Source organism: Zalophus californianus, chromosome 6 (assembly GCF_009762305.2).
Source record: "Zalophus californianus isolate mZalCal1 chromosome 6, mZalCal1.pri.v2, whole genome shotgun sequence".
Taxonomy (NCBI): domain Eukaryota; kingdom Metazoa; phylum Chordata; class Mammalia; order Carnivora; family Otariidae; genus Zalophus; species Zalophus californianus.
The window spans coordinates 134,168,505-134,312,683 of record NC_045600.1 but is presented as its reverse complement, the minus strand read 5'-3'; positions in this window follow the sequence as shown (position 1 = coordinate 134,312,683).

The window sequence follows — 144,179 nt, the reverse complement described above, 5'->3', positions numbered from 1 at the left end:
ATGATATTGAGGTATGTACCCTCTATCCCTATACTCTGAAGAGTTTTGATCAAGAAAGGATGTTGTACTTTGTCAAATGCTTTTTCTGCATCTATTGAGAGGATCATATGATTCTTGTTCTTTCTTTTGTTAATGTATTGTATCACGTTGATTGATTTGCGGATGTTGAACCAGCCTTGCAGCCCAGGAATAAATCCCACTTGGTCGTGGTGAATAATCCTTTTAATGTACTGTTGGATCCTATTGGCTAGTATTTTGGTGAGAATTTTTGCATCCATGTTCATCAAGGATATTGGTCTGTAATTCTCTTTTTTGATGGGGTCTTTGTCTGGTTTTGGGATCAAGGTAATGCTGGCCTCATAAAATGAGTTTGGAAGTTTCCCTTCCATTTCTATTTTTTGGAACAATTTCAGAAGAATAGGTATTAATTCTTCTTTAAATGTCTGATAGAATTCCCCTGGGAAGCCATCTGGCCCTGGGCTTTTGTTTCTTGGGAGATTTTTGATGACTGTTTCAATTTCCTTAGTGGTTATAGGTCTGTTCAGGTTTTCTATTTCTTCCTGGTTCAATTTTGGTAGTTGATACATCTCTAGGAATGCACCCATTTCTTCCAGGTTATCTAATTTGCTGGCATAGAGTTGCTCATAATATGTTCTTATAATTGTTTGTATTTCTTTGGTGTTGCTTGTGATCTCTCCTCTTTCATTCATGATTTTGTTGATTTGGGTCATTTCTCTTTTCTTTTTGATCAGTCTGGCCAGGGGTTTATCAATCTTGTTAATTCTTTCAAAGAACCAGCTCCTAGTTTCGTTGATCTGTTCTACTGTTCTTTTGCTTTCTAGTTCATTGATTTCTGCTCTGATCTTTATGATTTCTCTTCTCCTGCTGGGTTTAGGCTTTCTTTGCTGTTCTTTCTCCAGCTCCTTTAGGTGTAGGGTTAGGTTGTGTATTTGAGACCTTTCTTGTTTCTTGAGAAAGGCTTGTATTGCTATATACTTTCCTCTCAGGACTGCTTTTGCTGTATCCCAAAGATTTTGAACAGTTGTGTTTTCATTTTCATTGGTTTCCATGAATTTTTTTAATTCTTCTTTAATTTCTTGGTTGACCCATTCATTCTTTAGTAGGATGCTCTTTAGCCTCCATGTATTTGAGTTCTTTCCGACTTTCCTCTTGTGGTTGAGTTCTAGTTTCAAAGCATTGTGGTCTGAAAATATGCAGGGAATGATCCCAATCTTTTGGTACCGATTGAGACCTGATTTGTGACCTAGGATGTGATCAATTCTGGAGAATGTTCCATGGGCACTAGAGAAGAATGTGTATTCCTTTGCTTTGGGATGGAATGTTCTGAATATGTCTGTGAAGTCCATTTGGTCCAGTGTGTCATTTAAAGTCTTTATTTCCTTGTTGATCTTTTGCTTAGATGATCTGTCCATTTCAGTCAGGGGGGTGTTAAAGTCCCCCACTATTATTGTATTGTTGTCAATGTGTTTCTTTGCTTTTGTTATTAATTGCCTTATATAATTGGCCGCTCCCATGTTCGGGGCATAGATATTTACAATTGTTAGATCTTCTTGTTGGATAGACCCTTTAAGTAGGATATAGTGTCCTTCCTCATCTCTTATTACAGTCTTTGTTTTAAAATCTAGTTTGTCTGATATAAGGATTGCCACCCCAGCTTTCTTTTGGTGTCCATTAGCATGGTAAATGGTCTTCCACCCCCTCACTTTCAATCTGGGGGTGTCTTTGGGTGTAAAATGAGTCTCTTGTAGACAGCATATTGATGGGTCTTGTTTTTTAATCCAATCTGATAGCCTGTGTCTTTTGATTGGGGCATTTAGCCCATTTACATTCAGGGTAACTATTGAAAGGTATGAATTTAGTGCCATTGTATTACCTGTAAGGTGACTGTTAACTGTCTGTTGTCTGTGTTTGTTTCTGCTCTTTGCTGCTTTTAGGTTCTCTCTTTGCTTAGAGGACCCCTCTCAATATTTCTTGGAGGGCTGGTTTCGTGTTTGCAAATTCCTTTAGTTTTTGTTTGTTCTGGAAGCTTTTTATCTCTCCTTCTATTTTCAATGATAGCCTAGCTGGATATAGTATTCTTGGCTGCATATTTTTCTCGTTTAGTGCTCTGAAGATATCTTGCCAGTCCTTTCTGGCCTGCCAGGTCTCTGTGGATAGGTCTGTTGCCAATCTAATGTTTCTACCATTGTAGGTTACATATCTCTTCTCCCGAGCTGCTTTCAGGATTTTCTCTTTGTCTCTGAGACTCGTAAGTTTTACTATTAGATGTCGGGGTGTTGACCTATTTTTATTGATTTTGAGAGGGGTTCTCTGTGCCTCCTGGATTTTAATGCCTGTTTCCTTCCTCACATTAGGGAAGTTCTCTGCTATAATTTGCTCCAATATACCTTCTGCCCCTCTCTCTCTCTCTTCTTCTTCTGGGATCCCAATTATTCTAATGTTGTTTCGTCTTATCGTATCACTTATCTCTCGAATTCTGCCCTCGTGATCCTGTAGTTGTTTCTCTCTCTTTTTCTCAGCCTCTTTATTTTCCATCATTTGGTCTTCTATATCACTGATTCTCTCTTCTGCCTCATTTATCCTAGCATTTAGTGCCCCCATTTTTGATTGCACCTCATCAATAGCCTTTTTGATTTCGACTTGGTTAGATTTTAGTTCTTTTATTTCTCCAGAAAGGGTTTCTCTAATAACTTCCACGCTTTTTTCAAGCCCAGCTAGTATCTTTAAAGTCATGATTCTGAACTCTAGGTCCGACATCGTACTAATGTCCGTATTGAGTAGGTCCCTGGCTGACGGTACTACCTCTTGTTCTTTTTGCTGAGGTGATTTCTTTCGTCTTGTCATTTTGTCCAGAGGAGAATAGATGAATGAGAGAACAAAAGGCTAACAGGTTTACAACGTCCCCAGCAAATATACTGTATGCAAATCAGAAAAGACCTGAAACCAGGGGAAAAGAAAGGGAAAGAAAGAAAAAAGAAAGAGAAAAAGAAAAAAAAAAAGAAAAAAAAGATAAAAACAAAAACAAAACAATTCAAAAAAGGCAGAATATGATCAAATATGATCAGGCTAGTGCATAGATCAGTGCCACACACTAGATTTTGGGCGTATTTTGGTCTGTTAGAAAAAGTGCCTCCTAAAATTTTAAAGGAAGAAAGACATATATGTACAAAATAAGGGTTGATACAATGAAGGGATGGAAGATGACTGTAAAGATGAAAATTATAAAAGATTTTATAAAAGGACTTGGTAAGATAAGTTGTTTGAAAAAAGAAAGAAGATTTAAGGAAAAAAAAAAAGGAAAAAGGGAGAGAATGTGATCAGGCAGGAGACTAGAACAAAGCCATACACTAGTGGTTTAGGGTATATTTTGATCTGTTAGAAGAAACTGTACCTCAAAATTTTAAAGAGAGAACAACTTATATATATATGCCAAAAACAAGGATAACTACTATGAAGGGATAAAATATGACTCTAAAAATGAAAAAAAAATAAAAAATGTTTTTTTTTTTTTAAAAAAAGGGATTTATAAGATGTTGGTTGAAAAAGGGAAAAAGAAAAATAAAAAAAGTCAACAAAAATTAACTTTGATGAAATAATGAATCATGGTAAAAAAAAAAAAAAAAAAAAAAAAAAATAAGGCATGAATCTATGTGCAGTATTCCCCTAGCGCTGGAGTTCTCCTATTCTCCTTGATCGATCAACTTGGTCTTGGCTTGCTGGCTGTTTGTGCTGATCTTCTGGGGGAGGGGCCTGTTGCTGTGGTTTCCAAATGCCTTTGCCGGAGGCGGAATTGCCCCGCCCTTGTCCGTCCGGGCTAAGGAAGCTGCTCCAGTTTGCTCTCAGGAGCTTTTGTTCCCTGCAAGCTCTCGGTACAGCTTTGGAGGACCAGGGCGAAAATGGCGGCCTCCCAGTCTCTGCCCGGAGGAGCCGAGAACTCGGGGCCCCACTCCTCAGTGTGCCCCCAGAGAAAAGCAGTCACTCCCGTGTCCCCGGTCTCTGGCCGCACTCCGTGCTCACCCGGCCTGTGACCGAGCGTTTCTATCTCTGGCACCCGACCCCGCTCGGAGTCTCCAAACCCAGCAGATCCCTGCAGTGTGTTCCCGCACCGCTCCTCCCCGGGAAGGAAGGGGAGTCTCCCCGGATCTGCTGCTTGTTGGGTCCCTGCTGGGGGAGCCGTGCCCCGACTGGGCCGCAGATCACAGTTTGTGGCAACCCCGAGCTGAGAGCCCGCGACTCTGCTCCGTCTCTGCAGCCGGCTTCCCTGCTCTGATACCTGGGAGCTCTGCCGCACTCAGGCACCCCCGGTCTTTCTGTGACCCCGAGGGTCCTGAGACCACACTGTCCCGGGAGGATTCCACCCCCCGCTTAGCCACTGCAGCGACGTCCCTCCGCCGAGCCAACTTTTAAAAGGTCCGATTTTGTGCTCCGCGGCTCTAGCACTTGCCAGAAGCGGCCGACGGAGGCCCCTCCCCCGCCGTCTATCCTCCCGAATATCGCCTCGGATTCACTTCTCCGCACGTCCTACCTTCCAGTAAGTGGTCGCTTCTCTGTTCAGAGAGTTGTTGCTACTCTCCTGTTCGATCTCCTGTTGAGTTCGTAGGTGTTCAGAATGGTTTGATCCCTATTCAGCTGTATTCCTGAGACCAGACAAAATCTAGGTCTCCTACTCCTCCGCCATCTTGCTCCGCCTCCCCCGCTTCCATACTTTATAAGGCTTTTCTCTAGCTCGTGTTTGGGGAGCGCTCCCAACCGCTTCTGGTTTGATGCTGCAGGATTGGAATTGATTTTTGCTAAACAAACTCTTAAAAAATTTTTTTTTAAATATGCCCCAGTTTATCTTTTAACACCCCTAATCTTAACTTTCTATTTGGAAACTAGAAAATGACAGAATTATCACACCTGCTGGAAACTCCGACAGCAGAAGAGCTAGTGTTTCTGTGGTGCAGCAGCTTTTCACTACCCATTTGGTATATTAAGATGATCTATAAAGGTGAAGGAAGCCAGGGAACTCTTAAACCTGAGAAAGGAGACTGACTTGATTTTTCATTCATTTGATAGCTGCAGAGGGCCTGTACATTTGCCCAGTTCTGGGCTTGGCGTGGAGATAAATAAGACTCTATTCCTGTCCCGAGACCTTAACCATTTAGTAGAGAAGAGAAAATCCAAGCGATTCTAATCCAGTGCAGCAATGTCCTCGGGCTTCTCCCCAGATGCCGGAGGGACCTGTATGGAGTGGGGGTGGGTGGGATGAGGAGCAATAAACAGGGAGGGATCCACAGAGGAGCTGGTATTGGAGCACAGCGGGGTAAGCCAGCAGTCATGGGCCACTTGAGAAGGGAGTTTCAAGCAGGAAAGAGCAGAAAAAATGTTTGAAGACCTGGAGAGCATGGCATGTCCAGCGAAGTGGAAGGGGTGGGGGGGGAGTGTGGCCGGCAGGGAGGGTATGGTGGAGGTAGGGGCAAGAGCGAGGGCATGAAGGGTAGACTGGGCTCCGATCACGAAGAGCCTTATGTGAAGCTGGAGTTTATCATACAGTTGCTGAACCACGTGGGGGGTCAGGTTTGCATTTTAGGAAAAGCCTGCAGATAGCAGGTTGGCAGTGGATTGGAGCCTGGTGAGCCTGGGAGCAGGGAGGTAGCAACAAGGCTATAAAAGTCCCAGCGATTCACGTGTGAGCAACGGGACCTCTGGTAGGTCTGTTCCTCTGATGTCAGGAGCATTTACCCCGTCACACTGAGAACATTGACAGGATGTACTCCGCTTACTTAAAGATCGACTGGACCAAATTGTTCAATAAACATGCTAGCGGCTTTCCCGTGTATCTTAACTGCGACTCTCCATCCTCCTGGCTTTGCAGCCCAGAGAAAACAGATGAGTCTTGGGGATCGTGTGTGGCACTGGGGACACAGTCGTGAACGAAATGGACTGCAGCCGCTTTCCTGGAGGAGCGTACATCCTCATGGGGGTGGGGGAAGAACGGAAGTAAGCCACATGAGATGCTGGGTAGCAAGGAAGGTGCTGGCCAAAAATACGCCGGGGAGGAGAGTAGGGGGTGTCGGGGTGAAGGGGGCTTGCGGCCTCAAGAGGCACCAGGACGGCTTCGATGAGATGGTATTTTAACAAACATGATCCTTGAGACCTTCACTTCAAGGGTTAAGTCGTCTGAAGGGAGGTCCCTGTGATCTAATAGTGTTTGCAGAGGTTCTTGGGAGCCTAAGGGTGCCAAGGGGTTGTGTGCGAGGTATCCGGAGCGGGCAGCCAGGTTGACCAGACAAGATCCTACCTCTGCTGACCATGCTGGAAAGAGGTTCTCATAAACACTCTCTGTTCCTCAGCTTGGAGCTGCTCTTGAATATTTCAAACAACTCACCACTCCCTCCTCCCCTTGGGCCAGCCCCCAATTTATTTACTTTAAAAAAATGTTCAGCTCCGCTGTAGCATCTGTTTTCCAGTGAGGCCCCTCTGTCTCTTACTCAATTTCCCAGCTGGTTTGACTTACCAGGAGACAAGCAGGTCACCTGACTGGCCCAAGGCCACACAGTGAGCAAAGGGTTCAGCCAAACATAAACCCAACCTTATTATTTTTTTTAAGTCACACAGTTTCTGGAAGCTCCGACGTTGCGGCAGATGGGATGCTAATCACATTCACTGACGACTTAACACAAGAGCCTCAGTGCAGAACTCTGCATCTGGCTCAAGGAGTGTGTATGAATTGGTTTCCCGAGTGGAGAAGACAAAGCAGGGAAATGAACCCCCCCCCCCATTAAGAGGCCATTTTGCACATGACTTGAAGGCTGCCTCAATCAGATGCCATAGTTCCAAGGCCGCAGCATTTTGGGTTGGCATCTTCTTCAAAGACCACACCTCAGGGGCTCAGCCTTGCCTGATTAGATTATCCTTTCTTTTCCAGCCTGCTTCTCCATGTCCCCCACCCCCCACCTTCCTGCAAGCAATTTCAAGTTCATAACCAAACTACTACAATGTGAGGGAATTTCTGGGTGCAAATTGCATGCAGTTGTGGGTGAGATCTTAGGAACAATTGTAGTGAGGTTGAGGTTGACACAAGTTTAGAATCTTTGAAAAGCACCTTTTGGGTACTCTCATTTGTGACTCTCCTTTATGTTTTCATTAACCTTTGGGTTACATTTTTCAAGCAAATACATTCATCTTTAATTCTCTAAATCTTTGATTTTTGTGTCTTCAAGTGAAGATTCATGCAAACACTTGGTGTTGCTTTTATAGAAGGTCCATTGGCTCCCTGCCTGATTGGCTTCTCCATTCTCCTCCCCACCCATCTGCACCCCTTTGTGACTCAGGGCCCCACAGGACGTGATGCCAAGGTCTTTAGCTCTCTGGGTCTTAGTGTTCCTATCTGTCATTTGGACACACTTACATATACTCCAGGGGACCCATGATGATGAGGTTTAATGAGATGATGTATTAAGATGTGTGTTTTTTCCCCACACCACCAAACAATTCTCTGACACAAGCTGGGTGTCCACTACTCAACTCAATTCAGGGCACTATCTATCTGGAAGTAGGGTCTGATCCCACAGGTTGAGGGCTCAGTCCCTACAAGACTGTCTCCTCTCTTCAGATGCCAATCCCAAGTCCAAGTTTTCTCCTGTGCTTCTTACCACCCAGCTATAGATAGGAGCTTCCCATAACCTTCTCCTTGTGTTTGATTAATTTGCTAGAGAGGCTCACAAAACTCAGAGAAACATCTCACTTACTAGATTAACAGTTTATTGTAAAAGGATCTGACTCCAGAACAACCAAATGCAAGAGGGTAGGATATGCGGAAAGGGTGTGGAGCTTCCCTACTCTTCCTGAGCATGCCACTCTCCCAGGACCTCCACGTGTTCCTCAACCTGAAAGCTCTCAGAAACCTGTCCTTTAGCTTTTTTATGATGACTTCATTACAAAGGCTCAATTGGTTAAACCATCGCCCGTTGATGACTGAACCCAATCTCTGGGTGGGACTGAAACTTTCAGCCCTCTAATCACAGGGTTGGTTCCCCTGGCAACCAGCTCTCATCTTTGGATGACAAAGGAGTTTTTCAAAAGTCACCTCATTAACATAAATTTTCAGGGTTTTGGGAGCTCTGCACTAAGAATAGGGATGGAGACCAAATATATATTTCTTATTATAAGTCACAGTATCACATGCATCCACAGCAGCTTCAGACAAATCTCCTTCACCCCACAGAGTTCATGTCTTGGTTTTAGCATTTTTCCCGTCTTTTTAGGTGCCCCCAACACTTTCATTCCAGACCATTCCTTCCCAAGCTCTCTTCTCTATCCTTCCTCTCTAAACCCCATCACCCACCAACATATTTTCTTTCCTTTTTATAATAAAAAATTTCAAACACATAAAAGTAGAATGGTATGAGAATATTATCTATCAACTAGAATTATTAGCATTTTTGCTATATTTCCCCCTTCATCTTTTTTTTTTTGCTTAAGTATTTTAGAGCATTCCCAAGAAATCGTGAATTTTGTCTGTAAATTTTGTCCATTTTGTGCATACGGATTACCAAAAAAATGAAGATATTTTATTAAATATTTCACAGTAATATTATCACACGTTGCAAAACAAAAACCAAATAATTTGTTAGAGTCCTCTAATACCTACTCCACATTCGATGTCTTTTTATGTTTGGTTTGTTAGAAGCAGAATCTAAAGAAGGTCTGCATGCTGTATTTAGTCCCCTGGGTCACTCATTCTGCCTTCTCTAATTCATTCTGCTGAGACAAGTCCTGATCTCTGGGTTCATAGTTTTTTCTTCTTGACCCTGCTTGGGAAGAGATCCAAAGGCAACATCAAGGATTAAAGACAATCCTCATTTTAGCAGGGTATTTTGATCATTCCCCATTGCATCTTCTTCTTTTTTTTAAAAAGTTTATTTATTTATTTTTAAGAAATCTCCATACCCAACATGGGGCTTGAACTCAAAACCCTGAGATCAAGAGTCACATGCTCTTCTGACTGAGCCAGCCAGTCCCTCCCCACCCCTCATTGCATCTTCTTATGTCTAAAGCCCTTCATTTATAGTTTAACACCTAAGCTTTATTCTTTTGGAAAGGAAATGTCTTGTTAGAGGTGCTCTTTGAAGATTGGTATGAGGAAAACTAAGATGGCGCACAGAGAATGCTTAACATCACCAGGCACACAGACAATACTCAAAAACTCAAAAAGCTTATGGATTCTTTTTTTTTTTTTTTAAAGATTTTATTTATTTATTTGAGAGAGAGAGAATGAGAGATAGAGAGCACGAGAGGGAAGAGGTTCAGAGGGAGAAGCAGACTCCCCGCTGAGCAGGGAGCCCGATGCGGGACTCGATCCCAGGACTCCAGGATCATGACCTGAGCCGAAGGCAGTCGCTTAACCAACTGAGCCACCCAGGCGCCCAAGTTTATGGATTCTTAATTGGAAACTATATTTACGATGATTGCATCTCAGAAAGCAAGTCTTAGGATCAGCCGACCTAGGTTGGACATCTGGGTTTTCTACTTGTGAGCAGGCACGTTATAACAGGAACACCTCTAAATCTTCCTTTCACCAAGTGTGAATTGAGAATAGCATTTCTTGGCACTTTGAGGAAAAGAGATACTGTGGATAAGACAATATAATATTGCTGGAGCCCAAGTAGGACTTCAGTAAACAGTACTATATACACCATATATGTAAAATATAAATATATCGTTTGTTACCACCCGTCTTCTTTTTCTGCCTCTCTTTATCTTCCCTAGCTTTCAATTCCTACCACACAGGAATAGGAATCTATGTACGTTTCATGTGTACATGGCATAGCAGAAAGAATATTTGTTTAGGATTCTAAGTTGGGACTCATCTTTTAGTAGCAAACTTAGCCTTAGGCAATTCTTTCTATTGACTTGAGTCATATCTGTTGGGAGAACCTCAGAAGGTCACTGTAACACTCACATAGGTTCCCTGTGGCTGAGAGGGCTTTGAGAATAGTAAAAGTACCTACAGAGAGACTGAGTTCAAAGTACACTGAATGGAATTTTTTTTTTTTAAATAAGGGAATGCAAATTCCAATGGTATGATTACATTCAGGAAGTTATTCATAAGTATTGTCCTTTTAAAAAATCATGTTAATCTTCCTGGGTTTACTTGCTTTTCTTTGCCATTGACTCACTCCATCAGGATTTCCTATGTTTGGAAGACTAAGAAGCACAAAATGCTAAAGGTAGGCTGAATCGGGGAGGTCATGTGGTAAGTGGGAAATCACCTTGAAGCAATGGTACCCTCCAAGTACATTACCATGCCACCTACTGCAAAGGTCAGGAACATAAAGGCTCAAGTGCCAAATTAAGCAGTTTGCATCATATGGTTTAGCAAACTGGTTTCAAAGACACAGTGAGAAGCGAGGGGAAAGAGACGGGAATGGAGAAGGAACACACCCATGGTGGGTGCAAACGAGGTTAAAGGATCACAGTTTCTCTCTGTTTCTCTGACATGCAAGCCTTACTTTTTGTTTTTGTTTTTTATTTTGTTTTTTTTTTAGAGAGAGATTGAGAGAGAGAAAGAGAGAAAGTGGGGTGTGTTTTAGGTAGAGCACAGGGAGAGCCAAGATGGGTGTACCCAGTAAGTGGCCAACTCGAGGCCTGGTGAATACTTTTTTTTTTTTTTTTAAGATTTTATTTATTTATTTGACAGAGAGAGACACAGAGAGGGAGGGAGGGAACACAGGCAGGGGGAGCGGGAGAGGGAGAAGCAGGCTACCCGCCGAGCGGGGAGCCCGATGCGGGGCTCGATCCCAGGACCCTGAGATCACGACCTGACCCAAAGGCAGATGCTTAACGACTGAGCCACCCAGGCGCCCCAAGGCGTGGTGATGAATTCTGAGTGCTTCAAATACTCCATCCTTCCCACCTACCACCAGTATGCACGAGTATGCTCCACTTACCTTATCTGTGTTTAATGTGTCTTACCAGCTACTTGCATCTCTACTTTATCTCCTCTGTCCTCATTGGTCTGTTTCTCTTGTTTTCTAGAGCCGCGTTGAACATCCTTAAACAATGGAGCAAACATATATGGCATTGTGCGCTGCAGTCTTGCATGATAAGGCCTGGAATGAGAGCCTAGGCGCAGGGTAGGAGAGGCAGCACTGGACTTCTCACTCTTTTAGTGCAGCACACCCTCCATTGTTCTGGAATCTTCTTCTTGATCTCAAATCGAGATGAGGGTGCTTGAGGGAAGAAATGGAGACCAGCCTCTGCCATTAGAAACAGACAGGTAACTCAGCACCACTCTGGGCCTTTCGGAATAAATTTGGAGGACAACGGGATAGCTATGCATGGCAACCTGTGGCAGGCCACTCAGTGCAGTGGAAAAAGCCAGAGAGACCTGGGTTGAAACCCCAGAGCTTCCTTCTGGCAGAGGAACATGACCCTGGAAGAATTGCTTCACCTTCCAAAGCCATCTTTCCCTTGCTTGTGAAATAAGGAGAATTGAGTTGTCCAGAGAACGTACCAGAAAAAGCAGGTGGAGTGTTCATTGTCCAGACTGGCCTTCAGCTAGGACTCAAATAAATGAGATTCTGTTGTTTTTCCACACACTTCTCACGTCTTCATTCTAGGCTTCAAATGGTCCCCAAGCTGATGACCTTCAGGGTACCTACCAGACTCCTGCTGCAGTTTTGACTCAGGGTGGTAACGGGAGATCGTGCTGGGTTTGGGCCCCCCCCCCCCCCCACCGGCAGTGAGGGGGTTTGCCTCTTCTGCGTGGGCACCCTTGGCTGCTTCCAGAGGGGTCCGCGTGGGGGATGCTTCCTTCTAGACCTACAGTGCTTCAAAGAAGGGCAGGATAAATTGCACTCAGGGCTGACATCCATGGCTGCCAAGGGCAGAGCTGCAGACTAAGCAGGCCTCCCTGTTCCTTTAGAAGCCCGCTGGGCCCCTGGAGTAAAGCTTCCTGTAAGTGTGGGTGTTCAAGTGGTTTGTTTTGGTGTTGTTTTTGATATGTGCAACTCCTTCCAGAGGCTAAGAAATGAAAAGCCCTGCCAGAAAATCATCACAGAGGAATAAATAATACCCTAACCGCATCCTGAGGCCCATAGTCCTTCTCCACACTCTCGCCCCCCAGCGCCTCTCCTCCACTCTCCAGCTCCAAACTTGTAGAGGTTTCGGCAAAGAGGCGCGAGGCAGAAAAATGTTCCAAAGCTGTCTTGGCTCAGCGGGGCCCGCCCATGCTGGGATGGGGAGAATTCCAAGCTAAACGGGCTGCCTTATCATTCCCAACTTTCTTGGCACGAACAGCCTGTTTCCAGCCCCGAAACCTATTTTATGTAGATAATGGACAACCAGTCACAGAGTAAACACAGGAGGAGTGCGCAGGTGCTCTGGTCCTTTGTGCTTGCCAACCAGATGTTCTTCTCAGGGACTTGCTTCTTGCCCCCTTGGGCACCCTGAGCTGAACAGAAATGTTGCTCTTTCTTGACCTTTTCAATGAAATAAGCAAGGCTCTCGTGGGAGAGTTCCCAAAATGAGCTGTAGATTTCACTTGCAAACTATTAATCTATTTGTGTCAATTTCTTCTTCTTCTTCTTTTTTTTTTGGTCCCCCAATCTGGATTAGGCCAAGAAACACCAGTCCAAACAAACATGTAAAGCTTGACCTTTAAAAAAGTAACTACTATAGCAGAGCTATAAAAGTTACCCTGGGGAACCTCTTTGGCAGAGCTCATGCCCACGTCCTGGTGCTCTGGCTTGGCATGGGGTGCCGTAAATGCTGCCCACCCCGTGCCCCAAACCAAGACCAAAAGCAGGGAGGTACCAGTGCTATTTCTACTGCCCCTGCTCAAGACGTCCCACATGCTGGGGATGCTGGACGATATGTGTCCGGCATGTTCTCTCTCGTTTTGGCCAAGCGTGGGGCTGTGGATCAGTGGGTTCATTTGGAGAAGGCTGAGTGCTTCTAGAATGCCTGACTGATTGAGGGAGGCAGCGAAGTGAACACACTCGAGTTTAGAAGCAGAGACTTTGACAGAAGCCACTCTGAGGTTCAGTCTCGTGTGTCATTAGCATAAAAGGGTTTCACCTGATTCTTGTTGAACAAGCCTGGGCCTGAGCACCGAACTGGTTTGACCAGAGCAAGGGGAAGATTACATGAGCCCCCCCCCCCCCGCACCCCGCCTTGCTATTGAACCTTAGAATCCCTGGGGCAGAAAGGAGCCCCTCATTCTTCCCTCCCACCTTCCCCAGTGCTGGAGTAGCATCAGGCCATCACTCGTTAGTTGCCGAGTCTGACTGTTAGGAGTGAGTTGGGCAGTTCGGTAGTCAGGGCCAGGGTCCCCAACAAGAAAATACGGAGTTAGGACAGCTCAACTAAAACAGCACTGACATTCTCTTTTGCAGCTTAGACAGGACCACACTAGCATTCTGCTTTGCAGCCTTTGCAGAAATGACTTCTGCAAAACATTCTAAAGTAAGACAATTAACCACAAAGCATTTGTCAATATCACGGGCAAGGGGCAGTTAGAATATAAGCCCCCAGATGTCGGCAAAAAAAGACCATCAGACATGGACATTAACCTGGTAGGTAGACAGATACGTGACCAAAGCCCTGATTGGCACGATTCAGCACACCCTGATTGCTTAAGAAAGTTCTGCAAAAGAGCTCATTAAAACCCCTAAACTTAGAAACTCCTGGGGCAACCCACTCAGGACCCCATCCCTCTCTGGGAGCTTTATACTCTTGCTCAATAAACTTTGCTTTGCTGCCTACCATTCTTCCTCTGGTCTACCTCTGCATTCTCTGAAGCAGCATGACCAAGAACCGTGGGCACTAAGGGAACACAAAAATCCTTGTAACATTAGAGTCATCTAATCTTTCTAGGATAGGCCAGTGCAAGGCAACGTGGGCTTCCTGAGCATCCTACTGCTCAGGATCTTCCAACCTTTCCCCTGCTGATGATAAAAGGAGGCGGCCCTAAAATGTCCTAGCACTTAAAGTTCGATTATGGGAAATGCACACAGCACAGTTGGCTGCATAAGAAATTCAATATCACACATACTGTGTGCTCTTCAGAGCACGGTAGTTATAAGATCTTACTTGTGGTCTTATTTGATCCTAATTTAATAACACCTTATGCTACCATAAGTTGCTGTGGTTTATGCAACACTTCGGATTACTTCCTTCAGGACAAATTTATGAGGCAGGTGGAATTAGGCCCCCTCTGCAGGTGAATGAACTTGGTCTTAGTGAATTTATGTGACCTTCCGAAGGTAATATGCCAGTCGGCAGCAACACCGAACACCAATGTTAACCTCTTCTCTTACATCTAAATCCAGTGCTTTTCCCAGCAGGCTGGGAGCTCAGTGGGCTAAGTGCCACCATTCATGGGCTTTTCACGTGCTGGAGAGGAGAGCCCTGAGCAGGGATGAAATCACTTTGCCTGCCAAAGGTCATTTGTGATGGAGTCCAAGAAGCCACTTTTCCTGACTCCTTGTCCAGTGCTGCTTCCAGGTCCCCAGGAAGCCGTGAGGGGGAATGAGGGAGGATGGGAGAGAGTTTGTGATCATAGGAAAAGAATGTGAATCCCATCCTCCTGTATATGTCATCATGAGGCATAAAATAAAATAGTGGCGAAAAAGTCTCTACTACTCGTCTGTTTCATTTATGAAATCTATTGCCTAACCATCCTTCTATATTATTGCAGTATTTGTATGTGGAATGTGTCTACCCTGTGAAAGCAGTAATTTTGTATTCAAGACATGATGGGTAATTATATACAGGAGTTGCACTTGAATTTCCTATCTACTGACAGAAATGATGGAGTCAAGTCACAGCCTTTCCATGAAACACATTTGTTTTCCTTTCCAATTAGAGTCTTCTGAACAAGATACAAGGGTCGCTCTAGACTGACAGAGAAAACGGTGACTCTGGAATTAGTTCTGTCACACGCAGGAGGGACTTGCATCCCTTGCTGTCAATGTGCATTCAGATGGAAAAGCATATCTATAGGAGATGTAGCGACTCTGGGTGACAAGACCTGCTTGATGGGGATGCCGCGTATTAGGTCTGCTTGGACTTCATCCAGGCGGGTTTGCCCAGTGCAATACCATGAGGCGACTCATTTCCAAGGCCTAGACCCCAGCTTCCCAGGCCAGGTCTAGAGTGCCTGCTCTGGAGTTTCTCTGACACTTCACTTCCTGTACTGTGTGGCTTCCCGACTCTTCTCTCAAAGACTTGGATGTCTATTTTCATCATGATTTATACTCTGAGGCTCTAACACGGTGCCTGGCATCCCGCAGGGACTAATATAAAGCTACTGAACAAACAGTTGCACAAGGGAATGACAAAGGAACCTTAAGTATGACATTATAGTGATGCTCTGTGTGTCCCCAGACATCAGACATTTCCACATCCCCTCAAAATGCAGCCCAACCTGAAGGACTGTAGGGTTTAATTCTCTTGGTAAAATGAGATAGCTCTTTGCTTGTTGACAGACTTGCTCTTTGACCAAACCTAAGTGTCTGATCTTTGCTTGGTAAAGTTTGGGTGCAGGTTTCTAAAAGCACCCTTGTACACTCTTGTCCGCTGGCCCCTTGTATGTCGTGCTCTCTGCCAGGAATGCCCTTTCTTAGTCTGGAAAACTCCTACACACATATTTGGTGACCCTGAGCAATGCCATCTCTTCTTTCTTCTCCAAACTTTAAAAATCCCTCCCTCCCTCCCCACCTTTGACTGTTATCCATTATAGCATTTTGTTTATGTAATCATTATTGTATTGGTCACTATTAACTGGAATTACTAGAAATCTTTGGCTGGATCTCTTTAAGGGCAGGACCTGGATTCTATTAATCTTGGTATCCTCCAAAGGGATAGGAAATGCCTGGTACAGATTACATCAAATACTTTGTTCGGTATGCAATCAACGGACCGAATGAATGAAAGACAGAAGTAGAATGACCATTATGTACTTTTGATTTAGGAACAAAGATGACAGGATTTACCCACGATTTTATTTATTTTTATTTATTTATTTTAATTAATTTATTCCTTTTCTTTTTTTTATTATTATGTTATGTGAATCACCATACATTACATCATTAGTTTTTGATGTAGTGTTCCATGATTCATTGTTTGCGTATAACACCCAGTGCTCCATGCAGTACGTGCCCTCTTTAATACCCATCACCAGGCTAACCCATCCCCCCACCCCCCTCCCCTCTAGAGCCCTCAGGTTTTTTTCTCAGAGTCCATAGTCTCTCATGGTTTGTCTCCCCCTCCGATCCCCCCCCTTCATTCTTCCCTTCCTGCTATCTTCTTCTTCTTCTTCTTTTTTTAACATATAATGTATTATTTGTACCCACAATTTTAGATCAATGGCCATTCCTAGCATGATCTACAGGGTAACAAGTTTCTGGAATATCAGCAACCCAGTTCAGTTGCTGCCAAATACTGGGAGTTCAGTAAGGTTTTGTTGACTGAATGAGATAAATGCATGAACAAATGGTCTGAGATGCGCCTGCAAATCTGCAGGTTGACCTTTGGCTTCATTTGGTCATCCATTTAGGTTACGTTTAGCCGTCTTTTTTATATGTCTTCCCCTGTGCATTTCTTTTCCCTGTCTTTGTCTAATTTCTAAGCACTGGGGACACTAATTCTTAAGATAGTGTGAAAGGTGATCCAGGGAAGTTTAGAAACTTTGTGAAATATGGCGTACCAAGCAAAGGTTCACTGGTTATTTTTAAATCTGACTTTCCTTCCTTGGGTTTCTAGCATCCGAGATCATTAAAAATAGATAGCATTGTAGACCATTTTAAACACCTATCTTACATTATTTCCACCATTAATTTTGCTGGTTCCTCCTGTGGTTCTCTGAGGTTGAAGACAGAAACCTCAAGGTCACTTCCAATATCAGACAGTTTCCCTGCTCAGGCCCCACCTTCCTACCAATAGGTGACTTTATTCTCGCTTTCTGCACCTTCTCGTGAAAAGATCATTTGCAGGATTGTATTGTATACTCAAAACTTGGGATGCTTCATATTTGAAGCTCTGAGATGTGCATACCTGCTCAAGTATCATTTGGATTTAAAACATGAAGAGAATATTCAACTAGATGATCTATCTCTCTGGGGATGAGATCAAGCTCAAGACTTCTGTTGCTATTAGTGTTTCTACATTGACTTGAGGGCAGAACAAGTCTTGCCTCGGGGCCTAATATTCTCTCCCTTTAGTGATCTATCTGGGACAGGACTGAAAATGGGTCCTCCCCTAGCACCGGTGCAGCTCAGACTACATTCCCCATTTCCCACTTCCTCACCCACTTTGATTTGGTTCCTCACGGTATTTATACCCACGTCGGCTTTCCTTTCCCAGTTGTAAGTTTCCGTGAGCCAAGGAAAACTTACAATTCCTTATTCATCTTCTTCTCTCTCCCCCAAAGCCTACCATGATGTGTAATGAATGTCTACTCAGTGGACACAGACTTTCTCAAAAGGATAACAGTCTCCCCCCAAAAGTACCAAAGACAGAAGACTAGGGAGGGGAATGTTGACATTTTTATTCTGCTTGAATTGTGTCGACACCCATGCCTGGAGGCTTTCCCTTTTCCCTTCCTTCAACCTTCCTTTTTCCTGGTCTGAGCCCTCGATGTATGCTTGTTAAAATAATGAAAATGTTGACTGGCTGCGTCATTGATCGAATCTCAGGGAGGGAGGAAACAAGCCTCAGAGGGCCTGGCTCCGCTTTCCAAAGGCACCAGCCCTAGGCTGCTGGTGTTGGGGCCCCAGTGCAAGGCTGGCTGAGTGCTTGACAAGTTGCGAAGGCACATGCTTTCCGTTTTGCTCTGAAACAGTGTCTGAAATCAATACCCATCGCACAGAACGTGGCAGAGGACAGGAGGCTTGCAGGGCTGCTTCTGACATTTCAAGAGCATCGTGCCTGTCCCCAGGGGTGGTCTGGCTTCGTGCAAGCCCAATGTGCTGTTGGGTCAAGGGAAGCCTGAGCTGTTCCCTTTGGGAATCCTGGAGCAGCGGGAGGACATTTCACTCTTGGCTTGTGTTTTGTTCTACCAGAACATATTTTAATTCATTGTGGGATTGATTTGTAGGGCTGATGTCACAAAAAGAGTGATGCATTTTGCTGCCAGGCAAGAGAAATAAAGCAAAATGGGCTGCTCTTGGTAGATCGTTAGGGTGGAGCCATGCAAGAAGTGGGTGTCTGTCCTCCCCAGTGGCCAAGGACACCAGGGGGTGAGGACGCCAGTGATGTCCTGGTGTGCATTCCTTGAGATAGCCTGGCACAGCGTCCATGCTCCTGAGCATCACAGCCCTCCTCCGATGTTGTCACATCAAAGTTTTTTTATTGGAGTTAAAATAGGTGTGTCCTCATTTTAAACAAGATATACATAAGGCCCCTGAATCCTTATGAGGTGGGGAGCTGTTGTTGGCACTTCTCACTGGCCAGTTAGCATTGGGTTTCCCTTGTGGGGTGGGGGAACCCCCTTTCCTCCCTGATCCTTTTCCCTTGCAACTCCCAGCACCCCCAATTATTTATCTGGTGTGTCCTGAGGCTGACAGTTCTAGACCATGGTAACGGGGCATCCTAACTGGTCTTTCTGACCCCAACTTCTTCTGCCTTCTCTGCTTTCAGCCTCTCCTGTGCTTTAAGAGTGTTTGTTCTAACACAGATAGGACCATTTCTTTCCCAGTTTTGCTCTCTAATGCCTTTCATGATCATCTGTAGAGTATTTCCAAAAACATTTGAATCGGATCATTGCATTTTTGCCTCGGCCCCCATGCCAAGCCCTGTCTCTGACCTCTCTTCTCCATAGATTTCTTTTCTAGGATGTAGGACGGCGTGTCCGATCCCAGACATCACTGTACTGTTAGCTCACTTGTAGGGCAAGCTCCTCTCCATCCATCAAGATGCTGCTCAAATGCCATTTCATTTCTGTACCTCTTCATGCTTCCTTGACATGAAGAATTAGTCATTCTACCCCTTTCTGATCCAATAATGCTTCACGTGTACCTTCATAGTAACACTTATCATTTATAGTGCTATTTAGATATTATTCATAATATTCATTATGTAACCCACATTATAGAATATGAAGAAAACATATTTATCTAAAATATATTTATATATTAATAAATATAAAATTAATATGATATGATTACAAATATAAAGTATATTTATAAATGTAATATATTTATATATTTATTTATCAGATCATAGTGTAGTTTTGCTGTTAATATTTATTTTCATAAAATCATCCATAATAAACTGTGAAGGCAGGAACTCCACCTTAATTCGTGTTTGAATTTCTTGTGCCCATCTATGCCTGCTGGTTGTCTAGTAGGTGCTTGGACGAAAGTCTGGATTGACTCTTCAAATTTGAGGCACATGTGTTCCTTGGGTTTGACCATCCAAGAATATGACATAGTGACATACTGATATTTATTGGTTATTGCTACTGCTTTGGGGGTTGATTAGAGATAGCCATCTTAGAATCAGATCCCACTGGATCTTGGAATTAAAAGTTTCTTAATAGGCTTCTAGATCCTAGTACTTCTTTTGGTTTAGAGCAGTGCTTCTTAATTTTTTGTTGCCCAAAATTTGGGGTCCTGATGAATGCATAATTCTGAATATATTAATCAGGTGTCTACAGATTTCCTAAAGTGTATGCAAGAGATAGACTTACTTAGAAATCTCTGATGGAGAAGAATCTTTTAGAAGGAAGACTCCATCTTGATTTTTCTGCTTGCTGGCTTGTCTATGGGGAAGATAGGCTTATTTAGGAGAATTCAAGTTTCGTGAGTTGTATTTTTATTACCTGGGACCGGCCTGAGACTAATCTGTGTGGTGCTGAAAACAGCATGATCCCTAGGCAGTCATATGTTTCATAGGACTGGTCTAATTCATAGCTTCTATGCTAACTTAGAGGCAAAAGAAACCCACCCACCTTATCCAAATGTCCTGAGGCATAATTCCTGACAGATAGGAGCACAGACTTCGGAGTCGCAGTGCCTGGATTCCAGTGCTGGCTCTTTTAAGGGTTGTGACCTTCGGCAAGTTATTTACTCTCTTCTTCAACTTTCTCATCTATAACATGGGAATAATAAAAATTGCCACGGGAGATAAGATCACAATATGACATATTATAGAACACCAGAATATTTAGGTAGAAGGCTTGGTTTGGTGCCTGATGCAGACTGAAAAAAAGGAGCTCTCCAGCATGATTATTTTTATTTGGTGCTCTCTGCATTGAGTTGGCTCTTCTAGACTTGGTTTTGATTTATTTTTCATACATTTGGTAAGTGTTAATATTTGGTGGACGGGGATGTGTGATTTTGAAAGTCTAAAATTGCCATTCTTTAAGATAATGCACATCCTACAAGCCAAATGATTTTGGGACATGAAGTATCAGAAGAAAATACAAGGTCAGCCAGCAACTTAGAGACCAAATCTTGCCAAATTTGAAGGAGTTAGGATTAGAAGTTTATTTCTTACAAAACTATTGTTCCATATCTTCTGTGTTTTCCTAAAGCATAGATGTAACTACATACATGGTAAGTAATCAGTATCCTAATTCTTTTACTTTTTCTTTACCCCTGGAATTGTTGAGTTGGCAACAGGAGGTGAAAACAAATTCTAGTCTTAGTACTCATATGATGTTAGAGAAACCCACTGAAAAATCATATTTGAATTGATCATTGAGACAATTTTGAATATGTTCCATATGAACTACCATCTTCCTGTGAATGTCTCAAATTTCATACATTTCATATGTTTGTGAGGCAGGTCTTATTACTTGGTTTTAGAGATAAGGAAATTAAGGCCTGGAGAAGTTATCAAAGGGTCATTTTTAAAAAGGATACTTTTTCTAGTGAATTAATATTAATTTGGTCTTTTTTTTTCTGGTTTTACTGATTTCAGGTGAAAAGGATGAAAAAAGTTTGAGTCACTGACATGGTGGATGAGTTCTCTTATTCGAACGTCATGGATTTTTACAGCCTGCTTCATCAGGAGAAACATTCCTTCGCATCTTGCTTTTTGTTTAAAACAGAAATCCTCATGTTAAATGCTCCCGATTTGGTTGCAGAGCAAGCAACAACATGCCCTTCAAAAATATCAAGGAAGGAGAAACCTGACTGCCTGGCAGATTGCCTCCACTTCTCATCCAAAACAGACCTTTGACTGAGGCCATGCCAAAGTCTGTTCCATGTTCCTGATGGTCCCCGTTTAGTGGGGTTTAAAGATGATCTCTTTGGAATAAGATGAACGACTCCATTTGTCTAAATATTAACTGGACACTATTCTACATTTTGTTATTAGTAAAGCATTTGCAAAGGTAGCTTTCTATAATGGAATCAGAAGCATTTTTATCTGGGTGTAGTTCTCAAACAGGGGTCAGTTTAGCATCCCAGGGGACAGTTGACAATGTCTGGGGACATTTTTGGTTTTCCCAACTTGGGCTTGCTGCTGGAACCTAGTGGGTAGAAGTCAAGGTGCTGCTAAACATTTCACAGTGTACAGGACAGAAACGCCCCCCCCCCCCCCACCCGCCCGACAGGATATTTTTCTGGCCCCAGAATGTCAGTCGTGCCAAGAAACCCCGGGTGAAATTAATCTGCCTCAAAATCTCTCCTACATTTTTTTTATCTGAACCCATTTAAGAATATTTCTGCCTTTTCGCAGAAGCAGAGTTAATGCGGTGCTGAATTCTGTGGCTTTGTCTCAACTCCCATGTCTGAGGATGATCAATGCCTCAGATTCTTTTCTTGCTGTCAGTTATCGACTTTCCCTCAGCCTCTGGTATCGAAGCTCTTGTTGCCGGGGAATGCTCACGGGAGAGCTTGAACCCTCTCCCACCTCTTTGAAATGTGCCTTTAATTAGATAGAAGGAAATCATCTAATCAAATAAATTTAACACCAGGCCAATGAAGAGATTAAGGAGACAGAGGTAAATGATCTTGCTGATAAGGATTAGAAATATGACTTGAATATGTTTGAGGAAATAATTTATTTATGGGGTGGATAGAGTCCTCTCAAATCATTTAAAAATATGACTGTTACATTCCTAAGACTAAGAATCCCCCATTTACCTGCCAAACATTCTGGGTGTTTTCCCTGGCATTCCATCCTCAGTCTTCAGTACACTAAGTGAAATACGGATGCTTTTGTGGTTATTTTGGGTGAAATTTGAATCTGACTTCCCAGACCTCATCTGTGTGCATGCATTAATTAACAAATTAATTTTTTAAGCCATGTTTTTTATGCCCTATATATTTCAGCACTCTGTTAGCCCTTGAGAATTGCAAATGTGGACAGAATTGTGTTCTTGTACTTGAGAAACTGTTGAAGCCTGGTGGAAGAGAAAGATTTTGAAGCAAATACTTACAATTAATAGGATCAGCACTATTCAAAGAGAAATGTAAAGCACTCTGGGAACACACACAGAACAGATTCGGTTTAGGGAATCCAGAAGAATTTTATGCCCAAGTTAACAAATGAGTTGGGTGTTGAAGAGTAAGGAGGAAATTTTCAGGCAGAGGAGTGACAGACAGAAGCAAGAAGATATGAAAGAGTGTGGATTTGAGATACTGTGGCAGGAATGTGATGTGAATAGGGATGGATGGCAGGAGTTGGAGGTGAATTTTATCCTCAAAAATAGGGTGATCTCTTTGGGGGAAGGAGTTCTGCTTTGTTCGTTTTTGTATCCCCAGTGCCTGTGTATAGCATCTCACCAGCATCAGCATGAATGCTGACAGCAGCAAGTGATTGCAGATTGTATGCTCCGAGTCTTTAAACAGAGAAATAATATGATTAGCATTAGAGGTACCAGGGGAGGGTGGATAAGAACAGAAGTAGGAAAAAATTCTGATCTGGGCAAGTAGTGATGAGGACCACGGGGGAAAGAAAGAAGGGAAGAGGAGGGATTCTAGAGATACTTGCGAGGAAAATCTAACAGAACTTGGGAAACAAAGGAAATTGAAGTGCGATGTAAGGGGTAGCTGGAGGTGCCATCATTTTTAGCATACACAGAGGATACCTAGGGACATCTGACGCGTATAATGTCATATTTGAGATAACACCTTTAGTGCCATGGATAAGCAGTGCTGTGGTTGAGAGATACTGGTGCAGCTATCTCCTGTTAACGAGTCTGTACACAGAACCAGGTTCTGTTACATTTGCTCCTCAGGACCGATTAATTGGATCAATCCAATACTAAAAAAAGACAAGTGAGAGTTTTGCTATCCCTGCTCCCAGAAGGAAGGCTGTCTGTGTTGACTGTGTCAATAGAAAACAGGATGGATTCAGGCATGGGGTGGTGAATCTAAGGCTTTACCTATTGTCCCCAGGAGTCCTGCCCTGCTTCCCACTGAGGAAGGGTCCGAGTTTTACGGGGTAGGTGAATGGCACTCAGTGACCAAGGTAGGGATATTACACAACTGGGTTGCTTGTTCCTAACTAACATTCGGTTTATAGTTACTAGAATTTTCTGTGTGCAGTCTAGGCTGGTCTAGTTAATGTTTAACTACTACTTCATCCTCAGAAAGGACTTAGGCCATTTTTGGAATATAATAATAGCAAGAACAGCAGATTAAATGGGGGATAGTGGGAAAATAAAATGAAGGTAGGAGTAAGTCAACACTCAAAGACTCATCATTGAATACCATAATTGTTGGCATAGAAAGGTCCTGAGGGCCTGTTTCCAGGATTCCTGGGCTTAAGGTGATACTAGATGTGGCTCTGACCTGGAGACTACCTACTCATGATGCCCTCGGGACAGTTCATTCTTTGTCTGCTCATACATCATCTGGAGGTTGGGATTTGCAGAATTCTGCCAGGTCATCATTTCCAAATGGCTTCATGTGGGAGGATGTGTTGAAGTAGAGTAACAACTAAGAAAGCATAGGCACAGGGTGTTCTGGGTCAGTCAACCCAGTTCTGGGTTGTATTGTTGTATCAGAACTCTGGATCAGAAGCAAACTGTCTTGCTATTCCAAAGCATGGCACTGTAGGTATGAACCAGGTTCCTATTTATGGAGAGGAAGTCTATCGCAGTGGTTAGAAACATAAGCTATAAGTAAGGTAAGACATGGCTGTGCTGCTTCACTAGCTGAGTTGCGTTGGGTAAGACACTGAATTTCATCCGCTCAAAGATAGGCTTTCCGTGTTACACCTCAATGCAAATTTCCAGGAGAACGTAATTTAGAGTGAAAACATTTAAAATGGCTAGTTTTCACACAAATCAATGCTAGAAAATGTATATACATTTCCAGACACCCACGGTCCAAGAGTTTGATGCATCAACATTGCTCAGAAATGAATAAATGTCATTTAATAAGCTTGCCATAAGTAATGAAGACACAATAAGAGTCTTCATCAATCACTCTTACTTTAAAAATGTTAATTCTTGGCCTGATGTAAGACTAATGGGTCTCGGGAAACTTAGGTAAAAGAGAGTGAGAAAGGAGTGAATTAGGGATGGGAGTAAAGAGGAAGGCAGAATGGTAGAAGACCCATATCCACCTCTTCCAACTTCTTGGCATCCAGGAAGGTAGATGCAGATGGAAGATGATGAAATGCATTTGATTCAGGCTGAAGATGATTTCCTTTTGAACATTTTTTGAGAAGGAAAATAATGAATGTAGCTTCGACCTCTTTTTTACTGTGAGTGTTAGTGACCCTGGGCTAATACTTTAAAAATATATTATACCAATATATTTTATTCTCCACAACTGATTTTGTCCCAAGGGTAACTCATTTACCCAAAACATTAATTTTTTTTAGGGTGCACTTAGAGGGAGGAGATCAGTGCTCACTTTCGAGTTTTCAGAACAGATTTTCTTGAGTCTTTGTTGAAAGCTAGGGTTTGTTGAAAGAGAAAATGGTTACCTAAATCCCATTCATATCCCCCATGAATGGACAAGACAGTACAAAGAGGAACAAATATAAGATTTAAGGGTATGTCCTAATAAATAGAAATGATAGAAAGTTCTTCTATGTGAAAAGGAGGAGCCAAGCCAAAGGCAGCAAGAATCAGGGGTGAAATGTTTGTGGTGTCACTCAGAGGGACCCAGTGACTCTGTCACCTGGAAGAAGGTGGGGCAGATAAGGAAGTAAGACTGAGGAAGGAAGTCAAGGTAAAGGATTGGGGGAACAGAGGACATTGATGTTCTACCTCTGTGCCCTTCTTCCTGGTCGATTTCTGGGGGACCATCTAGCAGAATGCCCCAGAGCAAGATGATGATGAGGGTGTCGATGAGTACAAACAGGTTTGTGTAAGTAAGGTGGAGAGACTCTGATCCCACGACCTGTGTGTGGTCTCTCAGAGATCCTTATCTGAGGTCCTCTGGGGCAAGGGGCCTGTAAGGTGGCAGAGAACTAGGATTCTGTGTCTTCAATAAATATAAACAGTACGAATTCCCAACAAGTGTTGGTGCCATAACCTAGATCATCTGAAATGACTTCTTTCCAGGCTCCGATGAGGATTAGTTTAAACACCATGCGTATATGTGTAAGGATTACTTTAGATCCTGTGCAGGTCTAGAATAGAGCAAGTAGCCAGTAAATGGTATCTAACCTCATTGTTACTAATGGAGAATGGACATTGGTTTGCAGGTGGTGGTTGATTTGGAAAGTACCAGTGTAGTTACTCTGGGGGTTTCATCCAAAAAATTCTGAAAGATATCTTAGGTTAAGCGCAATTCTGGCTTGGTTGGCCATAGCTGAATAAGAGGTGGGGCATGTGAGGGAGGGTCTGTATGGGATAAAAGTAGTGATGTCTTCATGAATGCACCCATGAGGGTAAACATGGCATCGTATCCAGAGACAGGCCAGGCTAGTGTAAACTCATGGGCCTAATACACCCTGGACTGGCCCCAACTTGTCATATCATGGCATGTCAGGGTTTGGTGGGCCTGCACTTTGGGAAAAGGACTGGGGAAGGGGGATGGACAGATGAAGCTGATTCTCTTGCAAGGAGGGATTTGTGGGTCAAAGAAGCCTGTTAGATGGAGTGAGGATAAAACTGTCTTTGAGGGGAGAGACAGTATTTACTCAGTCTTGTGGCTCCCAAAAGCTCACACAGTGCCGGTATGTATTAGGTACCCATTGGGCTCTCCACTAATGATTATCACAAGAATGGCTATAGATAATGATGAATGGGCCCCAAGTAGCGGAGAAGGGCAGAGGGTAGTTTGGCAATCTTAGCTGTGGTTGTTGTTTCAACCTTATGGAATGGGGCATAACCAGAGGATTTCGCCTCTAAAACGAGAGTCAGGAGACCAAATAGAGGCTCCAGTCCTAGGTCACTATGTGATGTACTATGTACGTGTTGCATGAGTAAGGAACTCGAAGGATGCTGGGGGATTTCCACCAAGATTCAGCAGTGATCCACCAGTCAGAATGGCTAAAATTAACAAGTCAGGAAAGGACAGATGTCGGCGGGGATGCGGAGAAAGGGGAACCCTCCTACCCTGTTGGTGGGAATGCAAGCTGGTGCAACCCCTCTGGAAAACAGTATGGAGGTTCCTCAAAAAGTTGAAAATAGAATTACCATATGACCCAGCAAATGCACTACTGGGTATTTACCTCAAAGATACAAATGTAGGGATCCGAAGGGGCACGTGCACCCCCATGTTTATAGCAGCAATGTCCACAATAGCCAAACTATGGAAAGGGCCTAGAGGTCCATCAACAGATGAAAGGATAAAGAAGATGTGGTGTATATATATATATATATATACACACACACACAATGGAATATTATGCAGCCATCAAAAAGGGAAATCTTGCCATTTACAATGACCTGGATGGAACTAGAGGGTATTATGCTAAGTGAAATAAGTCAATCAGAGAAAGACCAGTATCATATGATCTCACATTTATGTGGAATTTGAGAAACAAGGCAGAGGATCACAGGGGAAGGGAGGGAAAAATGAAACAAGATGAAACCAGAGAGGGAGAGAAACCATAAGACTCTTAATCTCAGGAAACAAACAGGGTTGCTGGAGTGGAGGGGGGTGGGAAGGATGGGGTGGCTGGGTGATGGACACTGGGGAGGGTATGTGCTATGGTGAGCGCTGTGAATTGTGTAAGACTGATGAATCACAGATTTGTACCCCTGACACAAAAAATATATTACATGTTAATTAAAAAAAAATTCAGCAGTGATCTTTAATGTACTTCTTGCTAGAGGGCCCAGTTCTGCAGAATGAAATCCTGACATCTGACCCTCTGAGCTAACAGATGTGATTTTAAAACAAACTTAGAGATTTCAGAGTCTTCCTGAGAATCAAAGAAGGAAGTCTTTAAAGGAAAAGTTTCATTCCTAGCACATGAGCCCTCTTACTATCTGTTCCATGCACCCTGGCACTAGGAGGGGCTAGGTCCTCAATAAGTGTTAGCTGAATTTCAATTATTTAATAGATAATTCTGTAGTACCTGGTGCGTGCCAGGTCACTGTGCCAGGTGCAAACATACTCCCTTCAACCAGGGTTGGGGGGAGGGCTTAGGGTCCTGTCGGGGAGACAGGCAGATAAACGGATGAAGGCTGTGTGACATGATACCTGTCATGACAGGGCAATAAACAGGATTTTGATGAGAGCAGAGGTCTTCTTCTTTATCACAGACCATCAGATGGTGGCTTGCGGCTGAATGCCACCAGCATGGGTCTTTAATTTAATTCTTTCAGTGTTGGCCAACTCAGCATGAAAAAAACATTTTTTTAAAATCTGTAGTTGACATGTTTCATTTTTCTGTGAAAATCTGAATTACCGAATTTTCTTGACAATTCGGAGCCCTGGCACCCCTGGGCCCACATTTCCATATGGCAGTGATTTGGGGGCTGAATGATGGAAGCTCCATTCAGATGGGGCAGGTGCTCCCCAGCTCATTCCCCATCGGCCCCTCAGCATTGTGGGTGCTGTTGGCCACCACTAACAATCAAGTTTCCAGCACTTTTTCCATGTCATAAAGTTACAAGGGAGTTGAGATATTTCCTTTATCCATCTCCATCTAAACTGGAACAATGAAAGATACACTAAGAGGGCACTATGTTGCAAGCAAAAAAAAGAGGGAGCCAATTGCTTTGTAGATATGAGACACACTCCTAGTTGGGCAAACCAATCATGTCTGTGCAAAGGGACATCATCATTGAAGACATCCTTCAGAAATAATCACATCAAGAGCCATGGGCTGAACTAAAAATAAAATTGCTAGAATTTAAATAGGTTTTACATTTGAATGAAAATAAGGATGCTGTAGAATTCAGTAGGAGTGGAACAATTTCCTGGGCCCTGAAGCTTTTAAGAGAGAGCAGTTTATAACAGAGGTATGGTAGAAATTGCATGTCATGAACAAACGTAAACGTGGACAACTAGAAATATTGCCACTAGTGTGTGGACTGTTTGGAAACCAGAACCAACTTCACAGGCATGGCTCCATGCTTAGGGTTGAATGTTCTATGGCTGCTATCTTAAAATTCTGCAGAATTTCATCTTTGAACTTGTGATTTGTAAATGACGTCTGATGGGCTAATGAAGCATCAAGTTAGGAGCCTCAACTCATGGGCAGTCCTGTCTCCAGTGACTCGCTGCCTCCATCCCTAGGAAGGGTTCCTGGTCACCCACTTCCCCACTTCCTGGTGCCCCAGGCCTTGCCTGGCATCCTTTCTATCCTCACCTCATGACTATTGCCACCTGCTACTTCTAGTAGGAACCCAAGTAGGGATGTGGGGAGGGTCAGGGTTTGACATGCATGTCTTAGAGCATCTTGGGGCAGGGCGTGGTGGTGGTTGTCTCCACCCTGGGATGGCAGTGCCAGGGTGCTTTTGGTGAGTGACTTGGCAAGAGTGAGGCTTTCATGTATCCTCAGTCTGGGTACCTAGTAAGTTGTGGCCTAGTGATTGCAATAGCCCTGGTTGTTGCCCATCTCCCATGAGTTGGAATGGTAAGCTCTGGTAAGAGAAGGTGCATGGCTCAGCTTCCTCCTTCATGGTGGGGGCATGGTGGGCTGGCCCAGCAGCTTACAGGAGGAGGATCTTGGCAATCCGTGGATCATGCACATGGAGTCATGAGGAAGGAGAGTCTATTTTGATTGTCCCCTCTTCACCCTGTTGAAGTCATGGTGAGGGGGGGAATCCCACCCTGGAATTACGGGGCTGGATGAACACATGACACTGGACAGATAAGATGGACAGCAGTTTATTAATCCTATATATTCACAGCTCTGGGAAGGAAGAAATCATACACCACCCAGGGCCATCTGGAGGTTGCACATAGGCACAGAATGAACAAGCAGGAGCTCAGAGAGGCAGCCTTTGTAGTAACAAAAGGTAGAGATGACCCTGGTTCCCACAGGAGGATGGGATTGGCTTATTTGAACACTTCAGTGGGCTGGCAGGAAACGGAGACCCACTGCTTAGGAATAAGCAGGCACTGTGCCTGGCCCCATGATAAAGAAAGATGTTTGGCCAGGAGACCTTATCTGCAGGAGCAGAGGGTGGGGGGAACCTGTGGTCAGACCATCTGAAGCCCTCCTGGCTTCGGATGGCAAGGTAGTACGTGGCAGTGAACCTTGATTTGAAGTGTCACACACCACAGGGTCTGTACTCACTGCATAAATATCCCTGTGTTGAGGAAATGCAAGACTAAATAACAAATGGAAAACATCTTGCTGAATAGAAGGAGTTGACGGTGGGGGCAGAGAGAGAGAGAGAGAGAGAGAGAGAGAGAGAGAGGAGACTGAGGAAGAAGTAATTTATAATTTATATATATTTATAATTTATAATTTATTACCTTCCATACCACTTTTTTTCTGCTTTATGAACGAGGGGGCTGGCATTCTTATTTTGCACTGGACTCCACAAATTATGCAGCCAGTCTTGCTGAGAATATAAAGGATAGGTTGTGTGAACTGGTTTCCCTGGGATGCGGGTGTCACTTACTTCTGTTACGTGTTTGACCTGGCAAGTCTTGAGCGTGGGGCCGTAACACATAGGATGCATCTTGAAATGAGCTGTGAGACATGCAGTCATGGTCCCCGATGATGCATTTGCTGCGTGTGAAACCCCAGAAGCCAGGTAATCTGCTCTGTCTCCTGTAGTACAGTGATGCTATTCTCAACAATTATTCTGATTCTCTGTATGGTCGTTAACATGTAAATGTGAGTCATAAAGCACGGAAATGAATCCTTGATTATTGCTTTTGCAGCTATTAATTCCTGTGGTGGACCATCTGATCATAAACCCTCTCTCTCTCTCTCTCTCTCTCTCTCTCTCTCTTTTTTTTTTTTGTGGGAACTGGTAACCTGGTCCAGTGAGTTTTAACCTAGTTGCCCCTGCATAGGTTTAAAGTCATTGTGTTGACTTCACTGATTATTGACTTTTATTGTTTAAGAGCTAAAAAAGCAACAACTAATTAACAGGCTGTGAAATATTTTTCCTCTTGCTAAGAAAATATGTTGGTTGCTGGCTGGGGACTTGTATTCAGGGGAATCCTGGAGTGGCTGAGCAGGCTTTGTTTGGCTGTGTATACCATGGGCTATATTTGCATTGTGAGGCTTCATGGTTTTACTAGTACCAGAAAGCTCTGTTGCTTTCCACTTGCGAGTTGGAAGTGTTCCTCATATTAATTAAACCAGGGGAAGAAGTTAGAGAAATCTGAATAAAATTTTAATGATTCATTGTTATGGGGGAAAAATATTAATCTGATTTATTGAATCTCCCTCCCACCCCTTTTAATAAAAATAATTTTGTTGCTTTCAATTACAAAGAACATTTCTAACCAACTGCTAAAAATTAAAAAAAAGTTGGTACTGCCAAAGAGAAGTCCTACTGGGAGTAGTTAAGGAATAAAAGAGGTTTATTTATAATTAAAATTGTTCCTCGGAGGCAAATTAACATGTGTATTCTTAACTAAATTTCTATATGCATGTACGTGTGTGAGTACATGCAGATTGAAAAACTACCATATTTGCTTACAGTATTGATTTGCACGGGGAACCCTCTTTCTCAATAAGCAAAGGCAAAACCCCAGCTTAGGAGCACATATTCTAAAGTATGGGTATTAGATCATGGAGTGTGCCCAATAAATAAGGCCCCTCCTCCCCACCTGGGTTTTGAACCAACTAAGAAAAAAGCTAAAGGAAAAAGGTCGGTGGAAAACAAAATATTACCCTTATTAGTGGCAAAAGTGGTGACTATGAAATGTGGCTTGAGAATGAGAACAAAATGGACCTCTCAGTTACAAACCTCTGGTGCTGGCCGACCTCTACGGTCCAGGCCCGGGTGGTTCTGGATGGGGCCACCCTTTCCATATTGGGAAGTCGATGCTGAAGTTATCAAGGAAAGGGAAAGTCCTGGAAAGTGGGAATGCCGTCGTTTTAAGATACATAGGGAGGGGGAAGGGGTTCATGAGGAGCTAGTAGATAGAGCACAGGATTTAAAGCCAGATGGGCCAAGGTTAGTATTCTAGCTCTATCATTTACTGCTGAGTGAACTGGCCTTACTCTCTCTGGGCATCTGGTTGCTCCTTTTAAAAAATAATGTCTAGGGGCATCCGGGTGGCTCAGTTGTTTAAGCGTCTGCCTTCAGCTCAGGTCATGATCCAGGGTCCTGGGATCAAGCCCCATGTTGGGCTCCCTGTTCAGCATGGAGCCTTCGCCCTCTCCCTCTGCCAGTCCCCCTGCTTGTGCTTGCTCCCTCCTCCTCCCTCTCTGTGTCAAATAAATAAATAAAAAGTCTCAAAAAAAAAGTAATGTCTACTTTGCATGGTAACTGTGAAGATTGGCCTGGTATATACACATGTCTGCTAAGTGTGAGGATTAAAGAAGACACTCAAGAAGTGGTAGTGATTATTACAGGATTGGAGGGTGTGAAAAAATAAATATATTATTCAGAATCGAAATGACAAGAGTCTACTAGGGAGAAGTGAGTTACGGAATAAGCGGGAAGAAGGAATGAATGCATATCCTTGTGTCTCTGTGTTTGAACAATTTCACAGGTGTTATCACCAAGAAGAGGATCTATTTGTCAGCTATTAAGAATGTCTCTGTGCAGAGCTAAGGGAGGGTGAGGAGGTGGGTAGAATTTCAGATCTTTCCTTAGGGAGGCATCATTATTAAAATGAATTTGGTCAGTGTCAGACGGGCCGGGACCAATAAGACTAGTATGGCTGAATAATGTACATATGCTTCTTTTCCTAGGTTTGTTAGCTCACTGTCCTGTCCACAAGTTATGTACTTTGATTAACCGGAATGGGTAAAAATGGCATGTGCATAGGGATTTGATGTAATGTGTTTTACATCTTCCGTGCAGAGGTAGAAGATGGCTAGACCAAAACCTTTTGCTGAACAGACTCAAGGATATGGTTTAGTGACCTTGTATGTTAGGATTCAATTTCCATTTGCTACTTATAACAGAGATCTCTGTTTAGCATCCATATATATTAGAAGTCTTGTTGGGATAGCTCAGAGTTTTGTGGTATATTCCATTGTTACATCTGGGTGTACTTGAGCAAGAAACTTCCAGTGTAATTGTGGGGTCTGTGGTGTCCTCAGTACATCCATTTATGACAACTGCATAGAATAGATTAAGAATAGCATGAGAAATATTTAAGGGATTTTTAAGTGGAAGGGAAGCACATGTATATTTATAAATAAAACCTCAGAGGGGCTAAGAGTTTTTAAAAATTCTTATACTTTTGAAAAAACAATGCAGAGCATTTAGAGACACTGATTTCTCTAATTTCCTTCTCTCTCCCAAAAAATGGATTTAGCTTTCTCCCATTCATCAGAAATGCCAATATTCTGCCCGGAAAAGGGGACAAATAGTTTATATTATTCCCTGAAGGATCCAGTTATTTCTGATCATTCAGAAATAAAAGTAGAAATAGTGTTTTAAAGAAATTGCTCAGATTAACCTCAGATTAAGGCTTTGGTGTTTTGCCATGATGGCTAGGTGAGAGATGAGTCATATTGAAAACATAGAAACTCAGGGTCTGGAAACCCCAGTGAAGTGTAGTGATCCCTTTTCCCTCCTAATTATGCTGGGAGACTCCTAGACAATCTTGTCCCATCAGGCCAAGACCTTGGGCATTCTTGTGTCAATTCCTCCCTTATCTTCTAGTATAGAAGTGAAACTGTCCCTAAAACAGAATGGTAGAACAAGGCTTGAGTCTTTCCATGGAGTAAAATCTCCTTTATGGCTTGGAAAAGGAATACAAGTATGAGATAGTCTCTTTATATCTGGTACTATGTGAGGAGAATATACATGTATGCTTACCTTGTTTTTAAATTTTTTATTATAGAAAATTTCATCTATATATAAAAGTAAGGAGGATAACCTTCTCCTCCAAACACTAGGTACCTATCACCAAGGCTCCTAGTGATTAACTCTTGGGCAATCTTGTTTCATCTACACTGTACTTGCCTACTCCCCCTTCACCTCATCTGCATTATTTTAAAGCAAATCTCAGACTTCATATTTTTTTAAATTTTATTTTATTATGTTAATCACCATACATTACATCATTAGTTTTTGATGTAGTGTTCCATGATTCATTGTTTGTGTATAACACCCAGTGCTCCATTCAATATGTGCCCTCTTTAATACCCATCACCAGGCTAACCCAAATCAAAACCTCAATGAGATACCACCTCACGCCAGTCAGAACGGCTAAAATGAACAAGTCAGGAAAGGATGTTGGTGAGGGTGCGGAGAAAGGAGAACCCTCCTACGCTGTTGGTGGGAATGCAACCTGGTGCAGCCACTCTGGAAAACAGTATGGAGGTTACTCAAAGAGTGGAAAATAGAGCTACCCTATGACCCAGCAATTGCACTACTGGGTATTTACCCCAAAGATACAAAGGTAGGGATCCGAAGGGGTACCTGCACCCTGATGTTTATAGCAGCAATGACCACAATAGATTTCATATATTTTTATCTCAGTACGTAACTCCAAAAGACTTAGGCTTTAAAATATGCAACCACATGCCATTATCATGCTAACAAAATTCACAGCAACTTCTTAGTGTTATCAATTATCTGTCAGCATTCGTACTTTCCTGCATATATGTGTGCGTGTGTGTGTGTGTATGTATATACATACATACATACATACATACATATAAATGGAATTCACCACTCTGAGATCAAGTCACATGCTCTACCCACTGAGCCAGATAGGTGCGCCTCCCTTGTATATTTGATGTATTATAATGGGCTTTTTAAAAAAAGATTTTATTTATTTATTTGAGAGAGAGAAAATGAGAAATAGAGAGCACGAGAGGGAAGAGGGTCAGAGGGAGAAGCAGACTCCCTGCTGAGCAGGGAGCCCGATGCGGGACTAGATCCCGGGACTCCAGGATCATGACCTGAGCCGAAGGCAGTCGCTTAACCAACTGAGCCACCCAGGTGCCCATAATGGGCTTTTTATAATAAAGATATACATGATTTTCACAGTACCATTGTTAATGTGTTTCTTATCTTTTAATCTATAGAGAACTCCATTACTTATTTTAAATCTTTTTTAGCTTTATTGAGGTATGATTAATTGCAAATTGTATTATACAATAAACTGCACATATATTTTGACAGATGTTTACAGCTATGAAATCATCACCACAATTAAGATAACGAACATATCCGTCATGAGCTAAAGTTTCCTAGGGCTCTTGGCAATCCCCCTCCCTGCATACCCTCTACCCTGGGATAGCCCAGGAAAGCCACTGATCTGCTATCTGTTGAGACAGATGAGCTAGCATTCTCTACAATTTTATATAAATGAAATCAAACAGTATATACTTTTTCTCTTATTGAGATAAAACTCATGTAACATAAAATGAACCATTTTATAGTGGACAATTCAATGGCATTTAGTAAATTTACAGTGTTGTGTAACCAAAACTTTTATCTAGCTCCGAAGCATTTTGATTGCTCCCCCACCCCCAAACTCTGCACTTCCCCTTTCCCCCCATTTTCCAGCCCCTGGCAGCCATTAATCCGCTTTCTGTCTCTAATCCGCTTTCTGTCTCTATGGATTTACCTGTTTGTAGTATTTCATATGAAATGAATCATACACTATGTGGTTTTTTGTGTCTGCTTCTTTCACTTAGCATAATGTTTGCAAGGTATATCCATGTTGCAGCACATAGAAGTATGACATTCCCTTTTGTGTCCGAATAATATTCTATTGTACAGATATGTTTTATTCATTCATCTATTGATGCACATTTGGTTGGTTTCCACCTTTTGGCTCTTCTGATAGTTCTGCTATGAATATTCATGGATAAGGTTTTGTTTGAATACCCCCTTTCAGTATTTGGGAGCATATATTTAGAAATAGAATTGCTGGGTCATATTGTAATTCTGTGCTTAACTATTTTGCATAGTGGCTGCATCATTTTACATTCCCATCATCAATGTAGGAGTCTTACTATTTCTCCACATCCTCTAATAACACCTGCTATTTTCCACTAAAAAAATTATAGCCATTCTAGTGGTGTGAATTGGTATTTCATTGTGGTCTTGATTTGCATTTTCTTGATGAGTAATGATGTAAAACCACAATGACATCATATTGTGGCTTTAACAATACCTTTCCATGTACTGGTGACATTTGTATATCCTCAGAGACATGTCTGTTCAAGTCCTTTGCCCATTTTCTAACTAGGTTGTGTGTCTTTTTGTTGTTGAGTTGTAGTGATCTATCTATATTCTGGATTATAGACCCTTATCAGATACATAGCTTGCAAATATTTTCTGTTATTCTGTAGGTCATCTTTTCACTTCTTTGAAAGTGTTCTTTGAGGGACACCTGGGTGGCTCAGTTGGTTAAGCGTCTGCCTTCGGCTCAGGTCATGATCCCAGAGTCCTGGGATCGAGTCCCACATCAGGCTCCTTGCTCAGCGGGCAGCCTGCTTCTCCCTCTCCCACTCCCCCTGCTTGTGTTCTCTCTCTCTCTGACAAATAAATAAATAAAATCTTAAAAAAAAGTGTTCTTTGATGCACAAAAGTTTTTAATTTGGATCAAACATAATTTAACTATTTTTTCTTTTATTGCTTGGTGCTTTTCATATCTAAGAATCCATTGCCTAGTCCAAGGTCATGACAGTTTACTCCTGTTTTCTTCAAAGAGTGTGATAGTTTTATCTCTTGCACTTGTCTTTGATCCATTTTGAGTTTACTTTTGTATGTGGAGTGAGGTAGGCGTTTGACTTCATTCTTTTGCATATGACTATCCAGTTGTCCCACCACTATTTGTTGAAAAGACTGTCCTTTCCCCTTTGAATGCTCTTGGCGCCCTTGACAAAAATCAATTGATCATAGATGCATGGGTTTATTTCTGGACTCTCAATGCTATTCTATTTGTCTATCTTTATGCCAATACTTTTTTTTTTAATTTAACAGGATTTATTGAAACAAATGAAATTGTTGGAACTTTAGGTTGTTTCCAGGTTTGTTTGTTTTGTTTTGTTTACCTTTTTTAAAAAAAGATTTATTTTATTTTATTTCATTTTTTATTTAAATTCAATTAGCCAGCGTATAGTACATCATTAGTTTTTGATGTAGTGTTCAATGATTCATTAGTTACGCCAATACTGTTTTAATTATTTTGACTTTGTAGCAAAATTTGAAGTCAGGAATTGTGAATCCTCAAACTCTGTTTTTCTTTTTCAAGCTTGTTGTGACTACTTGGGGTCACTTGCAACACCAAATGAATTTTACTGTCTTTTTTTTTTTTTTTCATTTCTGCAAAAAACTTTGCTGGAATTTTGATAGAGATTGCATTGAATCTGTGTACTCTTTTCATCTTGTTTCTTTCACTCAGCATGATTATAGTAAGATTCATCCAAGTTGTATGAAGAACTGTAAAAACAGTTCTTTCTTATTGCTGAGTGGTATGCTAGTATATGGATATATCACAATTTGTTTATCCATTGATCTGTTCATAGCCATTTGGTTTGTTTCTAGTTTTTGGTTATTAAAAATCAAGTGCTGTGCATGAAAAAGTGCTCAACATCGCTCGGCATCAGGGAAATCCAAATCAAAACCTCAATGAGATACCACCTCACACCCGTCAGAATGGCTAAAATTAACAAGTCAGGGAACGACAGATGTTGGCGGGGATGTGGAGAAAGGGGAACCCTCCTACACTGTTGGTGGGAATGCAAGCTGGTGCAACCCCTCTGGAAAACAGTATGGAGGTTCCTCAAACAGTTGAAATTAGAGCTACCATACGATCTAGCCATTGCACTACTGGGTATTTACCACAAAGATACAAATGTAGGGACCCGAAGGGGTACGCGCACCCTGATGTTTATAGCAGCAATGTCCACCATAGCCAAACTGTGGAAAGAGCCAAGATGTCCATCGACAGATGAATGGCTAAAGAAGATGTGGTATATATACACAATGGAATATTATGCAGCCATCAAAAGGAATGAGATCTTGCCATTTGCAACGACGTGGATGGAACTGGCGGGTGTTATGCTGAGTGAAATAAGTCAATCAGAGAAAGACATGTATCATATTACCTCACTGATATGAAGAATTCTTAATCTCAGGAAACAAACTGAGTGTTACTGGAGTGGTTGGGGGTGGGAGGGATGGGGTGGCTGGGTGATAGACATTGGGGAGGGTATGTGCTATGGTGAGCGCTGTGAATTGTGGAAGACTGTTGAATCACAGATCTGTACTTCTGAAACAAATAACGCAACATATTTTAAGAAAAAAGAAAAAGAAGAAGATAACAGGAGAGGAAGAATGAAGGGGAGTAAGTCAGAGGGGGAGACGAACCATGAGAGACGATGGACTCTGAAAAACAAACTGAGGGTTCTAGAGGGGAGGAGGGTAGGGGGATGGGTTAGGCTGGTGATGGGTATTGAGGAGGGCACGTTCTGCATGGAGCACTGGGTGTTATGAACAAACAATGAATCATGGAACACTGCATCAAAAACTAATGATGTAATGTATGGTGATTAACATAACAATAAAAAATAAAAAAAAATCAAGTGCTGTGTTACTGGGTATTTACCCAAAAGATACAAATGTAGGGATTCGAAGGGGTACGTGCACCCCGATGTTTATAGCAGCAATGTCCACAATAGCTAAACTGTGGAAAGAGCCAAGATGTCCATGAAAAGATGAATGGATAAAGAAGATGTGGTATATATACACAATGGAATATTATGCAGCCATCAAAAGGAATGAGATCTTGCCATTTGCAAAGATGTGGTTGGAACTGGAGGGTGTTATACTGAGCGAAATAAGTCAATCAGAGAAAGACATGTATCATATGACCTCACTGATAGGAGGAATTCTTAATCTCAGGAAACAAACTGAGGATTGCTGGAGTGGTGGGGGTTGGGAAGGATGGGGTGGCTGGGTGATGGATGTTGGGGAGGGTATGTGCTATGGTGAGCGCTGTGAATTGTGCAAGAATGTTGAATCACAGATCTGTACTTCTGAAACAAATTATACAATATATGTTAAAAAAAAAAGAAGAGGATAGCAGGAGGGGAAGAATGAAGGGGGGAAAATTGGAGGGGGAGACGAACCATGAGTGACGATGGACTCTGAAAAACAAACTGAGGCTTCTAGAGGGGAGGGGGGTGGGGGGATGGGTTAGGCTGGTGATGGGTATTAAAGAGGGCACGTATTGCATGGAGCACTGGGTGTTATGCACAAACAATGAATCATGGAACACTACATCAAAAACTAATGATGTAATGTATGGTGATTAACATAACAATAAAAAATTAAAAAAAATCAAGTGCTGTGAACATTTATTTATAGGTCTTTGTATAGACTTTGTATAGGTTTAAACTGTTTTTCAAAGTGGTTGTAACATTTTATATTCCCACCAGCAGTGTATAGAATGCAAGGTCCCGTTGCTTCATATCCTTGCAAATGCTTTGTGTGTTCAGTAATTTTAAGTTGACACGTCACATTGTGGTTTTAGTTTGCATTTCTCTAATAATTAGTGATGTTAAGCATCTTTTCACATGCTTATCACCTGTAGATCTTCTTGGGGGAAAGGGCTATTCAAATCTTCCATACATCTTTAATTTTTTCCTTATAGTTACATTTTTTGAGAGTTATTTGTATATTCTGGACATGCCTTTTATCAACTATGTGATTTGCATATATCTTCTCCCACTTTGTGGCTTATGTTTACTTCTTAGCACTGTCTTTTGAAGATTAGGGGTTCTGAACTTTTTTTTTTACCATTTTTTAGAAGATTTCATTTATTTATTTGACAGAGAGAGAGAGTGAGAGAGAGAGAGAGCACAAGCAGGGGGAGCAGCAGGCAGAGGGAGAGGGAGAAGTAAGTTTCCCACTGAGCAAGGAGCCCGATGAGGGGCTCAATCCCACGACCCTGAGATCATGACCTGAGCCAAAAGCAGATGCTTAACCAATTGAGCCACACAGGTGCCCCAAGGTTCTGAATTTTTAGGGGGCCAATTTTTTTCAATCATTCTTTTGATATATCTAAGAAATCTTTGCCTAGCCTAAGATTGCAAATGCTTTGTGCTATCTTTTAGATGGTTTATATTTTTAGGTATTACATTGAGGTCTGTGATTCATTTTGAGTTCATTTTTCTTTAGGAATGATGTGCAGATTGAAAGTCTTTTTCTCTCTTTTTGCATATAAATATCCAATTGTTAACGTGTCATTTCTTGAAAAGACTACTGTTTCTCCAATGAATTGTCTTTGTACCTTTGTTGAAAATCAATTATCCATGTAAGTGTGAAGTTAGCCTGCATTTTCTACTATGTTTCACTGGTCTATTTGTTTATCTTTATGCCAATATTAGGCTTATGATACCTTTTTAGAAAGGATTTAAATCACATTGTGATAATATTTCAACTATGTTTTTCTTTTTCAAAGCTGTTTTGGCTTTTCTGGGTTGTTTGTCTAATAAATTTCCTGTGAATTGGTCCTATACTATATACATTTTAGAGTCAGCTTGTCATTTTCTTTATAAACATCTTCTTGATATATTTCCCCATTTACTCACATCTTTTCTAAATTCTTTCAGCAGTGTTTTGGGGTTTTCAGTATAGAAGTCTTTTATATGTTTTGTTAAACTTGTCTCTAAGTGTTTCATATATTCTCATGCTGTAAAAATGGTAATTTAAAAAATATTTCAATTTCTGATTATCCTGTTGCCAGTATGGAGACATGCAACTGATTTTTTAAAAAGATTTTATTTATTTATTTGGCAGAGAGACACATGAGAGAGGGAACACAAGCAGGGGTAGTGGGAGAGGGAGAAGCAGGCTTTCCCACTGAGCAGGGAGCCCGATGCGGGGCTCGATCCCAGGACCCTGGGATCATGACCTGAGCCAAAAGCAGATGCTTAATGACTGAGCCACCCAGGTGGCCCCATGCAACTGATTTTTATATGTTGACCCTCTATCCTGCAAATTCACTAAGCTCACTTATTAGTTTGAGATGCTTTTTTGTCGATTAACATAAGATTTTATTCGTACAGAATCATGTCATCTAGGAAAGAAGGCAGTTTTATGTTTTCCATTCCAGTTTGGCTGTCATTTATGTATTCACATATGTATGAATTTATTTATGCAGCCTTATTGCATAGGCTATAATCTCTACTATATCATTAAATACAAGTGGTGAGAGTGGGCATACCTGCCTTATTTCAGATGTTAGGCTAAAGCATTCAGTCTTGGGGGACCTGTCCCATCTGTTGTAGAATGACTAGCAGCATCTCTTGCCTCTATTCTTTAGATGCCAATAGTGCCCAACTGAGTTTTAACAACCAAAAAATGTATCCAGAAATGGCCAAATGACCCTTGCTTGGCAAAAGAGGTCCTGGTTGAGAACCACCGCTATGGGGCTCTTCTGGCTATTAATTAATTAATTTATTTATTTTGAAGGGAGTTTATCTAGTTTGTGGTTTTCAAATTTTTTTTCATTTCCATCTGAGTTGTTGAATTTATTGTTCTATAATTATTCATAATAATTATTATTGTTCTATAATTATTCGTTATTGTTATTTATTGTTCTTACCATCCTTTTGCTATCTTTATGCTTTGTATTTATGTCAACCCTCTCATTCATGAGATTGGCAATTTGTGTCTTCTCTCTTATTCCTAAACACTCTGGCTAGAGCTCTGGTTCTCAACTGTGGAACTCTTGCCACAGATCCAACAACCTGGGTCCTAGAAGTGACTCATTGCTATTGAGTTGGTTATTATTTCTAGGTTGGAGCTAGGAAGTATGTTTTTAAAGATAAAATAAATGATACATTCAGCCAATGCAAATTTAGAAATAGACGTTTTTAACTTAATTTCATCAACTTACATCTGTATCTCTTTTCTCCATGTCAAAAATCTGGATTCTCAATGGGACCAAAATAGTTGTAGAGTTATTCTACAATATATGCAAAGGAATCTCAGAATACTGATATCACTATTATCAACAACAATATGCTTGGAGAAAGCAGTTTAAGATAAAAAAATCCTTTTGTGTTTAGAGTATTACAGTAGTATTGAACACTTAAATTGCTATGTTTCAACGTCAATTGGAATAATTCTTTGCATGGTTATGTACTCAACTAAATATGCAATTTGGCACATTTATTTTATTCTGTTTTCAATTCCCAGGAGATACTTTTTGAATTTAATTTGGTTTTATAATAATATAAAATTTTATTATGATTTCAACATCAAATCAACAAATATTCTGAGAAGTGTGACTTTTATCTTTATCCCTTATACCTTCCTTCTCCCGTTGGTAATATTTAACAATTTTTATGTTACTTTTCCAGCAGTGAATGAATATATGCACATATATATATATATTTATGTATATACACACATATATATGAAAAAATATATATTCTCCATTCTTAGATACATGGTAGACACACACTATCCACACTTTTTTCTGCTTTGCATATTTTACTTTCTACTGTATTTATTACATCCTGGAATTAATCCATGTAATATGTGGAGATACACCTCATTCCCTTTGACGGTTTCATATTACTTCATTGGTTTGATTTATCATTATTTTTTAGCCAGTTCCTTATTGATGGACATTTGGGATTGTGATTCTCCTGTTAATTAAGTTTGTGCTCCAATGAATATGCTTGAGCATGCATCATTATATATATATTTGCCAGTGTATATTTGGGATAGATTCCAGAAGCAGTACCTCGGGATCTGAGAGTCAATTTATATACAGTTTCACTTGATGTTAATCAAATTCCTCTCCATAGATATCACAGTATTTTTAAATTCTTTTAACAATATATGACTAGGACCATTTCCCCCCATCTTTCATCCAAAATAAAAATTTGTGGCCAAGCTTTTGGATAGTCACCTATTTTATCTCAGTGAAATTTTAATATGCCTTATTTTGAGTAAGGCATCAGTCAGAGTCCAATTTAAAAATCAGAACCAGTAGGAAATATATATAATAAGCCACGATTTGATGTACCCGACCTTATGCAGTTGTGAGAGCTGGTTAGGCAATTTATATATCACTGTTGCTTTTGTGTGTGGTGCTGGAGCCTGGAGTCAGCAGAGCAGGCAGTTGAGAAAATAAAGAATGTGAAGTAGGGAAGCAAGGATAAACAGGGACCTGGGAGGCTGAGCCAGAATCTAGGAGGTTGGACTGCAAACTGAATTATTTCTTCTAAGCCTCTGACTTCAGTGGTGAAGTGGTGAGTTAGCTGTGGGGGGAAACGGCTTCCCTTTGACACAGAGCTAAAAGGCACTTGGCCCAGGAGGGTGAGAAGCTGAAGGCGGGGATCCAGCGGGAGTGGGAAGGGCTGCAGGCTGGCTGCAAACCTACCACAAGGTGAGTCAGCCAATAGACAATAGATGTGAGCAGCTGCCCCGCCTGGTGCCCTGCACTGGCCCTCTGGGTATAGAAGGAACCTGGCTCCGGCTCATCTTCCCTCCTCCAAGTCCCAGGTACCATGTCTCTTCCAGTCTGCACTAACCAGGAGCTATGTAGCAAAGGGAATTTTGGGACACCTCGTTCAGCCTTATCTAAGTTAGCATAAGACAAATCCAATTTTAGTATATGTGCTGCCGAAGCAAGCACAGCATAAGACAAATCCACCCCAAGCAAGGGTGAGTATCTTTCTTTTGCAGTTCAGGGACCTCTTGCCTTTTTTATTCATGGATTCTCTCTCTTATCTATTTCTAACCCATTTCCTAAAAATAAAGCTATGGCTTTTTCTTTCCCATTTTAGAAGCTCTTAATATATTTGGGATAATAATGCTTTATTTGTCTGTAATAGAAGATGCAATGCCTATGATTTCAAATGCCTCTCACAAGGGACACCAAGAAACCAACTTCTTTGTGCCTCAAATGGGAAGAACAACCCAAACTGAATTCATTCACCATTCATCCCCTTGGTTATTAGAGAAGCACTAAGCTTTCTTCCAGGAAGAAGACAAATGACCAACTTGTTTCTGAAGAGTTGATCATGGATGAACAGCAATTTGTGTATTTCTAAGATGAGGTTGGGATGGTGACAGATTGTGAATGCTGATTGGTCCTTCCAAATAGTTCAAGAATGTAGACTGTGTGCCAGCAGAACGCCAAGAAACTTGCGTGGGCAAAATAGGAGTGTCATTTACTGTTATCGCAACCAGAAAATAGTAAGAATTTGCTCAAAAATTCTTTCTCACTATATCTCTCTCATTCAACAAAGTCTTGTAGAAATCCTCCTGGGTGAATTGTTTTGGCTTCAATTCATTCTTCACAATGCCTGTTTGATTCTCTATGATACAGAAGTACCAAGATTAATTCAACTATTGTCTTATTGATTGCCCTTGACTTCATTTTGATTCCTTTGCCACTATGTATGTGTTAGGGGTATAAACACACTGGTGCCTTGCTTTTTCAAAGGAGAGGACCAGGAGTGGGATTGCTGGGTCAAAAGAGAAACATGTTTTGTTTCTTTTTGTTTTGTTTTTAGTTTAATAGATTTTTCTTGGTTATCTTTCTAAAAGTCTACGTGAGCTATTTCAGCCTGCGAAGGATGAGAGCGTGGACCCTTCTATTTATTCACCAGCAGTTAATGTTAACTTTGTAAAAATAAATTTTGCCAATCTGACGATTATAACTGTTATTTTGCTGTTACTTCAATTAGCATATTCTTGATCTTTAAAGAGTTTATGCATCTTTTTATATAATCACCATTTGGATTCACCCTTCTGTGACTTGCCGTTCATTTCTTTTGCCAAGTTTTCTACTCAGTTATTTTTTTTCGCATGTCAGTTTGTAAAAGCTTTTTACATTATATAGACATTACTTTTTTATCTGTCATTTGCATTGAAATATTTTTTCTATCTCTTTCATGTGTATATTGATATATATTTATGACGTTTTCAACTTTTCATATATTCAAAAAAATGTATTACTTATTGTTTCTAGGTTTCTTCCCTTGATTAACATGTTTTATTGGTCTAAAAATTGTCCAGGCAGCCCTCCTGGGTTTCCTTCTAAGGTTGTTAGTTGTTGTAATCATAGCTGTGGTTCCTGTTTTTGTATTTAATCTTTAATCCATTAGAAATTTATAGTTTGTATATGGTGTGAGATCGGGAGGCCAACATGTTTTTCTTCTAATAAATAACTAGCTACTCCAATACTGTTTATTAAATGAACCTTTCCACTTCTATTCAATCTTTATAACAAGAATATATGATAGAGGCTACTGTTTTTTTCCATATTATTAGGGAGGAAGCTGATAGATTAAGTAGTCTTTCCAAAGCTACCCAACTAATAAGTGATGCAGCTGTGATTGGAGCCAGTGTAGGCCTCCAGATTTGGTACTTGTAATAACTCTACTATAAGTACTTTCCAGGCCACCACACTGCCTCTCACTTAAAGAACAAAGAATGCAAGTTAAGAAAAATCTGTCTGTCTGTGTACAAATCAGTCTGGGAAATTCTGGTTGAAACCAAAACAAGTAGGTTTCTTCACTGGACGAATGTTCAGAGTCTTTAAGGCTGACCTATCATCACATTGGATCCCATGCATCACTCTTTTGTAGATATTAATAGTTCTTATGGAAAAAGGAACACAGATTCAGTATTTGGAAATACAACTTTTGTGGCTTATGTAGATCTTTATGCAGGGCAGAGGGAGAGATGCACCCATCAGCCAGAAGTTGGGTTAGTGCACACCCTAGTTCTTATAAATTGCTTTTACAGTTTTCTTTTACACATGAATACAAGCCTTTCCCCCACAACCTCTCAGTATCAACACTTACACCCCTTTTAGGAGTTCCTTTAGGAGAGGGGGCCTGGGACTCACATGTGAAAAAGCCATCAAAGTCCAATTGAGAGGAAAAGCTTGTGCCACACACTCAGAAAGAGAGAAACGTACATACGTATTTGAAAAGACACAACACAGACACTTGAAAACAAGGTGGCCACGGTATTTGTTCAGAAGAAAACAGAGCAGACTGACATTGAAGATCAGGAATAATTATCGTGCAGATAATTTATCAGGCAGACTTCTGAGAGTGGAAGGAACCAGTTAATAATTATGCCAGGGTAACAGGGAAAGCTAGAATCACCCTATATTAAAGGGGTCATGGTGTTTGTTTGAGTTTAACTTTCAAAATACACAACATGAAGTTCTGTGGATGGTGGAAGTTCTGATCTCTTGGTTACTGTGAATCCAAGCAAGGATCACATGGTCCCTTTTGGAGATTCATATTTTCCACAATTTTAGCTTCATTGTGTAAATTAGTTCATTGAAAATGGAAAATAAAGCTAGGTTCTATTATTGGCTTCATTTTACAGAGCCTTAGAAAGGTCAAATAACATGCCTTAGCAACACAGTTTCTAAGTGGTAGCACTAATTTTACAACCAGATAATCAGACTCTAAGGTCACTGATATTAACCACCATGCAATACTCAAGAGTTGCAGTGACACTCACTCTCTCTTCATAATTATTATGTAATTAAAATTATATATATATATATTTTTTCTACTTGTATTGCAAATAAAATGTATAGGCATGTTTGAATGCATGCACACATATTAACATATAAGTTCATGTACACAAAATCATTGAACTAATACTTTGTGGTTAGGTAAAGGAATTTTTAAGACTAATTTTGTTATATAAAGTTTTTGCCTCATGTACTGACATTACAACCTAATACCTTGAAAGATCATATTTCTTGCACTGAATAATCCCCTAGAGTCTTGGAATTACATTAAGGATTTTGATCTTGATTTTAGGAAGAATGAGTAGCCATTGAAGTGACTTAAGTCGGGAGCAGCATAATCAAATTCATGTTTTAAAGAACGCCTCTATTTGTTTCATTTCTAATAGTGAGAGTAGGGTGGGTGAGAGTGGAGAGTAGGGCGATAAGGCAGATGCTAGTGAAGAGATGTAGATGAGTGATGATGTTCGCTTGGACTTGAGGGATGGAGGCTTAACATAAAAATGTCAGAGTTACAATGGGCAGGCCTTGGTCTCGTGTGGTTGGATGTGAAGGATGGCGGAGTATCACGTGGCAAGAATGACACCTAGGCTGTGTAGATGGGGAAGCAGTTGACAGAGACAAGAAACACTGGAGGAAGATCTGGTTTGTGGAGGGAAATTCTGAATTTTAGACATACTGGTTCAGAAGTGCCTTTGCTCTGTAGGCGTGTCTTGTTGGTCACTGGTCTGAAGCTCAGGAGACAGGAGATAAATTCAGGAGTCCCTGAGATTTAGATGGTAATTGTTGGTCATTGGGCAAAAGTGGGGGCACAATATACAGAAAAAAAATACAAAAATACAAGCTTCAACCTTTGATGCTATTTAGAGGAGTTTACCCAGAGGAGGAGAAAACAAATGAGTGAGAGAGAGAAGTAGAAGAAAAACTAAGAGGTAAGAATGCCAAAGGAAGATAAAATTTCAAAAAGGAGGGGATTATCAACATTTCTGAATGCTACAGAGAGGTCAAGTAAGAGAACTGGGCACCTGGGTGGCGCAGTTGGCTAGGCATCTGACTCTCTGACTCTGGTTTTGGTTCAGGTCGTGCTCTCAGAGTCTTGAGATCGAGCCCCGCGTCGGGCTGCACGCTGGGGTTGGAGCCTGCTTAAGATTCTCTCTCTTCCTCTCCCTCTGCCCCTCTCCCCTGCTCATGCTTTCTTTCTCTCTCTTTCTCTGAAATAAATAAATAAATCTTTTAAAAAAGAGGAGAATTAAATGTCGCTGTTTGGGTTTAGCAGCACGAGGTGATTTATGATCTCAGCAAGCATCATTTTGGTGGGAAAGTTGGTATGGAATCCAGATTCGGGGTGGGATCAAGAATGAGTAAGAGGTTCTACCACATTGAGCGAACAAAGCTAGACAACACTGTAAATCAGTGTAAGTGAGGAAGGGATGCTCGGGAGCAGGAGGCAGAGGGAGGAGTGGGCTGGAGAAGGACAGCACAGCAGTGAGCACAATGGAAACGTGATGGACTCCAGAACAGGAATTGCCAAATAATGTACTGTGGCCTCTCCCAAGGCTGACTTGGCTTTGCTCTTTCTCTTTCGGAAGGAAACACCCCTTCCTCCAGCAATGGTTCTGAACACGAGCTGCCAGTCAAAAGTCTAAACAGGAGTCATGGCTTGTGATCCAGCCTACTTGTTAACCAACCCCCGTTCTGTGCATGTCATCACTGATCTTTCTCCAGACCGAATGTGTCTCCTCATGGTTTATCTGCTTCCCTTATAAAAGAAGACTGTCATGACTTCTCAGGCTCTGTCAATGTTTGGAATCTCTCAAAACTTTTAGTTTTTGTTCTTCAGACTGCTCCGTCCTTCAATTTACTGTATCACAAATCCTAGCGGAACACTCACAGCCTGACCAAGCTTTGTAAACCAGGCGTCTCCTTTCAGCCAGCCTTTAGGGCGTTGTTCGATCCTTCATCTAAGGGTCACGGGGTACAACACAAACTTTTGCTCAGTTCTTTGGGAAGAAAGTATGGGTGTTCAGATATTATAAAGCTCTGTCTGTTTTAAACATGCTTCCATGAATCCCAAGGAGCTTTAGCATTGGGAATAATAATGGTAGAGTGGAGGCCAAGGCAACCATTTATAAATATAAGAACTCCAAAAATTGGGTCTTTCAGGGCACCCTCTCTCCAGTCAGTTTTTTCTTATTAATATGAATATGGTTTCTCAAGACAATTGCTACTTCTCTACTGGTTCCACATACAGACTTAATGCCCTAAAGTCTGGCTCTAAATCCTGAGATTAGGATTGAAAAATAATTCACTCTTCCAAGACAACTTTGAAAATCTCTGGACCAAATTTTTCTCTTATGCATTCATAAATCTTTCCAGTCAGGGTTTCTCAAAAAGTCTAGTTTTAAGCTTTATTTTAAGGATCAAGGCCAAACATGTCCTGGCTTCATATGTGGGCCTCCTATGGATTGGCTGCTAAGGTATGCCAGTCAGGGCTGTGATCATGCACCTGTCTACCTATTGGGTTATTGTTCACGTGTTGATGGTGTTTTGGGCTGAACTTTGGAGACTAACTGCCTCACCTTGTGATAGTGACCTAGGTTTTTTTCTTTTTTTCCCTTTAAATTTTTTATTGTTATGTTAATCACCATACATTACATCATTAGTTTTTGATGTAGTGTTCCATGATTCATTGTTTGTGTATAACACCCAGTGCTCCACGCAGAACGTGCCCTCTTTAATACCCATCACCAGGCTAACCCATCCCCCCACCCCCTCCCCTCTAGAACCCTCAGTTTGTTTTTCAGAGGTCATTGTCTCTCATGGTTCGTCTCCCCCTCTGATTTACCCCCCTTCATTCTTCCCCTCCTGCTATCATCTTCTTCTTCTTCTTTTTTTTCTTAACATATATTGCATTATTTGTTTCAGAAGTACAGATCTGTGATTCAACACTCTTGCACAATTCACAGCGCTCACCACAGCACATACTCTCCCCAGTGTCTATCACCCAGCCACCCCATCCCTCCCACCCCCCACCACTCCAGCAACCCTCAGTTTGTTTCCTGAGATTAAGAATTCCTCATATCAGTGAGATCATATGATACCTGTCTTTCTCTGATTGACTTATTTCACTCAGCATAACACCCTCCAGCTCCATCCACGTCGTTGCAAATGGCAAGATCCCATTCCTTTTGATGGCTGCATAATATTCCACTGTGTGTGTGTGTGTGTGTGTGTGTGTGTGTGTGTGTGTGTGTGTGTATCACACATCTTCTTTATCCATTCATCTTTTGATGGACATCTTGGCTCTTTCCACAGTTTGGTTATTGTGGACATTGCTGCTATAAACATTGGGGTGCACGTACCCCTTCAGATCCCTACATTTGTATCTTTGGGGTAAAAGTGACCTAGGTTTTATGGTTAATTGTCTTGTTTCAGGATGTTTTGCAAAAGTCACCCCTGCAGAGGCTGCTAGACAGGATGCTATTTTGGTCTTGTCTAAGCTGTAAAACAGGATACTAGTGTGGTTTTGTCTTAGCTGTCCCGGCTCCCTGTTTTCTTGTTGGGGACCCTGGCCTTGACTACGTAAGTGTCCAATTAACTCCTAACAACATGAACCTTAAGTTAACTGAGTAGTCCTGGAACATGATACAGTGGGCCACAAAGCAAGGGAAAACAGCATCACACCTCAGGCAATGGGGAGACCTGCATTGTTTCTAGACACAATCTTTCCATGGACTTGGTTTGACACTAAACAGGTCACATCTCTCTTTTATGTCCCATTTGTTCAACAAATATGTAAAATTAGATGGTTGGAACAGATGACCTCAAGTTGTTGTTGTTGTTGTTTTTTTTTCTCCAAAAGTCTTCACTGCTAATTTTGTAGCTCTCAGTGTCCTGGATATTTTCTATCTTCCGCCTTGATTTCCCGGTGGATCATTGAAGTGAGCTAGAGATAGAAACAGACGTTGTCTCAGCAAAATGTGTTTGGCGTGCCTTGCTGTATGCTTTGTCATCCCTCTCACTCAGATGGTTTTATGTAACAATGTGCTGCCTTTTCCTTATACCAAAATAGACCCTATATCATGTCATGGAAGAAAACCCTGCTCCATGCCTGAGCCTCCCTGCAAGCTTGCATCAGGTTCCCAAGATGCTCCAATTGACGTCTCTAACTTCTGCATTTTGGAAATAGGGGAAGGGTTACAAATTTCCTCCCTCTTGGCCCTTGGAAGGCTGCCTTGCTCTGGAAGTTCCAGTCCGAGGCATTTCATGATTCATCTCTGGTCTTTTATCCCACACAGAAAAGGGCTACTTTGCTCTAGACTGTTGTTCCATTCACTCATACCCATTTCCTGCCAAAGTAACTATTTCCCCCAAAGAAAATAAAAGATGTTCTGAGTCGTTCATTAATTTCTGCATGTGGAATGAATGAGGAATTGATGTGAGGAGCCCAGCAGTAATGAGGTGATGACCAAAATGGGATGGGATGACCCAAAAAGCAATGCCTTGCAATGAACAATTAATTATTAAAAACTGGAGCCCAAGTACATTATACTACTAAATCAATCAGCCTGAGCTTACAGTCTTATTAAAATTAGTGAGTTTAAAGCCAATTTATTAGAAATGGATTACTATTTTCCATTTGAAGCCTCTACCATTTGCTAGAGAGAATGGAGATTTGGATAATCATATCTTCTCTGGATTATAAATATACCACCATTAGTAGATTATTTATGGAAAATTTACACATATGCATGGCTGTATCTTTCCTTTTCATTTCTAAAAGCACAGAACAGATTGCCTGTGCTCAGTGCTGAATGTATTAGTCGCTTTACAGAGCTTGTTTTTCCCCAAGATGATCGTTCTTATCTATCAGAAAACAAGCAAGCAAACATATTGGTAAGGAAAATGTGTCTTTCTTAAAGGTTTGAAGATCGGATGCCCTGAAATGAATAAATAATGACTAAATAGTTATTTTGCACTTGGCTAATAAAGAGAATGATATTCTTTGAAGGAAGAAAGAGAAAAATTATTATGTCCGAATTTGAGAACTACATATGTGGCTCAACAAAAGCCTTGTCCCTGAAAAGTATTTGAAGTTAAAATAGTTCTGATTCTTGCTAGTAGTTTATTCTCTCCAGTTTGCAGCTTTCTCTGTCTTTTTTCCTCCTTGTCTAGTTTCTCTTTTGATTTAGTACCTTTGTGAAATCTCCTTCTTCCTTTATAGTCCTTTTCATCCACATAGAATGCCAGAAGTAGTTATCAGAACAGGGACCGTCTGGTAGCAAAAAGCAGTGTTTATATGCAAATAACCACAATAAATATGCCTTCTCTACATGAAAACAATAAAACCACCAGTGTCTATGGTTTCTGGAAATTACTTCTATTTTTTCTTGAACTGGAGCTTTGCTCTTCTACAAGGAGCCAAGGTCAAAAGCTTTCCTATTCTAAAAATCATATGGAAGTGAGTTTGGAAATCTTATACATACACCCACAGAGATGATGTTCAGGCTTTCCTTTTCCGTGTTCACAAATGCAGTTTTTAATAGTGGGTAGCATTTGGGGCACTCTTGATACGTTGAGACCTCCTCCAAAGGCTGGGAGTATGAAGACACTGAACAGTTCTCACTAGAAAATGTGAGATCCATAAAGGCAGGGATTTTTATTTTTGTCTGTTTTGGTCACAGTGATATTTTCTATGCCTAGAGTAGTGCCTGACCCATAGCAGGGGCTCAATAAATATTTCTAAAATGGAAAGGGCAGTTAACAGCACGGGCCTAAAGAAAAAATCCTAAGATATTTATTTTAAAGTATCTTGGCAGTGAGTTCTATTGGTTCCCTTTAATGTAAAATCCTTGCTTTTAGGAGGTGACTTTTTGAACAGGTAATAAAATTTCCACTAAAAATTAGGAAATGTTTCCCCCACGTTGATTTCCTATGTTGAGCTTTAAAGTCCAGGTGTTTTATTTATTTACTTTTAGAGTAGTGTTAAGAAAAGAAGGAGGACTTAATCCTGTAAAAATGTCAATTCACCCTAAACTGGTTATAGGTTCTACACACTACAATGAAGAATGTTGTCAAAATTTACACCCTATTCTAAAATTTATATAAAAATCAAAGAACCTGTAATAGCCCAACAATTTTGAAAAATAAGAACACTGTTGAAGGACTTACACCACCTCATCTCAAGACTTATTATAAAGCTATAGACACCAAGTGTGTAGTATTGGCTTAAGGATAGACAGATCCATGAAACACAATAGAAAGTCCAGAAATAGATCCAAGCTTCCATGGTCAATTGATTTCAAAGAAAGGTGCTATGCCAAAGCAATTTATTGAGAAGAGGAATTCTTTTCAACAAAGGATTCAGGAATAACTGGATCTCTACATGGAAAAGAAAACAAAAGGTTTGACCTCTATTTCAAAACATATAAGAACATAAATTTAGATGGAATCGCAGGCTTAAACATATAAGCTAAAACTATAAAATTTCTAGAATAAAACAAAAAAAAAAAAAGAATGATGTTTGTGACCTTGGGGTGGACAGATATTAGACAGGACACAGAAAGCCACAACTGAAAAAGAAAAGATAGAATTTGGATTTCATCAAGACCAGAAATCTTGTTCTGAGAAACACTATTAAAAGAATGAAAAGGCAATTCACTGAGTAGGAGAAAATATCTGCAGATCAAATATCTCGCAGAGGACTTGAATCTAGAATATATAAATCATTCTTACAATGAAACTACAGCAAGATAAAAAACACAATTAAAAATGGGCAACAGACATGTCACAAAACATGGCCGGTAAGCCCAAGGAAAAGAGCTCAACATCAGTAGTCTCAGGGGATGACCATTTAAAACCCAATGAAGCAGGAGGCTGGGGGCTGGCTGTGGAAGTGGGTGAAATGAGGGAAAAGTATTAAAAAGTACAAACTTCCAGTTATAAAATAAGTCATGAGGATGTAATAGACAGCACAGTGACAGTAGTTAATAATACTGTATTGCACATTTGCAAATTGCTAAGAGAGCACATCTTAAAAGTCCTCCTCACACACAAATTTGTAACTATATATGATGATAGATGTTAACTAGATTTATTGTGGTCATCATTTTGCAATTATAGAAACACAAATCGTATGTTATCCACCCGAAACTAATGTGATGTTATATGCCAATTCTGTGTATACTCATTGGAAAGGTTAAAATGTGTCTGTTAGCCATTTGTATGTCTTCTTTGGAGAAGTGTCTGTTCATATCTTCTGCCCGTATTTTGACTTGATTATTTGTTTTTTGGGTGTTGAGTTTGAGAAGTTCTTTACAGATCTTGGAAATCAGTGCTGAAAAAAAATGTTCATCATCAATAGCCATCAGGGAAATTCAAATCAAAACCACATTGAGATACCACCTTACATCAGCTAGAATGGCAAAAATCGACAAGGCAAGAAGCAACAAATGCTGGAGAGGTTGTAGAAAGGGGAACCCTCTTACACTATTGGTGGGAATGCAAGTTGGTACAGCCACTTTGGAAAACAGTGTGGAGTTTCCTCAAAAAATTAAAAATAGAGCTACCCTATGACCCAGCAATTGCACTACTGGGTATTTACCCCAAAGACACAGATGTAGTGAAAAGAAGGGCCATATGCACCCCAATGCTCATAGCAGCAATGTCCGCAATAGCCAAAATGTGGAAAGAATCGAGATGCCCTTCAACAGATGAATGGATAAAGAAGATGTGGTCCCTATGTACAATGGAATATGAGCTCAGCCATCAGAAAGGATGAATACCCAACTTTTACATCATCATGGATGGGACTGGAGGACATTATGCTAAGTGAAGTAAGTCAAGCAGAGAAAGTCAATTATCATATGGTTTCACTTATTTGTGGATCATAAGGAATAGCAGGGAGGACATTAGGAGAAGGAAGGGAAAAATGAAGGGGGGGAATAGGAAGGGGAGATGAACCATGAGGACTATAGACTCTGAGAAACAAACAGGGTTTTAGAGGGGAGGGGGGTGGGGGGATGGGTTAGCCCAGTGATGGGTATTAAAGAGGGCACGTACTGCATGGAGCACTGGGTGTTTTACGCAAACAATGAATCATGGAACACTACATCAAAAACTAATGATGAATGATATGGTGACTAACATAACATAATAAAATAAAATTAAGTGACAAAAAATGAAAACCACTGGCAATACCAAAGGTTGGCAAGGACATAGCGCCACCAGATCTCTTGTGTATAGAGCCAGTGGGACTTGAAAATAGTACAAAGCACACTTTATAGGATGGTTTGATAATTTTTTTATCAAGTGTCATAAATATCCACATTGTAATCCATGTTTTTTTTCCCCCAAGAGAAATAAAAACAGATGTCCACAAAAAGACTTGTAGAAGAGCATTCAGAGCAGCATTATTTGTAATAGTCACAAACTGGAAACAACTGAAATGTCCACCCTCAAAAGAATGAATAAATAAATTGTGGAATATTCATTTAATGAATACTGCTCAGTAATAAAAAAGGAATAGATTACTGATAAGCCAATCAACACAAATGAATCTCAAAAGCACTATGTGAAGAAAAGACATAAAGCAATACACACAGTTTGGTTCCATTTATGAGATTCTAGAACACAGGAACTACATACACTATGAAGAAAGACACATGAACAGTGTTTATCTATGGGTGATAAAAGTGGGGGAACTTTCTGGAGTGACAGAAATACCCAACATCTTATATGGATTACCCATGTATATGAATTTATCAAAACAAATTAAGTTATAACTTGCGTAGAAAAAACCCTCAATCATTTTGATAAGTACCCACGCTTTATGTCATAATTGGTAGATGTTCTTTTTGTGTAAAAAAAGATAATGAGTATGCAAACCATCATAATCTATTAAGAATAATTTTGTGGGCTCCCTAAAAAGTAAAATTATTGGAAGGTATTGAAAGGACACTTTAAAACAGAGAAAGGCATAAGAAAAAGAACCTAACATCGGGCCAGCCTTAAAAACATGTTGACAGTTTTACAATCCACTCCTAAATGAATATGGAAGTCAAGTCAAACTTTTAAAGATAAGATATTAAAGAAAAAAACCAAATGTCCCAGCAGCTAAGTAACTCCGGGTAAGGAGGCACTTATGTTCCTGGTTTGTACACTGCCTCCTAAGTCTTTGGAATTTTCTTCAGCAGAGCAAGGGAGTACTGGTTAGGATAAAGGAAGACTAAATAAAACCGGTAGGAGAATGTCTTCTCTACCAAAATCATACTAAAGAATTTATTTTTCAGTAAGAACATGAGAAGGAAAGTTCTTTAGCAAACTCCAATGCTTATTAGCTAAAGTAGTTCAAGTAGTCTGGAATTTTCTCCTCTCATAATTAAATGTTTTCTTGTGCACTGAAATCACTCACACATTTTTCTAAGTTTTGTTTATATTCGACCCTGTGATACTGACTCCTTTTTGGGGAAAATGTGAAGTTCTGTATTTAGTTAGAACTTTGAATCTGAGAAGCACCTGGGTGGCTCAGTCAGTTAAGCATCTGCCTTTGGCTCAGGTCATGATCCTGGGGTCCTGGGATTGAGCTCCACATCAGGCTCCCTGCTAAGCTGAGTCTGCTTCTCCCTCTGCCTCGCCCCCTCCTTGTGTATGCAGGTGCGCATGCGCTCTCTCTCTCTCTCTCTCTCTCTCTCTCTCTCTCTCTCCCTCAAATAAATAAATAAAATCTTAAAAAAAAAAGAACTCTGAACCTGAGGTTGGATTCCCCAGAAGTGGACCCCAGGCTTGAGGCTTCATATGCAAGAGCTTATTCAGGAGGTGCTCACAGGGAAATCCCTAAGGCACCGGGGCAGGGAGGTGGGACAAGAATGCCAGCAAGAAAGGAGTTGTGGGCAGAGTCTGTTCCATGAGCGGTAACTTCGGCCTGGCCCTTCAGGGCAAAGGTGGAGAGTAAGCTTCACCTCAGAGGGATCCAGGACTCCAGCGAGGCCTGAAAGCTGGTGGCCTTGTAGACTCCTGCTCCTGCCCATCATTCCCAGGGACTCAGGCTCTCCACCCACAGGAGTGGAGCTGGCTCCTCTGAGAAAGAGCCAAAGGTGTTGCTGTTGGAAGCAAAAATACACTGGAGTCAAGGGGTGCCTCAAAACGGTAAAGAGAGACCTGAAGCACCGACTTCATTTTGGAACACCGGTATCATTACCTGCTAAACACTAGAGCATTCTCAAAGTGTTTTGCCACTCTTTTGTCTACCATGATATATTTGGATTTCTTTTCATCTTGTATCTCTTGTCCTCTATTTACTGTGTTTTTGTCCACTCTGTGCTTCCTTCCTGGTTTCTTTTGAATTGCTTGGATGTTCCTTCTTCTCCCCCCCCCCCCCCCGGCTTTCTACTGGTTTGAAAATCATGCGTTCGTTCTGTTCTGTCAGTGGTTGCCCTTGGATTTTTGCCATGCACATTTGACTGATGGGATACCAAGTTACTGATCTTTCTGTCATTTCCCTAAACACGCAGAAGCCTTAGGCTCCTTCAGTTCTTATCATCTTCTTACAGTTTCTCTGTCCTTTTGTTCTATTTTTTTTTTTAACCCTTCCTTTGGCGGCGGCTGCTGTCAATTTTGTTTTCAGTGCTTATCTTGATTTAGCAACATGGTGGCTCACCACTGCCATTTGCAACTGGCTCCATCTTTCTGGGTTCAGTTTTCACGTTACTGAGGTGATTTCTTTCACGTTACAGAAGCTGATTTCTTTCTTCTTTCAACAAATATTGATTGTATGTCTCCTCTGTGTGAGGAGTATTCTAGGCAACAAGGATTATGGTGGGAAGGAGACAGAGAAGAGAAAGCTCCTGCCCTCATGTGAGAATGGGGGTAAACTCTGCATATCCGTCTGAAATACCTGCATTGTCTCCTCATTCTGGAATGGTAGTTGAGGATATAGCCTCTGGATTGACCACATTTTCCCTCAGCATTCTGGGATTTATGGTGGTAGAATCAGTTCTGCTCCTTCATGGGTCTTCTCTCTTCTCTAGCTAATTTTAAGATTGTCTTTGTTTTTTTTTTTTAAGATTTATTTATTCATTTGAGACTGAGATATATATATATAGAGAGAGAAAGCATGATCGGGGGAGTAGCAGGTAGAGGGAGAGGGAGAAGCAGACCCCCAGCTGAGCAGGGAGCCTGATGTGGGGCTCAATCCCAGGACCCGGAGATCATGACCTGAGCCAAAGGCAGACACTTAACCATCTGAGCCACCCAGGAACTCCAAGATTGTCTTTGTTTTGTGTTTTCTGCATTTCACTATTATATATCTAGGGGTAGAATTATTTTTATTTTCCCCAGAACTTGAAATGTGTTTTTTAATATAAGGATTCATGTCTTTCTCCAATTCTGGAAAACTCTCAAGAATTTTCTCTCCAAACGTTGTCTTTCTCTCATTCTTTCTATTCTTACCTCCTGGAGCTCCTATTAGGCATATGCTTATTTATTTATTTATTTATTTATTTATTTATTTATTTATTTAATTTATTTATTTTTAAGAGAGGCAGGAGGAGCTGAGGGCGAGGGAGAGAGAGAATCTTAAGCAGGCTCCATGCAGAGCGCAGAGCCCCACTCGGGGCTCAACCCCACAACTCTGAGATCAAGACCTGAGCTGAAATCAAGAGTTGGACACTTAACTGACTGAGCCATCCAGGTGCCACAGGCACATGCTTGTTTCAGTTTGTCTAAAGGCTCATAAATCTTAGAGCTCAGGCTTGGCATAGACTTGACCTATACCTTCAATGAAACACCAGTTCCTAAATAAAAACATGTTTCAACTCTACAAGAAGGTAAAGGAGAGGATAGCATCCATTCTAGCTCAGCTGACCTCCATGATTTTGATCTTCTCATTCAGCTTCCCTTTTGCTCATAGACACCACTCCATTCTAGGGCCAGATGGGTTTTGAAAAGAAACTTAATCTTCTATTTCTAGTTTTAGACAAGTTTGCATTTTGGACTTCACACATTCAAGTTTCTTGGTTTCATTCCCCTTTAGCTACTCCCACTCCTGGATGACATAGAATAATAGCACTCCTGTCGTATTCTGGGTCCTGGGACTCTCAGAGCTGTCATGGGCTTGGCCACTGGGTGCTCAGCCACTGGGTGGGTGTCCAGGCAGCCTCTCTGGCTGCCTTGTCATGCAGATGGAACCACCATGCTGGCTACTTTTTTAAAAAAAGATTACACACACACACACAGACACAGACACATACACATTTTTTATTTGAAAAGGAGTTAGGAATACCTGATTTTTCTTAGGTTTTAAGAAATACTTTTTTTTGTTGTTGTGTGTTTAAATGAATGTGTGTGTGTGTGTGTGTGTGTGTGTGTGTGTGTGTGTGTGTGTGTGTTTGTATAAATATAGTATATAAATATGAGTTTCACTTCTGTGGTCCAATCCCAAGAAAAGACTCTTCTTTGAGTGATTAGTGAAAATGAGAAATTGGTAATCAATTCAGTACAAACTACCATACCAAAACCAGAGAAAGAAAGGGGCAATGACATCAGTAATGACAAAGGCATTTATTTTTTTGTAGTTAATCCTCTTAGAAGGTCATCAGATTAAAATAACAAAAAGCAAAACATGCACAGAGATGCTCCATCTCCATGCCCCTGCCCTGAACCATTGGGCACACTGTGCAGATTCGTAAGAGCCCTTAGAAATAGAGACTTGGACAACTAGCTAAATACTAAAGACATGTAATGGTCTCTTCTAGAAGGGGGGAAACCTTCATCATGAGTCATCGACTAGATGTTTATGGCCGGGAAATACTGTAACCCTATAGTTTGGCTCCTGAAGGCCACATTCTTCTTTGGGACAGAAGGCACAGGTCAATTATTGCAGTTGGTGAGCTTTTCTTTTGGGTGTGCATCAGGACCAATTCTGCATGAAGGAAGAATTTCCCTTCTGGCATTGGCTCACTGCAAGTATGGAATTCTATCATGGGGTTGTTGAACACAGTATTCTCCAGGGAGCTCCCAGGGGATCCTGTGAGGCTGTTCATGGGACACTCTGCCTTGGGGACCATTTTCCACAGTGGCACCCAGCTTCTCCTCTCCATGATTCTTTCTGTGAATTTCTCTTCCTTTTCCAAGATTTTGGATTCTAGAATAACAAATCACCCCTTAAGAAACCCAGAGTTGTAATTGTATACTCATCCTTGGGATCGAAGAACACTCTGGCCTGAGTTCTCTTGCTTATATGTATCTCTTTCTACCTGTAGGAATACGTGCCCCTTTCCTCCCTCCTTCCTTTTCCCTACAATTATTGATAAACCTGTTATATGAAAGGCAATCTCCAATGCTTTGTTACTCTCACACTGCGCATTTGGGGCAGATTTATAAATCCTCTGATGTGATTCTCACGACAGCCCTGGGGGAAGGAGGAAGAATGATATATCCAGAAAGAGACAGTCTTGGAGAGAATAGGAATTTGAGAGACATGGGGGGATTCAAGCCTTTTCCCGTGTGTACTACCTATATGGTATAGAAACTTGTTCCATTGCTTTTGATCCTTCATGTCCACATCTGTAAATTAGTGATGATAACGTTTCCTTTTTACCATTGTTTTGAAAATTGGAGATACTTCAGAAAAGTGCCTCACACATTGCCTAATACATAGAAGTCCTCAGTGCATTATTGTTATCATGATCCTTTTTATTATTAGTCTGAATGTAGACATAGGAAACTGAGGCTTGAAGTGGGGAAGGAACTCAACAGAGAACATAAAGGTAAGTGGCAGAGCCAGCACCGGGTCTATGGCCTTTGGACCCCCATCATCATTCCTCATCCCTCCTTACATGGGATGTGCCATGCTGCCCTCTCCTCCAAGGGTGGAAGTGGGTGTGGAGTGCCAGTGTCCCCTTTTTTCAAATTGACTTTAAGGACAAAATGACTTTTTCTCATGTGTTTGAGTTGGAAGGGAATTCATTGCTTGGGTTTGTGTCTCCTTTTCTGGACTTTTGTGACTTAAGAGGAGTGAAACTTTTTTCAATCTTCAGGGAACACACAGGGGTGTATGGCAGTTTTGTCATGGTGAGAGAACCCGTGGAAGGAACTGGAAAAGACAGAAGACCCCTACTGCAGAGTTATCATCCTCAGGGAGGTGAGCCACGGCCCCAAGCTGTCTGAAAGAGCAGGTTGTGAAGGATGCTGGTTTATTTATACTCTCTACTATGTCCTCTTTTTCACTTGCTTGAGATGTATCACAGAGTTTTTCCTGAGAGTTTACCTTTAATAACAACAAAGTAGTATTCAAAGAAACTGACTGTGTGTCTTTTCTTTCCTTAGCAGAAGTCAGATAAATAACAAAGATGATTTATTGCAGGCTTTCCGCTTCAATGATACTACAAGACAGAAGGTAACTCTGAAGCAGAGATAGAAACTTTATATTCTGTGGTTTGAAATTATTCCTTTGAAACACTCCGTTCAGAGGGGTGGGTGGTAGTTTCCAATGCTAATGACCCCTACCATGTACTAGTGCCATTTCTATCTATGGTGTATCCCCTTTAGATACTGTTGTAGGAGGCAAGCAAATGTGTTGTGTATTTGAAAATGCTAGAATTACCCACATCAATGCTTGAAGTAAGTCTGATCTCTGTCATCAAAAAGAAAAATCCTCTGGCATGTTACTTTAGCACAGGAAACCCTGATAAACTGTTTTGGGAACTGTCTCTTCCATACCTCACTGTACTTTGAAAGTTCACCCAGTTACAGTCCCTGAGTTAGGTCACTAGAAGTTTTATTTTCTTCCACCTGTCTCTTCTCACCCACCTTCCACACATCCAACACTCTCTGGCAACTTCCTTTGACTTCAAGAGGGAACAGCCCGGAAACTTCTGTTCTGTAAACAGTATTGAGAGCAGGAACTCCGTGCTGTTTCAAAAGGCAATTTTTTTTTTTTTCTGAATGACTTAGAACTGTCTAGAAAAAAAATGGCATGGGGGTATACTTGGGATTTTGAGTGAATCACTTCTTTTGTTCTTGTACCCTGGAAGAAAGACTTGGTTTAGTGAACAAAGGACTATGGGACATCTATGCTCATAACTATACTGTCACAGTGGCTTGAGTACTAAGATGTACAAATGGGACATTTAGAATAATATTAAAATTTATTCTTGTGCCAAATAATATTAAAAGAGTAATTGAGGACTTTTCCTGGAATTCTTGGTTGCTAACAAACTACATTTATAGAAGGACATGTTTACCTCTCCAATCATTTCTTACAGTTCCGTGAATGACCTGAAGGATAAGGTGAATTGAATAGTACCATAAAAATCAGCTGAGAAAGCACACAAAAAATCATTTATTAGTGTGAATATGGTCCTCATCATGTGGAAAATTCCCTCTGAGCTTCTTGGTAGCTCAGTGAGATAGGCATTGTCTCCACATTATGGATGAGGAAGATGGTTCACAGAGAAGAAAGTAAAAATCCCAGGATTTGTCACTTTGTAAGTGGCAGGGTATTAAAGCAAGTCTGCATCGAATTTCAGAGATTAAGTTTAGGACAGTCACACAAGTGTACTACTCCTCAGACAAATATTTTTTCCTGACAATAAATAGTAAAGTAAAATTCTCACTTGTCCTGGGCATTAAAAAAAGACAAATGTCCCAGCTTAAACAGTCAGACAGGAAGATTTCCCTCTACTCAGTCTTTTGTTTGATTCAGGTCTTTAACTGATTGGGTGTGGCCCACCTGCATTAGGGAGGACAATCTGCTTTACTCAGTCCGCTGATCCAGATATCATTCTCATCCAGAAACACCTCCACAGACACACCCAGAATAATGTTTTACAAATATCTTGGTACCTCATGGCCCAGTCAAATTGACACATACAATCAACCATGAGAAGTGAATGTTATAGACTGAATATTTGTGTCTCCTGCAAGTTCATATGTTGAAGTCCTAATCCCCAATGTGATGGTATTGGGGATCGGTCTTTGGGAAGTAATTAGGTTTAGATAAGATCATGACGGTAGGATCCTCATGATGGAATTATTGCACTTATAAAAGAAGATACCAGGACTCTCTTGCTCTCTCTCTCTGTAGGACATGTAAGTACACAGTGAGAAGGGAGCCCTCCCCAGGAAGAGGGCCCTCACCAGAACTGCACCATGCTGGCACATTCTGATCATGGAATTCCAGCCTCCAAAAGTGCAAGACAATACATCTCTGTTGAAACCACCTAGTTTGTGATGTTTGGCTAGGGCAGCCTGAGCTGATTAGGATGTTATCTGTAACAGGAATACACCAAGCTGCAAAGTATAGACAACCTGACAATGAGTCAAATTAGCAAATGGGTCAATGTTTCTCATGTTGTCAGAGAGCCAGAGCTAGGTGGCAGTCCAGGACTCAAGAATGGCATAGCCTCTCCACCACCCCCCAGAACTTCTCCTTGCATTTACCTCAGGGACATGATCACCCTGACTTGCAAGGGATGATGGGGGATTTGAATATTTTGCTTTATAATTTCTTTTTTTTCAAGATTTTATTTATTTATTTGAGAGAGAAAGACACAGCGAGAGAGGGAACACAAGCAGGGGGAGTGGGAGAGGAAGTAGGCTTCCCGCAGAGCAGGGAGCCTGATGCAGGGCTCGATCCCAGGACCCTGGGATCATGACCTGAGCCAAAGGCAGACACTTAACGACTGAGCCACCCAGGCCCCCCTTGCCTTATAATTTCTAAAAAAGGAGAATTTGGGTATGTCTGAAATGAGGTGAGATGCAATACCTGCCACATTATGAATGAAAAAATTAGAACAAGAAGGGCTAAACAAAATCTAAATTATCTAGGTCAAAATCAAAAAGGGGCATAGATTTAATTTTTATTCCCTTCCTGTTTGATACTTAAATAGGAGAGTGTCAGATCATCATCAGGTAAAAATAACTTGGACAGATAGATCCTTTCTAGCAGATACAAAAGTTAATCAATAAATATTTAATGAACACTTGGTATATTTCTGTACCAAATCTGATGCTTCACATGAAACACTGGGAGCCATTCTCTCTGGCCATTTTTCTTGAATGAACAAAACCCCTTTATTCTAGCTTAATATTTGTCAGAATATAAATCATATTCCGCTAGATTCAAAGGGCAACTATGTCCACTCTAGGCTAGATCTTAAAAAGTGATTCTTTATGCCAGAGCCTCTGGTTTACCTTCTAAATCCAGCCCTTTCCAACACAATTCCTCTCTCTCTCTCTCTCTCTAATTATCCTCAGTGGAAGACAGTCTTAATTTTATCCACATTCTGTCCTTATCGTGGGATGGACTGACCTTTATCTCCATACCCCTATCACTTTGCCCCAGCTTTTCCTAGTTCAGGCTGAAACACAGTCAGAATGGATTGCTCACCAATGGTGAGCCCCAGACCTCTGTTTCCACTTCTCCAACAGTCTCATGGGACTAGTGCTTCTCTGCCAGCTGCTCCCCTAATCTGTCCTCACAAGGACCAGACTCTGGTTTGTCCCCTTGAACTCAAGTGAATCCTGGGAATTTCCCTGCTCCCACCTGCACTCTAATTCCTAGGTTCCCATGGGTTTATTTTTCTCCCTCGTTTGACTTCTAGTCAGCTACCCCCCTGGCTTGTTCCTTCCAAATTTGCCCCACAGGTCCATCAATTTGGGGGAAATTTCATAAGGTAGTGGTGTGGTAGTGATGGTCACAAGGATCCTTTTGGAGGAAGCCTGCAATGCAGTATTTGCTTTTCAGCATAACAATGTTGACAAGTCCTGAAGGTGAAATACAAGGATAGACAATCCCACTTTGTAAAAACCATTTTTTTGTGTGTCTGCCTGTGATTATCGATGGGATACCAAACATTTGCCAATAAGCAATTTTGTACTCTGGCTCCCTAGAGTGTCAGGCCATGATTTCGGATGGCGGTACTTGGGATAACTTAATCAGAGAGAACAGAAGTTCTCCCGGTGGGGAGGCAGGTAGGTTAAGGATCTAGTTTGGTGGTTATACATTAGCACCAAGTCTTAGGGGCAACATTTGAACTAATTCCTTCCTTCTACATACTGTACCTGACCTGAAGCCAGTTCCATCATAACCCTGCAAGTTGGTTCATTAGCTAATTCAGTTTAGAATCACCTATGTAAATAAACTGATTCCAGATGTTTGGACTGTCTACCGAGAAGCCCATGTATTAACGTATGAGGCTGTTACCTAACATCACTGCTTAGTTAACCCTCTCTTCTATCACTTCAATGAGGATAAGATATACTTTCGCCTTCTAGATAAAGGTTCTTAAACTGGGGTCCATGAACTTCGCGGAGCTATGTGTACAACGGGGATGCTGCCCAGTGTCTGCCACACTACCATTGTCCCAATAGATATTTGTCAAAGGGGTGAGTGTGGGAATCAACAAAAGCTCGTTTTGTCAGGGACAACGGGGCAGCATCATTTCAGGAAATACATACGTTCCTGTGCTTTTATAGACCTATCCCTTTTCTGTGATTCAATGCCTGTTCTGTGATCCAATGCCTGTCCCACACACTGGTAATTGAAATCTAAGAGGTAGATCCCATTTACACTGGCAGAGACTACTTTTTGTGCGTTACCAGAAGCTGCGATTTTTTTTATATACATAGAAATATATATATATATATATATATATATACATACATACATACAGATAGATACATAGATAGATGTAAAAGCTCTTGAATGAAGAGAGGTGGAATTATGTCTTAGAGCATCTGCCATGTGCTCGTTCTTTGAATGACACATTTGGTTCAGTTGACCACTTGCTCCATGACTCTTTTGAAAGCAATGAATGAAGGGTGCCTGGGTGCCTCAGTCAGTTAAGTGACTGCCTTTGGCTCAGGTCATGATCCTGGGTCCTGGGATCGAGCCCCACATCAGGCTCCTGGCTCAGTGGGAGCCTGCTTCTCCCTCTGCCTGCAGCTCCCCCTGCTTTTGTGCTCTCTCTCTCTGGCCAAATAAATAAATAAAATCTTAAAAAAAAAAAAAAGAAAGCAATGAATGAGGGAAAGCAGAGAAAACACTGCACATGCAGTCTGACCTGGGCTGTGAGTCCTGACCGCACCAAGGACTGGACATGGTTTTCAGGAGAGCACAGCCTCTAGTCCCCTCAGGCTTATTAAGGATGAATAATAGTAATAATACTTAATAGGATTAGCATGAATATTATATAAGCCATTTCATATCAAAACACATTATAAACTGCAAAATGTTACCTTATTCTAAAGAACTAACACTATGACTTTTATTATTAGCAGTGGAAACCTTGCCACAAACAGAAGGCAATGGCTGAGGAAGGGCTTCTGGCCAGCCATCAGAGAGAGGAAGGGGACCAGCTGGTGTTACGAGCTCCCTTGTGACCGGGAGCCAAGCCGAGACTCCACAGCGGTGGTGGTCCCTTACCCTAACAGCCACATCATCAAGGCCCAGGCGTGTCCTGCATAGCGGGACTGGCCACAGTTTGGCAGAAGGCATGACCTAGCAGAAGTTCATGTTCAAAATTTCCCTATGATGCCCGCTTCACCTTCGGTAGCCCTTTGCTATTTTTACTGCTGTCACGTTACTCCAAGGCCAATTCAGTTTAACAAACATTTACTGAGGACAGAGAGAAAGCCAGAAATATTTATGACCTAAACCCTACCACTATGTTGCTTCTGTTCCTAGGCGGAGATCCATCCATCTCTTTTCTTCTAGGATGGAAAATTATCCCTTTCCAGAGGTCTGATAGATATCATATATAATATCCTTTTATTTAAATGCAATTTTCAATTTTGTCTGTAACTCTTACAAATAGTAAATATTAAGGGTCAACTATGTGTTGGGTACGGTGCTATATTTATTTTAGTGTAAGTATAACATGAAGTCTGTTTCCCCCAAATTGTTATCAGTCTGAAAACCTCTTATGGACTAAATATTTGTGTGTGTGTGTGTGTGTGTGTGTGTGTGTGTGTGTGTGTGTGTGTGTGAATCGTTAACCATTTCTCTTTGTTACAAAGTGACCCTTTTGTTCAGTTTTTCCATCTATCCAGTTAGGGCCAGTATCAAACAATTTTTAGTACTATTTTCCTGTAATATGCTTTGCTCTCTGATAAGATCGTTCCTTCTTCATTATACATTTTCAAAATTATACTCTGTAAGCTTTTCTTCCTGTGACATTTAGAGCAATTTTCAAGTAAAAAACTCATGTTGGGATTTAGATTCAATTTATTTGAAATGTAGTGATTTGGGAAAATTGGTCCTTTTAAAATATGTTGTCTCCCACCTGAGGCAGGGTGCTCTTTTTCACTGACTCGAGTCTTTATTTGTGTCTTTTATTAAAATATTGCGGAGTTACTCATGTAGACCACACATATTTCTCAGATGAATGAGATTTTTTTTCCCATTACAACTTCAGCCGCACAATAAGAATCGGTGTGTGTGTGTGTGTGTGTGTGTGTGTTTATCTTCTTCCAGGTTACCTATCAAATTTTATTAATTAAAGCAGTTTCTTAGCTTAGTCTCTTGGGCTATCTGACAATAAAATCATACCGCCCCACATGTTTTATCACTTCTTTTTCAATAATCTAACCCTTCATACTATCTTATTTTTGCTTTTAGTGAACAGTATTTCTATAATATTAATAATAGTGAAATTGGACACATTTATTTTACCACGGATATAGCTTTTAGATTGAAACAGATAGTCTTTATTATGGTAAAGCAGTTTTTCTCTATTCCTGTATTTTAGTATTTTATCAAAAGAATGTCACCAATTTTTAACATTTTTCTACTTATGCTAGGAACATTAATCCACTTCTGCTAGGTATTATCTATATTTAGATCATATTTTTCTTCTTTAATCTACTTGTGTCAAGTGCTATATTAATAGATGCCCTTATCTATTTATAGCACTTCTCCCTGAAAAGAAAAAAACTTGAAGAGAGAATCTTAGTAAAAGATTTTCTCATGCCAGGTCACCCTTGAAATAAAAGTGTCCCTAGTCCCATGGGAGCTGTCTTTCCAGGGAGGCCAGTCATCTCAGATATAACTGCCCCTTCTTCTTGCTTCTCTTCTCAGGATAACTAACTTCTTCAGGTATTCCTTCCAGTTTTACAAGTGTTAGTTGTTAGTTGATTTGTTGGATTTATTGTCTCGGGGGCAGAGGGCTGAGTTAGCCATTCTTCTCAGCTCACGGCACACCGTTATCATGGTTAATGGTCATTCCTGCTTCCTCCTCACCCTTTCCTGCTCTTTTCTTTAGTTTTAACCTAATGTTCCCTTTCTGTTCCAGGATCCTACCTACATTTGGTTATCATGTCTCCTTAGGATCCTCTTGGCTATGAGAGTTTCTCAACTTGCCTCGTTTTTGATGACCTTGACAGTGTTGAGGAATACTAGTTAGGTATTTTATAGGCTGTCCTTCAGATGGGATTTATCTGATATTTTCCTTGTGATTAGATTTGGGTTATGGGTTTTAGGGAGGAAAGACACAGAGGAAAAATCATTTTCATCCCATGATATCAAAGGTACATACTATCAACATGACTCGTCACTGTTTTTTTTTTTGGCCCATTTTTCTTTAAATTTTTTATTGTTATGTTAATCACCATACATTACATCATTAGTTTTTGATGTAGTGTTCCATGATTCATTGTTTGTGCATAACACCCCAGTGCTCCACGCAGAACGTGCCCTCTTTAATACCTATCACCAGGCTAACCCATCCCCCCACCCCGCTCCCCTCTAGAACCCTCAGTTTGTTTTTCAGAGTCCATCGTCTCTCATGGTTGGTCTCCCCCCTCTGATTTACTCCCCTTCATTCTTCCCCTCCTGCTATCTTCTTCTTCTTTTTTTTTCTTAACATATATTGCATTATTTGTTTCAGAGGTACTGATCTGTGATTCAACAGTCTTGCACAATTCACAGCACTCACCATAGCACATACGCTCCCCAATGTCTATCACCCAGCCACCCCATCCGTCCCACCCCCCCGCCACTCCAGCAATGCTCAGTTTGTTTCCTGAGATTAAGAATTCCTCATATCAGTGAGGTCATATGATACATGTCTTTCTCTGATTGACTTATTTCACTCAGCATAACACCCGCCAGTTCCATCCACGTCGTTGCAAATGGCAAGATCTCATTCCTTTTGATGGCTGCATAATATTCCATTGTGTATATATACCACATCTGCTTTAGCCTTTCATCTGTCGATGGACATCTCGGCTCTTTCCACAGTTTGGCTATTGTGGACATTGCTGCTATAAACATTGGGGTGCACGTACCCCTTCGGGTCCCTACATTTGTATCTTTGGGGTAAATACCCAGTAGTGCAATTGCTGGATCGTATGGTAGCTCTCTTTTCAACTTTTTGAGGAACCTCCATACTGTTTTCCAGAGTGGTTGCACCAGCTTGCATTCCCACCAACAGTGTAGGAGGGTTCCCCTTTCTCCGCATCCCCGCCAACATCTGTCGTTTCCTGACTTGTTAATTTTAGCCATTCTGACAGGTGTGAGGTGGTATCTCATTGAGGTTTTGATTTGGATTTCCCTGATGCCAAGCGATGTTGAGCATTTTTTCATGTGTCTGTTGGCCATTTGGATGTCTTCTTTGGAAAAATGTCTGTTCATGTCTTCTGCCCATTTCTTGATTGGATTATTTGTTCTTTGGGTGTTGAGTTTGATAAGTTCTTTATAGATTTTGGAATGACTTGTCACTGTTGATGTTGACTTTGATGACCTGGCCTAGGTTGTGTTTCTCAGATTTCTCACTGTAAAATTATTCTTTTTCCTCCCTCTCCATGCTGTCTGCTTTGGAAAGATGTCCTGATGCAGAGCCTGCTGTTAAGGAGCGGGAGGTTGTATTCCACACCCTTGACATAGAGCATCTACATAAACTATTTGGAATTCTTTTCAGGAGAGATATCTCTTCTCCTCACCTCTGTTTATTTATTTAATCATTTATTTATATCAGCTCATGAATATGTATTTTAAACGTTGGGTTATAATCCAATACTACTTTAGTTTTTGCTCAAATTAAATTGTTTTAGCTGGCCTCTGAGAATGCTTTAGCTTGGCTTTTGTGTCCTTTTGACATACAACTTCTCTTTCCCCCCTTCTCTGTCTTTTACCACTTGCTTGGCTCTCTCTTGTTTTCTCTCTTTTAACTATGTCCTGCTTTTCTGGTGCTACAAGATGTCCCAGGTTCATCTTGAGCATTTTCTGCCTCAGTCCTGGAATCAGCCATTTCTCCAATGATCCCTAGTTCTTTTATTGAGAGTATTATTTAAAACCATGATGTTGGTGCTAGGTGTCCTTATAGTTACTGGGCTGCTGTTCCTTCAGGCCCTCTCTGTTGACAGAGCAAGGAAATACAAGGGGGTATATACACATGGCTACGTGTGACCATCTGTATCATTATTAAGCTAAATTTGAGTTCACACTCATATTTCCAACTACAATCTGTTAGCACATGGATCGTTGGAGCCTCCTCCCCCATGCTTATCCATAACCTCTCGCTCAGCAGTGAGAAACCTGGCTCTCACCCTCCACCATGCCCTTACTGAATTGTCCTATTCTGCCGTATGAGAATGATCGACACCGACTCCCTTGGAAAACGACTTTATCAACTAGGTACAGGGCCACGTATAGTTTCTTTGGCCTATAGTCTTCTGATTTCATTCATTTCCAAAGTTACTTGGCTTGGCACCTTTATCTTCCACCCTCTTTGCTGAGGTCATTTCATACATTTGTCATACAGTTAGGTTTATTTGCCACAGTCTGCATTCCATCTTGGGATCCCCTGACCTCCTAAATGATTTTTTTTTAATTTACATGCATTAAGGTTCACTGTGCTATAAAGTTCTATGGGTTTTGTCAAATGCATAGTGTCTTCTTTCTGGGAATATTGTTTTACCATAAAAATTATTATATGTTCATCTTCACCTAGAAATTGGCTATTCTGGATTCATACATGATTTTTCCCACAAATAATGTGCTTCTTTACTTAATAAGCATATATATATATATATATATATATATATATATATATATATATATATAGCTCTTACCATGTCCAGGCACTATTTTCAGTGCTTTGCAAGTATTTATTCATTTAATCCTTAAAATAGTTCTAGAGATAGGTGCTATTATTAGCCTTGTATTACAAACAAGGAAACGGAGGCAAAGAAAGGTTAAATAACTTTCTCAAGGTCACACAGGTAATATGTGTTTGTTAGCCAAGGCAAACAGTAAACACAGCTTCTGATTAGTTGTTCATATCTCATTGGCTGGAGCTGAACAGAAGCTCCCTGCATGGCTGACCCCTACTGAAGTTGAGCTCTGGTAGAGGGCTCCAGGTACACAGCCAAGCAGCCGCCAAGATGGAGAAGCTTTCAACTGTTTCCTCCAGCGGGTGTGAAATTGATGACATAGAATAATTGATAGTTGCTTTACTGAATAATTTACCAATCAAATCATTGACAAAAGCGGTAAGATGTGAAATGGGAAAACAAGGCAGAAATAAGTTTGGACCAGGGAAGGATCAGTAAGAACCAGCAAAGTTGAACACTGCTGGCTGGGGCTGGGTGTGTTGAAGGAAGACAGGTCTCTGCTGGCCTTGCTTCTGACTTCAGAAGGCAGAATGTGCTAGACTGCCTGGCTTGCTGCTCACCACACAATGCTGCTGGAGAGCCTGCATCTGCTTGCAGTGGACTCGGAGTTTGTCTTTTTCTCACTTGTCTGTTCCTTTGTTTAATTTATCATTGCCTAGAATGTGGAGCAGCTCATGGTATTAGGATTCTTCCATAGATCCACCAGATCCTTGTTGTGAACTGGGGAACACTTTGCCATTGATGAAAGATTTTGCCTGTTGCCTTGTTTAACCTGTACAGCTGTTTTTTTTTTTTTTTTTAAGATTTATTTATTTATTTGAGAGAGAGAGAGAGAGAGAGAGAGAGCAGGGGGAGGAGCAGATGGAGAGGGAGGCAGAATCTCCAGCAGACCCTGCGCTGAGTGTAGAGCCCAACGTGAGGCTCGATCCCAGGACCCTGAGAGCAGGACCTGAGCCGAAACCAAGAGTCAGATGCTTAACCAACTGCACCACCGAAGAGTCCCTGTGCAACTGCTTTTAAGGTCGTGTCATTATCTGTACTTCACAGGGGAGGAGCAGTGCACAAGAAGGGTAAACCATCCTGCTCAGAGTCTCAACAACTCAAACTTCTGACGGGAAATTCCCTTCCTTCCACTCTTCTGTGGTTGCCTTCGCCTTATACACTGCAGGGAAAGAAAAATCAGATCCGAAGTCAAAGAGCTGGCTCTCTGTGATAACAACTCTATTAATTTTAGTCATTTCTGCCTTCTTTACCCCATCTATTATCCCACATAGACATCTGTGAAATATCACTTGGGAATCAAAGACATTTCCCTTGTAGTGTAACTTCAAGATTAAATGGCCATTTCGAACGTTCATTTTTCTAATCTTGTTTAGTGTCTGTACCATGAGCACTTTTGCTGCTCTCCAGGCTTTCATAGTAACTTATCTTAATTAACTGCGAAGAAACCAGAGTGACCAGGCAAAAAGAAATGATGTCGGCTTTAGAATCAACTCAGACAAATAAGTAGATGGAACGGAATTTTCTAGAAGGGTCCTGCAGATAGTCTCATAGTCTTGTTTGGAGAATCTCAAGAGAATTGTACCTAGGAAATTTAGTCAAGCCTTGTTTTCCATTTCTCACGATTGAGATTCCAGATGATTTCTGTACAGTGACAGCAATAACCACTAATTCTGTATACTAATGAAGAACTCACAAAATGCTTGAGTCAGGATCTAAATGTGGATGAGACATGTCCAGCTTCCTTCCAATTCTTATGGCATGTGCAAAGAGCTAGACTTCGCTAGCATTCTTGTCATTTTACCTAAACAGATGGGCCACAAGCAAGTACATCAGATTTCTTGGCTCAATGGAATTTACCTTCAGTTGATTGTATGTATTGTAGCAATATTTGCACATCATAAAATTCCATATCCATGTATTGTGGCTAGTTCACTTATATTACAATTACCATCTAGCTGGATTTTAAACAGATTGGTTTGGGACCAATAGCTTTGAGATATTAATATTGATAAGCTAAAGAATAATCTAATGGGAGACATTACAAAGAGAGATTTAGTTCTAAGATAACTGGATGCACTATGCAAATTACGAGCCATAATTTGTTCAGTTTCACAATGATATTAACACTGAAAACAAAAACTCTCTATTTCTGTTATTGTTCAGAATTCTTCTAAGCAAAGTGTCAGTGATGGTCAGAGATCAAGCCCATCATGGGCCATTTTTCCTTTGGGGGATTCCATGGACAATTGGCTAACGCTATCAACCCACTGTCTTTAACTTTTGCTCTGAAAATGACAGCTTAGCAAAGAAGGTGTTGCTCATAATTATTCTCATTGCTTATCTGAAACACCATAGATGAATCAACATTTCTATGTGTTATGTCTTTTCCCCCACTGCTGGTCAGTTGATATCTGCCTATTAAATTCCCCCCATATTAAGAATTTTGGGTGGGAAATAGGTTTATTGCTTATTTTATTTTAAGATAAGAGATTCTTTCAATCTTTCAGATTGCTAACCGTCCCTAAATTTCTGTAAAGCCCTGTTTTATTGTAAAGTATATTGGGAGAACTTCAATTCAAAAGAATGAATTATTATGGTAATATACAAATAGCCTCTTCTTAGTATCTTCTTTTTGTTGTTTTAATTAGCTTTTGGTAACAATTCTTTTTAAATTTAATTTAATTTTTTAAAAAAGATTTTATTTATTTGAGAGAAAGAGCAGAGCGCTAGAGAGAGCACACAAATGGTGGGGAGGGGCAGAGGGAGAGGGAGAAGCAAGCTCCCCGCTGAGCAGGAAGCCCAACATGGGACAATTGTTGTCTTTTTTTAAAAAATATTTTATTTATTTATTTGAGTGAGAGAGAGAGCACAAGCTGGGGGAGTGGCAGAGGGAGAGGGAGAAGCAGGGTCCCTGATGAGCAGGGAGCCCAGTGCAGGGATCAATCCCAGGACCCTGGTATCATGACCTGAGCCCAAGGCAGATGCTTAACGGATGGATCCACCCAGGTGTCCCTTTCTTTTAAATTTTAGAAGGAAGTCTAAATACATTTCTCTGAAATATAAAGTGCTATAAGAGAATATAAAGGTGAAAAGATAACTGGAAAGATCACTTTCTCCCTCAGTCTAGACTAGCTTATATAATACTAATAACCCAAGTCATAATGATAAGTAGATTTGTCTATTCTGAAACCACCCAACACTGTTTGATTTACCAGGCCTTTTCAGTATTCTTTGACCCCTGATGGAGGAAGGCCCTTTTTATCATTTGAAAATGTTGGGGAGATACTTGCATATTGATAAAAATTCAAATAATTTTCTCAAGTTACATAAAAATAATCCTTGGAGGATTATGGCTGAGATTGTCTTAAATAGATAAATTAACAGAAAGCCTGAAGGAGAGAGAAAAAGAGTTGATAATACCAAAGATGGCTGCTGGGAAGGCTAACCCAAGGAAAAGTCAGAGCTTAAAGAAATAGAGGACAGTCAACAAGCTGACTTCATTGTGGTAGAAGGATGATTTCACCTTCAGATGTATTGAGGCTCTGGTTCTTATAGACCATCCACCTGGGGAAATCCAATAGGCAGCAACCAGGTATTAGACATGGGGGAGGGACAACCCTTGATAATAGTGTGAAGTGTCCAGGTGCCTTATAAGGTCTAGTTATTTTTTTTCCCAGAGGGGGCTTAAAATCTACTTGTGAGGTCAAGGTAGTGCTTTACAGGCAGCAACAATACAGAGAATGTAATTCAGGGCTAAATGGGCATGACACACTTTGTTTGCTGTAGAATTTAGGGGAAAAGGGAATTAATGCCTTCTTCTTAGAGACATTGAAAAGTTGCATTGGCCTTGATGGGTGGGGAGGGTTTGGTTGGGTGCAAGAGCTGGGAAGGTTGACATTGTTTCCATCTTGTAAAATCAATAGGTATTTATGACAGAGTCACCACGCATAGAAGTCTCGATAACTAGCTATCCTGCTGAAGGGCAGGCACAGGATCCCCATAGATTTCTGGCCTTCCATACTTTGTGCCCTACTTTGGTGTTGCACGTACCTCCATCCACACTACATCTGAAGTGGATCTGTGTCTCAGGACTGTAGCTGGCACCGGGGGGCTAGCTCAACGACAGATGCAAAGTGTGGGACTGGGAGGGATTTAGGCCCCTATAAACAGGATGGTGCTTAATCCCTCGGAAAGTAATACAAGGCAAGATTTTACAGTCTTTAGGTGATTTTCTTTCCCAGGAAATCCTAGCATGAATTATGCAGCTGTATACCCTCAGGACTGGCATCAACAGACAAAAAAAAAAAAAAAAAAAAGTCCCATTTACCAGCTCCTCCCCAAACAACAAACTGTAATCTTGCCTCCAGTTTCCCACAGCATTCTCTCTCTGCTTTCTAGGAAGAAGGAGTTAAAACACATGATTGATGTGTGTGTGTGTGTGTGTGTGTGTGTGTGAGAGAGAGAGAGAGAGAGAGAGAGAGAGGAGGTAATTACTAAGAGTTCTACAGAACATAGGGAAGTCAGATTTCTCCTGAGGTCTCCCTGATTCCCGCCTGAAACATTTGGCCTAACATTCCCCAGCCCCCCCACCCCCCCACCCCGCTCCCTCTGGTGATCATGTAAGGGGATATTCTGGAACCACTTACTCTGCAAATGGAGAATTGCTCGCCTCTCCCCAGACAGCTCCTGCTTATCTTTCATGACTCAGCTCAAGTGTCATGACTTCAAAAGAAATCCTCACCCTCACCTAGACTCTGCCCAGTGTCCCTTCACCCTGTTCCTTTAGCTGGGTTTAAAGCACTGACCTCTCTGTCTGTTCATTGTTGGTTGAATTGTCTGTAGACTTTGAATTTCTTGAGTGTGTGGGATCTGCTATAGTTGTCTCTGGAGGCTCAACTCTAAGACCTATGCTTGGCCATTAGAGTCTCTCCACAGAGGCTTGCGAGTGGCTAGATGAATGGATGGATGTTGTTAAAACATGGGCTCTGATACATTTTGTGTCCACATTTTAATTGTAACCACATTCATGAATGAGCTGATTATCGTTACTCTATGTGAATGGATAAAGGGAATGTGGTATCTATATGCAATGGAATATTACTCAGTCATAAAAAATAAATGAAATCTTGCCATTTGCAACAACACGGATGGAGCTACAGGGTATAATGCCAAGTGAAATAAGCCAGTCAGAGAAAGACAAATACCCTGTGATTTCGCTCATGTGTGGAATTTAAGAAACCAAACAAGTGAGCAGAGAAAAAAAGAGACAAACCAAAAACAAAACAAAACAAAATGAAACAAAAAACCTAGCATTTTAGGTATAGAGAACAAACTGGTGGTTACCAGAGGGGAGATGGGTGACATAGGTGAAGGGGATTAAGGAGTGTACCTGTTGTGATGAGCAATGAGTAATGCATAGAATTGGTGAATCACTATATTGGACACCTGAAACTAATATTGTTACTTTGTGAATTCTTAATCAGTCTTTGAAATTATTCCACAAGGGAAGAGTAGTATCCCAGCCTGTCAACAGTTTGTCTGACATTATAAACAAATGACCTTACCTTCTCAGATCAGTCATAATATTCTTGGCTCTGGTTCCATGGTGGGGATGAACTCAACTTCAGTGATGCTGGAGCATCTGTGCCCGCCCTGGTCGTGGTCTGAGGTTGATGCCAGAGGAATGCAGCAGCATAATCTGCCATCTGGGTCTCTGGAAGAGCTAAGCAGCTCTCTGGCTTTCAGAAAGCCTTAGGCCAGCAGCCACATGGGGTGCTGCAGAGCTTTGCCTCCAGGCATGGGACCTGCTCTCCCTCTTGCTGCCTGCTAGAGGTTTGGGTGGATCGAGATGCAAGTTCTGAGGACACTGTCACTCCTCTTCCTCATGCAGAAAGATATGGAACTCACTAGGCCAGAAAAGTGAGAACTGAATTCTCTGTGTGTCTGAATAACCTCTCCACTTTTCATTCCGCTGCAATCAGAGAGAATTTCGCTGCCCAGATAGAGACAGGGTGCACCCCTCCCTGGAATTTGTTTCCTTCTCTCCCTATCTTGGAGAAAATATCAAGTGGAAACTGAGCTGTCATTGGCTCCCCTGCCCTAAATAGACTGAACTCTGCCTTCAATATCAACGGTTTGGCACACTTGCAATATCTCTATCGGCAAATTACCCCGCTGCTCCTGTTGAGCCGTCCTTGAGAGATTCTTCATCCGCTTTCCTGGGAATGGGTGTTTGTGAAATGGAAATATGGAGGCCTGTGAAAATGCTCTTTCCCTGGGACAAATGCTGTAACAAACTGCACTCTGGGGGGTTCCATTCAGGAAAACGGATGCACAGCTTTGTCATCATCGTCATTAGGAGTATTGCGATGCGTCTATTCACATACAGACAACAGCCAAGAAAGGAATATTTCTCCACGCAACCATCCAGGGAAATAGTATGGATTATTAATTTTGTATTTTAGGAGGTGATAGAAGGGGCACATAAGTTGGAGCTGTATTAAAAGAAGTTTCATGTGAACGTAGAGACAAACAAGGATGTGTCCGAATGGATTAAGGCTTTGGACAAAAAATGGAGATCCGTATATTGATTTGAAGATCTCTAGGCCTCCCCAGTTGTTAGGGTTTCAAACATTTTTTTTTTCTCTACTAGCATGGAATCATGAGCAAATCCATCTGTATTTTATGCTACAGAATTAACCTTTCACAAAGGATAATGTGTCCTTAGCTGACTTACGTAGCAGTGCAAGGAGGCGATGATGCATCGTAACTGCCGAGTGCCTCACCACACGTGGGGGTGATGGTGACAGCGATGGTGATCATGATGAAGAAGATGATTTATCAGCAGGAATTCTGGCCTAGAGGCATTCTTCCCAAATCAGTCCAGTGGGGAAATAAAGGTTCTGTCGTCACATAAATCATGGCAAAGCAGTCCTCGGAGTCCCAGCAAAGGAGACATGGGTGTGGATTTCCAGGTGTGGTTTGGATTCTGAAGCAGCTCCAGGGGACCGAATATTGAAAGCATGCAGGGACATCTCTGGGAGATGACACTCTAAGTGTTGTACCAGGACCCACAGACAGGGCAGCTGAGGCAAAAGAAAGGCTTGATTGGCTTTCTGAGGGTCCATACTGCACTTTAATTGCACAGATGTACCATCCTGCTCTAATACACTGTACCCACACACAGTCCCTATATACACACCCTCACCTTTCACATTTACCCCAGATACATACACACAGCTCTGTGCACACACTTCCCAACTGATGTCCACACACCCACCACTTACCACCCTACCAAACACAATCCCCTTTATGGTTTACACAGATCACCTACATACTCCCACATGCATGTTCTCTAATCCGTCCAAGCTCACAGCTCCACAGCCCTCATTCTTGTACCCCCCTACATCCTCCATAGATACACATCCACTCACCTGTACCCATCCCTCTCACCTGTCCCCTGCACATCCCTTATGCCCATACACATTCTCCCTCTCCCCACATATGCACATGCACACACAGACATACAGATACACCTAGACGCACCCACATGCATAGTCATCCACACATACTAATGGTTGCACAGTCAACAGGGGGGCAGAGTTAGAGGAAACACTTAATCTGTGTGTGGTTATTACACTTAATCTGTCTTTCCCTTTCCCTGTTTTTTCCTCTCCCTCCCTCTCTCCCTCCTTCCCTGACTATTCTTTGCAGAGGAATTATTTTCATTTTTCATATACATCATTTGCTTTGCCTAAAATGGAGTGTATTGCTCAAATTACCATTTATCTACTTTTTGATTAACTCAAATGAAGAGCGAGCCGCTTAAGAAAAATTGACTTGGGGGATATTTTTGTATTTATCCAGCTTCTCTCACTACCAGGCCATCCAACCATGCTAGAATCTTGAAATCCGTTGAGATGAGATTAATTTCTTTGGATGTTCAGGTGGAGGATGGAAAAACTATAGCAAACAGTGTCCTGTAGTCTGACCATCAGCTTTGTCCTTGGTCCCCTTCTCTTGTCGAGAGAAAGGCAAAGCCGGGCCTGAGCATGCTGGAACTAATGGTCCATTTGCTGGAAGAAAGCCGCAGGTGCACATGGAGGCAAGCTATTGGCTTTTCATTTTCCCTTAGCTTAAAAAACTATTGGTTCAAGGGCGTTGACTCTATCTCCTTATGTGGCATAAGGCACATACGTTTGGCAACTTCTCTTTAGCAGCTCAGCCAAATGAGATGACATTACAAAGCCCTGTGGCATCCCTCCTGTCATCTACAAGAGGTCTTTGATTTTTGGCACAGCCATGAAAGGTTTCGTTGCTTGCCTTCTTATGCCATCCAGATCTGAAGCTCTCTGGGAGCACAGAAGGGCCTCTTGCTTCTTGCAGATTTTACAATAAGGAGCTTAAGCCTCAGCTGATTATTGCCCACGGAATGCCCATGGGATTGTGGCAGATTTCACACCCCAAATGGAACTCATACTTCTAGCAGACAGAAAACAGTTGGAAATAAAGCCATTCGCTGAAAAAAAGAAATGTCTGATTTATTTTCAGAGGGTATTTCCAAAGAGGAGCATTTTCTCTGAATCATGGCCTCACTATTTCACATCCGGGACAGAGATAACTGCCCCAGCATGGCTAGACGCAGAGGCCAACAGAGATGGAAGGAGAAGACGGTGAGCAGGCTCCACCCGAGGTTGGGAAAGGCAAGTGGACAAAGTTCAAGTGCACAGACTCTTACTTCTTGTGGGTTTTTTTCTTTTTAATTTTGTACCATCATCCCAGTTTTCCCATTAAGCTGGACAGGCTAATGGATATAGTTCAAGAGTGGGCATATCTGGCAAAGGATGCCACCTCACTTGTAGTGTAACGAAACTGTATGTGAGGGCCTGGGTTTGAGCCTCCCTCACAACACTTCTGATACCACTAGGGTTGTGGTAAGAATTAAGTAAGATTAGATAGGTAGAATCAACTATGATTAAGTAAGATTAAAAAGGATATGACAGCTAATTGTGAGGAGCTATACAGCTGCTAATTATACCTAATTTATTAATAACTTTCCTTGAAATATGGAATTCTTTTTCTGGAAATTTTACAAAGTGGATATTAGTTTATGGACACAATGAATCTCAGGCTTCTTCAAGAGGAGAGGAAGTAAATTTGCTTTTAAAATTTCTCAAAGAAGAGGCCAACAGTCCAGGAGGTGATTGGAAAATCAGAAATTAATTGGTCTCCAAGCCAACCAGGGACTCCATGTTAGAGTCATAAACAGAGGTGGTCTTCTTGAGAGCAGGTCCAGCCTCATGGATAATTTTACTCCCCCCAGGGATTTGGGGGGGGGGCAGGGAAGCCCTCAGAGTGAGAAAAATGAGAGGTGAGAAAATTAAAAAGAGAAAGGAGAGTGACCTGAAATAAGTAAAGGCCAGGAGTTAGATGCTTCATGAGCTTTAAGTCACTTAATTATTGCGGCCACCCTGTGAGGAGTGTCCCCCACGTCCTCAAGCCCTCCCCCCTCACCATCCAGAAGGTGGGGGCATGACTTGTCACTCAGGCAGTCCAGAGCCCCGTTTAACATCTCCACGGATTTTGTTCTGGTGGTGGTGACGGTTTCCCTCGACTCAGTTACTTCCAGCTGTGGTATTGTTTGTTTGTTTGTTTATTTATTTATTTATTTATTTATTTTGCTCCAGCTCTTTCTCTTTTTCTTTCTTTTTTTTTTTGTACCTGGAGTGTAACCATTACTTCTCATTTCCTGGGCCGCCATCTTTTCCCCACCCGGCTTCACCCCGCAGTAGTCCCTCCTCCCTTCTTTTCATCCCCCTCAATCCTGCTAACACGAGGTCCACTGGGCGTGGCAAACATTTCCTGGGAGTTTGAGGGGGACGCAGCGGGAGGTATGCATGAATAGGATGGCACAGGGCTTGAAGTATGTTCAAATCTGACCTTTGATTTGATCGGGAATTGTCTTTGGGGCCGTGTCTCTTTGTAGCCCCTGCTCAAGGCTGTGGCAACCTCAGGTGCCTGTGCCTGAAGGCGGAGGTAGCCCATCATCCAGGGCGTATGATTTGGATTGACTTGAACAGAATTTCAGGTCGCATTGCCTCACAACTCCTTGCTGGCCATTTTGCGCAGGACCCATGAGCTTATGCTTCCCTAGTGGGCCTGCCACTGCCTCTCACACAACCCTGGGGTACCCCTCACTGACCCTCTCTCTTTTCTCTCTGTTTCTGAAACCCCACTCCCTGGTGTAGGGTTAATGGGGAGTACTAGCGTTCCTCTCACATTTTTGGGCATAGAAATCTGGGTCTTCCCAAGTCTTGGTCTACCTGGGCATCATCTTTATCAACCCCAAATGATTGATCAAGACCAGACTGATCATTTTTCTAAATAACCCAGAGAATCATTCTTCCAGCCACACAAAGCAGAAATGTCTGCTTTTTAGGTATTTTTTTAAAATTTATTTTTATTTTTTTTATGGACAACAATGTCCTTTTTTGGTTAGTTTTTCCTACAGTTATATATGAATAGCCCATTTTAGAAAACAAACAAAAAAACCCCAGAGACTCAATGAATCTAAACAATCTTCCCAGCTAATTATGATACTAATTACTACTAAAGATAGAACTGGAACTGAGAGTCAAGGTTGTGGGCGCCAAGACCCATTATTCTCCCATTTGCTGCATGGTCTGTAGAAAGACGTCAGCTTTAGCCCAGCTGATGTTCATGGATAGCGCTCATTAGGCTTCACCGGGCAAACAGTGCTGCTGATAGAACACTGCCCTTGGCAGTTGGACACTTTGGGGACATTGGGATGGGCTTTAAGGGCTGCCTGGTTTTTCTAGGAGATATGATGAGAGCAAGCCTTGAGTGAGTGCAAAATATCAGCCACCTTGGACGTGGCTTGTTCCCTGCCTCCCTCTCCTGAGTCTGCAGCACATAAGGAAAGGCAGTGATACTCAGGGGGACTGCACTATGCCTTATATCTTAATGGCCTAGTGGCATTCATAGCTGAACTTTGCCACAAGGAAACACTCATTTCAGTAACTCGCTGGAAAGAAATGTGTCTAAGGAATGTTGAGCCTGAAACCCATTTGCAAAAGGAACCTGAGAAAGGAACAAAATGAAAAGCAAACAATCTTTCCAGTATTTTCAAGACTCTGATATTTGGCACAAGTAGTAAAAGAAAAAAGAAAAAAAAATTAGATTGAAGTACTTGGGACACATAACGAAAGTGAGTGAGCCAGGATGAAATTCCAGCTGCTTTTATTAAAAGATTTTGTAGAAATCCACAGGGACACTATTGAGACCATTTTAATTTTAGTTCTCCTCAAATGGCCTCTCCTCTCACCATTCACTGATTAGGACATTTTGTGAGTTGTGGAAATGATTTCCCCTCATGGACCCAGCGCACAGGGGACGCCACCTTCCAGGGACAGGGCAAGGGATGTATAGTTCCTTTTGTGAGTGACACAGCAGAGCATCTGAGGACGCTCCTTTAATAAATGCTCTTTGATGAAGATGACCAGTCATATTGAGACGCATAGGTTTTTAAGACCCTAACATAATGAGAACGTTGTTTTTTGTTTCGTGTACTTACACATGTAATTTTTAACTGATTTTTCTCCTCCTTCTAAAACTGTAATTCCCTTATGTCTTCTGTGATATTTAAACATTTTTATTAATGCTGGATTTTCCTTTGGGTGATCTGTGAAAGCTGGAGTTATCTATAATGGGACAGGAAGAGGGTTGAGTTGTGGAATCAGATAGGCATAGGGATAGGCCAACATGCAATTGCTCTGTTTAGTTACTTCACTAACTTGAACCTTTGTGTTCTCAATTTTGAGATGAGGATATCAATACCCATCTAATAGGACTGTTCTGAGGATTAAAATACAGAGTTTATGTAAAGGGCCTGGGATCCTGCTTGGCATACAGTACATGTTGAAATGGTCATTCTTCTTCCTTCTTTGCTACATTGAAGTGCTCATAATAGCTGTAATCACCACTTGATTCTGCAACACAATATTTTAAGAACATCAGAGACAACCAGATGAGCTTTTGATGAAATTAATGTATCACCTCATTTATTTGTTCAATAAATATTTATTAACTCCAGATACAGTAAACTGAGTGAGCCAAAGCAAAATGTATTGGCTTGCCATAGTAATTTCTTTAGTCCTGGGATTTAAGTGCCTTCGACTCTAAGTAAATAAATTCTAGTGTTTTCTGAACATCCAGGATTATCTTTGAGAATCGACAGATTCAACCATATAGAGGAAGAAAAGCCCAACACAAAATTTTGTTGTCAATTGACTGATATATTTAATTTCTACCTTTGGTAAACATATATCTATGTATAAGGCAAGGTGCCATCTTAGTAGGGAAGGTTTTCTGGCTTACCTATGAAATTACATTGATAAGAGCGACATATATTCTGATTTTTCTCATTTACGGTTGATTTATATTTATGGACTTGACATAATTTCTAATAAAACCTTTCTTTACTTTCAAAAGTATTCCAGGAAATGATATATTACATGTTCTCTCAGGAACAGTGGTTTTGTGGCTCCTTCTGAAAGGTTCTGGGAAGCAGTTTCCTTGACCATTTCCCCTTCCTCAGGGTCTGGGATTCCATCATGAAGGGCTCTGGAAGAGCAAAACCAGGCTATCCAAGAGGTTGCTATGATGGATGGGAACTTACCGGGCACCTGAGGCCAGAAGGGTCAGAAAACAAATGTTCAGTTTTGCAGGATGCACCACTGTTAACAGTTCCACTGCTAACTAGTTAAGGATCAGCCTTGTGAAAAATGATTTACCATTTCCAAGCTATAATGAGAGTAAAAGTCTGCAAAGACAGATGAGACCATGCTCTGAGTAATCCTTGATAGAGCTGGTTTGAGAAATACAACCATTTGTCTCTCTCCTTCATCTGGCTCTTGTTATATAAAATAGCTGTGTAATCATCTTAAGCCAGAATGGACTGAAGGGGCCAAGGGACAGAAACTTCTGAGTCTTACGTTTCTGTCATCCACAGCTGCTCATCAATAAGAGAGAAGCAAATGTTCCAACCAGCACTTTCTCATGACAGTGCTAGGCATTCAAGCATAACTTGAGGAAAAAAAAAAAAAAAAAAAAAAAAAACAAAACCCCAAACCTGCCATTTTGTGAGCACTTGTGCACTGAATTTGGCTGAGTAGTTTTCCTTGATCATAAAAATCAGGAAGCAAGTCTTTGCCAGGAGCGTGTTGTTAACCCTGAATGAGTTAACCCTGGAGCCCAGCTCATTTCCAACCATTTGATTATTTACCCTTCAAATCCTTGGTGGTTGCAACATCTGGCATCTATCCTGCCTTCCACTGAATTTGCCATGTTGCTAATCCAATCAGTTATTAACAGTCTAAACCATAGGAGACTTTTGAGGGACAAAGTGTGGTCTGTTGGAGAAAACCCTGGAAAAGGAGTCTGGTGACATAATTTTCTAGCTCTCATAACCTAGTATCACCTTGCTTCCATATGACCTCCTTTTATCACCTATAAACAGAACTCACCTGACTCACAGAAGTACTATGATCCAAAACATCAGGGGTTCCTCATACATACCCTGTTCCTCCCCACGCACTTGACTGGACTCCTGGACTCTCCTCCCCACCACTTTTTATTCAAAAATTAATAAATATATATATTTTTAAATTTACTTATTTATTTTAGAGAGTGGGGTGTGGTGGAGAGGGAGAGAGAGAATCCCCAAGCAGACTCTTCACTGAGCGTGGAGCTCAACTGGGGGCTCGATCTCACGACCCTGAGATCATGACCTGAGCCAAAACCAGGAGGCAGATTCTCAACTGACTGCACCCCTGCCCCCAATTAACAATATTTTGAGATGCAACACAAATGTTGCTTTACCATGGAACAGGTCCTGTTCTCCCAGGTCCTGTAAAGGAAATGATGTCAGTCTCCTCTGAAATCCTTAGCAGGTTATTTCCACCATTTCCTGGCCGTATCACTGTTATCACTTTCTCCGGTTTACTATTACTTTCAGGAGCATGTTGGACGTCCAGAGGGGCTGCACCTGCTACAGCTCCAGTTACCTGGTTGCCAGAGGCAGAAACTTGCAAGTTTTCCGTGCTGATCTATCCATTGTCTTCAGCTTTCTTCCCTAGTCTCCACCCTTAGTGTAATCAGGCTCTTGGTTCCCAGTTCCTTCATCTCCTCTTGGACCCTGTCTGCACCTCTTCGACCTTGCAGCCACTGGCCACTTTGTTCAGGCTCTCCTCCTCCTCTTTCACTGCGGGTGCACCCTTCTTCCAAGAGATTTCCCCAGGCCTTCTGCCAACACTTGTCTCCACTACATCTGCAGTGATTGTGCTTAAAGATCTTTCTTAAATTGATCTCTTAAGGACCCTTGGTTGCCTTTATTGGGATTGGTGTCACAGGTGTGCAACTGTGCGGGGTCACAGGGCCCCCTGATGGATTTAATGCTCCATGGCTGCCATCTTGAACTTCTTACCAATTTTTATTTTTACTTTTATTTTTTTAGATTTTATTTATTTATTTTAGAGAGAGAGAGAGCACATGTGTGCACATGAACTGGGGGAGGGGGAGAAGGGGAGAGGCACCGGGTGGGGGAGGGGGACAAGCAGGCTCTGTGCTGAGCTCGAAGCCCTAGGTGTGGCTCGATCTCACAACCCTGAGATGATGCCTTGAGCCGAAATCAAGAGTCAGACACTTAACTGACTGAGCCACCCAGGAGCCCCCTTAATAATTTTTAAGTGAGAAGCCCTGAGATTTCATTTTGCACTGGGCTCCACAAATTATATCTCTGGTCCTGTCTTTGGTGTAGAATCCAAGTCCAGTAAAGAGTCTTCAAGGTTTGAGTGACTGCCTCTCACAGGGAGCACCTTGGCTGCAGTTCTCTGACCTCAGCTCTTGTGCTTTTCTACTTCTTTCCATGCATCCTCCGCCAACCACGCTGTTTGGTCTATTTGGAGTCATTTATGCAACAACAATTCATCTCATGCCTAATGCATGCCAGAGACTGTCATAGGGCACTAGGAACACACAGATGAGAGGAGAGACCTGGTCTCAAGAAAGGGACTAACTAAACTCGGTAACAACACCACCATGTGGGATGTGCAAATAAGGTGAACTGAAGGTCTTATAAGCCAGTTACACACACACACACACACACACGCGCGCGCGCGTGCGCACACACACACATAGGGCTTCTATTTGTTTGATTTTACTGAAGTAAAATATGTATTTAACATATTATCATGAACTGGTATCAATCTTTTGAGATTTTTCTCCATATTTATGTAAGAGTTTTCTCAATGTTTGCTTTTCAAGAATCCACATTATACATTCTTCCCTTCTTCCTTTTCTTGCTCAATAATTCCGTGTGTAAATCTTTCCTAAATCATTAATTCAAACAAAGCTGGGATTATTTTAAGAATCTCTTTTTAATCAGTCCTTTTGTTTCCATCATTAGAATAGCTAGCTTAAAGTTCATTTTCATTCTGCTATTTTGGAAAGGGACATTGAATAGTAGCTGTTTTCCAACTTGAGCTATTTGCTTATTAAAATTAGACATGCAATTCCACACTTGTATTTATTCTTTCAATTAGGCAACCTAGCATAGTATTTGGAAATTTTGTTTTAAATGCTGGCTTTCCCTTACAATTTTATTCTTGAAGCATCTGTTTAAGGAGGAAGCATGTAAGTCATAAAAGAATTCCATAAATAATATTCAGATGAAAACTGCTGGCTCAGACTAATTTTAGAGCCACATTCTGCTTAATGATTTTCACTTGCATCTTGGACTCCTGTCACTTTCCTCTTTTTGAGGGAATCTGAGTTTTCCGAATGCTCCCCTTCCTCCTTCCACGGGGCTGCATGATTCCCTATGTACATTCGCTAAGACCCGCCTGCACAGTGGCGCAAACTTGACCTTTCTTGCTCAGCTGGGTTGGGGGGGAGGCAGTTCTCAAACTGAGCCTGACTTTTTCCACCAGATGTGCAAAGGGTGGCAGTTTTAATCTACATTTTAGGAATTAAAAGTTTTTATTTTGTTTTTAGGCTGAGGTACCTTGGGGAAAACCTAATTTTGATTGAGGGCCTGGGGATAGAACAGGGAGGTGGATAAATCAGAGAGCGGCATGTTTGGGCTTGAAAACAAAACAGATGTAGGGAAACCCGGGGATGTTCTGGGATCTTATCCTCCTATGGCTCTCTCCCCTTGTCTATCTCTGTACGTTGAACACTTTATATGCATTCCACCCTCACCATGCCATAGATACACACCTTCTTCCATGGATTCTTCAGTCCTCCACTGAAACTTCACTTCTCAAAGTGATGTCTCAAAGTGAAGTCTGGGGCACTCCAGGAAAGTCGGACCACACACTGTAGTCTCTCCAAGCACCCAGCACCTTCCCTTTGTATCCCTATCACCAACTGGGATTGCTGATTTATTTGAGAGAATACTGGCTTTTGTCTATCTCCCTACTGGGTCCCGTGCTCTTCGAAGGCAGAGCGTAGAACAAAACATAGAAAGACGGGTATCTAAGGACTCTATGTGAGTTTCATAGAACTTCTGTAATCGTGGAAATGTTCAAAATCTGTGCTTTCTGTTATGGTAGCCACAGACTGTTGAGTATTTGAATGTGGCCAGGAAGACTGAGGAATAGAGTTTTTAATTCTATTTAATTTTAATTAGTTTGAATGTAAGTTCGAATAACCCCATGCGGCTTTTGTATTGGACAGCACTGCCTGGGAACTCGGCTGGAGGGCTGTGGATGGAACACCACCATCACCGAGGGGGTGAGTGCTTGGGTGTGGAAGCAAAGGAGAGTCAAAGCCATCAAAGGGGATATGTTTGCATTTTTCATATTAACATATACATTCATCCACACACATCCACACAACCTTGGACCCTTCCAGCCTGATTGGTCTGAATGCTGGAGGAGCACATTTGTCGCCTCTCAAATAGGCTCTGCTGTCTTCTCTGACACTGAGTGAAACCCTATTGCATTGAACTGGGTAAGCTCAGCCTCAGCTTCATTTCACCCCTGCATAGGGTCCTGCTGTCCTTTGGCGCAAGGAGACCGTCATCAGTCCAAGTATGTTGGTGTGGTCCCCTGAGTCACCAGGAAGCAGCAAATCCTCACCGGGTGAGTTCCCTGCACGGGGAGGATATCCTTAACGTGCTATAACCTGACAGAGCGCATGTTTATCTTGCAGCATAAAAGACCTGTGTTGGTCACACAGCCCTTGTTAATCCTGGCCTCTCTCTAAGCCTGACTCAGTAGGTGGTAAGTCAAGAAATGTATTTACCCCCTCTTTTCCTGTAACCTGTTGGCTGCACAAAACCTGGCTGGAGGCTGGGCTTTGCTTTCCTAAGGGGTCTGTTTCCAACGGTACATTGATCCGTGTCTGTCAGAGTCCCTTACCTTGGATCATATAGGAGGTTGCAACCCCGTTGGCTCAGTTCTCTATTTAGAGGAGCCGAATCCGAAAGGCCTGGCTGAAAATGTTCTCACTTTCAAAAGCTGTTAGCAGGAGAGCCTCAGCATGCTTTGGTGAGAGCCAGCTTCAGCCAGCACCTGCGGACCCAGAAGGAAAAAGGTTTCGTGCGCTCTCAAAAGAGATGCCTGGCTCTGGGCTACTTGAGTGAGAAAAAGCTTTCTGACCTTATTGAATCCCACACAAATATTTCAACAGCCTTTTCAATTACCTGTGGACATGTTTCTCTGCTGCTGACTTGATCTGGGGGGCTTAGGTGGTTGGGATGCTGCAGCTGAATTGTCTCCAGGAAATCTGCCTTCTCTATGGCTGGTCGAAGTTATTTAAAGGACGTTTCGTTGACTTAGTCAGAGGAAACAGAAAATTCCAGGAGATGAAGTATATATTATTTTTGGTTTAATAATATTGTGGAATAAAGTAATTGCTATATGCAGTTTTATTCCACTGAATTTCTGTGCCCTTTCAAATTGCTCCAGCGGCTTGCAGGGGGGACTAAAATGAACCCATATGTCTATGGGAATTTGGTGTACAAGAAGAATAGTATTTTGCCTTAGGAGGAAAAATTCTGAATTGATATAAATATTTTGGGGGCAGTTCCTTATCTGTCTGAAAAAATACCCCATGACATACGCAAACATAATCTAGCTCGTTTTCAATACAGTCTTTAAAAAAATAAGCAAACAGCAGTAGCAATCCTAGAAGGAAAAAAAAAAGAGAGATTTTTGCTTGAAACAGTTTTGAGCAGGAAAAGTTTTCCTAAGAAAACTATAAAAATGAAATTGTATAGAGAACAAGATAAAAAGATTTTACCACTACGAAAACTCAAAACATTTATGTGATGAAAAACCACTTCATCAACGAAAGATAAACCAATGGCTGAGATATTTTTATCAGCGTGAAAAATTATAAACAAAGATTCATATTCGGAGTAAAGAATTCCTATAGATTAATGAGAAAAAGACAAACAGCTGAATGAGAAAATGAGCAAATACCATGAGCAAGCTGAGAAAATACAAATGGCCAAGAAATATGAAAAAAAATGTTTAACTCTGTTACTAATCACACAAATGCAACTTGAAGTAATACTGCTTGTTATACCAGCAAAATATTTTATTTTTTTAAATGATTTTATTTATTTGACAGAGAGAGCACAAGCAGAGGGAGAGGGAGAAGCAGGCTCCCCACTGAGCAGGGAGCCCGATGCAGGACTCAGTCCCAGGACCCTGAGATCATGACCTGAGCTGAAGGCAGGCGCTAAACCGACTGAGCCACCCAGGCATCCCAAAAATATTTTAAAATGATGTACAGTTCTGGTGAGGATATGGAGAATGGACAGTTTTCTTTCGCTTATGGGAATCTGTTTTGGCTCATTGATTTGGACAGAAAATCCACACTATTCAAATTCTAAATGTATTTGCCCTTAGATCTGGCAATTCACTTCTAATAATTTATCCTACAGGAACACCTGCCCATGTAGGAATAGATACCAGTATACAGTTCTTTACTGATGTGAAAAATTCAAACCAAGAGAAATGCTCTAAGTAGGAACCAGCTTTATGGCTAGTAGCTCTGCTGTTCTGTGCTGTTTCTTCCATTTTCATGTTTGTTCCCCCCATCTTTTTTAAAAAAGACTTTATTATTTATTTGACAGAGAGAGAGAGCCAGACAGAGCAAGCGGAGGTGTGATGGTCGGGGGGAGGAAGAGCAGAGGCAGAGGGAGAAGCAGACTCCCTGCTGAGCAGGGAGCCCGATGTGGGGCTCGATCCCAGGACTCCGGGATCATGACCTGAGCCGAAGGCAAATGCTTAACTGACTGAGCCACCCAGGTGACCCAGAGTTCCCCCCTTTTATATTATTATGAGATGGTGAGGCTAATAACATTTCACCACCGAGGAAACTTAAGGCTACCTAATCAAGATCCCAATGGGTTCTCGGCACACTCCTCTCCAGTACTTGAAATTATGCATATCATTCCACAGTTCTGCAGCATTGCTTTTCTTTTAGCCTGTACTGTTGCCTACATTTTATTTCTATTAATGTACCTTGACACATATCCCCCCCCTCCTTTTCAACAGATGCCCCCTTCTGAACAATCCTGCCAACTCAATACTGTATATTCGTGTTGACTAAAGTTTTTGGCTCTCTTACATTCAGAACAAATGGAGAGACCCAGTGAATGGATTGAGGATAACAACAAGGAGCAAAGTTCTTGGAACATGTTGGTGTCCCACTTCTGCCAGGCTTGTTTCTCTTCCCATGACCCACCCCTTCCCTTCCTCTGGGCTTGCAGAAACGTCAAGCCAGGGTGATCTAAGGGCAGAACTGAAGAAAAGCAAATGGAGAAATGACATTTTATAATTAAGGTCATTTGTGGGTTTCAGATCACAGGAATCAATGCTGGAAAGGGCCTTATGGATTTTCTGGTCCCACATTTCTTCAGAAACCAGTGACCCTCCCAAAACATATCCCTAGAGTTGAGACTCAAGTGAAATCAACAGAAATCACTTCCAGAAAGTTCAAACGAGATGTATGCAGTATCTCTGGAATCAAGCATAAAATAAACCTCCTAACTGAAGTTTGAAATGAAGACAGGGCATTGTGCTTTTTTGCATTCTGCTTATTATGTAAAGTAACAAAACTAATTTATGCAAAATAATACTGTTACTTTAATTTTATAAGCTGATTTATAATTATTCAAGCATTTTGGTATAAATCCCCATTTAATATTCATGACGACTTTCTGAAGTCTGAATTATTATTCTGATTTTGCAGTTTTATTTTTATAGGTTCACTGAGGTTAACTGGCTTTCACATTAACACAGAGCTGCTAAATGGTAAAACAAGCATTCAGATATGAATCCCATCACTCCGAGGGTAGCACCAACCAGAGCCCAAGAAGTAAAGGTACTTCTAATACCAAAAATGTATCACCTAATGTTTCCAGCAGAATTAAATCAATGATCCCCTTTCCTGCTCTGGTGAGCCTCATTTCGGGGTCCACCAACCCTTATTATTGGTGTGATCCCGGTCATTAAGGAGGCCAGAGAGGATCATGACACAGCATGTTCCCTTCAACAGTTATAGCTTCAAACGTCACAAATGACAACAGAAGCCAAGAATGAAGTCATACTAGATTTTTTTTTAATGAAATTTTCTCTTCCTGGCATTTTTATTTATAGTATAAATTTGAAGCAGGTTTGACAGTTCAGCCAAAATTATAGAATTGATTATGCATTTGAAAAGAGGAAATGTAAATAAAACAAAAATTATTTTATGTCTAATTATAGGCAATTGACAAGATTTCAGGGGAAGTATTGAAGGCTCTTTACTCAGCATCCAACTCCTTTTTAATCCTCTTGGTATATTCCTATAATCTATCTCCCCATGCTGGAATGATTCAATTTCACACGTATTTTTGCCCATGCTCTATCCAGGATAGTGCCAACCATTCATGTCAGAGACAGAAAGAAACACGCTTCCTTTGCTGGAATTTTAGAAGCTGTTCCATGCAAAGTTAAATTCCTGCAAAATTGGAAACCTCAGGTGATTTGTTGTGGTTTATAGCTTGAAGTGATCATGGAGGCTGTCCAGTTGCACCGTTTTACGTTGAGGGGATGAATGAACACTCCAAGGGGTTATCCGAGATAGCCTGGGTCTTCCTGGCAATTTCCTTGAGAAATAATGATACCCAGTGGCAGAACGGAGTCTGAAATACATTTGTGCAGGTCCAGATCACATGGTTTCCTCACTGCCTCTAGTTCCAAATTTCAGTTTGTTCTGCACTTCTGACATGTCATGAAACAGGGAAAAACGTTCATCATTCTGTCTCTTCCCTTCTCTGTGAATTCCCACATGACTTCTCTTTGTAAGACTGTCAATGAAGAAGTTTTCTTCCTAGATCATGCTTTGTATACTTATTTTTAAAATGGCACTTTTTCTATTTAATTCCTCTTGCACATAGTTATCATTTAGGGGGGCAGGCTTGGAATTGCTCCATAAGTTGATCATTGACTGACATATTTTCCCCTCTTCCAGAGAACATACCATCTGGTATCATTGTTGTTGATTTTCCATTCTCTGTCCTTGACCTCGCTGTGTCCACACACACAGGAACCTCTTGGAATATCTGCTGAATCTTCCCTCCTTTGTCTGAAGCTGCATAGTGCAGATGAACTGGGTTGTGTCACAGTGTCACATTCATTCTCAATAATAGCAGCAGCAAATGTCATTAGGGGTTGACTGTGCTCGGAGTAAACATAAGACATTTATCGTCTCATTAAAGAAGCTCACAACCCTATGAGATGGGAACTATCAATGGTTCCATTCATAGCTGAGGAAAGTAGGCTGAAAGTAGTTAAGGACATTTCCCCAGGTCCTAGGTTGAGTGGTAGAAGCTGCAACAAGCCAGTTTCACTCACCGTGATATTTTGCCTCTGATGTGCAGTCATGGGATCCCAGTAGGAGTGAGAGATGCCTTGGAATCTAAGTTTTCTTCCATGTTTCAGTTTCTTCTCCAACATTCCCACCAGGTGGCCATTTTATCTGTGACTATCTGTTTTATTTATGCTGTTCCACCTTTACCTGTTGAAAGGGCTATCTTTATGTCAAAGCCATAATGTTCTGCCCTCTGGGACCATGGAGCATCATTTAACTTTCCTTCCTGGGCACAGATTTCAAAACCTCTGAGACTTGTTTTTCCCCTAATTGATCCCCAGTTAGTACATCTAGCCTGTGTATATCTGAACGTTAAACGCCTTTGTAAACCTGCACATCTGCATTGGATACCCTCAGTTTGCCTGTGTGCCTTATAATGAAGCATTAACACCACTTCCCCAGCAGTTGGTTATGGACTCTTCCAAAAGCTAATCATGCCTCCCTCATCATAGCACATAACTCCCTTTAGTTCAAGGACTAGTTGTGCTCAGGGAGGTCAGAGTCATTGGTTTGCTGGGAAAGGACAAGAACATGTGGCTTCTTGTCAGGTGAGTGTTGTCTGCGTTTCCAGGTTCCCTTTCTGTCTCCTCCGGTGTATCAGCTGCCCACCCTCCCCCACAAGACCTCTCCTGCTCTCTAGTATCACTGAGTTTCTCCTCTGGCTCTGAGTGGTCCCTAACTACTGATGTATGTCTAACTCTCCCCTGTGTTTCCTAGGTTACTTAGAGAGAGAGGCAAACCATGAGAGACTCTTAACTCTAGGAAACAAATTGAGGGTTGCTGGAGGGGAGGTGGGTGGGGGATGGGGCAATTGGGTGATGGGCATTAAGGAGGGCACTTGATGTAAAGAGCACTGGGTGTTTATGCAACTGATGAATCACTAAATTCTACCCTTGAAACTAATAATACACTAAACATTGACTAAACTGAATTTAAATAAAAATTTTTAAAAAATTGACATCCTTCCATTTTGGTGTTTGTTTTCTTGGTAATGGTAGTGGTTGAGAGTTTTTCAGAAATACCCGGTTAGTATTTTCCTTCCTTCCTCCTTTCTCTGTTCCCTCCCCTCCTTTCCCCTCTCCTTCCTTTCCACCTCCCTCCTCCCTTTCCTTCCTCCCTCCCTCCCTCCCTTCCTTCCTTCCTTTCTTCCTTCCTTCCTTTCTTCCTTCCTTCTTCCCCTCTTACTCTTCCTTCATTTCTTCCTCTCTCCCCCTCCCCTGCTTTATTTATTTCAAAACATAGACGCCAACTTCTTCAACCACCTCAAATTATAATATTTCCTTCGTGGGAGTAGAGTTAAGGAGCAAGAACACATTGTCAGAAAAATCTCTCCAGGTACTTGTGCTAAATAACATTCCATGTCATTTCCTTATTTATACTCATTGTTTTTCACTTGAAGGAAGTCTGGGAATCTCTTAATACTGATTAGTGCAATGTGCTTATATTCTTCTACATAAAAAATGTCTAAGAGATTTGACACTATTTCAAACAATCAAAACTTTACTGAACACTAAGCTAATGGATTTGGAAAAGTCATATAAAAATTGCCAATATTTAAAAATCTTTGATGTGACTCTTTCACTTTAAAAATTATAAATTTCCTTTTGGATGGTCCCATCAGGATTGGGCAAATGTTGTGAAAAAGTTTTAGATCAGGTGAATCAGAGCCATGGGAAGTCAAAAGAAAAAGGAAGTTCTGGTAAGGTCCCTCTTCAGGGAAAAGGAGACATATTATATAAGTGGTGTCTCTTCAGGCTTCTACCTTTATTAGAAAGATAATAAAGGTAGTAGTCCAAAATAAAGAACTTACTGAAACAAAATAGCTTTTAAGAATAAGAAAAACAGGGGCCCCTGGGTGGCTCAGTTGGTTGGGCATCTGCCTTTGGCTCAGGTCATGATCCTGGAGTCCTGGGATCGAGCCCCTCATCGGGCTCCCTGCTCAGCAAAGAGCCTGCTTCTCCCTCTGCCTCTCACCCAGCTCATGGTCTTGCACACTTTTTCTCTCTCTCTCAAATAAATAAAATCTTAAAAAAAAAAGAATAAGAAAGTGGGGAAGAGGTGGGGGGATGGGTTAGCCTGGTGATGGGTATTAAAGAGGGCACGTACTGAATGGAGCACTGGGTGTTATATGCAAACAATGAATCATGGAACACTACATCAAAAATTAATGATGTAATGTATGGTGATTAACATAATATAATTTAAAAAAAGAATAAGAAAAACAAAAGGGGAAAAAGCCTTGTTATTTACTGTAACAATAGAATATGGAAATTTTGACTTCTGAATCATGAAAGTACTTACCCTTCCTTTCCCTGGAAGAGAAAGCATCTCTCCACATGGAATTTCCTGCTATTGTGAATATGGGGGAAATTCAATATTAATAATTATAATAACAAATAAGAAATCAGTACCTGTGCAATGTTGTTATAAGAAGAAAACATAAACTAGTATCAAAACCTTCAGCAGATGAAGATACTGAAAAAAAATCATGAAATGAGGAACATTGCAACAAACACTCTATTGTGAATTAAATATCATTAAAAGAGCCACTGCACATATGAAGGGGTATGATGCACAGAATAGAAAAGATAAAAAACAGAAGCTATGAAACAGGAGTTGATAGAACTCAGAAAAGAAACTAAAGAAAAATATAACAACCATCTCAGAATAAAGGGTAGATTAAAAGGTGCTCAAGGAGAAACAGATACAATGGGAAGGACAACAGAGAGAGAGATCAATATAAATTGTAAATGTAGAAAAGGCTAAAAACATTAGAGAAACTTCCTATTCTGGCACTGATGGAGGGACAGTTATAAGGCTTATGCTTCTACCATAAACCATTATAGAACTAGATGAAATATATAAAGCAAATTATTTCAGATACTGAAAAACAAGCAATGCAGGACTTTAATCCTTGAAAGAATGAAAACACTCAAGGAAACTCCACATTCACTCTGGATTTCTGCCTGGTGCATGTTCCAAACTACTACACAGTGAATTGGAACTGAAACAGAGAGAGTTTTTTTCTGGGTAGAATTAGCAAAGATCAGAGTTGAGGGCTGCTATGAGGCTGGGATGTAAAGAGCATGGTACCAGAGAAGAGATATTCTCAGAGAAGGATTTCATATATTTTCATGAGGACCCCTTCAAGTTTTGTCCAAATAATGAGCTGCACATGCTATTCCTTGAATCCTAGCAGAAAAAGCTGAGCTAAGATTTTAGAGATCACACGGTATTGAGAGATGTTAAGTTTCTGACTAGCCAGGGATCTCAGCCAGATTGTTAGCTGAGAAGCCCCCACCTCAAATCCTGCTTTTGAGTATGATTACACCTTCCCTGGGATAAGGGTTTCTTTGGACCCTACCAAGAACGCCTAAAAATAAACCATGGCTGGATCAAGCTTATCTTTGAAAAAAACCTGCCTGTCTGCCAGAATTAAACTCACCATTCTTTTAGAGGGTGTCAAATCCAGATTCTCAATGTCTTCCCATACACAATGTCCAGTATACAAAGAAAAATTACTAGACATGAGAAGAAACAAGAAAATGTGAACCAAAACCAAAAGAAAAATCACACAAGTAGAAATAGGCTCAAGGATAAGACATATGTTGGCATTAGTAAGCAAAGACTTTAGGACAATTATAATATGCTCGAAATTTAAGGGAAAATACAATGAATGAACAGATGGAGAATAATGGCAGAAAAACAGAATCTAAAAAAGAACCAAATGGAAATATAACTGAAATATACCATATCTATTTTTAGATGGGATCAACAGCAGATAGGCTACTATAGAACAAAAATTAATGAATTTGATTAAAGGACAGCAAAAACCATAAAAGTATAGTAAAGAGAGAAACAAGTGCTGAAAACATATCAGAGGATGTATTGGTGACCTGGAGGAAAAGGAGATAAATTGGGCCAGAAATAATATCTGAAGAAATAAGAGCACATTTCCCCCCCAAATTTGATAAAAAAAAATAATCAACCTACAGATCCAAGAACCTCAACAAACACCAAGAAGGATAGACTCCAAGAAAACCATTTCTAGCTAAAATATAGTCAAGTTCCCCAAAACTACAGATAAAGAGAAATTCTTAAAAGCAGCCTGAGAGTAGGGAGTGAGGTGGTGTGGAAGAGATTAATATATGGGAAAGTCAATAAAAATTCTAAAGACTTCATTTAAAACATAATGGCGTCTCTAAAGCAATGATTCATTAATGGTGCTGGAGTGAGTGGGAACTGTCACCCTATAATACAAAAATATGAAAGAAAGGTATTTTGAGACATATAAAAACTGAGACTTTATCACCAGCAGGCTTGCACTGTAAAGAATGCTGAAGGAAGTTCATAGAAATAATGTCAAATATAAGTTCAGATCTACATGAAAAATGAAGAGTGTGAGAAATGGTTAATATGTGGCTAAAGATTTTAAAAAATCTTTTTGTTAATTTCTTAGTATATTTAAGAGGCATTTTGTTATTTTAAGTAAAAATAATCACCAAGTATGATGGTGTTTATACCCTATGTAGAAGAAAAATTATAGAACAAAAATAGTACAAAAGATAGGAGGTGGTAAATGAAGGTATGTTATGAGAGTCTTGTATTATATATGAAGGGATATAATATTAATCTGATGTGGAACAAGATAAATTGATGATACAACTGTAATCCCTTGAGTAACCACGATACAAGGAAGCAAATAAACAAATTAAAAAAAAACCCAAAGTGATATAGTTAAAAACCAGTAGAAGAAGTGAAATATAATTGTACAAAAACATTCAGTTTCAGAGATTCAAAATGCAAGAAGCAATAAGTGACAGAACTGAAGAGACGAACAAATCCGTAATTTTGGATGGCTATTTTAACAATCTTTTCCCTATAATGGATTTAGAGATTCAATATGCTCCTAATCAAAATTTCAGCAAGCTTTTCTGTAGAAATGGACAAGCTGATTAAAAAATTTATATGGAGGGGCACCTGGGTGGCTCAGTTGGTTAAGCATCTGATTCTTGATTTTGGCTCTGGTCATGATCTCAGGGTCATGAGATCTAGCCCCATGTGGGGCTCTGCACTCAGCAGGGACTCCACTTCAGGTTGTCTCCTTCTCCCTTTGCCCCCCCCCCCCAAGTAAATAAACTTTTAAAAATTAAAAATGAAAAAATTGTATGGATATGCAAGAATTACATGGATATGTAATTATATGGATATACAAAGAAACAATAGTCCAAATAACCTTCAAAAAGAAGAATGTTCAGGACTTACAATATTAATTTTCAAGACTTACTTAAAGCTATATTAATCAAAGCAGGGTACTATTGGCATTAAAATAGACATATAGATCACTGGAACAGATTCCAGTTTCCAGAAATAGAACCACACTGATATGATCAAAATATTTTTGACAACAGTGATAATGTGGCTGATGAAAATTAGCAAAGAAAAGCCTTTGAACATACATTGCTATAACAACTAGATGTTTATATGAGAAAAAGATCAACCTCATGTCATTTTTTTATGGCACTGGTAAGTGTTAATTTGGGATGGGTCAGACACTGAAAGGTAAAACTTAGGACTACAAAGTTTCTAGAAGAAAACACAGGACAATATCTTTACCACTTCAAAGTGAGCAAAAATTTCTTAAAGCACCGAAGGCACTCACAATAATTTATTTTACTTGGTTAATTGAACTTTATCAACCTTAGAACATTTTGCTTATCAAAAGACATCACTAAGAAAGTGAATTGGCTAGGAGAAATTATTCACAGCACATTTGACAAAGGATTTGTATCTGTACAAATATGTAAATAGCCCCTACAATTCAGTAATAAAGACAAATAACCCAATTAAAAATGGCCAAAAGGCTCGAGAAGAAGACAGTTAAAGGCTGAAAGGCATGTGAAAATGGGCTTAACATCCTTAGGAATCAGGGAGATGCAAATGAAACACAAGATATTCTTTTTTTTTTAATTTTTTTATTGTTATGTTAATCACCATATATTACATCATTAGTTTTTGGTGCAGTGTTCCATGATTCATTGTTTGTTCATAACACCCAGTGCTCCATGCAGAACGTGCCCTCCTCAATACCCATCACCAGGCTAACCCATCCCCCTACCCCCCTCCCCTCTAGAACCCTCAGTTTGTTTTTCAGGGTCCATCATCTCTCATGGTTCGTCTCCCCCTCTGACATACTCCCCTTTTCTTCCTCTCCTGCTATCTTCTTCTTTTTCTTTTTTCTTAAAATATGTTGCGTTATTTGTTTCAGAGGTACAGATCTGTGATTCAACAGTCTTGCACAATTCACAGCGCTCACCGTAGCACATACCCTCCCCAATGTCTATCACCCAGCCACCCCATCCCTCCCACCCCCCACCACTCCAGTAACACTCAGTTTCTTTCCTGAGATTAAGAATTCCTCATATCAGTGAGGTCATGTGATACATGTCTTTCTCTGATTGACTTATTTCACTCAGCATAACACCCTCCAGTTCCATCCACGTCGTTGCAAATGGCAAGATCTCATTCCTTTTGATGGCTGCATAATATTCCATTGGAAACACAAGATATTCTTAATTCAACCCCTGGAATGATGAAAGACTTAAACAAAAACTATTGATAAGATTTCACAGAACTGTAACTTTCATGTAGTGCTGTTGAGAATGGAAAACGTTACTACTACTTTAAAAAGTTTTGATAGTTAAAACTTAAACATGCCCTTACCTAAAAATTCCACTACTAAGTGTCTACCTAGGAGAAATAAAACGTGTATATTCCCACAAGACCTAGAATAATTACAGAAGATTTATTTTCCTCCCATTTCTTGCTCTCCTCTTTGCTTTATGACTTTTTCCCCTTGTTCACCTAAACACTGAGGGGATAGGTCTCCGGAATCCTACGTTTATGCAGGCATTTTGTAGTTGATGGCCAATATTTGGGAAAACCTGGGCTTATTCTCCAGTTGTCCATGTTGCATATAAATGTGGAGATAAAAACTATGATTCGTCAAGGTTGATGAATCCAGGATAAGAACTAAATTCAGAAGTTACTTGCCTTTTTGGACTTCTGCCTTTTTGGATTTCTGCCTTTTCTACATGTTTGGTTTTGAAGAATTTTTTTTTTACCTTCTTGAGAATAAAGTGATTTGTTTAAATATGAGTGTATGCTTGTGCATGTGTGTGTTCATGTGTGTGTATTACATACACATGAATGTTTCTATATTTTTTGGTTATTTTTCCACCATTAAAATTTTTTTAATTTTAATTTTTTTTATTTTTTAAAGATTTATTTATTTATTTTAGACAGAGTGTGCACAAGTGGGGGGAGGGGTGGAAGGAGAGGGAGGGAGAGACTCTCAAGCAGACTCCCCGCTGAACGAGGAGCCCAACACAGGGCTTGATCTCAAGACCCTGAGATCATGACATGAGCTGAAATCAAAAGTCAGTCTCTCAGCTGACTGAGCCACCCAGGTGCCCCTCACAATGGTTTGTTAGAAACTGGAGGCTATCATCCTGCCTTCTCACTTGAATTTCAATCATATATCAAATTTTAATGTGTGTATGGATTTATTTTAATACTATCTATTTTTTCCATGTTTAATTTATTCATGGCACATATTTTAATCATTATACTTTGCAGTATGAATTAAGAATGGGTTATTGGAACATTAGGAGAAGGAAGGGAAAAATGAAAGGGGAGAAATCAGAGGGCGAGATGAACCATGAGAGACTATGGACTCTGAGAAACAAACAGGGTTTTAGAGGGGAGGGGGGAGGGGGAATGGGTTAGCCCAGTGATGGGTATTAAGGAGGGCACGTGCTGCACGGAACACTGGGTGTTATACAAAAACAATGGCTCCTGGATCACCACATCAAAAACTAATGATGTATTGTATGGTGACTGACATAACATAATAAAATAAAAAAAAAATGGCTTATTGGATTCCCACACATTGTATTTCTTTTGTAAAATTATCTTAGTTATATTTGGCCTTTGCTTTTTCATATCAATTTTAGTGTCAGTTTGTCAAGCCTCACAAAAATTTTGTTATTTGATCAGTTTATATATATCAGTTTGTACATCAGTTTATATATTGCATATCAGTTGTATATTAATCTTATCCACTATAATTGTTCTAATATTTTGCCAGTAGATTGCCAGTAGATTGTCTAATAATTTGCCATTAGATTTATATATATATTTATTATTTATATATATGATTTTATATATGTAAGATTTATACACATATGAGATTTATATATAAAAGATATATATGTAATCAAAATAAGATTTATATATATAAAAGATTTATATATAGTCAGTAATCTCTAAATAAGGAGAATAAATCTCAATCTTTCAATTTTTTTCAAATTTTTCCAAATTTCAAAATTTTATAATTTATTTCTTTGTCTTATTGTACTGTAATAGCTGGTAACAATATCTGTTTGTGTTTGTATTCATTATGGATTCTGAGGTGAGACTTTTAGATATTCTAACTTCCTCTTGGACCACATCCCAAATGTGAAAACACACACACACACACACACACACACACACACACACACACAAATACAAACTCAAAGGCCATAATAGGCCTAAAGAAATAATTTGGAATTATCAAACACTTGAAAACATGGGGTGGTCTAGTTTTGTTTTTCATGTTATTAAAGAAAATTCTAAAGTTTGATTCCTTAGTTTGATGATATCTGTAGGTCTTTTGATAGAAACATGTAATCAGGTTGCTTTTGAGATTTTCTCTTTGTCTTTGGTTTGAGAGATTTTACTACAAAGTTCCTAGGCTTGGTTGTCTTTGAATTCATTCTGCTTTGTTTTATGGAGTTTCTTGAATCTATGACTTGATGTCTTATGTCTATTTTAGAAATTTCTTGGCTGTTATCTATTTAAATGCTACTTCATTATCCTCCATTTTCTTGGGTTCTTTAATTACATGTACATTTGAATTTTTTACTATATCCCATATGTTTTTTAATACTATTTTTTGAATTTTCCACTTTCACTCTTTCTGTGTTTCAATCTCATTTATCTACTGATTTATTTTCCAAATCACTAGTTCTCTGTTCTGCTGTTAAACCCACCTTCTGAGCTCTTAATTTCAGTAAATCATTTTCTCAGTTCTGAAACTTCTTTTGGGTTCTTTTTAATACATTTCAGTTCCCTGATAAAATTCTGCATCTGTTTATCTATTTCCTTAGTATATTCATTATATTTTCTTTTTTTTTTTTTTAATGTCCTTGTCTGAGGATTATAATCACCCTATCACTTGTAAATCTATTTCTGTTGTCTCTTTTGGTCATTTGTTCCAGTTCCTGTCATGCTTAGTAATTTTTGATTGAATGCTAGGAATTGCTTATGAAGTATTCTAAAGGCCTTGGATGATGTAAAATTCCTACAGAATTTAAACTTTCTGTTGGGCAGTTAAGATATTGGCCAATTATCATGATCCAATCATGGTCTATTATGATCCAGGCCTGGTCTAGTTTTCGTTTGATCTTAATTCTGGGTGATGCCCTGAGATTTTATTTTCACTCTAAGACTTGGCAGAAGTTGGTAAGCTAGTCTTGGAATGATAGTCTAATAATTCTCCCCAGAATTACAAAGTCTGGTCATTTGTATGAATGTGGTCTCTGAGGCTAAGACTCCTAATTATTTTACAGTGCCCCATAATTTCATGGACCATAAGCTAATATGAAAAAAAAAGCAAACCTGGAAGCCCATAATGACCATGAAGAAATGACTTTAAATTCTGAATACTTGGAATTTATGGACTAACAATGAAGTAATTTTGATGTTGAGGAAATAACCAGATGACTACTCCTTATGTCACTAATTTTATCTCCTTTTGGATAGTGGGTCTAGGGAAAGTGTAAATTACATATATTAGTGTAACAGTAGAGTAAAATAAATGAGCTAACTGTATATCATAAAGCTTTGGGACAAGATAGATGTCCAATTTAATGATTTTCCTCTGGCAAGATTTAGAATGCTCTCACTTGATAGACATTTGCACATTTCTAAAGTTAGTGGTTCATTTCTTGGCCCTCACAGAGAGCTTTTGGTGAAGATCCACTTCAGAGTTTCTCAGGTGGCATATAATCTGGATGTGACGCTCCCCCAGCTGAACACTCAGAGGGATATAAAGCACATCTGTATTCGCCTTTTCTGTTTGTTTGTCTCTTAGGCGTTTTAATGGTTTTGCCACAGGCGTGATCTAGGCGATCTTTTTCTTTTCTTTTTTTTTTTTTTAAAGGTTTTATTTATTTATATGACAGAGAGAGACACAGTGAGAGCAGGAACACAAGCAGGGGGAGTGGGAGAGGGAGAAGCAGGCTTCCCGCCGAGCAGGGAGCCCGATGTGGGACTCGATCCCAGGACCCTGGGATCATGACCTGAGCGGAAGGCAGACGCTTAACGACTGAGCCACCCAGGCGCCCCTAGGCGATCTTTTTCAGCCACAGAATTGCTGTTGTGTTTCCCCTGTAATATGAATAATTTGACTTCAGGCATGCATGCAGTCTGGTTATGGTTAATTTCAGACTCTGACTATTGAGAAAACTCTGCCCTAGTGTGGCACAGAGTTTCTTCTCATGAATTCTCAGACACTTGTTTCACAGAAGGCAAAACTTCCAAGGGTTAGGACAAACCCCCAGCCAGATGGCCACAGAATAATGGGGAAGTTTAGAAGATAGAGACCAACATGTATTCCAGGGAACAGTTATGGCTGGGCTGGTGTGTTAAGGTGGTGAGATACTTAGAAAATGAAATACGTCAGATCCCTGATTTTAACCAGCTGCTCACCATCTCCATATGGACAGAAAGAGTTCAATTTCCCCCTTGTCTTCTGTGACAAACAATACCTTATTATAAATTAACGTTTATTCAGAAACGTGCATAACAGCTGCAGGTTACCTGCAATAATATAAACATACTAAAAAAAGATACCAAAAAAATGTGAAGTGTTCAAAAAGATGGAATTGTCAGGCTCCACAGAGTAGAGACAATTCACTTTGGCTGTGTCTTGTGAGCTGCTTGCTTGTTTTGTCTCTGTGCCTTTTCAAAATATGATGCCACATTCTTGTGTCTGTAGAGGGAGTTTTGCTGTGGCTGTTAGCTTATGATCATACTCCCAAAGAAATTTTATTCACTTTGTTTTGGAGGGCATAGTTTGCAACAGGCTATAAGGGAGAAACTCACGGAGTTTTGTTTTGTTTTGTTTTTTGTTTTTTTTTTAAATGAATGGTTATATCTTGTTCATTTCCAAACTCCTTCACTATTTGTACCTGAAAAAATAGTCTTGTGAACAAATGAGTTAAAGCAAATTTTCTTGTTCTTGGGAAAACAAGCTTACCTATTATGCTATGAATCAAACTTCAGTTTTTGATTTAAAACCTTCTGGGATGAGGTTGTATTGGGAAGAAACTGAAAGTTTAATTTCTATTTCAAATTTGCATGTACTGTGTGGAGAACAGAGTTATCCTTCTGAAATCACTTTCCTCTTGGATCTGTCTGGAATAAATGGACATGATTTAGAGAGCCCAAGGCACTTGATGACTTTCAGACGCACTGCTTGACTTTCCAAGGCAATTGCACTGGCTAGAGAGAACTCGTGGATTCTCTTTTCCATGGGTTCTCAATCCAAGGTAATTGTCTGCTTCCTTTTAGCTCTTTATTTTAATTCCAGAGAAGCTACAGATGAGAAACTCAATCTATGTAATGGCTCCAAAAGAGGTCACCCTGCCCATTTTGTTTTTAAAATAAGTAGATGTCCTCTCTCCACCTTAATGCGGGACTGAAATATCCTTGGTTTAAGGAGACAATTCCTTTAGAGCTAAGACTTCTAACTTATCTTGTTGGCTCACCTACCTACCCATGGAGGATCAGATGCATTTTCTTCTCTCTCCCCACAGATACACATATATCCAAAATTTAGCATACAGTATGCAGGGGTTATAAATCTTCTTGAAGTTATTTGATGCACACCAAGTGCAGAATCCCTGCTTTAGAGGCATTTGAAGTAGATGGTCAAAGCCCAGGATTTGCAGTTATACAGACTTGATTCTGCAACTCAGTTCTGCCATTTAATAACTGTGGGAATTTAGACAAAATACTTAAAATCATAGCACATCAGTGTCCTCATTGAGAAAAATGAATATTTTAGCACATACCTAATGGATTAGTTATGGAGGATATCAAGGTGCCATATAAACCATGAGAAATGAAAACAGAAAAATCACAACTCATAATCTTATTCTATAACTCACAGATAAAATATCTCAAATGATGATGTGCAACAAAACTATTAAAATTTAAGTTGTTCAAATACCAGCTCCTTCAGAACAGTGTGTTCTGAGATTAGACCATAAGAAAGTGCTTTCCCAGGACCCAGTATGCACCCAGATGTTCCAAAGATAATACCACCGGCTGTGCCATAAATTGGTTTAATTTGTAAATTCTGATCAGTCCCTGCCCAGGCTTGATTAATAACTGTCCTAAAGCCAGTCTATAACTTTCCCTTCCTAATTCCCCATTTTGAGACACTACCGATACTTTTTGTGATTTATGGATTTCCCTAGTGGTCTTTGTGTGTTTGCTTCAATAACTCCTAAGAGCCCCTGGAGTACAAATATTGTCTTATTTACTTCCCTTTTGAAGCATTTTTCTTCCAAAGCTCAGTTTTATTTTTTATTTGTTTAATTAATTTTTTTATCAAGTTAAATTCGCCAACATATAGTATTTTTTAAAGATTTTATTAATTTATTTGACAGTGAGAGAGCACAAGTGGGGGTGGGGGGTGGCAGAGGGAGAGGGAGAGGGAGAAGCAGGCTCCCCTCTGAGCAGGGAACCTGATGCGGGACTGCATCCCAGGACCCCATCCCAGAACCCTGGGATCATGACCTGAGCGGAAGGCAGACACTTAACCAGTTGAGCCACCCAGGTGCCCTCAAAGCTCAATTTTAATTTGGGGACAAGTGTTCCTCCAAAGGGTGTTGAGTTTGTTTACTACGCTCACTCATAGGGCCACTTCCAGGTGAGAAAGAGAGGGCCAGACTGAGTGGGTTATCAAAGCCCTTTCCTGTGACTTATTGATATATTTTGCCTATGTCTCTTGAGCTGTTGATCTTTTTATTTCTAGGAACTTCTTATACATTAGGGAGATCAACCCATTATCTATGGTATGAGTTGCAAATATTTGCTTCCCAGTTGGTCATTTGTCTTTTGACTCCCCTTATAGATTTTTGTTTCTTTTAGTTTGTCATTCAGAAGAACTTACTATCACGTAGACAAATGCACAAATCTTTTAATCATTTCTGCATTTTGAGTTGGATTTATAAAGGTCTTTCATACCAAAGAGAAACTTAAAGATTGTTGGGAAAAAACAGGCAATCAAAAATGGCAAGGGATTTTTTTTTTTTTTTTTCAAAAAAGAAGAGCAAACAGTAGAGACTAGCTCCTATCAGAGGGGAAAGTAATTTTAAAGGTATGGTCATGGCATAGGAAGTCAGAGGTGGAATGGAAAAATCTAGAATACAATAGGAAACTAAAAGCAAGAACTAGTAAGAATTTCCTATTTAATACGGGGAGCATCTCAAATGAGTGGGCAAAGTGTGGGCCCTTTACAGACTAGGATCGAAACACCTGGGTCGCCCTCCGGAAAAAAAGATGAAACTTTACTCTGGATAAATTTTAAAATGGATCGAAGATTTAAGTGTGAAAAATGAAATCCATAACAATTCGAGAAGAAGAGAGAGGAGAAATCTTTTATAAGTTTGATTTTCTGTACCTGGCACGCTGGATATTTGTTCGCTGCTTTCCTTCCTGGCATGATTCCATTTGTGTAAAATGTCACATAAATATGTAGCTACGTGAGTGGTTTCCTGGTGCCGGGGGGCGGGATGGGGTGGGGAATAGGGATTGACTAACTGCAAATGGGCATGGGGGACCATTGGGGGCCAGTGGCAATGTCCTAAAACTAGTCTGTGGTGATGATGTTCTAATGGTTGAATGTACAATTTAAAACGATTGAATGCTACCTTATGCAAATTATACCTCAAGGAAGCCGTTACAATCCGGCTTAGTGATCTCCATCCCTGGGCAGAGTAAAGCCCCAAGGTGCCTTCACACCTATCTGTCAAACGGTCAATTCTTCCCCCAAGAATAGGATTTGGTAAGAATGGAGGTGATTCTGACGAATAAGGGGACGGAACTACGAGAATGGGAAGGTTTTCTTCTGAAGGTCTAATTTCCTTCCATCTGTTATCTTGCTTCCAGCAGGTTCCGACAACCTTTATTGGAAACGGCGTCCTAACTTGCTTCCACAGATGGTGACCAGCACGGCCCGCCTCACTGCTGAGCAATAGCCAACATCCTTTATTGACCTCAGCCCGGTTGTTGCTTCTCTTGCTTAATTGGCTTTACATGGAAGCGTTTCAGCTGAAAGCATGTCTTTTTTTTTTTTTTTTTTTACGGAATTGTGCCAGAAAACAATTAATTTCAAATACACAGCTTTTATATTTGATGCTGCGGTTCCTGTCTGAGGCAACATTTATTTATGTTCCTGTCTGAGGAAGATAACACACCAGCTGAAGGAACATGCAAACGTGGACCCAGGGGAATAGCTTTGTTATTGGTCAAACTCTCCTCCTGGCTTTTGCATCCTGCAGCGGGGGCTGCCTTTGCAAAATGGTAGCCATCAACTGGACCCGGGAACTGGGGCTCTTCTTTCTTCCTTTTTTAAAAATCTAATTTATTAGCTTGTTCATAATCTGGCTAGAACCTTAACAACTGTGGGAATGTTCCCATGAAATCCTACATGCACAGGGATATTCTCTGAATCCCTTGGGGATTTTCATGCCCATCTCAACCCCAGCTCTGTGGGAAAAAAATTAAAAAGTAGGAGAAAAAGAAAAAGCATGCTGTTTATTCTATTTATGTCCCTCAGGAGCCTACTAATGTTTCATTTACCCTAATATGTTTTTAAATCTATGTTTTAGTATGCTCTACTCCGGTTCTGTTGCTTTTGTTTAAACTTGCGAGGACATTGTGGAGGATTGGCCCAGAAGGACAACCGCATGGCAGGGTGGGAGCTGAGGCACCTGGCATATTCCAAATCCCCTCTATGGTGGATGCAGGCAGCTTCCAGAAGATGTCGCCTCTTCGGTAGCCTGGTCTGTTGCTGTCTCACTCTCCATGGCTTGTGTGTGAGCTGGTAGCTTGAGAATTAAGAAGGAGTAAAAGTGTTTTTTTGCTTCCATGACTTGTCTCTCACGCATGCCAAATGAAGAGTTTCATAGTTACTTCTGCTTAGAACTGAACAACCCATCTGTCTCTTTGGCCAAGGGACCCTTGTCCTGGTCATCTAATTTGAAAATTTCCTCTTTGGTGCAGGTGAAGCCCTCTGTTGACGTTTGGTGAAAACAAGCCATGTAGTTTGTGTTAAAGAATCTTTCCTATTTTTAAAAAAAGATTTTATTTATTTGACAGAGAGAGAGCGCGCACAAGCAGGCGGAGTGGCAGGCAGAGGGTGGGGGAGAAGCAGGGTCCCCGCTGAGCAAGGAGCTCAGTGTGGGGCTCGATCCCAGGACGCTGGGATCATGACCTGATCCAGGTGCCCCAAGAATCCTTCCTGTTTTCTTAAGAAGCACTTGGTGCTACTAAAAATGACCAAGTCTGTTTGTTTACCAGTGTTGTCAAGCAGGGAAATAGGGTACACTGATCATTCTTGTTTCCTTGAGCAGTCCAATCCCATTTCAAAACAAATGGATTGCCTCCCTCCCTCCACTGCCTCTTATCTCCTTTCCTCCTTTAGACAAATGTAAGGAATAAAAAAAACCCACAACCAATGCAAAGACGAATTACAAGAGCAATATATAAGTAAGATCCCAATACAGGCAACCTCACTGACACTTACATTGTTGCTAAATTTGAACTGAAAATTTGGCTTTGAGCTTCCCAGCAGTCAAAGCAAAAGAGATTCATCTTCAGTCGTGTGGGTGCCTTTGACCACACAGAGAACAAATACCAGTTACCCTAAAAAGTAAAATATTCTTGGCATTTGTTCTGAAAGCTACCATCTGTTACTCTACACAGTACAGGAGCCAAGCATCACTGAGTGTGTGAAGCAATGGCTTTTTAATAAAATTGATACTGGCTTTAATAATCCCAGTTCTGTGGCATTCTCAGGCAACAGTGAGGCATGATACAAGTGTGTGATTTAGCAAAAGGCATCCTGAGAGCCAGGGCAGTTTTCTACAAACTAACACAGGTTTCTGATTCTGTCTCACTTAATCTATAGATGAAGCATGACCTATCCTGAGGAATGGATTATCTGATTTTCAAACCATCCAGTATAAATATCAGTTTTCTTGGCAAGGTTTTCGATATGAATTGGGCAGCAGATAGCTCAAAGCTATGTCCTCTGTCAAATATCATCATGGCATAATTTCTTTCCTCCTCAAACTCCTACCAGTTTCCAAGGAATCTAAGTCGTAAGACTTGAAACCAGAGAAAGTGTTAGAGAATTCTTGAACGGTAAGGATTGAGATACATTGAAGAGTTGGCTTCATCTTAGAAAAAAATGGGGAGGTGACGAAACCTCTTGTATTTTCAATGAATGCTGATTGCCTCTTTTTGACAAATGTAGTCCAGCTCTGCAATGCTGTCCATACATTCTGTTGGAGGGCTCTCGCTTTTTGCCATTTCAGACTCTGGGTGAACCATCTACATTCATTAAGTTTGCCAGGATGTTAGAGAGAATAGATAAATAATGCCTTCTCATTTAACAAAGATCTGGTATCATGATTTCAATTTATCTAGAAAAATCAGACTAATACCTGCTTTTCTTCTTGTCTTCTGTAATGAAAGCCCAAGATAGGCCCATCCAGCCTTTTTGTTGAGAGTGGATCATTTAGCTTTCCATTAACAACCTATGTTGACAAATGACTGAGGGAGTTCACTTGTAGAATTATCACCAAGAATCAGTTTTCAGGAAGCTAAGACATTTTTAAATATGGTCATGAATTAAGACTCATGTTCCTTTGTCTTACTATGAACTTTACTCAACAAATGAAAACTGCTCTCCAATTTCTTGGTACATAGTAGAGGTCCTCTTATCCCCAGCTTCTGAGCATGGAGTCAGTGGTGTTTGAGACAGATTAATGAGGATCAAAACTGAAGACTCTTATTCAATGTGAGTTAGCAGAGCAGGGGAGTGAAGATGCAGTGAGAAGTCCAAGAGGCAAAAGGTTATATCGTTAGAAATACTTTGTACTGTTAAATAATTTCAGACTTACAGAAAAATTACAAGAAAGTACTATGAACTCATGATTAACCTTTACATTCCCCAGTTGTTAAGATTGAAACATATTTGCTTTTTCATTTTTTTTTGTTACGTATGGGTTTGTGTCTCCTCCCCTCCCCTTTCCCTCCCTCCCTCCCTTCCTTCCTTCCTTCCTTCCTTCCTCCCTCCCTCCCTCCCTCCCTCCCTCCCTTCCTTCCTTCCTTCCTTCCTTCCTTCCTTCCTTCCTTCCTTCCTTCCTTCCTTCCTCCCTCCCTTCCTTCCTTCCTCCCTCCCTTCCTTCCTTCCTTCCTTCCTTCCTTCCTTCCTTCCTCTCTCTTTCTTTCTTTCTTTCTTTCCTTCTTCTCTCCTACCCTCCTCCTCCTCCTTCTTATTTTGTGAAGATTTAATTTTTTCAGAGCAGTTTTATGTTCACAGCAAATTTAAGGGAAAGATACAGAAATTTCCATTTAACCCCTGCCCCCAACACAGACATAGTCTTCCCCACTATCATTTCTGACCAGAGTGGTACATTTATTTCAACTGGTGAGCCTACACTGACACATCATAATCCCCCAAAGTTCATAGTTTACATTATGGTTCACTCTTGGTGTTGGACATTCTGTGGGTTTGGCTAAATGCATAATGACATGTGTTCATTATTATGGCATCAAACAGAGCCCTTGGATTGCTCTAAAAATCCTCTGTGCTTTGCTTAGTCATCACTCCCAAACTTTAGCCCCTGGCAATCACCAATCTTTTCAGAGTTTCCATAGTTTTCCTTTTCCAGAATGTCATATAGTTGGTATCATACAATATGTAGACTTTTCAGATTGACTCCTTTCTTTTTAATAATGCAGTTAAGATTCTTGCCTATCATATACACAATGGAATATTATGCAGCCATCAAAAGGAATGAGATCTTGCCATTGGCAACGACGTGGCTGGAACTGGAGGGTGTTATGCTGAGTGAAATAAGTCAATCAGAGAAAGACATGTATCATATGACCTCACTGATATGAGGAATTCTTAATCTCAGGAAACAAACTGAGGGTTGCTGGAGTGGTGGGGGCGTGGGAGGGATGGGGTGGCTGGGTGATAGACACTGGGGAGGGTATGTGCTATGGCGAGTGCTGTGAATTGTGCAAGACTGATGAATCACAGATCTGTACCTCTGAAACAAATAATGCAATATATGTTAAGGAAAAAAAAAAGAAGAAGATAGCAGGAGGGGAAGAATGAAGCGGGGGAAATCGGAGGGGGAGATGAACCATGAGAGACGATGGACTCTGAAAAACAAACTGAGGGTTCTAGAGGGGAGAGGGGGGATGGGTTAGCCTGGTGATGGGTATTAAAGAGGGCACGGTCTGCGTGGAGCACTGGGTGTTATGCACAAACAATGAATCATGGAACACTACATCCAAAACTAATGATGTAATGTATGGTGATTAACATAACAATAAAAAATAAAAAAAAGATTCTTGCCTATCTTTTCATGACTTGATAGCTCATTTCTTTTTAGCACTGAATAATACTCCATTGTCTGGATGTACCACGGTTTATCCACTTATCTACAGAAGAAGATCTTGGTTGCTTCCAAGTTTTGGCAATTATAATAATGCTGCTATAAATATCTCTGTGCAAGTTTTTGTGTGGACGTAAGTTTTCAGCTCCTTTGGGTAAATCCCCAAGTGCGATTCCTGGACAGTATGATAAGAGTATGATAAACTATGTTTAGTTCTGTGAGAAACCACCAAACTGTCTTCCAAAGCAGCTGTACCATTTTGCATTCCCACCAGCAATGAATGAGAATTCCTGCTCTTTTACACCCTCAACAGCATTTGGTGGTGTCAGTGTGCCAGATTTTGGCTATTCTGGTGGTACCTCATTTTGTTTTAATTTGCTTTTCCCTGATGAAATATGACTTCAACCATCTTTTCAGATGCTTATTTGTCCTCTGCATCTTCTTTGGTGAGGTATTTGTTAAGATCTTTGGCCTGTATTTTAATCAGGTTGTTTGTTTTCTTATTGATGTGTTTTAAGTGTTCTTTATATATTTTGGGTACTAGTCTTCTATCAGATGTACGTTTTGTAAAAATTTTCTCCCAATCTGTGGCTTTACTTCTCATTCTCTTGACATTATCTTTCACAGAGTGGAAGTTTTTAATTTAACAAAGTCCAGCTTATCAGTTATTTCTTTCATGGATCTTGTCTTTGACATTGCATCTAAGAAGGCATAACCTTATTGAAGGTCATCCAGATTTTTCTTTTCTTTTGTCTTCTAGGAGTTTTACAGTTCTGTAGTATACATGTTACTTGTTTTGTGAAACATTTGAGAGTAAGTTGCAAGTACTATGCCCTTTTTCTCTTAAGTACTTCACTGTGTATATCCTATGAATGAGAATGTTTTCCTATAGGACAACACTACAATGATCAAAATCAAGAAATTAATATTGATGGTAATGTATAACCTATGAACCTTATTTATTTTCAATATCTTCAGTAATAACTTTCAGAGCAAAACAAAAGAAGGGAAGAGGCAGACACAGAGGTAAAGGGGAGGGGAGAGAGAGAGAAAGTTTTTGGTTCAAGAAGCATCCTAGGATCATTGTGTTTAGTTGTCATGCCTTTTTATAAGTCTCCTTTAATCCAGAATGGTTCCTCCTTTAATCTAGAATTCTTTCTGTTCCATAATCTTGAATTTTTGAAGAATACAGAGCAGTTGTTCTATATAATATCCCTCCATTTGGATTTGTTTCGTACTTTTTAAAGATTAGATTGAGATAACAGGTTTTTTTTTTAACGATTTTATTTATTTATTTGACAGAGAGAGACACAGCGAGAGAGGGAACACAAGCAGGGGGTATGGGAGAGGGAGAAGCAGGCTTCCCACGGAGCAGGGAGCCCAATGCAGGACTCGATCCCAGGACCCTGGGATCACGACCTGAGCCGAAGGCAGACGTGTAACGACTGAGCCACCCAGTCGGCCAAGATAACAGGTTTTGGCAGAACTCCACAAAAGTGGTGCATGCTCCTCATCAGGAGGCACATAATGTTAGTTTGCCCATCTGCTAGTGAAGCTGATTTTGATCACTTAGTTAAAGTGGTGGATGTTTCTTTATTATTCTCTTTGGATCTCCCTTCTTTCTATCTGTGACAAGACCATCTTATGTGGGAGTCTTGGAAGTTCTCCTTCCCTCTCATTCTCCTTCACATTCCTGAGAGTCAATACCTCGTAAGATAAACAAAATTCTCTCTTGGTGATATAATTTTCTCAAAACAAAAATTTGATGAGTTATGATGCTTAATGAAACCTCCAGGAATTTTGGAAAGAGTCTAATGGCAATGTAGTTGTGAGGTCTCTCAAATTCCTACACAAAAACAGACAGGACAGTTTGATAGCAATATGAGAACCTCATGGACAACCCAAAAAACAAATATGGAGATGAGTGTCCCAACAAACCCCAATATGCAGGCTGGTAGAACCAACCACCAATGACCACAAGAGCTACATGCATGTATGGGCAAAATCAGAGTGATACAGAGTATGTATGATGGATTTGAGTCAGTGGAACTGAAAAAATAGGCAATAGGTATTTTCTGGAATGAGAAAAGGCAAATTTGGGAACATCTCAAACTGAAAAATGACCAATGTATCAGAATAATGTTAGATGCTAAGCAATAGAGGGAATTAGGTACAAGATAAAAAGGAAACCTCTGTAATATCTTTGCAACTTTTCTATGAATCTTAGAATAAAAGCCTATTTAAATATATAAAAATGAACTACAGAAAAATGTGAAGGTTTAATTCCATACAAAGTCCCTATGAGAAAAAGAGAGAACAAAGAGTGGAAAAATTTCCCTACAGGCAATGGGAAACCAGAAAGTCATACTCATAAAAGGCTCAAAACTCTAATGACTGTTTGAAAATAAGTTAAAAGAAATAAAAAATGGTTCAAGACATAAAACAACAACATCAATCATATTTTTTTTTTAAAAACCTCAGAAATGAGGTGGAAGAACTCCAGAAGGAATTGGAAATCAATGAAAAAGTCATTTTGGAATTAATGGCTAAGCTAGAAGAGATATAAGAATGAAGAAACATAATAAATAATACTGTAAAAGAAGTAGGAGGTAAAAGAAGGAAAATTTTGGAAACAAAAAGAGTTGAAGGAGATAGAATTTGAAAAAAAGCAATACATGTAGAAGACAGGCAAAGAAGTTCCAGCTTGCAGATAATAGAAATTCTCAAAGGGGGAAGAGACAAAGCAAGGTAACAGAACAAAGACTAAAAATTACAATTCAAGGAAACTTCTGTGAAATTAAGAAAAAATGAAACTAGATATTGTAAGATCAGGGTGGTGGTTAATTTTGGAGGAGAGGAGGGAGCCTGTTATCGAGACTTAGTGGGTAGAAGGGCTTTTGGGGTGAGTGGAAAAGCTCTATTTATTGACCTGGATTGTGGTTAGAAGGGTGTTTGCCTTGTAATAATTCATTAAGCTTTAAAAAAATAGATACTTGTTATCTTTGGGAGAGAATAGTGGTTGGAAGGGACTTCTGGGGTGTTGGTAACGTTCTGTTTCTTACTCAAAATGCTGATTACATAATGGAATATGTTTTGTGAAAAGTCATGGAGCTGGCAGGGGTTTGTACTTTCCTATATGTAAACTAGTGCACACACAGAATTCAGTAGAGCAAAGAACGCTGTCCTGCTCCAAATAGGATGCCAACTGTCCCTGTTTGCTTGGGACTCAGAGGTTTCATAGGATGCAAAACTTTCAGGGCCAGAATCCAGACAACCCCTGGTATACCAGAAGTACTGTTCACCCTACCTCCAGTGTAAGTATAGTTGGGGTGTGCTAGACAGAGGAAGCTATATTGAGCTTACCTCAATAATTACATTTCATTGACCACAGGTGGTGTACCGTCCAAAGGCAAGAGCACCTCTTCTGTTACTTGGAGTAAACTCTTTACAATAAAGTTGCTTTGTACTACATAGTGGCAACCTTGCCCTATCGAAGCCATCTTCTTCGAAGTATATAATCTGGATGAAGCTCAAGACAGCTGCTGGTGCTGAGAACAAGGTAAAAATAAAGACACAGGAGACACTGACACCAAAGAGTTGGAAATGAGACCATATCTCATACTATCCTATGTCCTATATGTTTCTCTGCATCTTTCTCATTGAAGGGAATATGCACTCTCCTCCTCTACAATTCTAAGGAAGTTGTTTAAGACAGAAGCCATAAAATAAAAATTTATTTTTTAATAAACACAACATTAGTGACCAACCCTGTTTCTGAATTTAAAGTATTTTTCACAAGTTGTTCACAGGAGTAAAAGCATTCTGTTTTGAATTAGTTGTAAGGAATGAAATGAAGGCTGTATCAAATAGAGTTTATTTTAGCCTCTTGCTACTTAAAGTGTGGTCTGTGGAATGACAACATCACAGGTGAAAAATGAAAAATCAGGGCCTTCTCTCACATCCACTAGATCAGAATCTGTGTTTTAACAAGATCCTTAGGTGATTTGAGTGCACGTTAAGGATTGAGAAGTGCTACTCCAAACACCCAGACCAGTGTGTGGTCTGTGTGTGTATTTTTGGTTTACCTCATTACAAGTGTCCACTTAGTAGTGATATGGAACAGACATACTTATTGCTTCTTAGGTAAATCTTGTTGTTTAGCAAGATATCTCTATTTATACACATTGCTCTAGTACAATGCTTCTCAAAGAGAGGTTCTTGGGCTCCAGCAGCAACAGCCCCTGGGAATCTGTTAGAGATCCAAATTCTCTGACCCCACTCCAGACCTACTGAATCAGAAACTCTGGGATTGGAGCCCAACAATCTGTTTCAACAAGCCTTCCTGATGATTCTGATGGCTTCTAAAGTTTGAGGCCTGCTACCATCATTCCTAGCTGTTCCAATAAGCAGACCATCTTGTCATTACAAAACAATGCACCAGGATTTGAAGGGGTAGAAATTGAATGCGTAAGGGAGAATCGGTAATAATATGGCTCCATTACATTCTTGTTTTAAAACTAATTGCAAGGGGCGCCTGGGTGGCTCAGTTGGTTAAGCGACTGCCTTCAGCTCGGGTCATGATCCTGGAGTCCCAGGTTCGAGTCCCACATCAGGCTCCCTGCTCAGCGGGGAGTCTGCTTCTCCCTCTGACTCTCCTCCCTCTCGTGCTCTCTATTTCTCATTCTGTCTCTCAAATAAATAAATAAAATCTTTTAAAAAAATAAAAATAATTGCAAAATTTATAGGTTCAATAATTTTAAAAATCCTTCTGCTAAACAATTAGCCAACACCTAGATTTTCATTTTTAATTGTAATATCCTCCCTATACTCAGGGAGACAGCTTTTGGCAGATGTCACAGAGATTGCCATAAGCATTCCTTCTCTACAGCTAGGTGAGAAGACTCTGCACATGGTGAATAACCCACTTTAAGTCAATGTGATGTTCTAACTGAATGATTTGAAAGATTTACAAAGGATGTTTCAAAAAAGTTGCCTGGTCTCAGATTGAACAGTCTGAATGTCATTCAGACTAATCAAATACAGAGGAGGGTTTTGCAAGCAAGGGCTGATTTGTGGGTAGACATGGACTGCAAAGTTCAGGAACAAGGAGGCACAATCAAAATGTGATTTTTAATCTGATGGGACCCACAAAAGTGCCAGGAAGAGGTAATGCAATTTCAAACAGTTAAGTGTAGATTCAAACTAAATGTCAAAGCAGTGCCTTCTCCCCAGGTTAGAGCTGTATCGTCCTGAAGCCAGTAACAAGTGTTCAATATCCACTTCTTGGCCTATCTTGTTTTCAGATAAAAATATTATGGCTGAGTTTGCTTCTATTAAAGCCAGGGAAACATAATTTCAATAAATTATTTTTAGGATAAATAAATACTTAAACACAAAGTAATATGAGTTTTAATACATGGGCTTCTGGACATTTCAATAATTTTTCAACTATTTTAATGTTCCAGGAAAAAGAACCATTAAAAATGCATAAAGACATATGTATAGAGGGGTGCCCGGTATATTACCTCAGGCTCCAATATAGATTGATGAGGTACTGTTGGATTCTGTCTTTATTTTAATTTAAATTTTGATATTTTGTTCATTATGCACATTTCCCCCACTAATTTTTTTTTTAAAGATTTTATTTATTTATTTGAGAGAGAGAGAGAGAATGAGAGATAGAAAGCATGAGAGGGAAGAGGGTCAGAGGGAGAAGCAGACTCCCCGCCGAGCAGGAAGCCCGATGTGGGACTCGATCCCGGGACTCCAGGATCATGACCTGAGCCGAAGGCAGTCGCTTAACCAACTGAGCCACCCAGGCGCCCATTAATTTTGTTTTTTAAAAATACTTCATTAAAATAATATTCATCTTATCTTTTTTTGGCACTCTCTTAAATTTTGTGCCCAAGGTGAATGCCTCACCCCACTCCAGGGGCCTACTGTGAAGAAATGAGTTATACTCATTGGGTTGGAGTAAATTCTGTTCTCTGCTTTCTTTCTTATACATCACAGTAATAAAATGAGGACATACTGGGCTTTAGGGTAAAATGGAATATCTTTTCAATCTTTGCCCTATCACTTATTAGGTTGTGATTTTGTCAATATCATGGATATAAAATATTATTTCATTAGTGTCTTAACCTCATTAATAATTAGAGATTTATAAATTAAGATCTTATCTTTATTAGCCACTATTTTTCTATTCTGTAAATTGCATATTCCTTGCATATTTTCCTACTGGGTTTCTTATATTTTCTTGCTGATTCTGAAGAAATTTTTATGTATATTGTGTATTACTACCATACCAGTTTTACTTGTTACTAATTTTGGTTCTCATCTTTGGCTTTAGTAACTAAGCAGAAATTTTTAACTTTGGTAGAGTCAGATTTTTCCTTGTACCCTATATGCTCTTAAAATAGTTCTTCCTTACAGAATCCTTTCTCTCTGAGGACAAAAATTATAATTTTTATCCTTCTATTAGCTTTATAGTTATGTTTCTTAATTAAGACTTTAATCCAGATTGATTCTTTCCCTCTGTTGGATTACTTACTATCTTTCAAATGTTCTCTCCCATATGATGATCCAAATAGTCTTAATACCATTTTAAAATTACTTCTTTCCTTCCCCACTGATTTGTGATTCAAATCATACATAGATTAGAAGAACTGATATTGTTAAAATGTTCATACTGCCTAAATCAATCCCTCTTAAATTTCCAGTGGCATCTTTCACAGAAATAGAATGAACAATCTTAAAATTTGTAAGGATCCATAAAAGATCAAAATAGCCAAAGCAATCTGGAGAAAGAAGAACAAAGCTAGAAGCCATCACACTCCCTGATTTCAAATTGTATTACAAAGATATAGCAATTAAAACAGCATAAAAACAGACAACATAGATCAATGGAACAGAATAGAGACCTAGAAGTAAACCCATGCATATATGGTCAATTAATTTATGACAAGAAGCCAAGAATATACAATGGGGGAAAGAACAGTCTCTTCAATAAATGGTGTTGGGAAACTGGACAGCCACATGCAAAAGAATGAAACTGGATCAGTATCTCACATCGTACACAAAAATGAACTCAAAATGCATTAAAGGCTTTAATGTAAGACCTGAAACCATAAAATTCCTAGAAGAAAAAACATAGGCAGTAGACAGGTCTTGGCAATAATACTTTGAATCTGACACCAAAACAAAAGCAACAAAAGCAAAAATAAGCAAGTGGGACCATATCAAATGAAGAGTTTTCTGCACAGCAGAGGAAACCATCAACAAAATGAAAAGACAACCTACTGTGTGGGAGAAAATATTTGCAAATCATATATCTGATAAGGGGCTAGTTTCCAAAATATATAAAGAACTCGTACAACTAAATAGCAAAGAAAAAAACCCCACCCAAAATTCAATTAAAAATGGGCAGAAGATCTGAATAGACATTTTCCCAAAGAAATAACACTGCTATGTTTGATGCAGTATTAGTTACAATAGCCGAGATATAAAAACAACCTGAGTGTCCATTGATGGATGGATGGATAAAGAAACTTTGGTGTATACAATGGAATATTGTTCAATCATTAAAGAAAATGAAATCTTGCCATTTGCAACAACATGGATGACCTCGAGGGCATTATGCTAAGTGAACTAAGTCAGATAGAGGAAGACATGATCTCTCTTATACGTGGAATCTATAAGTACATACATACATACATAAATACATATATACATACAGACCAAGCTCATAGATAGAAACGGCAGATTGGTGGCTATCGGACGTGGGAGTCGGGGTGGGAGAAATAGGTGAACTGTTTTTGATGTGTGCATGTGTCTTTTTTTAGTTTAAATCAATGGAATAATAATAAAAATATATGCTATACCTTAAAAAAATCTATTAACAGACTCCCTGACAATGTAGGTGGTAATATAAAATGCTGTTTCAAAATACTTACCCAAAATGATTTTCATTTCTTCCCTACTTCCCTCTCCCACACTGTGACTGGGGTCTTGTTTCTAAAGCACAGTCCTGATCATACCATTTCTTCCTCAAAACCATCATTGACTTCATTTCTTTTGGCTAGCTTTACATTCAAGTCCTATGATGCTCCCATCCTAAACTCATTTCAATCTCAGCTCTGTGCTGAGAATAATACATTATTATAGTTAGTTTCACCTATTTACTTTCACTTTTTTGCTGCCATCTGTATCCACCTGGTAGTCCCTTAATTCTGCTTTTGGGGTTCCTCCATCAGTCCTTGGGAAGCTGGCATCCCTCCTTCTGGGTGCAAGAACTTTGCCTTTACATTCCTTGTGCTTCTCAGGCTTTCGTGTGCATGACAAGCTCATCCAAGGAGCTTATTAAAACATAGATTCTGATTCACTAGGTCTGGGGTGGGCTGGCGATTTTGCATGTCTCCTACACTCTTCGGTGATGCTGCTGATGCTGGTCTGGGGACCCCATGTTAGCAGGACATTTGTACAGCGCTTGCTACCCCCTGCACACCTGGTTAATTGTGTGGCACCTCCACTTGTACCCCAGCAGATTCTGATCTCCTGGGGGATTAAGGGCTGTGTCTTGCTCATCCCTGCCATCCATGCCTTGCACCAGGGGCCCAGCCGTGGATCTAAATAGAATTAAATTAGATTTGATGCAAACTGGAGAATAGTTGGGACAATTTGGCTCTGGTGTCTCGTTTCTGCTGCTGCCAGTGCACTCCTGGCTCTGGACAGGGGAGCCCAATGTTCTCTGCTGGCTAAGGAGAGGCCCATGGGCATTGGTCTTCAAGAATCATAGCTCTTCTAGGACGCCTGGGTGGCTCAGTCGGTTAAGCGCCTGCCTTCGGCTCGGGTCACGATCCCAGGGTCCTGGGATCCAGCCCTGTATTGGGGGGGGGCCTGCTCAGCGGGGAGTCTGCTTCCCCCTCTCCCTCTGCCCGCCCCCACTGCTCGTGCTCGCTCTCTCTTTCTCAATTAATAAATAAAATCTTAAAAAAAAAATCACAGCTTCTCTACAGTATTTCTGTGTACCCAATCAGACTCTCCTTCAGAGAAAAGTAATTGTTTAAGCAGATGAAGTCACCCAGCAGGTGCAGGCCACAGCAGCTAGGAAGAGGAAGGGAGAACACATTTTGCATAATGTTTGTGGAGTCACAAAAAAGTGTATTTTCTCCGCAAAAGTGTCTCCATTTGAAGCATAAAGAATGAAATAGTAAAATTCTTTTTTTAAAATAATTTTTTATTGTTATGTTAATCACCATACATAACATCATTAGTTTTTGATGTAGTGTTCCATGATTGTTTGTGCATGACACCCAGTGCTCCACACAGAATGTGCCCTCTTTAATACCCATCACCAGGCTAACCCATCCCCCCACCCCGCTCCCCTCTAGAACCCTCAGTTTGTTTTTCAGAGTCCATCGTCTCTCATGGTTCGTCTCCCCCTCCGACTTACTCCCCTTCATTCTTCCCCTCCTGCTATCTTCTTCTTTTTTTTTTTCTTAACATATATTGCATTATTTGTTTCAGAAGTACAGATCCGTGATTCATCAGTCTTGTACAATTCACAGCGCTCACCATAGCACATACCCTCCCCAATGTCTATCACCCAGCTACCCAATTCCTCCCATGCCCCACCACTCCAGCAACCGTCAGTTTGTTTCCTGAGATTAAGAATTCCTCATATCCGTGAGGTCATATGATGCATGTCTTTCTCTGATTGACTTATTTCACTCAGCATAACACCTTCCAGTTCCATCCACGTTGTTGCCAATGGCAAGATCTCATTCCTTTTGATGGCTGCATAATATTCCATTGTGTATATATACCACTTCTTCTGTCCATTCACCTGTCGATGGACATCTCGGCTCTTTCCACAGTTTGGCTATTGTGGACATTGCTGCTATAAACATCGGGGTGCACGTACCCCTTTGGATCATTACATTTGTATCTTTGGGGTAAATACCCAGTAGTGCAATTGCTGGATCATATGGTAGCTCTATCTTCAACTGTTTGAGGAACCTCCATACTGTTTTTCCAGAGTGGCTGCACAAGCTTGCATTGCCACCAACAGGTGTAGGAGGGTTCCCCTTTCTCCACATCCCCACCAACATCTGTCGTTTCCTGAATTGTTAATTTTAGCCATTCTGACGGGTGTGAGGTGGTATCTCATTGAGGTTTTGATTTGGATTTCCCTGATGCCGAGCGATGTTGAGCACTTTTTCATGTGTCTGTTGGCCATTTGGATGTCTTCTTTGGAAAAATGTCTGTTCATGTCTTCTGTCCATTTCTTGATTGGATTATTTGTTCTTTGGGTGTTGAGTTTGATAAGTTCTTTATAGATTTTGGATACTAGCCCTTTATCAGATATGTCATTTGCAAATATTTTCTCCCATTCTGTCGGTTGTCTTTTGGTTTTGTGGACTGTTTCTTTTGCTGTGCAAAAGCTTTTTATCTTGATGAAATCCCAATAGTTCATTTTTGCCCTTGCTTCCCTTGCCTTTGGCGATGTTTCTAGGAAGAAGTTGCTGTGGCTGAGGTGGAAGAGGTTGCTGCCTGTGTTCTCCTTTAAGATTTTGATGGACCCCTGTCTCACGTTTAGGTCTTTCAACAATTTGGAGTCTATTTTTGTGTGTGGTGTAAGGAAATGGTTCAGTTTCATTCTTCTGCATGTGGCTGTCCAATTTTCCCAACACCATTTGTTGAAGGGACTGTCTTTTTGCCATTGGACATTCTTTCCTGCTTTGTCAAAGATGAGTTGACCATAGAGTTGAGGGTCCATTTCTGGGCTCTCGATTCTGTTCCATTGATCTATGTGTCTGTTTTTGTGCCAGTACCATACTGTCTTGATGATGACCGCTTTGAAATAGAGCTGGAAGTCCGGAATTGTGATGCCGCCAGCTTTGCTTTTCTTTTTCAACATTCCTCTGGCTATTCGGGGTCTCTTCTGGTTCCATACAAATTTTAGGATTATTTGTTCCATTTCTTTGAAAAAGGTGGATGGTATTTTGATGGGGATTCCATTGAATGTGTAGATTGCTCTAGGTAGCACTGACATCTTCACAATGTTTGTTCTTCCAATCCATGAGCACGGAACGTTTTTCCATTTCTTTGTGTCTTCCTCAATTTCTTTCATGAGTATTTTATAGTTTTCTGAGTACAGATCCTTTGCCTCTTTGGTTAGATTTATTCCTAGGTATCTTATGGTTTTGGGTGCAATTGTAAATGGGATCGACTCCTTGATTTGTCTCTCTTCTGTCTTGTTGTTGGTGTATAGGAATGCCACTGATTTCTGTGCATTGATTTTATAGCCTGCTACGTGACTGAATTCCTGTATGAGTTCTAGCAGTTTTGGGGTGGAGTCTTTTGGGATTTCCACATACAGTATCATATCATCTGCAAAGAGTGAGAGTTTGACTTCCTCCTTGCTGATTTGGATGCCTTTGATTTCTTTTTGTTGTCTGATTGCTGTGGCTAGGACTTCTAATACTATGTTGAATAGCAGTGGTGAGAGTGGACATCCCTGCCGCGTTCCTGACCTTAGGGGAAAAACTCTCAGCTTTTCCCCATTGAGAATGATATTCGCTGTAGGTTTTTCATAGATGGCTTTTATGATATTGAGGTATGTCCCCTCTATCCCTATACTCTGAAGAGTTTTGATCAAGAAAGGATGCTGTACTTTGTCAAATGCTTTTTCTGCATCTATTGAGAGGATCATATGATTCTTGTTCTTTCTTTTGTTAAGGTATTGTATCACGTTGATTGATTTGCGGATGTTGAACCAGCCTTGCAGCCCAGGGATAAATCCCACTTGGTCGTGGTGAATAATCCTTTTAATGTACTGTTGGATCCTATTGGCTAGTATTTTGGTGAGAATTTTTGCATCCATGTTCATCAAGGATATTGGTCTGTAATTCTCCTTTTTGATGGGGTCTTTGTCTGGTTTTGGGATCAAGGTAATGGTGGCCTCATAAAATGAGTTTGGAAGTTTTCCTTCCATTTCTATTTTTTGGAACAGTTTCGGGAGAATAGGTATTAATTCTTCTTTAAATGTCTGTTAGAATTCCCCTGGGAAGCCATCTGGCCCTGGGCTTTTGTTTCTTGGGTGATTTTTGATGACTGCTTCAATTTCCTTAGTGGTTATAGGTCTGTTCAGGTTTTCTATTTCTTCCTGGTTCAGTTTTGGTAGTTGATACATCTCTAGGAATGCACCCATTTCTTCCAGGTTATCTAATTTGCTGGCATAGAGTTGCTCATAATATGTTCTTATAATTGTTTGTATTTCCTTGGTGTTGGTTGTGATCTCTCCTCTTTCATTCATGATTTTGTTGATTTGGGTCATTTCTCTTTTCTTTTTGATCAGTCTGGCCAGGGGTTTATCAATGTTGTTAATTCTTTCAAAGAACCAGCTCCTAATTTCGTTGATATGTTCTACTGTTCTTTTGGTTTCTAGTTCATTGATTTCTACTCTGATCTTTATTATTTCTCTTCTCCTGCTGGGTTTAGGCTTTATTTGCTGTTCTTTCTCCAGCTTCTTTAGATGTAGGGTTAGATTGTGTATTTGAGACCTTTCTTGTTTCTTGAGAAAGGCTTGTATTGCTATATACTTTCCTCTCAGGACTGCCTTTGCTGTATCCCAAAGATTTTGGACAGTTGTGTTTTCATTTTCATTGGTTTCCATGAATTTTTTTAATTCTTCTTTAATTTCCTGGTTGACCCATTCATTCTTTAGTAGGATGCTCTTTAGCCTCCATATATTTGAGTTCTTTCTGACTTTCCTCTTGTGATTGAGTTCTAGTTTCAAAGCATTGTGATCTGAAAATATGCAGGGAATGATCCCAATCTTTTGGTACCGGTTGAGACCTGATTTGTGACCTAGGATGTGATCTATTCTGGAGAATGTTCCATGGGCACTAGAGAAGAATGTGTATTCCGTGGCTTTGGGATGGAATGTTCTGAATATGGCTGTGAAGTCCATTTGGTCCAGTGTGTCATTTAAAGTCTTTATTTCCTTGTTGATCTTTTGCTTAGAGGATCTGTCCATTTCAGTGAGGGGGGTGTTAAAGTCCCCCACTATTATTGTACTGTTGTCAATGTGTTTCTTTGCTTTTGTTATTAATTGCCTTATATAATTGGCTGCTCCCATGTTCGGGGCATAGATATTTACAATTGTTAGATCTTGTTGGATAGACCCTTTAAGTAGGATATAGTGTCCTCCCTCATCTCTTATTACAGTCTTTGTTTTAAAATCTAGTTTGTCTGATATAAGGATTGCCACCCCAGCTTTCTTTTGGTGTCCATTAGCATGGTAAATGGTTTTCCACCCCTCACTTTCAATCTGAGGGTGTCTTTGGGTCTAAAATGAGTCTCTTGCAGACAGCATATGGATGGGTCTTGTTTTTTAATCCAATCTGATAGCCTATGTCTTTTGATTGGGGCATTGAGCCCATTTACATTCAGGGTAACTATTGAAAGGTATGAATTTAGTGCCATTGTATTGCCTGTAAGGTGACTGTTACTGTATGTTGTCTGTGTTCCTTTCTGATCTTTGCTGCTTTTAGGCTCTCTCTTTGCTTAGAGGACCCCTTTCAATATTTCTTGGAGGGCTGGTTTCGTGTTTGCAAATTCCTTTAGTTTTTGTTTGTCCTGGAAGCTTTTTATCTCTCCTTCTATTTTCAATGACAGCCTAGCTGGATATAGTATTCTTGGCTGCATATTTTTCTTGTTTAGTGCTCCGAAGATATCATGCCAGTCCTTTCTGGCCTGCCAGGTCTCTGTGGATAGGTCTGTTGCCAATCTAATATTTTTACCATTGTAGGTTACATATCTCTTCTCCCGAGCTGCTTTCAGGATTTTCTCTTTGTCTCTGAGACTCGTAAGTTTTACTATTAGATGTCGGGGTGTTGACCTATTTTTATTGATTTTGAGAGGGGTTCTCTGTGCCTCCTGGATTTTGATGCCTGTTTCCTTCCCCACATTAGGGAAGTTCTCTGCTATTATTTGCTCCAATATACCTTCTGCCCCTCTCTCTCTTTCTTCTTCTTCTGCGATCCCAATTATTCTAATGTTGTTTCGTCTTATCGAGTCACTTATCTCTCGAATTCTGTCCTTGTGATCCTGTAGTTGTTTCTCCCTCTTTTTCTCAGCCTCTTTATTTTCCATCATTTGGTCTTCTATATCACTGATTCTCTCTTCTGCCTCATTTATCCTAGCAGTTAGTGCCCCCATTTTTGATTGCACCTCATCAATAGCCTTTTTGATTTCGATTTGGTTAGATTTTAGTTCTTTTATTTCTCCAGAAAGGGTTTCTCTAATAACTTCCACGCTTTTTTCAAGCCCAGCTAGTATCTTTAAAGTCATGATTCTGAACTCTAGGTCCGACATCGTACTAATGTCCGTATTGAGTAGGTCCCTGGCTGACGGTACTACCTCTTGTTCTTTTTGCTGAGGTGATTTTTTTCGTCTTTTCATTTTGTCCAGAGGAGAACAGATGAATGAGAGAACAGAATGCTAACAGGTTAACAACGTCTCCAGCAAATATACTGTATACAAATCAGAAAAGACCTGAAACCAGGGGACAAGAAAGGGAAAGAAAGAAGAGAAAAAAAAAAAAAAAAAGGAAAAAGAAAAAGATAAAAACAAACAAAAAGAGAACAAAAAAAAAAGAATATGATCAAATATGATCAGGCTAGTGCATAGATCAGTGCCACACACTAGCTTTTGGACTTATTTTGGTCTGTTAGAAGAAAGTGCCCGGTAAAATTTTAAAGGAAGAAAGACTTATATATGTACAAAATAGGGTTGATACAATGAAGGGATGGCAGATGAATGTAAAGATGAAAATTATAAATGATTTTATAAAAGGAATTGATAAGATAAGAAGTTGTTTTTAAAAAGAAAGAAGAAGATTTAAAAAGAAAAAGAAAAAAAAGAAAAAAAAAGGGAGAGAATGTGATCAGGCAGGAGAATAGAACAAAGCCATTCACTAGTGATTTAGGGTATATTTTATTTTTTTTTTTTTTTAATTTTTTATTGTTATGTTAATCACCATATATTACATCATTAGTTTTTGGTGCAGTGTTCCATGATTCATTGTTTGTTCATAACACCCAGTGCTCCATGCAGAACGTGCCCTCCTCAATACCCATCACCAGGCTAACCCATCCCCCTACCCCCCTCCCCTCTAGAACCCTCAGTTTGTTTTTCAGAGTCCATCATCTCTCATGGTTCGTCTCCCCCTCTGACATACTCCCCTTTTCTTCCTCTCCTGTTATCTTCTTCTTTTTCTTTTTTCTTAAAATATGTTGCATTATTTGTTTCAGAAGTACAGATCTGTGATTCAACAGTCTTGCACAATTCACAGCGCTCACCGTAGCACATACCCTCCCCAATATCTATCATCCAGCCACCCCATCCCTCCCACCCCCAACCACTCCAGTAACACTCAGTTTCTTTCCTGAGATTAAGAATTCCTCATATCAGTGAGGTCATGTGATACATGTCTTTCTCTGATTGACTTATTTCACTCAGCATAACACCCTCCAGTTCCATCCACGTCGTTGCAAATGGCAAGATCTCATTCCTTTTGATGGCTGCATAATATTCCATTGTGTATATATACCACATCTTCTTTATCCATTCATCTGTCGATGGGCATCTTGGCTCTTTCCACAGTTTGGCTATGGTGGACATTGCTGCTATAAACATTGGGGTACATGTACCCCTTCGGGTCCCTACATTTGTATCTTTGTGGTAAATACCCAGTAGTGCAATTGCTGGATCGAACGGTAGCTCTAATTTCAACTGTTTGAGGAACCTCCATACTGTTTTCCAGAGGGGTTGCACCAGCTTGCATTCCCACCAACAGTGTAGGAGGGTTCCCCTTTCTCCACATCCCCGCCAACATCTGTCGTTCCCTGACTTGTTAATTTTAGCCATTCTGACGGGTGTGAGGTGGTATCTCATTGAGGTTTTGATTTGGATTTCCCTGATGCCAAGCGATGTTGAGCACTTTTTCATGTGCCTGTTGGCCATTTGGATGTCTTCTTTGGAGAAATGTCTGTTCATGTCTTCTGCCCATTTCTTGATTGGATTATTTGTTCTTTGAGTGTTGAGTTTGATAAGTTCTTTATAGATTTTGGATACTAGCCCTTTATCTGATACGTCATTTGCAAATATTTTCTCCCATTCTGTCGGTTGTCTTTTGGTTTTGTGGACTGTTTCTTTTGCTGTGCAGAAGCTTTTTATCTTGATGAAATCCCAATAGTTCATTTTTGCCCTGGCTTCCTGTGCCTTTGGCGATGTTTCTAGGAAGAAGTTGCTGCGGCTAAGGTCGAAAAGGTTGCTACCTGTGTTCTCCTTTAGGATTTGGATGGACTCCTGTCTCACGTTTAAGTCTTTCAACCATTTGGAGTCTATTTTTGTGTGTGGTGTAAGGAAATGGTCCAGTTTCATTCTTCTGCATGTGGCTGTCCAATTTTCCCAACACCATTTGTTGAAGAGACTGTCTTTTTGCCATTGGACATTCTTTCCTGCTTTGTCAAAAATAAGTTGACCATAGAGTTGAGGGTCCATTTCTGGGCTCTCAATTCTGTTCCATTGATCTATGTGTCTGTTTTTGTGCCAGTACCATACTGTCTTGATGATGACAGCTTTGTAATAGAGCTGGAAGTCCGGAATTGTGATGCCACCAGCTTTGCTTTTCTTTTTCAGTATTCCTCTGGCTATTCTGGGTCTCTTCTGGTTCCATACAAATTTTAGGATTATTTGTTCCATTTCTTTGAAAAAAGTGGATGGTATTTTAATGGGGATTGCATTGAATGTGTAGATTGCTCTAGGTAGCATTGACATCTTCACAATGTTGATTCTCCCAATCCATGAGCATGGAACGTTTTTCCATTTCTTTGTGTCTTCTTCAATTTCTTTCCTGAGTATTTTATAGTTTTCTGAGTACAGATCCTTTGCCTCTTTGGTTAGATTTATTCCTAGGTATCTAATGGTTTTGGGTGCAATTGTGAATGGGATCGACTCCTTGATTTGTCTCTCTTCTGTCTTGTTGTTGGTGTATAGGAATGCCACTGATTTCTGTGCATTGATTTTATATCCTGCTACTTTACTGAATTCCTGTATGAGTTCTAGCAGTTTTGGGGTGGAGTCTTTTGGGTTTTCCACATACAGTATCATATCATCTGCAAAGAGTGAGAGTTTGACTTCCTCTTTGCCGATTTGGATGCCTTTGATTTCTTTTTGTTGTCTGATTGCTGTGGCTAGGACTTCTAATACTATGTTGAATAGCAGTGGTGAGAGTGGACATCCCTGTCGCGTTCCTGACCTTAGGGGAAAAGCTCTCAGCCTTTCCCCATTGAGAATGATATTCGCTGTAGGTTTTTCGTAGATGGCTTTTATGATATTGAGGTATGTACCCTCTATCCCTATACTCTGAAGAGTTTTGATCAAGAAAGGATGTTGTACTTTGTCAAATGCTTTTTCTGCATCTATTGAGAGGATCATATGATTCTTGTTCTTTCTTTTGTTAATGTATTGTATCACGTTGATTGATTTGCGGATGTTGAACCAGCCTTGCAGCCCAGGAATAAATCCCACTTGATCGTGGTGAATAATCCTTTTAATGTACTGTTGGATCCTATTGGCTAGTATTTTGGTGAGAATTTTTGCATCCATGTTCATCAAGGATATTGGTCTGTAATTCTCTTTTTTGATGGGGTCTTTGTCTGGTTTTGGGATCAAGGTAATGCTGGCCTCATAAAATGAGTTTGGAAGTTTCCCTTCCATTTCTATTTTTTGGAACAGTTTCAGGAGAATAGGTATTAATTCTTCTTGAAATGTCTGATAGAATTCCCCTGGGAAGCCATCTGGCCCTGGGCTTTTGTTTCTTGGGAGATTTTTGATGACTGTTTCAATTTCCGTAGTGGTTATAGGTCTGTTCAGGTTTTCTATTTCTTCCTGGTTCAATTTTGGTAGTTGATACATCTCTAGGAATGCACCCATTTCTTCCAGGTTATCTAATTTGCTGGCATAGAGTTGCTCATAATATGTTCTTATAATTGTTTGTATTTCTTTGGTGTTGCTTGTGATCTCTCCTCTTTCATTCATGATTTTGTTGATTTGGGTCATTTCTCTTTTCTTTTTGATAAGTCTGGCCAGGGGTTTATCAATCTTGTTAATTCTTTCAAAGAACCAGCTCCTAGTTTCGTTGATCTGTTCTACTGTTCTTTTGGTTTCTAGTTCATTGATTTCTGCTCTGATCTTTATGATTTCTCTTCTCCTGCTGGGTTTAGGCTTTCTTTGCTGTTCTTTCTCCAGCTCCTTTAGATGTAGGGTTAGGTTGTGTATTTGAGACCTTTCTTGTTTCTTGAGAAAGGCTTGTATTGCTATATACTTTCCTCTCAGGACTGCCTTTGCTGTATCCCAAAGATTTTGAACAGTTGTGTTTTCATTTTCATTGGTTTCCATGAATTTTTTTAATTCTTCTTTAATTTCTTGGTTGACCCATTCATTCTTTAGTAGGATGCTCTTTAGCCTCCATGTATTTGAGTTCTTTCCGACTTTCCTCTTGTGGTTGAGTTCTAGTTTCAAAGCATTGTGGTCTGAAAATATGCAGGGAATGATCCCAATCTTTTGGTACCGATTGAGACCTGATTTGTGACCTAGGATGTGATCAATTCTGGAGAATGTTCCATGGGCACTAGAGAAGAATGTGTATTCCGTTGCTTTGGGATGGAATGTTCTGAATATGTCTGTGAAGTCCATTTGGTCCAGTGTGTCATTTAATATCTTTATTTCCTTGTTGATCTTTTGCTTAGATGATCTGTCCATTTCAGTCAGGGGGGTGTTAAAATCCCCCACTATTATTGTATTGTTGTCAATGTGTTTCTTTGCTTTTGTTATTAATTGGCTTATATAATTGGCTGCTCCCATGTTCGGGGCATAGATATTTACAATTGTTAGATCTTCTTGTTGGATAGACCCTTTAAGTAGGATATAGTGTCCTTCCTCATCTCTTATTACAGTCTTTGTTTTAAAATCTAGTTTGTCTGATATAAGGATTGCCACCCCAGCTTTCTTTTGGTGTCCATTAGCATGGTAAATGGTTTTCCACCCCCTCACTTTCAATCTGGGGGTGTCTTTGGGTGTAAAATGAGTCTCTTGCAGACAGCATATTGACGGGTCTTGTTTTTTAATCCAATCTGATAGCCTGTGTCTTTTGATTGGGGCATTTAGCCCATTTACATTCAGGGTAACTATTGAAAGGTATGAATTTACTGCCATTGTATTACCTGTAAGGTGACTGTTAACTGTCTGTTGTCTGTGTTCGTTTCTGCTCTTTGCTGCTTTTAGGTTCTCTCTTTGCTTAGAGGACCCCTCTCAATATTTCTTGGAGGGCTGGTTTCGTGTTTGCAAATTCTTTTAGTTTTTGTTTGTTCTGGAAGCTTTTGATCTCTCCTTCTATTTTCAATGATAGCCTAGCTGGATATAGTATTCTTGGCTGCATATTTTTCTCGTTTAGTGCTCTGAAGATATCTTGCCAGTCCTTTCTGGCCTGCCAGGTCTCTGTGGATAGGTCTGTTGCCAATCTAATGTTTCTACCATTGTAGGTTACATATCTCTTCTCCCGAGCTGCTTTCAGGATTTTCTCTTTGTCTCTGAGACTCGTAAGTTTTACTATTAGATGTCGGGGTGTTGACCTATTTTTATTGATTTTGAGAGGGGTTCTCTGTGCCTCCTGGATTTTAATGCCTGTTTCCTTCCTCACATTAGGGAAGTTCTCTGCTATAATTTGCTCCAATATACCTTCTGCCCCTCTCTCTCTCTCTTCTTCTTCTGGGATCCCAATTATTCTAATGTTGTTTCGTCTTATCGTATCACTTATCTCTCGAATTCTGCCCTCGTGATCCTGTAGTTGTTTCTCTCTCTTTTTCTCAGCCTCTTTATTTTCTATCATTTGGTCTTCTATATCGCTGATTCTCTCTTCTGCCTCATTTATCCTAGCATTTAGTGCCCCCATTTTTGATTTCACCTCATCAATAGCCTTTTTGATTTCGATTTGGTTAGATTTTAGTTCTTTTATTTCTCCAGAAAGGGTTTCTCTAATAACTTCCACTCTTTTTTCAAGCCCAGCTAGTATCTTTAAAGTCATGATTCTGAACTCTAGGTCCGACATCGTACTAATGTCCGTATTGAGTAGGTCCCTGGCTGACGGTACTACCTCTTGTTCTTTTTGCTGAGGTGATTTCTTTCGTCTTGTCATTTTGTCCAGAGGAGAATAGATGAATGAGAGAACAAAAGGCTAACAGGTTTACTACGTCCCCAGCAAATATACTGTATACAAATCAGAAAAGACCCGAAACCAGGGGAAAAGAAAGGGAAAGAAAGAAAAAAGAAAGAGAAAAAGAAAAAAAAAAAGAAAAAAAAGATAAAAACAAAAACAAAACAATTCAAAAAAGGCAGAATATGATCAAATATGATCAGGCTAGTGCATAGATCAGTGCCACACACTAGATTTTGGGCGTATTTTGGTCTGTTAGAAAAAAGTGCCTCCTAAAATTTTAAAGAAAGAAAGACATATATGTACAAAATAAGGGTTTATACAATGAAGGGATGGAAGATGACTGTAAAGATGAAAATTATAAAAGATTTTATAAAAGGACTTGGTAAGATAAGTTGTTTGAAAAAAGAAAGAAGATTTAAGGAAAGAAAAAAAAAAAAAAGGAAAAAGGGAGAGAATGTGATCAGGCAGGAGACTAGAACAAAGCCATACACTAGTGATTTAGGGTATATTTTGATCTGTTAGAAGAAACTGTACCTCAAAATTTTAAAGAGAGAACAACTTATATATATATGCCAAAAACAAGGATAACTACTATGAAGGGATAAAATATGACTCTAAAAATGAAAAAAAAAAATGTTTTTTTTTTTAAAAAAAAGGGATTTATAAGATGTTGGTTGAAAAAGGGAAAAAGAAAAATAAAAAAAAGTCAACAAAAATTAACTTTGATGAAATAATGAATCATGGTAAAAAAAAAAAAAAAAAAAAAAAAAAAAGCCATGAATCTATGTGCAGTATTCCCCTAGCGCTGGAGTTCTCCTATTCTCCTTGATCGATCAACTTGGTCTTGGCTTGCTGGCTGTTTGTGTTGATCTTCTGGGGGAGGGGCCTGTTGCTGTGGTTTCCAAATGTCTTTGCCGGAGGCGGAATTGCCCCGCCCTTGTCGGTCCGGGCTAAGGAAGCTGCTCCAGTTTGCTCTCAGGAGCTTTTGTTCCCTGCAAGCTCTCGGCACAGCTTTGGAGGACCAGGGCGAAAATGGCGGCCTCCCAGTCTCCGCCCGGAGGAGCCGAGAACTCAGGGCCCCACTCCTCAGTGCGCCCCCAGAGAAAAGCAGTCACTCCCGTGTCCCCGGTCTCCGGCCGCACTCCGTGCTCACCCGGCCTGTGATCGAGCGTTGCTATCTCTGGCACCCGACCCCGCTCGGAGTCTCCAAACCCAGCAGATCCCTGCAGTGCGCTCCCGCACCGCTCCTCCCCGGGAAGGAAGGGGAGCCTCCCCGGATCTGCTGCCTGCTGGGTCCCTGCTGGGGGAGCCGTGCCCCGACTGGGCCGCAGATCACAGTTTATGGCAACCCCGAGCTGAGAGCCCGCGACTCTGCTCCGTATCTGCAGCCGGCTTCCCCGCCCCGACACCTGGGAGCTCTGCCGCACTCAGGCACCCCCGGTCTCTCTGTGACCCCAAGGGTCCTGAGACCACACTGTCCCGGGAGGATTCCACCCCCCGCTTAGCCACTGCAGCGACGTCCCTCCGCCGAGCCAACTTTTAAAAGGTCCGATTTTGTGCTCCGCGGCTCTAGCACTTGCCAGAAGTGGCCGGCGGAGGCCCCTCCCCCGCTGTCTATCCTCCCGAATATCGCCTCGGATTCACTTCTCCGCACGTCCTACCTTCCAGTAAGTGGTCGCTTCTCTGTTCAGAGAGTTGTTGCTACTCTCCTGTTCGATCTCCTGTTGAGTTCGTAGGTGTTCAGAATGGTTTGATCCCTATTCAGCTGAATTCCTGAGACCAGACAAAATCTAGGTCTCCTACTCCTCCGCCATCTTGCTCCGCCTAGGGTATATTTTAATCTGTTAGAAGAAATTGTATCTCAAAATTTTAAAGAGAGAACAACTTATATATATATATATATATGCCAAAAATAAGGGTAACTACTATGAAGGGATAAAAATATGACTCTAAAAATGAAAAATAAAAAATATTTTTTTAAAAAGGGATTGATAAGATGTTTGAAAAAGGGAAAAAGAAAAATTCAAAAAAAAGTTTAAAAAATTAACTTTGAAAAACTAATGAATTATGGTTAAAAAGCCATGAATTCTATGTGCAGTATTCCCCTAGCGCTGGAGTTCTCCCGTTCTCCTTGATGGGTAAACTTGGTCTTGGCTTGCTGGCTGTTCGTGCCGATCTTCTGGGGGAGGGGCCTGTTGCTGTGGTTCCCAAATGTCTTTGCCGGAGGCGGAATTGCCCCGCCCTTGTGAGTCCCGGCTAAGCAAGCTGCTTGGTTTTGCTCTCAGGAGTTTTTGTTCCCTGCAAGCTCTCGGTACAGCTTTGGAGGACCAGGGTGAAAATGGTGACCTCCCAATCTCCACCCGGAGGAGCTGAGAACTAGGGGCCCTGCTCCTCAGTGCGCCCCCAGAGAAAAGCAGTCACTCCCGTCTCCCCCGTCTCCGGCCGCACTCCGTGCTCACCCGGCCTGTGATCGACCATTTGTATCTCTGGCACCTGACCCCGTGTGGAGTCTCAAACCCAGCAGATCCCTGCGGTGTGCTCCCGCGCCGCTCCTCCCAGAGGAGGAAGGGGAGTCTCCCCGGATCTGCCGCTTGTTGGGTCCCTGCTGTAGGAGCAGTGGCCCGACTGGGCCGCGGATCGCAGTCTATGGCAACCCCGAGCTGAGAGCCCGCGCCTGAGCTCCGTCTCTGCAGCCGGCTTCCCCGCTCCGATACCTGGGAGCTCTGGCGCACTCAGGCTCCCCCGGTCTTTCTGTGACCCCGAGAGTCCTGAGACCACACTGTCCCGCGAGGGTTCCACCCCCTGCTTAGCCACTGGAGCGACGTCCCTCCGCGGAGCCGACTTCTAAAAGTTCCGATTTTGTGCTCCGGGGCTCTAGCACTTGCCAGAAGCGGCCGTCGGAGGCCCCCTCCCCCCACTCCCCGCTGTCTCTCCTCCTGAATATTGCCTCGGATTCACTTCTCCGCACGTCCTACCTTCCAGAAAGTGGTCGCTTTTCTGTTCAGAGTTTTGTTACTATTCTTATCTTCGATCCCCTGTCGAGTTCGTAGGTGTTCAGAATGGTTTGATCCCTGTCCAGCTGAATTCCTGGGACCAGATGAAATCCAGGTCTCCTACTCCTCCACCATGTTGCTCCACCCCCGAAATTATAAAATTTTTGTTTGGAGGTGGGCTGGTGTGTTCTGCTGCTCTCGTTTGGAAGTAACTGGAGAGAGGGAGTGTTCAAAGTTAAATAAGTAAAAAAATAAAAATGGTATTCTTATGGGTTCCTTCAGACTATTCTTTTAAGGGACAGAGGTCACCCAGTGTCTCTCTTTCTTATGCCTCCTTAGTGGAAGAATTAGGCAAATGAAGGGGTGACAGAGCTTTAAAAGCAGAGAAGGTAAAGAGCAGGTGGGTGGAAATGGACCTCTATCCCCTGAGAACTGAAAGTCACAGGGATTTGACCAAGAGAGCCGCTTGGGTATTGGTAGGGTGACCACGTTGTCTTGGTTACCTGGGACTTTCCTGGTTTCAGCAGTGAAAGTCCCAGGTCCCAGAAAACACCCCAGACCCAGGCAAATCGTGAAGTTTGGTCACCCAACAAAAGAAGGGTCACCAAAAGGAAAGTTTTGAAACAGTTCATTTGGTTCTTTGTTGTCTAGATTCTTCAACTCTGTTCTCCCCTCCTGCTGATCTCCACCTGCCTTCCCAGCTTCTCAAAAAGAAATTTACCTTCAGTGACTTTCTCCTTAATCCATCCTAATGCTGGAATCACTAGAGGGGTCTGACTTCTAGGAACATTTTTATCTGCGAGCGGGCCCCTGGGGACTCTTCCAGTCTGGATGCATTTGTACATGCATGTGTTCACATTTTTATTAATAACCACAATGTCATGCATTTACATGCAACTTGATTTTGCAGAAGGCTATCCTGTATGATCGCATTTGTTAATAATAATGAGCTCCCCCATAAGAAGATCCTGTTGGGAAAGATATTAGCAAGTCTAAACTGTACTTGAAAAACACTAGGCTCCAAAAGGGGCACAGGTGGCTTAAAGTGACCAAAAATCAGGGGGAGAACTGGGGCCTCAAACTCAGGAATGCTCCAAACGCTGGGCATGTTCTGCCCCTGTATCATTTAAAATATTTTGTCTAGGGGTGCCTGGGTCGGTTAAGCGTCTGCTCAGGTCATGATTCTGGAGTCCTGGGATAGAGCCCCCATCTGCATCTGGGCTCCCTGCTCAGTGGGGAGTCTGCTTCTCCCTTTCCCTCTGCCCCTCCCCCCAACTTGTGATTGCTCTCCGGCTCTGCTCTCTCTCAAATAAATAAAAGTAAGTAAGTAAGTAAGTAAGTAAATAAAATGTTTGTCTTTATCTGTGTAATGGTGGTGTTTCCATTCTTATGTTCTCTGTATGTGAAAGTCAAGTTCTAAATTAGTTCCACAACAACTACTAAAAAAGTCCCCTGTGTTATCTATGGTGGAGATAAAACGACTGTGTTTCATTATTTGTTATTACCATCTTCCATGGCCTCGGAGCCCTCAAGCCAATTGGGAGAATATCCTGTGTCTGATAACTTGAGATTTAGGCAAGAGGCCGCTGTGTGCTCTTATAGCCAGAGGCAGGTGGAGAGAGAGGAACAAGGTCTGACCAAGGCCCACTATGTCAGTGCTGAGCCTGGGAAAATGGATTCAGATACAGGGGTTCACCCTGGCCTTCCAGTGGGGCTGGGAGAGCCACTGTCTAAAGAGAAGACCCGACTCACTGTCATTGTTACACCTGTGGAGGGAATGGTGATCACATAACAGAGACAAGAAGTTTGAGGCGTCTTCATCTGAGACGTGAAAGATCTGTACAGAGACAGCCTGGTCTTTATAGGGATTTTTTTCTGGACAATATTTGATAGCAGGTAAATTGTAGATAGATGCATGTGCTTTGTTTCCTTGGTCATACAGGTTTTAGCATCCAGCCTGCCAACGAGTAACCCAGGGGATAATGGAAATGATTCATCTCATTTTTCCTCCTACATACATTGTTATTGGCTTGCAATTTTTTTTTTCATTTTTGTAGCTGCTTTATTTAAGTGTAAAAAGGAATTATAAATGAGGAATTGAAAATGGAGGACTTGACAGTTGGCCTTGGAATACTTTTTATTATTTTAAATTAGAACTGTTACATGTATTAGCCAATAGAATATTTTTAAAGCATGCATTATTAAGGACCCCAGCAGTGGGGGGGGGTGGCATTCAAATTAAGATAACCGGAGTAATGTTCAATGAAAGACCTCTTATGATTGTATGAGTAAGACATTAAAAAACCCCACAAAGGATAAAGCAAGACTCTGGGCTAGTAAAACAGGAGGGGGCATCATGACCACCCCTATCATAAAGAGATAAGGGGAGGAAAGAGTTACTGGAACCCATGAACAGAAATTAGGTAGAGCCCATGACCTGGTAGGTGCTACCTACCACCTTGGGTCAAAGGGCATGACTAGCCTGAGTAACCTTACCAGGAGAAAGCCAAAGGAATACACTTCTACACCTACTCTCCTTCTGTTCTCCGGTATTGCTCCCCACTGCAAAACCCAACCTGAAGCCGGTGGGTACAAGGCCAGTGAAATCTCTCCAGGTGGGTCTCCTGGGGCAGAGATAAGGCTGGAGAAGGGTGGAGAGGGCAGAGAGAAGCTACTCAGTATACAGTTTCCATAATTACCCCAACTTTGAACTCTTAGAATGATCCTGTGGAAAAGCTATACAGTTATTGACTCCATTTATAGATGAGGAGACTGAGGCCAAAGACACATGTTAGTTAGGTCACCCACCAAGCCCACATCTTTTCTCTACAAACCCCATACTCTTTATTATGCTTCAGAACAACAATGGGCTGGCTCATTATGGTGCCATGTCCAATGCAGCATTGTCCCAAAGGGGACCAATACAGAAACTCAAGTAACTCCTGGTGTTTAAAAAAATCTCTATATCATCTTCCTATTTTCTTTGGTGCCAGGGCTTGAATCATCATTGTTTCTGCTTCTAATGAGTTGCAATATCAATTTGACCTCTTGTGAACATCCCTGAGGTTGTTCAGACCTTGGCATCGTATTTTACAACTCTTCTGGGGTTGGTTGAAAGCATGTGGTGTGGGGCTTGTTATATGTTATGGTTCAATACACCCATTTAAAAAAAGATTCTCCTGTCCTCAGACCTTTCTGAGTTGCCCATACTCCAAGTTCTGTAAATTGCAAGGAAACTATTCCATTACCTGTATTTCCTAAGGCAAAAGGGCATTTCTTCCTGCCTGGACAGAACATTCCATAAATCACCCAGATTGGGATGCTTCCATGGTCACAAAAAAAGTCTGCGAGTATTTATGCAGAGGTGAGAAGGCACGCTTTTCCTTCCTCATCAGGTACACGTGATTTGCATATCCCATTATCTGCTTATTAACCAGAATGCCTTGTAACAATGGCAGATTGTGAAATATGCACACACGGGCAGTTAAACAACAAGCTCTCAGGGGTTCATCCTGCCATTACATCGCTGGTAATGAAGAGGCAAACGGCGAGGATGTGACAATGGGATATTCAGCAATGGAATGAAATCAGAATTTGATCTAATGCAACATGATTGCTCACAGCACAGGTAGAATATTAAATGGTCCACGTGAAATCCAATCCTTGGTCTAATCTTCCTATTAAATCCATTGTTCTCCTGGTTGTCTGAATACCATACAGAACAGTATGCAAATTAGGTTTCATTAACAGGTGCTTCCTTTTGTCTTCATTCAGTTTAATTGTGACTTCTATTTTTTTTTTAGCTTTATTTACTCTGGGAATGTGAATGTTCTGGTAAATGTAACAATATGATGGGAAGGAAAACAAATAAAACTATTCACTGATATCTAAGTTACATCTTTAGTACCATGGAAGATAGATATATACAAGCTATTTCTTTGAAAGCAGGTATCATCAGTTAAAACAAAACATCTAAAACTGCAGCAGGATCTTTGGAGTTTGCCATGTGTTAATTTTATGTTTAAGAACCCCCCAGAATTATAATCTTTTGGACATTATGTTATAACAACAGATGTACAAAGATATCTTTGCAAGGAGGAGAACTAACAGTTACATGGTTTCCCTGGGCCAGGTGCTCTGCTAGATTCTCAACATATAGTATCTGATTGGATTTTCGCAGCAACCCTTGAGGTAGCAATTATGAGGAGTCAGTTTCTGATTTTTCTGAGCCCTTCTCAGCCAATCAGGATGCTCACAGGAAGGAACGATGAGTCTGTGAGAAAGGTTTTTTTAACAAAGATCCTCTCTGTTTTGAGCTGCCGGAGCATAGGTGATCCTGAGGCTCTTGAAATTTCTGCTATTTGAAACATTACCATTATTTGAAATATTTATATCCAAGCATCAGGATCTCCAGCTCTGGGCTTTGGCAGAGCAGTCCACGCTGCTTAGGAAAAGGTTGCTTTTGTTCCTTCCTGGCTCCTGGGTTAACATCCCTGGGTCCATCCTCAAGGAAGGTGGCCTGGGTCTCCTTTCAGTCTTGTTGCCCCTCCCATTCGCTGTGATGGGAAGATAGGAAGTGCATCTGCTCCAGGCTCTCAGGCCACCTTATTCATTTCTTACTCCTGTCCCAGGAAGAACCCATCATAAATATTGTGTTAATTCTGGGATCAGATCTCTCAATCTGGAGTTTTCCTGATCACCCATTTGGAAAATGGGTAAGCTGTCTCTTTTATTAAATGCAGAAATACCAAGCAAGCACAACACAGCTGCAGGAATTTAGCCAATGTATTTATTGTTCTGGAGAAGACATCTAATGCCAGTAAAAATTAAAACCAATTTCTGTGTCTGCTTAGAAAGAAACCATTGGAAACGAGACTTTTTAAGAGAAAGGCAAGGTTCTCAGCTCTCCTGACCATTGTAGTTTGGCTGCATTGCCTGGTCCTGGTTTAAATTTGAAGGTCAAATGGTTAACTTATGATAAATGATACTATATTGAGGTTTGAGCCAAGGCAGAGAGTGTGGGAAAGCTTATAAGAAAACTATTAAAGCTCCAATTTTGCTGACCTGTGGAGGGCTCTGGACTGAAACAGTATAGATTCTTGCACTAAGTTTTTGTGACGAGGCCAGAGAAGGTATTAGTAGCTGAGTTGAGGTCAGAGGAAAACAGAGCATCAGAACATGACAATAACCCCATTTAAGTGTGTGTTTACAGAACTGTCCTCTGAAATTTCAGATTTGCCTCTTTTATTCTTACCTTCTTCAATTAGATAGAAGAACTATTATAGAGTGCACGCTGGGCATTTGGAAAGGTTTTCTAATCTTGCTTTTTCTGTGTGATATTCTCTTTCATGTTTGGTTGGGCTTTGCAGCCATGCTGATTCTGATAGGGTCTAAAGTGGGCTTCAAATTCATCCAGTTCTCAGTTTTAATACAATGACCATAGTTCTTCGTTGTTATTTGTTTTGCTTTAAAAATCTGCAAGCTCATGAATAAGTACTGTCTATGATAGAGATAACCATGGGAAATTTAAGATAAATTCCATTGTAAACTTGAGTAATTTCACTATTTCTTAACTCATATTCTTGCCTTTATAATGAAGGTATAATACTGCCCTCTCCTTTTCTTAACTATTAGAATTAAGTCAATGCTTGCTATGTGCCAGGAACAACCAAAATGCCCTCCATTTATACACACATAGTCTCGTTCAATTTCAAAATCACCCTAGGACCCCATTATCGTTATTATTTCTAGTTCTTTAGAGGAGGACACCAGAGCTCAAAGATCTTGGATTACCTGCAAAGGTTAGATCATGAATTCAGCGTCCTTAAAAACTGTACTACACTGTGTATGTAACTTCTAGTGTTAACATTCTTTCACTCCATTTTTCAAAATAAAGATTCTCATTGGTTTAGCTATGCCAAAATATTAACTGGAATGAAATCATCCTTTGGATGACGGGGGAATTTTTTCTACAAGTTAACATAGCTGTATCTTGAAATATATGCCTGTAGAGTAAGTCCATCTGTCACAGAAAGAGTGAGGGGAGATGTCCCAAGGTGTCTGGCATTCTTTTTCAAGGAAGATGTTCAATGATAACAATGGAAGTCACTTTCTACCTTCATTACACAAGCACAAATGGGCAGAGGTAGGAAATCAAAACAACATTAACATATATGTACAACATATTTTGAATTTTAAACCATTAGTGGTGATTGTTGCTTCTTATCACAGTACAACAGAAGCAAACTTTCTACTGCTGAGAAGATCACTGCTTTGATGTTTATTTAGATTTTTATTTCAAAAATTCTCAAATTTTTCATGCCTCTTCACTAAAGTGTCCAACAGCTCCATGATGGCTGGAGAAAGTGGGGGGATGGATCATTTCAGTCCTGTTTCCCACAGCACCTCACAAGACCTCTTTACTGTGAAAGGCAGGTGGTGACTGGCTTGGGAATAGATATTATAGCTTTGGTATCACCCATCTCTCTATCTGCCCATCCACTAATTCAGTCCTTTAATAAATATGTCTCGAGTATCTACTATGTGCCAGGCAAAGAGCAAGCTTTAGCAAAATCAAATTAATAACAAAAGTCTTGGTCTTTGGGAACTCCCAGTATAGTGAACTGGGCAGAGAAGTGTAAAAAACAACCAGGTGACTACAAAATGTAAATAGGGTCATGAGAGAAGATAGTACCAAATGTGCAATCAGACACGTTTTTCCAATCCTTACAAAGGCCCAGGCACACTCTCTAGTCCAGAGCCTTAAAAGTTGAGTAGAAAATCTCCAAGTGATGAAGTAGAGGGAGAGTGTCCCAGACATAAGCAAATCCATGAGAATTCAGGTCATACCAGTGAATTTCGGGTTTAATAGGGCCACAGCTTAGAGTGGAGAATAGGGAGAGACGACATAGGTAGCATAGTAAGACTCAAGTCAAGAAGGGTCTAGCATGCTGCTGAAATACCTTGAACCTTTCTTAAAACAAGCAGAGACTATTAAGGCAAAAGCTGTCTTGCTATGATTTTTTTTTAAAGACAACACCGGTTGGTTAGGGTAGAGCACAAAATGCTTCCTTATCCAACTGAACTATTGGACTCTGTATATGGAACCCCTCTTCCTCAGCAGCAAGGCCTTTTGAGGGCTTCTAGAAATGACTGCCCTTCAATTATGAGACCAGCCAAACCCAATTTTGCAAAAAGGCAGAACACGGGCAATGGGCCGACTGTTTGGAGGCAATATGGCACTTACACACCTGTTTGCATAACTATAAAAGGTGCAGGGCCATAACAGAGGCAGTCATGAGAAATAATGTATTGGCTGATTTGCGCCAATAAAACATCAGTGGAAACCTAAATTTGTTTTACTTTGCTTATCTTCAGCCTCTCCTTAGTCATGTAGCAGCTTAAAAAAATGTTAGCACAATATAGCAGGGCCCAGAAGCTAAGTTGCTTACTGCCAACTCATCTGTATGGTATTTCCTCACGCAAGTTTTGGGCTGAGGGTCTGATGTGGGTGAGGTGGGGCAGACAGAGTGGAGGGCAGGCACTTGGCAAGTTGCTTTGGTTCAGAACATAGTATTAAAATGGAAACACATCTGAAAATACTTTATTAGTTGAATAACCACAGTTCTTTGTACAGTTATCGATCCTAATTATATGCTTGTCTACATTAGTGGATTCAGTTTAGATTGTATTATCTTCGAGAGAAGAAACTAGACCTATATGCAACCCGACTTTAGCTTAATAATGGAGAGATGCAAAAGACAATGTTTAAATAAATGCTACTTGATGTTGACATTTCCAAAGACAGTAAGAACTAGTGATCGAATAATAATTTAAATAATAAGTAAATAACCTAAATCTTGTGCTACTAAAAATGCCTTAGAGTTTGGAGTGTTTTATTATTTTAAAATATTCTTAGATTCATTGACTCATGTAATTCTCTGAAACCTCTGCTGCATCAGGGTGGTAGTATGAGCTCCATTTTTAGTGTCAAATGTGGGGTAAGGGCTTTGAGAATCTCTTCTTCTAAGTGCTTTGTGCATTTTATTTCTTCCACCACAACAAATCCAGAGTTGCACAATTGTTCTGAGAGCATTAACTCCTCAGCCACAAAAAAACTGCGCTTGCAAATCCATCCTTTGCTCTGACTTGTGGATTACTCTGCTCATGCATAAAATGTCATTTTGAATTTTTATGGATTCCAGGAGAAATTTGGCCAGTTGGAATCCCTTCATCAATTCCCTTCAACTTGGCTGAGTGGTGCTAGGCAATATTCTCCAACTGGTCTGCTGCATATGTGCTAATATTTCCCATCATGTGCTCCCTTGGTCCCAAGTTCCCCATTGACATTTTTAAAAAATCCTATTTTTGATTATAGTTGATTTATCCCAAAGGGGTATAATGGTCATAATATAAAATGGGATATATATATATATATATATATATAGAGAGAGAGAGAGAGAGAGAGAGAGAGAGAGAGAGACAGAGAGAGAGAGAGAGAGAGAGAGAGACAGAGAGAGAGAGAGAGAGAGAGAGAGAGAAAAGCCAGTGAGAGCTAGTTTCTCAGTTCAGCCTATGGTTGGGGAGATGCAAAAGAAAACTGTTTCAATCTGGAATCAATTATCTGGTATGATAGATGACAAGCAAGGAACTAAACAGATGGAAAGAAGGGTGAGTAAGGAGGACAACACACCTGATCCTAATTATGTACACCTACACTTGGAAATCTTTTTGCCAGACATCTTGAATAGCTCAAGACTAGGTGGAGGGGAGTTCCCAAAGACTCAGTGTAAAAATGAAAACTTCAGTGATGAGCAAAGGGGTCATGTGGAAATAAATGGGGGAAATCGTTGCTTGACAAAGATACCTGGAATGGAACAGTTAAGGGTCTTGCATTTTATAATCATATGTATTCTACAGATCTTGGCACCCTCTAAGGGCTTAATACATTTTAGATATTATTTTAGAAATGGAAGGTTGGAATGTTTTAAAACATAGTTTCCATTATTTAAAAAGGAAATTCAGAGGGGTGCCTGGATGGCTCAGTTGGTTAAGCCTCCTACTCTTAGTTTCAGCTCAGGTCATGATCTCAGGGTCCTGAGATCAAGCCCCGTGTCAGACTTCCAAGCTCAGCACAGAGTCTGCTGGAGATCCTCTCTCCCTCTGCTCCGCCCCCTGCTCACTCCCTCTCTCTCAAATAAATATAAAATCTTAAAAAAGTGAAATAAAAAGGAAATTCAGAGGGCATGGTGTATTTAAGAATTATTAGAGCATTTAGCAAGATTCTATGTATCCACCAGGGTCATTGGTGGAGACCAGAGTTGACCCATGGCCAAAGGTTGACTGTCAGCCTCTGAAGCAGAGAAACAAGAGGTGGAAGGTAAAGTGGGGGAGAAGGTGGTGTTTGTTGAGTAGGTGCTGTGTATCAGGAGCCTTTGCTTATGATTTCTCATGTGATTTTTGTGATTCTTTGAGGTATGTTTTATTATTCTCCATTCATGGCTGAGTCTCATAGAAGTTAAGTAACTTACCCAACATCATACAGTAAGTGCTGTAACAAAGATCTAACATTTTTCTCACTAGAGCAAAGTATTTTAATAAAGACAAGAGATAAGAAATGTGGAGTCCGAGAGTTTCCCCAAACCTGGCTCCTGAGCCCCTGCTTCTCTCCCCTCTCCCTCCTCCTATTATATGTTATTTGCACCCCTGCTCTTGCACACTGTTGGTCTAACTGGTTGTACTGGATTTTTATTGTTAACATAGTGACTCTGGGACCAACATTTCCCAGAATCTCCTTTGCTGTTTCATTCCAAGTTCAAGTTGGCCCAAAGAGGAACTTATAATATATTGGAAGGTAGAAGGAAAGCAGCTGCTGGTATTCTCTGAATGTCTTCACCTGGTTAAATAGAGCTATCAGAATGATGCTGAGGGGGGCAGGATGATCTGCAGGTCCCGGCTTATCCTTGCTCACTACTGCTCTGCATCCAGCTCATCTTCCTGTTTGCTGATGCTGCTGACTAGTGGTCATGCCAGGCTTCCCACCAGACACTTGGTGGTGCATCTG